The following is a 144,179-nucleotide window of genomic DNA, read 5'->3' on the forward strand; positions in this document are numbered from 1 at the left end:
GGCAACGCCCACATCCACAGCTCCAGACCCTTTACAACCCTCCCTGCCGCCCATGCACCCCATCCCCTCTATCCTTCACCCTGTTTTCCAGTCTTCCACCCCTGAGTTCCTGACTACCCCCATTCAATTTGCAGAATTTCTCCCTGCCAAATTCCAGATCAACTCCACTCTCTGGGATCTGTACCTTCATCTGACCTTCTACCCTCGCCCCAAAACTCCCACTGCCCCAACTCCCAAACTGACTGAGTCAGGCCTTCTCTCTCCAATTCTAGACTTTTTCCTGAGCTGAAGTGGTCCAGGCCACAAATTCAGATTAGGCACATGATGATGAAGTGGGGGAATGGAACCACCTTTTGTCTGGGTCCCCATATGGCTCCACATGTGCAAAAGCATGACCGAAATGTCTTTCAATTAACCACTCTTTAAACACAAGGAGAATGTTCACTGACACGATGCTGTAGTTGCCATTTAACTGGACTAGTAAACAAGAGACCCAGGCTCTGGGGACTCGGATTCAAATCCCACCATGACAGTTGGTAGAAACTAAAATACAATTCATAACAAATTCTGGAATTGAAAGCTTGCGTTAGTAATAGTGACCATGAAACTATCATCAATTGGTGTAAATCAAAAACATTTGGTTCACTAATGCCCTTTAGGGAAAAAAATCTGCCGCCCTTACCTGGGAGCAGTTTTCCCGCCCTGTTGCGCTGTTACCAATCCCGTTGCGCTGAGTGAATAGCAGGAAAGGCCAAAAACGTGATTTGCACCAGGGGCGAACCAGTTTGCAATTCACCCAGTCCACCCCCGATGGTGAAATCCAAATCTCACCCACAAATGCCGAGAAGTTCATTCAGCTTAATTTGCATTAATTTTAATGTCAAGCAAGAAGTCACGCAGGCGTCGTTTAGTACACTTCTACAAAAATGGCGACCTGGTGCAATGGCAACCAAGGGGAAGTGAGGAGGTGAGTAGCCCTCTCCATTTACTGAGTTGCAGCTCAATGTTACCGGAGCTTATGCCCCAGTGCTCTGGGAGGGGGTGGGGAGGGGGGCGGGGAATGAAGGTTGTTGCATCTGTGAGGCCCTCAAGCCATCTTTAAATATTACAGTGACGAATAACGGGAGCAACCACAGCTGCAGCCTGTCTGTCCTACCAAACATTTCCAGAAGAGAGTCACGCTGCAGCTTCTCTCATGAAAGTCAGTTTCCCGCCCTTGAGCTGAAAGCTGTCTCAAAGGAGGGATTAGCCTCGTTAGTTGTGAAAGCTCTTCACACTTCTGAACTCTCAAGTGCCTCCTCGAAGGAACGGGCGCCATGTCTGAGAGGATGATTTGTGGACTGGAAGTCCTACAACCTTTGACATTTGAACAATGTGCCTGTACTATAGGTTCATCAGCACCATAGAGGCAACTGCCAAAAATCAAACACTAAGGAGTTCATCACTGAGGACCCGCTCATGGCCAAAAGCTGAGTATCTGGGTGAGCGGAGGACAGCTGAGCGTGACCTCCCCAATGTTACTGGAAAAGGTCTGGGGTCTAGGGGTTCCTGATCTGGTCAGGAGTGAGTGTCCAGAGCGAAGGTTGCCAGCATAACTGGCTTGCTGGATGGCACTCTGAAAGAAGGCGGGACAGTAATGGTAAGGGTGGGAGATATGAGGGTCCCGGGATGGAAGACTTAACGGATCTTGGTCTCTCTCCTTCTCCAAATCCTTCCAGAAACAAAAATATTTGCTGGTTTAAATCCTGCGGAGCCTGCCTTCACTGTGCTTGTAACAGCCAAGGCAGGCAGGCGTGGAAGAAGACAATAAGTTCAATGCAGGCTGGAGGTGGCACCATATGTGGCACCATCACACACAATGAAGATCCGGCCACCCATCAGGCTGAGGAGGGGACCAGAAGACATGGCCAATGACGTACCAAGGTGTACAGGAGTTATTGGCCTTTCAATGAGCCGCCGGTTAGCTTACGCCGCAGAAGACTGCGTCTCACCATAGAGGCAGTGCGGCACCTGTGCCACGTCCTCGGGAACATGGCATCCCGTGGAGCAGGAGGACACCCGTTCCCGGTGGCCTTGAAGGTCACTGCAGCCCTAAATTTCTATGCCACTGGGTCATTCCAGGACTCGAGATGGGACCTGTTTGACATTTTGCAGTCATCAGTCCACAGGTGCATCCATGAGGTGACAGATGCTCTGTATGCACGGGCATCCAACTACATCACCTTCGACCTAGATCAGGCCCATCAAGATGCCCAGCGGCAGGATTTGCCACCATCAGCGGATGCCCTAGGTCCAGGGAGCCATTGATTGCAAATGAATACCCGGGAATCAGGGAGTGCCCAATATTACCAGGAAGGGGTTCCACACCCTGAATGTTCAGATTGTGTGTGATCACCACCTGACGATCAAGCAAGTGTGTCTGCTATCCTGGGGCACTTGTAGATCCCCAGTGTCTTCGAGGACCACCCCAAGATGATGGATTGGCTCTTGGGGGACAAGGAATACTCATTGAGATCATGGCTGATAACACCAATATGGAGGCCTGAGATTGAGTCGGACACCGGATACAATGAGACCATGTTGCCACCCATGCTGTCATTAAGCAGTGCATCGGGCTGCTCAAAATGCAGTTCTGCAGCCTGGACCACTCTGGCAGGGCTCTATAATACATCCCCCAGAGGGTCTCCTGCTTTGTGGTGGTCTGCTGTGCCCTCCACAATTTGGCATAGCAGCGGGGCTACATGCAGGACGAGGAGAAGGAAGAGGAGCAACATGCAGCCTCAACTGAGGGAGAGGACCAGTAGGAGCTGGAGGATGGAGGAAAGGTGGCAACAAGGGTCTGACATGCCAGGAAAGCCACGGAGGTCCTCATCGTCTCTAGATTCTCATGAAACGAGGCTATGTCCACCAGCACTACACACAACACCCGCTCTTTGCACCCCCCCCCCACACATCACCGCCCCTTCCCTGACCACCCCATTCCCCCCTCAATAGAGTGATGTCTACGCAACATCTCTCCAGGGTGACAGGCCTATGTTGGCACTGTCAGCAGATCACTGTACAAGGCAGGAGAGTGATGACCACTTGCCATGAGGAAATCTGTGGTGCTCTGCAGGTTCTGTTTAAGTGTGACTCCTATCATTCTGCTGGTGGTACGCTCACACCCATCCACATGAGCGGGTCTGCATCGGGGATTTTGATCTTGGACTACAGTGCGCGAGGGTGTGGGGGGGGGGGGGCACAGTGCCCAGGGTTGGTGGGGGACACTGTGGGCCTTCTGTGAAGATTAAAGTGGCAGAGGCTTCACATGTATCAGGTGTGAAATGTTTAATGGTGATCATTTTAATGGGAGAGATTTCCATTCCCCACAGCTGCCGATAGTGGCCTAACCACTGCCCACTCAGTGCTCCTCACACTTCTTAATCATCCATGGCCTACTGCTATGTCGACATGTGCCCCCAGGATGCACATCAGAGGTGGAGGTAGCCAGCTACCTTCCACACCCTGTGGCCTTTGATGCTATTGCCGGTTGACCTCTGGAGGGCATGGAGCGTGGGCGCACTGGTCGACTTATTGGTGTCACAGGCCACCCTGTGCCACCCTGTTCTGCCCACTGCACTTGAGATGCACCGGTGTCAGGAAGGGGGGGGGGGTTTCAGAAGAATGGAAGCTGCCTTAATCTCCTTGGTGGAAGGCCGCAGGATGGGCTCCAGCGCTTCCATCTCCCTGAGGGTGTCCATAGGGCCCTGGGTGATTTCATGGGATGGAAAGATAGCTGGACTGAGTTCCAGAAGTATCTGAGTCACCTGGTGCTGCCATACCTTGGAGGCTTCCAATTGTCTACGCCATGATGTTGACGCCCTCAGCGATGGTCTTCAGTGACTGGGTCACGCTCGGATTGCCTCAGCAACATCCACCTGTATCTGGGATATGTCCCACAGTGAATGGGACATGATGTCGAGGTCCTCAGTCATGGTCATCACAGACCGAGCAAAGCCTTGGACAGTCAAGGTGAGCACGTCGTGCTCCAGCTTTTCCAGTTCAGATATTAATATATTGTGTCCCAACTCATTCCCTCTTGCCTACCTACCTATCTCACTGTGGACACAGTGAGAAACTGAGACGACAAGAGCAAAGAAGGATTCTTTGGATGATGGCAGCCTATCTCCAACTTGTCCTCCCACAATTCATTCCACAGCCTCCAAGTGAAAATGCTTGGTGTCACCTCTGCTATTTTACAGCTGATCCCTCAACAATGGCTTCCAGTCATGGTGGTTGTGAGCTGCTGCAAGAACAGATGCTAAGGGGGCCTAACAGCATTGTGACCGGTTCACATCATTTTCTGTGATTGCATTCCAAAGTGGCATCTTAGTGCTTTCAGTTATTTCAACATGTATGTATTGCCATTAAAGGCACTTCAGTGTCCCAGAAAAAATGATCTTCTCTGCAACAGGTTCGAAGAAAATTGGAAATATTTGTACAATGTTTTCCTCCTGTACATGCCCGATATCACAAATTAGGTTTGATCCGATGTGAACTGTACTTCAAAGCAGGCAAACCTACTGTGGCATTCCACCTGACTTCTTCCTCATTGGTTCCCTTAAAGAGCATGCACCACCTCAACTACCACCCTTGACCTGTCTTCAAAGGGAAGCCTTCTTCCACTTAACAACTTTGTTTTCCGACAGTAACACATGCAAAGTTTTCATTTTAAAAATGGGAGTTTGCTTCATACTTTTGCTTACAGATTTTTGCGTTGCTCGCGCACATCTCTCGCCACTTTTCTGAGAGCTTGGAACTATTCCACTCCAACAAGCATGACAAAAGCTCCATTCAGCTTTCATAGTAAGCAGTGGTCATTTGAAGAGCTGATGCTTGACTTGATTTCCTTCTGGCTGACCTACTGCCCAGTGCCCCGGCACTCATTTTCCATGAACAGAAAGCATATTAAATGGCAGAGAAGCTACCCGCTGTGTAAAAATTGGCAAGGCCATTCATCCTATTTACTGCCACCAGTTAATGTTCATTTTCAGTGGACACAGTCCTGTTTTTGTTACCATTGTACAATCAAGGAAATGCTTTGTCCTTTAAAACATTAAACAATAGAGTTGTAGAAAAGTCAACTGCATTTATGTCCTTCTAAAATCTTTCTCTTTTGTCACATTTCACTTTTGCAGTGCTGGTTTGTGCTATAACAGTTCCACAACCATTTTTCAGCATTTGGTAGCCATTCATCCGTGTAGACAGTGCAGCAGACTAGTCAACCACAGATGGGGGTATTAAGACTCATGCTGCCTTTGCCTGATATCTGTGTGCACTTTCCAATAGGAGTCCTTGCACAGAGACCCAGAACAGATTTTCCCCTTGGCCAATTGGTCTGTCCCTCTTAAAAAACAGAAAATGCTGGTTAAACTCAGCAGTTCTGACAGCATCTGTAGAGAGAGGAACAGAGTTAATGTTTCAAGTCTGTATGACACTTCTTCAGAGCGAAAGAGGGGTAGAAATGTGATGGATCATATATTTGGCTTGGGGAACACAGGAGGTGGAGCATAATAGAAGGTCAGGGATAGGTCTGAGCAAAGGAGAGATTGACAAAGATGCTTTGGATACAAGACAAAAGGAATGTTAATGGTAGCTTGAACGCCTAATGAAGGTGCTGATAGTGGCATAAAGGTAAGATAGCAGAATGTGCCAATAGGAGAACAAAGATCAGTGCTCAGTGAAATCAAAACTAAAGAACAAGCGACAGGTGGCCCTGGGGGTGAGAGGGGGACAAACAAAGAAAACAAAAAACAAAAATGGGATCAAGCTGGAGGGGAAAGTTCACAGTCTAAAGTTATTGATCTCAGTGTTGAGTCCTGTAATGCACCGAACGGGAAATGAGGTGTTGTGTTGGGCTTCACTGGAACATTGCAGCAGGCCAAGGACAGACATGTGAGCATGAGAGCACGATGCTGAGTTAAAATGTTAAGCGACAAGAAGGTTGTGGTCTTGATTGCAGACTGAGGGAAGGTGTTCTGCAAAGCGGTCACCTAATCTGCGTTTAGCCTCCCTAAGGTGCAGACCACATTGGAAGCAGCAAATACAGGACACCAAATCGAAGGAGATGCAAGTGAAATGTTCCTTCACCTGAAAGGAATATTTGTGCCCTTGGGTAATGAGTTGGGTGGAGCTAGAGAAGCAGGTGTTGCACCTTGTGCGATTGCATGGGAAGTGCCATGGGAACAAGATGGAGAATTGAGGGTGAAGGAGGAGTGGACCAGTGTGTCCTGGAGTAGTGGCACCTGGGAATGGGATAGGCGGGGTGAGAGGAAGAATTATTTGATGGTGGTATCGTGCTGGAGTTCGCGGAAATGGCGGAGGATGATTTTTTTGAATATGGAGGCTGGTGGGGGTGAAAAGTGAGGTCAAGAGGGACCTCACTAGCATGGCTCTGGGAGGGAGGAGGGGAAGGAGTGAGGGCAGAGGGCTGTCCCTACCATTATTCTGCTGGAATTCGCTAACTGGGCACTGGCCAAGCTGTCCAGCTTGGACCTGGTGGTCTGTGTGCTCCACACTAGGTGGTGCAATTATCAAGTGAGCTTTGAGGGAGCACGTCTTCTTCCATGTTTGCACCTCGACCTGTGGCGTGTGTAAATAACATGGGAAAGAGAAACAATTTGTGAGAAGGAAATTGAAACTCGCAGAAGAATGAAACGTCATGGTGAAGGCTGAGTTACTGAAAGCGGTTTTCTATTAAAACGGACGACGTTTCAGAAGTGTATGTTTATTTTTCCGCGCTCGATTAACCTGTTATTGAAACGACCCCCTCCGGAGAAAGATTACTGGAGACTCCGTCGAATTGGTCTGTTTCAAAAACATTTTCACTTGCCCCCAGGTGGAAATAACTGCACATTCCTGCAGAGAAATAAATGCCAGTTGCTTACTGATATTTTACCAGAGTAGATCATAGTGCATCAGAACGATGTGTCGGCTGTGGCCTGGTTGCTGATATTGAAGATGCTGCAGGAAATTGTGTTGATAAAGATAATGCTGCAGATTAGATTGCGTTTCTGGAGTGAAACGGCGATAACCCCCAATCTTTACCGCAGGAGCCCAGCCAACGAAAGATTAAAAAAAAAAGGCGCACTCCTTTCAGTTTCTCTGTCAACAGACAAACAAGTTTTTGTTTTATTGACCTAGGTAAGACAGTAACTAATGACTGAACTCACGTAGTTTTCTTTTTAAAGCTGTTTCAGAGCGAGGTTTAACCACCCACCACCCCAGACGGCGCATCTTGGAGTCCATCACCAGACTAACATACTGGAAGTTGCAAAGTAGCTGACTCTTGGCACTGCATATACATTGGCCACGTTTCCAGCTGGTAAAAAGGACACCGATCTCGGTCACAATGTTTGGTGCGCGGGGCTGGCAGGGAGGAGTTTAAATTCCTCTTGTGATTATTTCACCAGTCCCCAGCCCCCAGCGGGTTACTGTGAAAACTCAGCTGCAACGTGCACCGGCCGAATGTGCAACAGGGCGCTTGCCCATATAAATCTATAGAAAAGTGCAACTCTTGGGAGATGAGGAGATTCGTGAGCAAGTCGCAGGAAGCTGGCACAGAAAAGTCAGTCTGGAGTTTTTTTTCCGCGGATTATATAAATGGTGGGGGGGTTAGGGCAAAGGGGGTGGAAGCCAGTCCTTGTCAGCAATGTCAGTCATTTCATATGTGTGGAGGGGTGGGGGAATAGTACAGTGTGAACTCCCCGCTGGGTGTGAATTGGACGGGCGATTGCTGCCAGGCTGTGTGGGGTGAGATTTGAGGCGGGTTTTTCTTTTGGAGACCGGAGTCAGACATGATTCTCCTCGGTTGTGTCGAGAAACGTCGCCTTCGCGTCATCGCAGGGGATGGTAAGGGGCTGAGCTATTTTAAATGCTGTGATTGCAGAGTCCCTGCCCATCTGTCTGTGTGTGTGTGTGTGTGAGAGAGAGAGGAGGTGTGGAGTCTGACTGCCAGAACTAACAGTCTGGGGGTGGGGGCTGAACAGGGAAATGCCAGACGCTGCCCTGGTGGACGGTGGCAGAGCGGAAGGAGAGCCAGCTTGACTCACCCTCACCCCCCCCCCCTCCCCTTACCCCCCTCCAGCCCGTTCCTGAGGAGGAAGGAGAGCGTCCCGGCCGAAGATGACACTGGTGGCCGAGGAAAACATTGACGAGTCGGTGGTGTTGACCGCGCTCTCGCAGGGCAACTGCGAGTCCGAGGAGCCGGGGCAGGAATGCTGCGAGAGGGCGTTCATCAACATCTCCGGGCTGAGGTTCGAGACGCAGCTCAGGACCCTGGCTCAGTTCCCCGACACCTTGCTCGGCGATCCGAGGAAGAGGATGCGCTACTTCGACCCCCTCCGGAACGAGTATTTCTTCGACAGGAATCGCCCCAGCTTCGACGCCATCCTCTACTTCTACCAGTCGGGAGGGAGGCTGAGGAGACCTGTCAACGTGCCCGTCGACATTTTCCTGGAAGAGATCAAATTCTACGAGATGGGAGACGAGGCTATCGACAATCTCCGAGAGGAGGAGGGCTTCATTAAGGAAGAGGAGCGGATTCTGCCCCCTAACGAGTACCAGCGTCAAGTTTGGTTGTTGTTCGAGTACCCGGAGAGCTCGGGTGCTGCCAAGGGGATTGCCATAGTCTCCGTCCTTGTCATTCTCATCTCCATCATCATATTCTGCCTAGAGACCTTGCCCGAATTCAGAGAAGATACTCGCCCGGACTTGCCGAAATTTCCCGCCAATGGCACCGAGACCTTGGGGGCGAACACTTTCACGGACCCCTTCTTCATCATTGAGACCCTGTGCATTGTCTGGTTCTCTTTCGAACTGTTGGTGAGATTTTTCTCCTGCCCCAGCAAACCTGGTTTCTTCAAGAACATCATGAACATCATTGACATTGTGGCCATCATCCCCTATTTCATCACCCTGTTCACCGAGTTGGTGTATCACCAAAGCAACGGGCAACAGACAATGTCCTTGGCCATCCTCAGGGTCATCCGGCTCGTCCGAGTGTTCCGCATCTTCAAGCTTTCCCGCCACTCCAAAGGGCTCCAGATCCTGGGGAAAACCCTGCAGGCCAGCCTGAGGGAGCTGGGCTTGCTCATGTTCTTCCTCTTCATCGGGGTCATCCTCTTCTCCAGCGCCGTCTACTTCGCCGAGACGGATGACCCCGACTCCAGCTTTTCCAGCATCCCCGACGCCTTCTGGTGGGCGGTGGTCACCATGACCACGGTGGGCTACGGCGACATGCACCCCGTCACCATCGGGGGCAAGATCGTGGGCTCGCTGTGCGCCATCGCCGGCGTGCTGACCATCGCCCTGCCCGTGCCCGTCATCGTCTCCAACTTCAACTACTTCTACCACCGGGAGAACGAGCACGAAGACCAGGCCGAGTACCTGCACATCAGCAGCGGGCAGCAGGCGGCTTCCCTCGGCAGGCTGGAGGCCAGCAACCTGTCCCTCAACAAGGGCGAGTACCTGGAGGCAGAGGACAACGTGGACGCGCTGATCCTGGAGCATGACCGGTACCCCGGCTACACCCCCACCAAACAGAGACCCTCAGACCCCCCAGCGAAGAAAATATTCACTGATGTATGATCACAGGTGGGGGAGGAAAGATTGGGGAGGAGGCAATAGGCTGTGGGGATAGGAGGAGGGGGAACTCAATACCAACAGCGAAACTCTCCATCCAGTGTTTTCAGTCACATTAAAAAATATATAAACATCGTCCGATAGTCAGTCTCAACCCATGGGAGCTAAATATTTTTGTACAAGTTTATTTGTGTCAGAATCAGATGTGGACAAGGGAGGGGGAGGCGGTAGAGTCAGATTGCAAAAGGTCATCCTTCTTCGCTTCGCTGTCAACATGTTTTAGTTTTTGACATTTTCCTGCCGTTTAATGCGACTTGCCCGCCATTTGTTTTGCTCGGGGGGTCTTGGCACATTTTAACCTTCGAACGTGTGCCCAGTTGAATTGAGCCAAAACGAAGAACATTGTTTTTTCTTAAATAGGCAGCTTCCACCTCCCCCTGTCACCCCCCCCCCCCCTCCCCTCCCCACCTCCAACCCCCTCCACCCACTCCCAAGCTTCGTTCCAGTAATTCTGTGCCAAATCATGGGTGATGGTGGGTGTAGGTATTCTGATCACCGGGGAAGCGTGTATCTCCATGGAGGGGGAAGAGGAGTGGGTGGGGAGGGGTATCCATAAACCCCCCCCCCCAAGCCCCCTTGTCCACCCGGGAATCATGTCTGTTCTGAGGAGAGAAAGAGAGAGAGAATAAAACCCGAGGATTTAAGAATTTTCAAAACAAAGAGAAACGATTGCAAAGAAAGCTGACGGGGGCGGAGGGGAAGAATCAAATAGCAATTAAATAGAGAGAGCGAGAGAAGAGGACCAAAAACCGTTCCAAGATTACAACCCGGTTCTGCAACACACTCGACGTGAACAGCCAAACTGGAAGCCATTTCCAGCGCTCACATCTATCTGACCCTTGGCTTTAATGTTGTGTCTCACACTTTTCATTACGATAGCTGAATCAATTCCACGTAGTTCTCGCCCTGTGCCACTCTCTGAACTGTAAGAGGGAAGACTAAAGTCAAAGAGCACGTTTGCTTTTCATCATCATCGTCACTCAGCGGTGCATCTTTTGTTTGGGGGGGGGGGGGGGTGAGGAAGGAACTCACGGTGTTGAAGACATGGGGACCGTCACCTTTAGATGCACAGGTGGATTATGTTTACATTCCTGCCGTGGTTGTGTCACGCTTGGACAATTACTGTTCACTGCCCCCCCCCCTCCCCGAAAAAAAAAAGAAAAAACATGGACATTATTTTTTTTTGAAGTGCCTGTCCCGAATAAAACAGAAACAAACAAAAAAGGAGACAAAATATCGGACACGTGCGAGCCCAGGGCCGGGTGCAGCGGCCTTGTGTCGGCGGGCACTGCGCCGAGCAGTTAGCGCCCCCCCGCGGGGACAACTTGGGCAGCGTCGGCGGTTGCTATGCCAACCTTCTCGCCTCTTCTCCAGCTCTGACAGTCGGGGGAGTGGGTGGTGTGGAGGATTGGGGGAGGGGGGAGCAAACATTGCAGCGTCGTCTTCATACAAAAACGAATTTCACAAATGAATCTTACCGCTGCATGCATTTTATTTTTTGTTAAGCAAAGGGAACCAAGGAGGTCCTGGCCTTAGGGGTTGTGTCACAGCGGCCGCATACTGGGGGGGGGGGGGGGGGGGGGATCTCTCTTCGCATGGCCCGTTCATTAATCGTGTTGGAATTTACCGCCTCGCCCACCCCCTTCCCCAATTCCAAAATGGATTGAAGTACCCAAAACAAACGTCAATGCGGTTTGAAGATGTGAGCGAGCGACCACCAACTTGACAGCTGCAACATCACCCACGCAAATCACCGGAGACGGGGTGTTTTTTGTTTTCCTGGAGGAAAGATTCAAATCAAAGATCCTGGGAATTCCGTATGTTTATTTTTTAGATGTCCCACGGTCCGCTTCATACGACAATCCAAATAGCCACATGGCCTTGGTTATGGCCAGCAGGTTTTCAGGCAAAACTCCGGGTAGTCATCGGGTTAATAAAGGGGATGGCCGGTGTGTGTGTGTGTGGGGGGGGGGGGGGGGGGGTCACAGTACTCGTTCAAATCGCATCAATGCCCCCGAGTTTCACCGCTCCTTGACAGAAAAAAAGAGGCAAAGCTACCCATTGGGCAGGAAACCCCCCCCAAAAAAAGAGAAATAGTCTCCCCTTTTAAAAAAAATGATTCTGGAATTAGTGACTGGAGTCCGGATCGGACAAAATTTAAGCGACTTCCTCTTCTCCCCCTGTCAGGGCTCCGTTATATTTGTGACCGGGTATATTTGAGAGGGGGTTGCTGATTGCTCTTGGTGAGACTGACCACCCCCCCCCCCCCCCCTCCTCACTGATCAACGCGAGACGGCTGCATACAGGCCGCCTGGAGATTCCTAAGTCGGCTTCGGAAGCCCGCGCTGTGTGAAGAGAGGACTCAGAACAGCTCAAACATCCTCGGCGGCCACAACCCAGCTTTGTGACTGATCGGCAAACCAGGATTCCGAAAGGAAGGGGAACAACGTTCACGATCTGGCCCAAAATAAAGTAGCGGAATTGGCATTCTGTGAGAGGCACAGTGTGAAAGGTGAGCGGATTCACATTTAGTATTATGATTCTATCCTTGTGTCCGAGTACATTGAGATTTCTCTGTAATAGAGTCAACTTCAGTTTATTAGCAATGAATTAGGGAGAATTTTCAACACAAGGGAACATGTTTAGAATGTTTTTGTGTATTGCACTAGACAGTAAGTTAATATGGAGATTGCGGAGGTATCATTATTTTTGCATTTATGTTTCTTCGCATGCTACTTTTAAAAATCAATTGCAAATCGCCCCCCCCCCCCAGAAACTTTCTAAATCAGTGCATTAAGCAGGATGAGGGCGAATTAAGTTATTGCCTGTCACCGATTTATGGTCTAATCCAAACCACGAGGCAGCGATTGTAAATTTAAGCGCGGCTCTCTGGAGGGTGAAGGATAACCTTTTTGTCCTAGGAGAGGTGCAAATGTCGAACATTCCCCTCGACCGCAAAATGTTCCGCTGACGACACCGCTAACAATACCCCCTGTGTGTGCGAGCGAGCGAGCCCGCCACCTCCACAAGTGTGTGCGGAGCCGGCTTCCGGGGGTCACCAGCAGACCGAGCAACCCCAGCCACCAGACGACTGGGCTCAGCTCACGCGAGAAGCTTCTGCCTTTCCCGTCCTCTGGTATCTGATAACTTGCGTGTGAAGAGCTCAGACACGTGGGCTCGGGAATTAGGAGGAACCTGTGGCGCGGAAGAGGCTGAATGTGATGGGAAAGTGAAATCGCACCATTCCTTTCTCTGGCGCCGTCTTCATTCTATCTGATTCTTTTATTTTATTCACTGAGGGTTTGGTCCAATGGAACCGAGCCCGAATTAAGCTGGAACAACTCTAACGTCTGAGATCCCCCTGCTTGATAAGGACACTTGTGCACTGATTTAACTGGGGTTGGAAACATCTTATTGAGAACAATCCATTGAGAGGGCAAACACAAATGCTGACCAACTTCAATGATCTGTAATTTATTAAAGAACACAGGAAGACTTACTGTATCAGCCAGATCCATAGGTCTGATGCAAAAATTCTGCTCCATCTTGAACAGGTACTCGCCCTAACTGCACATTTATGCTACTCTTGTATACTTTTTTGCATTTTTACGGAATGTGGGTGTCGCAATTTCCCATCGTCGATTGCCCTTGAGAAGGTGGTTGTGAGCTGCCTTTTTGAATCTGCAGCCCATTTGATGTAGGTATACCCACATCGATGTTAGGAATGGAGAGTCAGGATTTTGACCCAGTAACAGTGAAGGGAAGGTGATATAGTTCCAAGTCAGCATGGTGCTCAGCAGGAGGTGGTGTTGCCATTCATCTGTTGCGCTTGGCCTTCGAGGTGGTAGAGGTTAGGGCTCAAAGGAGCCTTGGTAAGTTTCTGCAATGCATCTTGTAGATGGTACACACTGCTGCTACTGTGCATCAGTGGTGGAGGGAATGAATGTTTAAGATGCTGGATGGGTGCCAATCAAGTGGAGCTGCTTTATCTTGGGTGGTATCAATCTTCTTGAGTGTTGTTAGAGCTACACTCATCCAGACAAGGGACGACGGTGGACAGATGGGGGGTCAGAAGATGAGTTCTCCCAGACAAATTCTCAGACTCTGACCTGCTCTTGTAGCTATGGTATTTATATGGCTGGTCCAGTTCAGTTTCTGGCCAATCATAACCCCCCAGGATGTTGATAGGGAGGGATACAGCAATGGTAACGCAAATGTCGAAGAGAGATATTTGGATTCGCTATTGTGTGATTCATTTTTGAGGTCACTGATCTAAGTGGAACAATGTTCCCATGTGGGTGAAAGGTAATTTTCTTGATGATCGCAACAAGTAACATGTCCTCTTGTTAAAAAGGTTTGGTGAAAGGCTTTGTTTGTTTTCAATATCTACAAAGAGCCAACAGACCAGTGGACCATTTAACAATAAGAGTTTCACAAACCCTCCAAGGCTGGTGAGCACAATGTGACTGAGAAATTGTCCTTCAGTGTCAACAAAGGAGGTAATATTGAACTTGTAGAAGATATAATTGGGCCACCTTGGATAATTTAGTGCAGTTTTGGGCAGCTCATTATTAGAATGATATAGAAGCAATGCATTGAAAAAGTAACTTGTATATTAAGTAAGACATTATCAGAGTTAAGAAATTAAGTTATGAAGAGGTTTTTTAGAAATTATTGGAACGCAGCAGGTCAGTAGGTGACATTTTTATCATTAGCAAGATTGTGATAGATTAACAAATGATCATTTTCACTGGTTAGTGAGATGGTAACAGGGTGACACAAACTTAAGATAATAAGAAAAATAGTAACTGGGGAGATTAAAAATATTTCTTTGCATAGAAGATAATTAAGTTATGGAAATTTATGTCATAAAGCACCATGGGACCAGAGTGTGTAAATCTTTCAAAAGAAATGACTAAAATGGAAAACAAAGAGTAAAAACACATATGGGAAAGCAAACAGGAGAGTGGGATTAAATTTGGTCAGTCAAGTGGGAAAAAAACACGAGCAACAGAGCTGATAAACCAAATAGTCTTTTTCTGCTCTTCTGATTGGCGAAGTATGGTCTCACCAAATTGCCCTAATGTCATCAACTATGTAATAACCTGTTTGAGTGTTGGGACATTCTGTGATTCTAACAGTTGGAAGGATCGGATTGGCAAAGTAAAACATTTTAAAGAAGTTTTGTGACTTTCCATACAGCATCTGTATGGAAATGAACAACTGGAACACTATTCAGCACTCCAGCCACATTATGGGAGCTAACCTAATGAGCCTTGTGCACAGTTTGTGAAGTTTCTGACAACCAAACAGCACTCCTCTTCCACTTTGTTACATGCATCGGGATGGAGTGTTCCTCAGCTCTCTGTGTTTAATTTTAGGAGGAGCTGGTGCCTGATGTGGATCAATGGGGTTCCCACCAACAAAGGTGGCCATGATCCTGCTGTGCTAACAAGTGGCAGAACACTGTACAAACAGGAGAGTTCCTCAGGGCCGTACAATTTCCAAAAATATTTGCACATATCTGTACAGCATTATATTTAACTTCTTCAAAGGTGAAAAAGTTGCAAAAACAGGAAACTTCTTTAAGCCCTTAAGAGTGTCAGCTGAGCTTAGTTAATAGCAGCACCATCCTGAAGAGGACGGGTTGAAGATCTTATCTCGGTTAACAATTCATTACAATATACAGGGAAAGCTGTATTGCAATATGTGCCGCTATTCTGGTGACGTTTTAATTAAGATGCCATCTATCTGCTCAGTTGAATGTAAAATTGCACTATTTGAAGAAAAGGAGGGCGTTCTCCCAATATCCCCGCTCAACCAACTCTGCCAAACAAAACTGTTTGTGAGATCTTGCTTAGCACTCAACATTTACCAATACAACAGATGACTACACTTCAAAAGTGAATCATTATTTGTGATGCATTATGCAATGTCCTGAGGAAGTATTTAGGTGATATATAAATACAATTTAATTTGCTCTCTCTTTGCAAATTACCTCTGACTGCTGCAGTATAAAGGCTGCTGCAGTTACAGTTGTTCAGATATCTCAGTCCTGATATGTTGTTTATGTTTCTGGTAGTCACATATGAATGTTTCATAAAAAATGTATGTAGCTCAGTGTGTCAAAACACAATTAACAGTTAGCCATTGTAGGTAATTAGAATTCATGGGAGCTGTGTGGGACTTATTAGTGCTTAATATATATTGGTTGTTATTCAAAAATTATAAACTGAACAACTGAGCCTAGGTTGGCTAGTTTAAAAAAAAAAGGTTTATGTTTTGATAGTACAAGATTAATTCACCTTGTGATAGATTAAGTATAAACAAATCTCAAATTCTGGGCTCTGGACAGAACCTGCGCCAAAGAGCACCCATTCACCCTGCTATGAGCTCAGGGCCTCCAATACAAATGTTGAGAGAAAGTAGTAATTCAAAAAGAATTGCCTTAGTGGCACATAGTGTGGCATTTCATTGATCCACCTGGAGGAGTCAGTATAAGCAAGGCATTTAATGTTGCTCTTATCTTTGAAGGGATTAAAATGGGATCTCTGTGACTAAGTATGTTACAGCAATACCTTTTTGCCTTTGTATTTGTTTTTGAATCTACCTCATACTGAAGGAACATAACTTCTCTCTATAAGGATTCCAGATAATGTGAGTTTCGAGTGGACCCATTGCACAAAACTGTGTAATTTGTTGCGAATCAGTAATAGTCTTCGAGCATCACTCACAGACTTTGCAAGGACTCTGGACAGAAAATGGATACTGATTCAGTTGGGTTTGTTTTTCTGAGCTGTAGGACTTGGTTTTTCTGAGCTTGAACGTGTATTTGGAGCAGCATTACGGAATTGGACTTGCCATAATAGGCTGAGGGGTTTTAATAACGACTGATGGGGTTACGTATTTCCTAGAATTTAGAAGGTTATAATATAATAATCTTTATTGTCACAAATAGGCTTTCATTAACAGTGCAATGAAATTACTGTGAAAAGCCCCTAGTCACCATATTCCGGCACCTGTTCGGGTACACTGAGGGAGAATTCAGAATGCCCAAATTACCTAACAGCACATCTTTCGGGACTTGTGGGAGAAAACCGGAGCACCCAGAGGAAACCCACACAGACACAGGGAGAACCTGCAGACTGCGCACAGACAGTGACCCAAGCCGGGATTCGGCCCTGGGACTCTGGCACTGTGAAGTAACAGTGCTAACCACTGTGCTACTGTGCCGCCCGATTAAAGGGAGATTTGATGGACATTTTTAAGATTATTAGAGGAACAGGTAGGATAGACAGAGGAAAACAGATTGGGAACTGTCTAAAAATCAAAAGGCACAATTAAATACAGTTAGCTATTGAGAGAATGATTTGTCACATTATTTGACCTTGTGCATTGTGCAAAGTATCATCATAAATATCTCTTTGAAGTTTCTTCATTCTAAAACAGGGCTTCCCAAACTATAGATCGTGACCCCCTGTGGGGTTGAGAGACAGGATTTTGGGGTACTAAGCACTGAGGCAGCAATGCCCGCCATAGAGCACAAACTGACGGCTAACAGTTGCCAGGATCCAATAAATCCTAAAAAAAAGATTCGATATTGATGGGCTGTGTATAACAGACAGATCTTTGGGATCTGATTCACATGCAAAAAGAAAGCTATTTGAAAACCCTGGAATTGAAATACTTTCCATCACGTTCAACCTCATTCCCCTCACCATACTTGGTAGCTGAAGGCGATTCCACTCTGCTGCTCAACAACCCTTGTACCCCAAAATTTTCACACTGGGGTTATGCAAATCCTGGAGCATTAAAATGGGGTCATAGCGCGAAAAAGTTTGGGACACACTGTTCTAAGATGTAACCAGATACAGATATTACTTCTATGCAATAATATTGATATATTTGTCTACTAATTTAGGGATGCTTTAAGTTCTGTTACTGCATGGAGGTAATTCACTTGTTTATCATAGAATAGTTTACCATAAATTTTCTCAGATTTCCACAACTGTCTGCGATATTCCAATGGAAAATAGGAGGAAAACATGCATGGACCATGTGAACTGGCTTCCCATGATTCATTGCTGAAGTTAGGTCAACTGATCAGGATTGCGAACCTCCGAGAAAATTCCAAGTAGCAACTTCTTACAGATTATAGCACAGAAGGAGACCACTCAATCCATTGTGCCCATTATGCATAAAGCATTAAGCACAAGAGGAAATCACCTTGACACAAACAAATGGACAAATGATTCAAGAATTCAGGAACAAAGATCTTGACCACGAGGTCCTACTTTTAAAGGAATTCTTATCTCTAGTTTAATCCCTCATTTACTTTCATTGGCTTCTAATTCTCAGCTGAGACCTCATGGTTCGTTCAAATGAATGTCTCTGTTATTTAGGAAAAGTACTGCATATGTTTTCACAGCTTGGTGGAGACCTTAAAAATTGATTGGTTGATTAGGCAGAGAACAATATGTTCTTAGTGTTGAATACACTGGAATACAATGGTGAATTCATTATACGAGACACTGACTGCGCTCCTACAGTAAAGACACTTTTAATATTTATTACTCGTTAGCTATATGCATTCAACTAGCCCCAATATGAATAAAACTATGAATAATACTAGACTTTATCAGCCCACCTTTGGTTCTTCTAAACGTAATAGAATGAATCACAATTAAATTAATGCAAAAAGGAAAATAAACAAAAGCTAAAAGGAACACATTCACAGTTGCCCTTGATGATCCCGTTGTTTAGGAACAGCCTTCAACACTGGAATGTGCTAGTCTTGAAAGAGTTACAGCACTTTGGGCTCATAGTAAGAACCGCTTATATCGTGTGGAGGTATTTGTTTAAGCAAATACAGAGGCACCATTTTAGGACTTCTTGCCATTCTCTTACAGATGCATTTGATCAACAGAAACAAAACATGCATAGCAAAAATGACTACAAAGAACATGAGCAAGCCTTGCACCGCTGAGGCTCTCAAGGACCCCAGCAACCCAGTAGCCCAACCCCAAAGGGTGCTGGACTTGAGTTGCTTGAGTTTTTCAGCCTCCCTCTGGATGTTTTGCCAAATCAGTGATCTCTTCGGGACATTGAAATCTTTGGCATACACCTTGGACATATAAGGAAAGTGTTATCATTTAACTCCTTACTAGACTTTGTCGGTTGGCCATGGTGTGTTAAACTGAAAAGACAACCAAAAATCAAAATGGCTGCAAACATTTACAAAAATTAGCTTCAATTATAATGAACTCTTTTAACATTTGAGGCATGGATCCCGGACTTCTTTACTTGGACCTTCACAGCCTCATGGGTTGTGAGAAGCACCTGATAGAGGCCCTCCCACATGGACTCCAACGGCTCCTTCTGCAGTTTCTTCATGTAGACTTTAACTACTGGCACAAGGTCATGCCCGCCTTTGGGAGGGTCACCCCATGCTGCCAATACCTCTAAGGAAGTAGAACTGACGCCATTTCTTAGATTCTGACAATATTTGAATGATGCATCACTCATCAAATGACAATCAGCTTTTTGTAAGTCAATAGTCCCTGGCAAGGACATGAGACTGCCAGTAATTACTTTGAATGGACTCAAACCCGTGGTTCTGTTTGGTATTGCTCTGATGCTGTACAGGACTAGTGGTAAGCCTTGAGGCCATGGCATTCCTTCCTGTTGATACTTCCATAATATCTCTTTCAGAGTCCGGTTCATATGTTCCACTTGTCCAGCTGATTGTGGGTGAGAAGAGCCCCCACTTAATGTTCAATAGTTTACAAACATCTTTGCAAACAACATCTGTAAAGTGGGTTCCGTTGTCTGAGTCTATGCTGGTTGATACTCCCCATCCGGGAATATAGTCTTTGCATAGAACCTTAGCTGCCTGGCTAGCTGTAGCTCTTCTGGCCGGGATGGCCTCTACCCATCTGGAGAACTTGTCCGCTATTACCAGGACATCAGTGTACATTTGACATGGTGGAAGGGTAATGTAATTGGCCTGTATATGCTGAAATGGTCCTACAGATGCAGGAGCTCTTAACTTAGGCATTGATGTTATAGGTCCTGATTTGTTCTTCTGACAGGTGACGCAGCGTACTGCCACCACCTGGGCATGTATCTTGAATCCTCGACCCCACCAGCTTTTCTGGAATCGAGCCAACATCTGTTGGGGGCCAGGTGCCCCCATGAGTGGATCTGTTGGGCCAAAAAGGGCATCAGTGACTGTGGTGTGGCTGGTCTGTCAGTCTCTGCTTGTCTCCGAATGCCATTGTCACAGAACTTGATACCTGCACCATCCATGTCCATTTTTCTTCTCGTGAACACGCACTTTGCATATTACGTAGGTCTTGCAACAGGCTGCGCTCTTCCAGTCTGTAGATTTGTTTTGGTCTCTCTGGAGAATTGCATTGTGAGGCGGCTTCTTTCACTGTCTGGTCTGCAAAGGTATTTCCTTGCGCCTCTGTGCTGTCCTCTTTAGTGGGGGCCTTACATTTCAGAATTACCATTTCTTTTGGCAGTTTTCAGGCTTCGAGAAGGTCCAGTACCTCTTTCCCATTTCAAATAGGTGTTCCTGTGGTGGTGAGAAATTCTCTTTTCTTCCATAATTGGCCGAAGTCATGAACTACTCCAAAACCATATCTTGAGTCTGAATAGATGTTAGCTGTCTGGTCTTTTGCCACATGACATGCTTCTAATAGGGTGATGAAATTGAGTTCTTTCTGGCCAGTCTGGTCTCAATCAAAAGGCTGAGTTCGGATTTGTAGATATAGTTTTATTTTATTTCAAATATCTTGCAAGCCAGACTCACTCTTATAACAGCAGGACCAACACTGTTCCTGAGATCCCCAGAGCAAGTGAACAAAGGAAGCACAGCATCTAGTTTCATACATATGGATTCAGCCTCAAATTTCACATACCCACGACCAAATAAGGTAACGGTGACAAATACAAGATTCTTATAGGACCTTTTCCCACATTCCTTGCCTTGGGCCTCTTTCTCCCAAAATCCTTTGCAGTATCATTTGTGCAAAGAACTGGTCCTAATAGCTACCCTTCCCCTCTCGCCATGCTTTGTCCAATCTCTTTATTCACTCCCTGCAAACTGAATTAATGTCCATAATGCACTATTCTAACTGGTCATCCCAGTCTAATGCTCTTTTCTTTAGTTCAATTCCTCAAGGGCCCTTAACTCAGCTTGTTGAGATGATGTCCGTGGAGGCAAAGTTCCCTTTGCCAGAATGGTGTACAGGCTTGCGATTGGCCATCCTGCTTTCTGAATGCCATTTTCAACAAAGGAGAACCCATTGAAATAAAACTAAGTCTGGGTTTTGTAATGGATCTGCTTCTATCAGGCGCACCACCTCCATTTCCTGCATGGTTTCAACACATTCATAGAACATAGAACAATACAGCGCAGTACAGGCCCTTCGGCCCACGATGTTGCACCGAAACAAAAGCCATCTAACCTACACTATACCATTATCATCCATATGTTTATCCAATAAACTCTGAAATGCCCTCAATGTTGGCGAGTTCACTACTGTAGCAGGTAGGGCATTCCACGGCCTCACTACTCTTTGCGTAACGAACCTACCTCTGACCTCTGTCCTATATCTATTACCCCTCAGTTTAAGGCTATGTCCCCTCGTGCTAGCCATTTCCATCCGCGGGAGAAGGCTCTCACTGTCCACCCTATCTAACCCTCTGATCATTTTGTATGCCTCTATTAAGTCTCCTCTTAACCTTCTTCTCTCTAACGAAAACAACCTCAAGTCCATCAGCCTTTCCTCATAAGATTTTCCCTCCATACCAGGCAACATCCTGGTAAATCTCCTCTGCACCCGTTCCAAAGCCTCCACGTCCTTCCTATAATGCGGTGACCAGAACTGTACTCCAATACTCCAAATGCGGCCGTACCAGAGTTCTGTACAGCTGCATGCAACATGACCTCCTGACTCCGGAACTCAATCCCTCTACCAATAAAGGCCAACACTCCATAGGCCTTCTTCACCACCCTATCAACCTGGGTGGCAACTTTCAGGGATCTATGTACATGGACACCTAGATCCCTCTGCTCATCCACACTTTCAAGAACTTTTCCATTAGCCAAATATTCCACATTCCTGTTATTCCTTCCAAAGTGAATCACCTCACACTTCTCTACATTAAACTCCATTTGCCACCTCTCAGCAAAGCACTGCAGCTTATCTATATCCCTCTGTAACCTGCTACTTCCTTCCACACTATCGACAACACCACCGACTTTAGTATCGTCTGCAAATTTACTCACCCACCCTTCTGCGCCTTCCTCTAGGTCATTGATAAAAATCACAAACAGCAACGGCCCCAGAACAGATCCTTGTGGTACTCCACTTGTGACTGAACTCCATTCTGAACATTTCCCATCAACCACCACCCTCTGTCTTCTTTCAGCTAGCCAATTTCTGATCCACATCTCTAAATCACCCTCAATCCCCAGCCTCCGTATTTTCTGCAATAGCCTACCGTGGGGAACCTTATCAAACGCTTTGCTGAAATCCATATACACCACATCAACTGCTCTACCCTCGTCTACTTGTTAAGTCACCTTCTCAAAGAACTCGATAAGGTTTGTGAGGCATGACCTACCCTTCACAAAGCCATGCTGACTATCCCTAATCATATTATTCCTATCTAGATGATTATAAATCTTGTCTCTCATAATCCCCTCCAAGACTTTACCCACTACAGACGTGAGGCTCACCGGTCTATAGTTGCCGGGGTTGTCTCTGCTCCCCTTTTTGAACAAAGGGACCACATTTGCTATCCTCCAGTCCTCTGGCACTATTCCTGTAGCCAATGATGACATAAAAATCAAAGCCAATGGTCCAGCAATCTCTTCCCTGGCCTCCCAGAGAATCCTAGGATAAATCCCATCAGGTCCCGGGGACTTATCTATTTTCAGCCTGTCCAGAATTGCCAACACCTCTTCCCTACGTACCTCAATGCCATCTAATCTATTTACCTGGAGCTCAGCATTCTCCTCCACAACATTATCTTTTTCCTGAGTGAATACTGACGAAAAATATTCATTTAGTATCTCGCCTATCTCTTCAGACTCTACACACAACTTCCCATCCCTGTCCTTGACTGGTCCTACTCTTTCCCTAGTCATTCGCTTATTCCTGACATACCTATAGAAAGCTTTTGGGTTTTCCTTGATCCTTCCTGCCAAATACTCCTCATGTCCCCTCCTTGCTCGTCTTAGCTCTCTCTTTAGATCCTTCCTCGCTACCTTGTAACTATCCATCGCCCCAACTGAAACTTCACACCTCATCTTCACATAGGCCTCCTTCTTCCTCTTAACAAGAGATTCCACTTCTTTGGTAAACCACAGTTCCCTCGCTCGGCACCTTCCTCCCTGCCTGACCAGTACATACTTATCAAGAACACGCAGTAGCTGATCCTTGAACAAGCTCCACTTATCCAGTGTGTCCAACACTTGCAGCCTACTTCTCCACCTTATCCCCCCCAAGTCACGTCTAATGGCATCATAATTTCCCTTCCCCCAGCTATAACTCTTGCCCTGCGGTGTATACTTATCCCTTTCCATCCTTAACGTAAACGTCACCGAATTGTGGTCACTGTCCCCAAAGTGCTCACCTACCTCCAAATCCAACACCTGGCCTGGTTCATTACCCAAAACCAAATCCAATGTGGCCTCGCCTCTTGTTGGCCTGTCAACAAACTGTGTCAGGAAACCCTCCTGCACACACTGTACAAAAAACGACCCATCTAATGTACTCGAACTATATCTTTTCCAGTCAATATTTGGAAAGTTAAAGTCTCCCATAATAACTACCCTGTTACTTTCGCTCTTATCCAGGATCATCCTCGCCATCCTTTCCTCTACATCCCTAGAACTATTTGGAGGCCTATAGAAGACTCCCAACAGTGTGACCTCTCCTTTCATGTTTCTAACCTCAGCCCATACTACCTCGGAAGATGAGTCCCCATCTAGCATCCTCTCCGCCACCGTAATACTGCTCTTGACTAGCAGCGCCACACCTCCCCCTCTTTTGCCTCCTTCTCTGAGCTTACTAAAACACCTAAACCCCGGAACCTGCAACATCCATTCCTGTCCCTGCTCTATCCATGTCTCCGAAATGGCCACAACATCGAAGTCCCAGGTACCAACCCATGCTGCCAGTTCCCCTACCTTATTTCGTATACTCCTGGCATTGAAGTAGACACACTTCAAACCACCTACCTGAACACTGGCCCCCTCCTGCGACGTCAAATCTGAGCTCCTGACCTCTATATTCTCATTCTCCCTTACCCTAAAACTACAATCCAGGTTCCCATGCCCCTGCTGCATTAGTTCAAACCCCCCCAAAGAGCACTAACAAATCTCCCCCCCAGGATATTTGTGCCCTGCAGGTTCAGATGTAGACCATCCTGTCTGTAGAGGTCCCACCTTCCCCAGAAAGAGCCCCAGTTATCCAGAAATCTGAATCCCTCCCGCCTGCACCATCCCTGTAGCCACGTGTTTAATTGCTCTCTCTCCCTATTCCTCATCTCACTATCACGTGGCACGGGCAACAACCCAGAGATAACAACTCTGTTTGTTCTAGTTCTGAGCTTCCATCCTAGCTCCCTGAAAGCCTGCCTGACATCCTTATCCCCTTTCCTACCTATGTCGTTAGTGCCAATGTGGACCACGACTTGGGACTGCTCCCCCTCCCCCTTAAGTCCCAGAAAACACGATCCGAGACATCACGTACCCTTGCACCTGGGAGGCAACATACCAAACGTGAGTCTCTCACGCTCCCACAAAATCTCCTATCTGTGCCCCTGACTATCGAGTCCCCAATTACTAATGCTCTGCTCCTCTCCCCCCTTCCCTTCTGAGCAACAGGGACAGACTCCGTGCCAGAGGCCCGTACCCCATGGCTTACCCCTGGTAAGTCCCCCCCCCCACAAGTATCCAAAGCCGTATACTTGTTTCTCAGGGGAACGATCGCAGGGGATCCCTGCACTGACTGTTTTTTCCCAGTCCCTCTTACAGTTACCCATCTATCTCCAATGTTTGGTGTAACTAATTCCCTGAAGCTTCTATCTATGACCCCCTCTGCCTCCCGAATGATCCGAAGTTCTTCCAACTCCAGCTCCAGTTCCCTAACTCGGTCTTGGAGGAGCTGGAGATGGCAGCACTTCCTGCAGGTAAAATCAGCAGGGACACTAACGGCATCCCTCACCTCAAACATCCTGCAGGAGGAACATTGCACTCCCTTCCCTGCCATCCCTCTAACTTTCTACCAAGATCTGGCTAACAACTAAATTAAAAAAAATTTGTATAAAAAAAATATTAATAACAATAATAAAATATGGTACTTACCTCACACCAAAGGATTTTATTATTAGGTTAGAGGAGGAGGGCGGGTGGGAGACACTACAAGTGTAGTGTCTCGGGTTTCCTCTCCACCAGAATTTATTGGTGAGGGTCTTCCCAGAAGTCCGCGGGTCGACTTCCTGTTCCCACCTTAAACACTAGAATTTTTAAAAAAAAATTTAAAGGAGAAACTTACCTCCCAGAAATCACTTCCGCACTGCCCCCGCTGAAATGGACTAGCCTGCTCTGCTCCTGCTGAAATCGACTTGGCCTGCAAAGTAAGTAAGCTGTTAATCAGTACTTGCCTCACCACAGGCAGCGACCTTTTAAACGGTCCCCTCTGCCTCGCAGGTCCTGCGCTTTTTCAAATTCCCGCGCTGATTCTAAGGTCCCAGCTCTCACTCCCGAACTCAACAGCTGACCTGCAAGGTAAGTAAGTTAATCTGTACTTACCTCACCACAGGCAGCGACCTTTTAAACGGTCCCCTCTGCCTCGCAGCTCCCGCGCTTTTTCAAATTCCCGCGCTGATTCTAAGGTCCCAGCTCTCACTCCCGAACTCAACAGCTGACCTGCAAGGTAAGTAAGTTAATCTGTACTTATTCATGCTCTTCCTGTCTCTGATTTAACCCTTCATTTACTTTTATTGGCTTTGAATTCTCAACTGAGACCTCCTAGTTTGTTCAAAAGAATGTCTGTTACTTTGAGGATGATTTGTTAATCAAACATTGGACAATACTTAAAATTGACTTGTGCCTATCAAAACTAGCTTAGTGTCTGCGTGCGCAGTCTTAGGAAAGGTATTTCATATGTTTTCCCACATTCTGCTATTTTTCACAGCTTGGCAGAGACCTTAATAGTTGATTAGACAGAGAACAATTCATTCTGAGTAATGAATACACTGGAATACAATGGTTAATTCATTATGAGACACTGGCCGGGATTCTCCAATCCTGCGGCCAAGTTCTGACGCCGGAGTGAAAAGTGGCGCGAGCCACCTGGTCAACAACGGGCCGCAACTGGCAGCTATCCATCCCTTCCTATGGGGCTAGTATGGTGGCAGAATGGTGCCACAGCTGCGGCACCCAAAAACCGGCGCGCCATGGCTGGCACGAGTTCGCGCATGCGCGGCACAGCCTGCGCGTGTTCGCGCATGTGCATGGGTTCCCGTCTCCATGCCGGGCCCCGGAAAATATGGCAGAGCCCTACAGGGACCCAGCGCAGAGGAACATAGGCCTCCACGGAACTAGCTCACCCGCCAATCGGTAGGCTTCAATCGCTGGCCAGGCCACCATGGAGGACCTCCCCGGGGTCAGATCCCCACGCCTCCCTACCAGGAAGGCCTCCACAGACAGAACTCCGAGGTTCCGCCGGGTGGGATCATACGTAACCCACGCCGGCGGGACTCGGCCGAACTCGGCGGGCAATCGTCTCGTCGAAGCCCGGACAATCGCCGGGGGGGGGGGCTGCTTTTTACGGCCCCCGACCAGCGCAACGGTGATCCCGCTGGTGCCCGAAAATCGGCGAGCCAGTGTCGGGGCGGCGTGGCGCGATTCGCGCGCCCCCGCCCCGGCAATTCTCCGACCCGGCGCGGGGTCAGAGAATCCCGGCCAATGTCTTCCCACAGTCAAGACACTTTTAACATTTAGCACTCTTTAGATATATGTAATCAATTAGCCCCTATATAAATAAAATTAGACTCTATTACTTAGTTGCTGGTTTAGTTCTTTGAGCGGTTACTGCAATGTTTTGCACAATTTCAGTAATTGGTTCAAGTTTCAGTAGTGACTGGTGCAGAGGTACCTTTCTGCTGACTTAAAGTTTTGAGCACAAAGAAATTGTTTCCTTGCATGGGTGGACCAATAGGTCTTGCTCTCGGCATTGAGAATGACTGAGAAAATGAGCAGGAGTCTCGCAGAGCAGGCCAAAAGAGGCAGAGGAGAGGAGAGAGAAAGACTCTCAGCAAGAAGTCATGTCCAATGAGGAATTGTATGGAGCAGATTTATTAGAGAACGGATTGTTCGAGGGCTGTGACCGCGTTCAAGTCATTATGCACACTGGTATCCAGAGGCACAATGATCCCATTGAAGCAAGCTGGGATTGCATGACTGTAAACAAAGCTTCCACTGCAGCATTCTGATATTGGTTGATGTTGATTGTGCTGTAATGACAGCTGAGACATTGGCAATCGGATACTGCAACGTGGAATGTTGTGCTACTGGCGGTATCAACCTGTTGCATGATCCTTGACATTGAGGCAGGCTTTCGGCCAGGGTTCCCAGTGCAACAAGCATTTAAGGGCGGAATGGTAGCACAGTGGTTAGCACTGTTGCTTCACAGCGCCAGGGTCCTAGGTTTGATTCCCGGCTTGGGTCACTGTCTGCGTGGAGTCTGCACGTTTTCCCCGTGTCTGCGTGTGTTTCCTCAGTGTGCTCCCGTTCCCCTCCCAAAAGATGTGTTGTTAGGTAATTTCGACATTCTGAATTCTCTCTCAGTGTACCCGTCCAGGCGCTGGAGTCTGGCGACTAGGGGGTTTTCACAGTAACTTCTTTGCAGTTTAATGTAAGCCTACTTGTGACAATAATAAAGGTTATTATTGTTATTATAAGTGTGTACACTCATGAGTGTACTTTTGTAGCCTGGCCCATACAATCATCATCAGAGTCGTATGGAGCAGAATTAGCGTGCAACTTTGCCTTCTGACAAGCTGGCAACTCCATTCTCTTTCCTTGGGCCCAAGTTTGCAGTGCAGTTGTGTTCTGTGTCTCCATGTGCAGATTCCATGTATGCTTTATGCAGTGTCAGTATCTAGTGGTTACAGTGCTGTGAAATCAAATGATGCTGTGTCATTATCTTCACTCTCTTCTTGCTCTCCCTCCATTGTCTGAGATGATTTCGCTTTTTGGTGATGTGAAAGAACAAAGGGGCAGGGCGGGCTATGGTGGGAGGAGAAAGGACAGTATGCTTATACCCTCAGCACTTCTCTGTTGCAAAAGTTTGTATGTTGGGGGAGAAGTGGGACAGGAAAGACTGATTAGATATGAGGATACTACTATCTTCAGTTGCTTCAGCCTGCTGCTTGTCATGGCTCCAGCAATAGTGCCACCACGTCTCCTCCATGGGAGTGAGGACATAGAAGTGTTCCACTTGCAGGTATCTCCTGCTGCCTCAGATTATGTACTACCCTCCTTTACAAGAGGGAAGTGATTGTCATGGTTAAATAGCTGGCAGTATGTTTGGTATGAGAAGCGGGTCTGAGGTTCGCAGTCATGTTAAATACATAAGGTACAGTAAAGCATACGAAAATTAGATCTGAGTTCTGATCGACAATGTTGGTAGGTGAGTGGTGGAAGTATGATGAATTTAGCAGTTGCAGCAGGTAGGATATGACAATTGAAGATGCACTCATGACCTTGACTACCCATATGATGCCATTAAACAGCCTCCTTTTTCCATCTATGTCATGGGAGTGAAACCCTGGGCAGCGACCTCCTCGACGATCTCACCTTTTGAGGATGAGTCCAAAGGGCCTTCTCCATTCTCTCATCTGTTCCATCTGTTCCACCAGGCTGTCCAGTGCGACATCCAAAAACATACCAACTTCTGTCTCCTGTGGTCAGCTATTGTTGATTGTTGCATAACACAATATTCCCAAAGACCTCAGCATCCTCAGCGACCGTGATGACTCTCCTTTCGGTAGTATTAGCAAGTAATTGCATTAGGCCTGCTGCTGAAATGTAAAAACAATGATCAACATGGAAGTCCTGGCAAAAAGGAAAACTCATTATAATGAGTAGCATGTTTTCTGCATTGTATTGAACGAATGCAGGTTCCTCATACTTTGCAATTTCTGCAGATCCTCTGGGCCCAAACCAATTTAACCTCCGTTATGTTCTAATTACATCTATTCTAATGTTCCTTTATATTTTCTAATAATAATTTGAAAGTTGTCCCATCTAGTTACTGATTCACTAGTAGACAGATATATATTTCGTTCTTAATCAACTCAATAATTTTCAGGAGCGTTTTCGTGTTTGAACAAGCAAATAAATCGCAGAATGAGTGAGTCTAGAGCAAAATTGAATAGAATTGTAAAATTACAGTCCGATGGAAAACAACCAATTAAATTTAAAATAATATTGCATTATTTGTTTAATGATTAGACAAAAAACCTGATACATTCATATGGAGGCATCTTGTTCATGGATATGCAATAGATAAATAGCTCCATCAAAGCTACAAACAGTAATCAATCACCACCAATCACAGGTCTCACTCTAATACCAAATGTCACCCATCACAAGCCTAATTCTAAAATAAAATGTCGCTCATCACAGGCCTCACTCTAATACCAACTGTCATCCATCACAGGCCTCATTCCATTACCAAATGTCACCCATCACAGGCCTCATTCTAATACCAACTGTCACCCATCACATGCCTCACTCTAATACCAACTGTCACCCAAAAAAGGCCACACACTAATAAAAAATATCACTCATCACAAGCCGAACTCCAATAACATATGTCCCCCATTTCAGTCCTCACTCTAATACACTAATACACTAATAAAAAATATCATCCATCACAAGCCTCACTCTAACACCAACTGTCACCCACCACAGGTCTCATTGTAATTCAAAATGTCACCCATCACAGGCCGCACTTTAATAACAACTGTCACCCACTACAGGCCTCAATCTAATATAAACTGTCACCCATCTCAGACCTCACTTTAATAACAACTGTCACCCACTACAGGCCTCAATCTAATATAAAATGTCACCCATCTCAGACCTCACTCTAATACCAAATGTCACGCATTACAGGCTTCACTCAAATATAAAATGTCACACATCACAGGCCACACTCTAACACCAATGGTCACCCATTACAGGCCTCACTCTAATTCAAAATGTCACCCATCACAGGCCTCACTCTAATACCAACTGTCACCCATCACAGGTCTCACTCTAATATAAACTGTCACCCATCACAGGCCTCACTCTAACACCAATGGTCACCCATTACAGGCCTCATTCTTATTCAAAATGTCACCCATCACAGGCCTCACTCTAATAACAACTGTCACCCATTACAGATCTCACTCTAATTCAAAATGTCACCCATCACAGGCCTAACTCTAGTAACAACTGTCACCCATTACAGGCCACACTCTAATGAAAAATGTCACCTATCTCAGGCCTCACTCTCATATAAAATGTCACCCATCACAAGCCTCACACCAACACCAATTGCCACCCATCACAGGCCTCACTCTAATATTAGCACCCATCACAGGTCTCATTCTAATATAAAATGTCACCCTGCAGCCCTCACACTAATACCAATTGTCACCCATCACAGGCCTCACTCTAATAATGAATATCACCCATCACAGGCCTCACTCTGATATCAAAAGTCACCCATCTCAGCCTCACTCTAATAACAAATATCACCCATCACAGGCCTTACTCTGATACCAACTATCACCCATCACAGGCATCACTCTAATACATACTGTTGCCCATCATAGGCCTCCTTCTAGTACCAAATGTCATCCATCACAGGCCTCACACAAATACCAATTGTCAGCCATCACAAGCCTCACTCAAATATAAACTATTGCCCACCGCATGCCGCTTTCTAGTACCAAATGTCATCCATCACAGGCCTCACTCTATTACCAACTGTCATCCATCACAGATCTCACTCTAATGTAAAATGTAACCAATCACAGGATCACTCCAATACCAATTGTCAAGCGTCACAGTCCTCATTCTAATACCAATTGTCACCCATAAAAGGCCTCACTCTAATACCAACTGTCACTGATCACAGGACGCATGCTAATGTAAAATATCACCCATCACAGACCTCATTCTAATACCAATTGTCACCCATCACAAGCCTCATTCCAATATCAAATGTCTCCCATCTCAGGCCTCAGGCAAATGCCAAATGTCACCCACCACAGGCCTCACTCTAATACAAAATGTTATCTGTGGTGAATGTAAATGCAGTTAATTCACCAGTTATGTTCTATGTTTGTAAATACAGTTAATTCAGCAGTTATGTTCTATGTTATTAACCCTGTGGGTTTTATCTGTGGGCCATTGTATGGCTTCACCCACAGGGGGAGATGTTGGAGGATGTTGGAGCATGTACGGGCTCCGCCCATGGCTCCGTCCCTTTGAAGGAGAAGAAGAGTAGCAGGCCTGTGGGACTGTCCTCAGTATGTACCAGTCGAGGCAGGCAAAGTTTTTAGTTAATTAAAACCACTGTTTTACTCCGATACGAGTCCTTGAGTGAATTGATTGTCGCATCAAGTTAATTAACTATCTGAACAAAAATTATTATGGAATCAGCCCTCAAACCTGACAGGCTGGAGCTCGATCCACAGGCCACGGAGGCGAAGGAAATTTTTTCACACTGGCTGCGGTGTTTCAAGGCCTACTTTGCAGCGTCATCGACGCCATCCGTCACGGACGAACAAAAATTGAGTCTCCTCCACGCACGGGTGGGTCACCTCATTTCTGTGCAACTCGAAGAGGCCACTGATGTGTTGGGTGTTCTGGATCACATACAGGTCACCAACACTTGAAATAGTGCAACACTATTTTATTGAATCATTAACTATTTAAACATACTCAGACTGTGAGTTAATACGATACTAGCTTTAACTAAAGACCTCTGCCTTGTCCTAACCAGTCGATGCACTCAGCACATGGTGAATGTCTGTGTTGTAGGCTGTGAACTCTGCCCTCCTAGCTATCTGCAACTCCGAATGAGCGGGAACTCTGATGCCCCCTGTCTTTATAGTGCGTGTGCTCTCACTGGTGATTGGCTGCGGTGTTGTGTGCATTGATTGGTCCCACTGTGTGTCCATCAGTGTGTGTCGGCACCATGATATACTGGTGTATATTATGACAGCCACCTCATATACCGCCACTCTCGCAATCCTCGAGCGCATCTACGTGCGGCCTGTGAACAAGGTCTATGCGCGACATATTCTCACTACTCGACGCCAGCGCCCCGGGGAGTCACTCGACGAATATCTGCGCAACCTCAAAGCCCTCGCACGCAACTGCAACTGTCAGGCCGTTACGGCCACTCAGCACATGGAGCTCGCCATCCGATATGTCTACGTTGCGGGGGTCAGATCAAATTATGTGCGGCAGCCACTGCTCGAGAAAGGGGCCCAGGACCAGGATGAGACGGTGAAACTGGCGACTTCACTGGAGGTCGCTTTCCAGAGCCTCACTGCATTTCTGGCCGAACACTCGACCCCCTCGTGGGCTCCCGACCAGAGACTACCCCAGGCCTGTGCTGCGCGCCCACCCGCTCATCATAGGGGGTTGCCTTGTTATTTTTGCGGCCAGTCTCAACACCCTCGACAGCACTGCCTGGCCCGCAACGCGCACTTCAAAGTTGCGGCCGAAAAGGGCACTTCGCCAAGGTCTGCCTCGCCAAGCCTAAGCACGCAAACTCTCAGACCCGGACTACCATCTCTCAGGCCCGCAGACCTTGTAATGGGGCAGCGTGCCTGTCGACTCCAACTCCGCACAGCACGTCCGACTCACGGGGGCCGCCATTTTGGCCATCCTCCCCCACGCGGCCGGCCAGGCTTGACCAACGTGGACGCCATCTGCTACGCCGCTCGACGCGTCTGACCTGCTCGGACAGTCACCGGGGGGCCGCCCCAGCACAGCCGACCACGCCTCCGGTTACCCTCAACTGAGCGCAGTCACCTTGAATCAGTTGCGACTCAAGCACCTCAAGAGCTCAATGATGGCCGTCCGGGTAAACGGGTACGAGACACCTTGCCTGTTCAACTCCGGGAGCACCGAGAGTTTCATCCACCCGGATCTGGTAAGCCGCTGCCCGCTCCTGATATTCCTGGCGCAACAAACAATTTCCCTCGTCTCCGGGTCGCACGCGGGACAAATCGGAGGGTGCACTACGGTAACCTTAGCGGTACAGGGCGCTGAGTACACTAATTTCCAGCTGTACGTGCTCCCAGACCTCTGCGCCCCCCTCCTTTTAAGGCTCGATTTTCAATGTAATCTCAAGAGCCTGCGCTGAGCTTTGGCGGACCCCTGCCCCCACCCACTGTGTGCAGCCTAGCCACTCTGAAAGTCGTCTCTCCTTCCCTCTTCGCTAATCTCACCGCTGATTGCAAGCCAGGTGCCACTAGCAGCAGGCAATACAGCATGCAAGACAGAATATTTATTAGGTCCGAGGTCCTGCGTCTCTTGCGGGAAGGAGTCATAGAGGCCAGCAATAGCCCCTGGAGAGCTCAGCTGGTGGTCGTTAAGACCGGGGTGAAGCTCCGGATTGTGGTTGATTACAGCCAGACCATTAACCAGTTTACGCAACTTGATGCGAACCCCCTTCCCCGGATTGCAGACATGGTCAATCAGATCGTTCACTACCGTATGTTCACCACAGTGGATCTAAAGTCTGCATACCACCAGCTCCCAATCCGTCCGGAGGATCACCACTACCCGGCGTTTGAGGCAGACGGCTGCCTTTTTCATTTCCTCCGGGTCCCTTTTGTCGTCACGAACGGGGTTTCGGTGTTCCAATGAATGGTGGACCAGTACGGGCTGCGGGCCACATTTCCGTACTTGGACAACGTCACCATCTGCGGCCATGATCAGCAGGACCACGACGCCAACCTCCACCGATTTCTCCAAACCGCCCAAAAACCTAACCTCACCTATAATAAGGAAAAATGCGTTTTCCGCACCACCAGGCTTGCCATCCTCGGCTACGTCGTGGAAAACGAAGTCCTCGGGCCCGACCCTGGCCGTCTGCGCCCCCTCCTGCAACTCCCTCTCCCTCACTGTCCCAAGGCCCTCAAGAGGTGCCTTGGATTTTTTTCCTACTACGCCCAGTGGGTCCCCCAGTATGCGGACAAAGCCCGCCCACTATTTAAGGCCACCATTTTCCCTCTGGCAGCCGAGGCCCGCCAGGCCTTCAACTGCATCAAGGCGGACATCGCCAAAGCCGCGATGCGCGCGGTGGACGAGTCCGTCCCCTTTCAGGTGGAGAGCGACAAATCAGAGGTCGCTCTCGCCGCCACTCTTAATCAAGCAGGCAGACCAGTTGCGTTTTTTTTGCACACCTCTGACCTTCGACACACCTTGGTCGAAAAAGAGGCTCAAGCCATCGTGGAAGCCGTGCGGCACTGGAGGCACTACCTCGCTGGTAGGGGGTTTACCCTCGTCACCGACCAACGATCGGTAGCCTTCATGTTCGACAATACGCAGCGGGGCAAAATCAAGAACGATAAGATCTTAAGTTGGAGAATTGAACAATCCACCTATAATTACGATATAGTATATCGTCCTGGGAAGCTCAATGAGTCCCCAGATGCCCTGTCCTGCGGCACATGCGCCAGTGCGCAAGAGGACCGACTACGGGGGTCACCGGGCTCGCCCATTGTATCAAGGCCCACAACCTGCCCTACCCCACCGCGGAGGCCAAAGCTGTAACCAGGGACTTCCAAATCTGTGCGGAGTGTAAACCACACTTCTATCGACCAGATAAGGCCCACCTGGTGAAGGCGTCCCGGCCCTTTGAACGCCTCAGTTTCGATTTCATAGGGCCCCTCCCCTCGAATAATCGCAATACCTACTTTCTGAATATTATTGATGAGTTCTCCCGTTTCCTGTTTTCCATCCTGTGCCCCGATATGACCACCCCCACTGTTATCAGAGCCCTGCACAGTGTCTTCACCCTGTTTGGTTTCCCCAACTACGTCCATAGCGACAGGGGCTCGTCGTTCATGTGCGTCAAGTACGAACTGCGTCAGTACCTGCTCAGTAAAGGCATCGCCTCGAGCAGGACTACCAGTTACAACCCCCGGGGAAACGGACAGGTGGAGAGGGAGAACACGACGGTCTGGAAGACCGTCCTACTGACTCAACGGTCCAGGAATCTCCCGGTTTCCCACTGGCAGGAAGTCCTCCCCAATGCGCTCCATGTTATTAGGTCCCTCCTTTGCACGGCCACAAACCAGACTCCTCATGACCGCTTGTTTATTTTCCCTAGGGGGACTACCTCAGGGGCCTCGCTCCCACCCTGGCTGATGACACTGGGTCCGGTTCTCCTCCGGAAACACGTTCAGACCCATAAGACTGATTCCCTGGTAGAGAGGGTCCAGCTCCTGCACTCAAACCTGCACTACGCATATGTTGAGCACCCCGATGGTCGACAGGATACCGTCTCCCTCCGTGACCTTGCGCCCGCAGGCTCCACCACCACTACGTCCACAGTACCCTCCACGTTGTACCCCGCTCTTTCTCCCATGCCCAGCGCCCCCGCGCTCCCTTCCACCCGGCACACCAGTCCGCAGGACTGAAGCTCAGGAAGAGCCGCTCCCGGAGTCCACCCCTGGGGCTGCACCGGACCCACTTCCCCAGCCACCTGAAGCGGCTGCAACACCAGTGCTTCGGCGGTCGCAGCGTACGGTCCGGGCTTTTTTTTACAGGGGGTGAATGTGGGGAACGTTAATACAGTTAACTCACCACTTATGTTTTATGTTTGTAAATACAGTTAATTCACCAGTTATGTTCTATGTTATTAACCCTGTGGGTTTTATCTGTGGGCCATTGAATGGCTTCACCCACAGGGGGAGATGTTGGAGGATGTTGGAGCATGTACGGGCTCCGCCCATGGCTCCGTCCCTTTGAAGGAGAAGAAGAGTAGCTGGCCTGTGGGACTGTCCTCAGTATGTACCAGTCGCAGGCAGGCAAAGTTGATAGTTAATTAAAACCACTGTTTCACTCCGACACGAGTGCTTGAGTGAATTGCTGGTTGCATCATTGCCCATCACAGGCCACACTCTAATACCAACTGTCACCCATCACAGGCCGCATGCGAATGTAAAATATCACCCATCACTCTCCGCCCTCTAATATAAATTGTAACCCATCATAGTCCTCACTCTAATACCACTTGTTACCCATCACAGGCCTGACTCAAATTCAAAATGTAACGCATCACAACCCTCACTCTAATATAAAATGTCACCCATCACAGTCCTCACTCCAACACACAATGTCACCCATCAGAGGCTTCACTCTAATACCACATCTCAGGCCTCTTTTTAATACCAATTGTCAATCGCACAGCCCTCACTCTAACACAAAATGTCACCCATCATAGGCCTCACTCTAACACAAAATGTCACCCAGCATAGGCCTCACTCTAACACAAAATTTCACCCATCATAGGCCTCACTCTAACACAAAATGTCACCCATCACAGGCCTCACTCTAACACAAAATGTCACCCATCATAGGCCTCACTCTAACACAAAATGTCACCCATCACAGGCCTCACTCTAAAACCTAATGTAACCCATCTCAGGTCTCTTTTTAATACCAATTGTCACCCATCACAGGCCTCACTCTAATACAAAATGTAACCCATCACAGGCCTTAGCAAATACCAAATGACACCCATCACAGGCCTCATTCTAATACCAAATGTCACCCATCAAAGGCCTCACTTTAATACAAACTGTCACCCATCATAGTCCTCACTTGAATGTAAAACGTTACCCATCACAGGCCTCAATCTAATACCAATTGTCACCAATCATAGGTTGCACCTTAATGTAAAAAATCACCCATGACGAGGCCGCACTCTAATACCAACTGTCAACCATCACAGGCTGCATCCTAATGTAAAATATCACCCATCACAGGCCTCACTCGAATACCAACTGTCACCCATCACAGTCCTCACTTTAATATATAATGTCACCCATCACAGCCCTCACTTTAATATATAATGTCACCCATCACAGCCCTCACTCTAATACCAATGTCGCCAATCACAGGTATCACTCCAATACAAATGTAAACCATCACAGGCCTCACTCTAATATAAAATATCTCCCATCACAGGCCTCACTCTGAACATACTATCGCCCATTACAGGCCTCATTCTTGTACCAACTGTCACCCACCATAGACCTCACTCTAATACAAAATGTAACCCATCACAATCCTCATTCTCATACCAACTGTCACTCATAAAAGGACTCATCCAGTACAAACTGTCACCAATCATAGGCCTCACTCTAATATAAAATATCTTCCATCACATTCCACACTCTAATGCCAATATCACCCATCACAGGTATCACTCCAATACAAAATGTAAACCATCACAGGCCTCACGCAAATACCAAATGTCACCCATCACAGTCCTCACTCTAATACCAATTGCCACCCATCATAGGCCTCATTCTAATTCAATATGTAACACTTCACAGGCCTCACTGACTCACAATGTCACCGATCACAACCCTCACACTAATACCAACTGTCGCCACTCACAGGCCTCACTCTAATACCAACTGTCGCCAATAACAGGCCTCATTCTAGTACCAAATGTCACCCATCACAACCCTCGCTCTAATACCAACTATCGCCAGTCACAGGCCTCACTCTAAAACCAACTGTCGCCAATCACAGGCCTCACTCTAATACCAACTGTCGCCAATCACAGGCCTCACTCTAATACCAATTGTCACCAATCACAGGCCACACTCTAATACCAACTGTCGCCAATCACAGGCCTCACTCTAATACCAACTGTCGCCAATCACAGGCCTCACTCTATACCAACTGTCGCCAATAACAGGCCTCATTCTAGTACCAAATGTCATCCATCACAGGCCGCACTCTGACATAAAATGTCATCCATCACTGGCCTCACTCTTATACTAAATGTCACCTTTCACAGGCCTCACTCTAAAACCATTTTGCACCCATCAGAGGCCACACTCTAATACATACTGTCGCCCTTCACAGGCCTCATTCTAATGTAAAATGTCACCCATCACACGTTTAACGCAAATACCAAATGTCACCATCACAGGCTTCATTCTAATATTAACTGTCACTCATAAAAGGCCTCATCTAACACCAACTATCACCCGTCACTGGCCTCACTGTAATATAAAATGTCACCCATCACAGTCCTCACGCTAATAAAAAATGTAACACATCACTGGCCTCATTCTAGTACCAACTGTCACCCATCATAGACATCACTCTAATACAAAATGTCACCATTGCAGTCCTCATTCTAATAACAACTGTCACCCATAAAAGGCCTCATCTAATACCGACTATAACCCATCACCGGCCTCACTGTAATATAAAATGTCAGCCACCACAGTTCTCACTGAATTATATAAAATGTCACCCATCACAGTCCTCACTCTAATACCAATTGTCACCCATCACAGTCCTCACTCTAATACCAATTGTCACCCATCACAGTCCTCACTCTAATACCAATTGTCACCCATCACAGTCCTCACTCTAATACCAATTGTCACACATTGTAGGCCTCACTCTAATTCAAAATGTCACCCATCACAGGCCTCACACTAATCCCAAATGTCACCCATCACAGGCTTCACTCTAACATCAAATATCACCCATCATAGGCCTCACTCTAATACAAAATATAACATATATACACAGGACAAACAGTGTAGAAGGAGGCCATTCGGCCCATCAAGTCTGCACCTTAAGCCCTCACTTCCACCAATAAGCACTCCTAACCTTTTTTGCGGTACTAAGGGCAATTTAACACAGCCAATCCACCTAACCTGCACTTCTTTGGACTGTGGGAGGAAACTGGAGCACCCTTGGAAACCCATGCAGACACGGGGAGAATGTGCAGACTCCACACAGACAGTGACCCAGCGGGGAATCGAACCTGGGACACTGGCGCTGTGAAGCCACAGTGCTAGCCACTGTGCGACCGTGCAGCCTAGTGTGCTACCGTGCTGCTCAGGCCTCACGCAAATACAAATGTCACCCATCACAGGCCTTATTCTAGTACCAACTGTCACCCTTTGTAGACTTCATTCTAGTTCAAAATGTCACCCATCACTGTCCTCACTCCAATATAAAATGTAACACATCACAGGCGTCATTCTAGCACCAGCCTGTCAACCATCGTAGACCCCACTCTAATACAAAATGTCACCCATCACAGTCTTCATTCTAATACCAACTGTCACTCATAAAAGGCCTCATCTAATACCAACTGTCACCCATTACCGGCCTCACTGTAATATAAAATATCACCCATCACAGCCCTCATTCTAATACCAATTGTCACCTATCATAGGCCTCACTCTAATTCAAAATGTCACCCATCACAGACCTCACACTAATACCAAATGTCACCCATCACAGGCCTCACTCTAATAAAAAATGTTTCCCATCACAGGCCTCATTCTAGTACCAACTGTCACCCATCGTAGACCTCACTCTAATTCAAAATGTCACCCATCACAGGCCTCACTTTAATACCAAATGTCATCCATCACACAAGAACTAGGAGCAGCAGTAGGCCATCTGGCCCCTCGAGCCTGCTCCGTCATTCAATGAGATCATGGCTGATGTTTTGTGGACTCAGCTCCACTTTCCGGCCTGAACTCCATAACCCTTAATCCCTTTATTCTTCAAAAAACTATCTATCTTTATCTTAAAGACATTTAATGAAGGAGCCTCTACGGCTTCACTGGGCAAGGAATTCCATAGATTCACAACCCTTTGGGTGAAGAAGTTCCTCCTAAACTCAGTCCTAAATCTCCTTCCCCTTATTTCGAAGCTATGCCCCCTAGTTCTGCTTTCACCCACCAGTGGAAACAACCTGTCTGCATCTATCCTATCTATTCCCTTCATAATTTTATATGTTTCGATAAGATCCCCCCTCATCCTTCTAAATTCCAACGAGTACAGTCCCAGTCTACTCAACCTCTCCTCGTAATCCAACCCCTTCCGCTCTGGGATTAACTAAGTGAATCTCCTCTGCACACCCTCCAGTGCCAGTACGTCCTTTCTCAAGTAAGGAGACCAAAACTGAACACAATACTCCAGGTGTGGCCTCACTAACACTTTATACAATTGCAGCATAACCTCCCTAGTCTTAAATTCCATTCCTCTATCAATGAAGGACAAAATTCCATTCGCCTTCTTAATCACCTGTTGCACCTGTAAACCAACTTTTTGCGACTCGTGCACTAGCACACCCAGGTCTCTCTGCACAGTAGCATGTTTTAATATTTTATCATTTAAATAATAATCCCTTTTGCTGTTATTCCTACCAAAATGGATAACCTCACATTTTTCAACATTGTATTCCATCTGCCAGACCCTAGCCCATTCACTTAGCCTATCCAAATCCCTCTGCAGACTTCCAGTACCCTCTGCACTTTTTGCTTTACCACTGTGTCATCTGCAAACTTGGACACATTGCCCTTGGTCCCCAACTCCAAATCATTTATGTAAATTGTGAACAATTGTGGGCCCAACACTGATCCCTGAGGGACACCACGAGCTACTGATTGCCAACCAGAGAAACACCCATCAATCCCCACTATTTGCTTTCTATTAATTAACCAATCCTCTATCCATGCTACTACTTTACCCTTAATGCCATGCATCTTTATCTTATGCAGCAACCTTTTGTGTGGCACCTTGTCAAAGGCTTTCTGGAAATCCAGATATACCACATCCATTGGCTCCCCGTTATCTACCGGACTGGTAATGTCCTCAAAAAATTCCACTAAATTAGTTAGGCACGACCTGCCCTTTATGAACCCACGCTGCGTCTGCCCAATGGGACAATTTCCATCCAGATGCCTCGCTATTTCTTCCTTGATGATAGATTCCAGCATCTTCCCTACTACCGAAGTTAAGCTCACTGGCCTATAATTACCCGTTTTCTGCCTACCTCATTTTTTAAACAGTGGTGTCACATTTGCTAATTTCCAATCCGCCGGGAATCTAGTGAATTTTGGTGAATTGTCACTAGTGCATTTGCAATTTCCCTAGCCATCTCTTGTAGCACTCTGGGATGCATTTCATCAGGGCCAGGAGACTTGTCTACCTTTAGCCCCATTAGCTTGCCCATCACTACCTCCTAAGTGATAACAATCCTCTCAAGGTCTTCACCTCTCATAGCCTCATTTCTATCAGTCACTGGCATGTTATTTGTGACTTCCACTGTGAAGACCGACCCACAAAACCTGTTCAGTTCCTCAGCCATTTCCTCATCTCCCATTATTAAATCTCCTTTCTCATCCTCTAAAGGACCAATATTTACCTTAGCCACTCTTTTTTGTTTTATATATTTGTAGAAACTTTTACTATCTGTTTTTATATTTATATCACAGGCCTCACTCTAACATAAAATGTCACCCATCATAGGCCTCACTCTAATTCAAAATATAACACATCACAGGCCTCTTTTTAAGACCAATTGTCAACCAACACAGGCCTCACTCTAATACAAAATGTAACATATATCGATAGAACATACAATGCAGAAGGAGGCCATTTGGCCCATCGAGTCTGCACCGATCCACTTAAGCCCTCACATCCACCAATGAGCCCTCCTAACCTTTTTTGAGGGGCACTAAGGGCAATTCAATTTAACATTGCCAATCCACCTAACCTGCACATCTTTGGACTGTGGGAGGAAACTGGAGCACCCGGAGGAAACCCACGCAGACACGGGGAGAACGTGCAGACTCTGACGTCACAGACAGTGACTCAGCGGGGAATCGAACCTGGGACCCTGGTGCTGTGAAGCCACAATGCTAGCCACTGTGCTGCCATGTTGCCCAGTGTGCTGCCTAGGCCCATCAGAGGCCTCACGCAAATAAAAATGTCACCCATCACAGGCCTCATTCGAATATCAAATGTCACCCATCACAGGCCTCACTCCAATACCAATTGGCACCCATCACAGGCCTCACTGTAATGTAAAATGTCACCCATCACAGGCCTCACTGTGATGTAAAATATCAGCCATCACGGGCCTCACTGTAATACCAACTGTCCCCTATCACAGGCCTCACTGTAATGTAAAATGTCAGCCTTCACGGGCCTCACTGTAATGTAAAATGTCAACCTTCACGGGCCTTACTGTAAATACCAACTGTCCCCTATCACAAGCCTCACTGTAATGTAAAATGTCACCAATCACAGGCCTCACTCCAATACCAACTGTCACCCATTACAGGCCTCACTGTAATGTAAAATGTCACCCATCACAGGCCTCACTGGAATGTAAAATGTCACCTATCACATGCCTCACTTTAATACCAACTGTCACCCATCAACAGCCTCACTCTAAGTCCAACTGCCACCCATCACAGTCCTAACACTGATATCAAATGCCACCCATCAACAGTCACAATCTGTTACCAACTGTCACCCATCAGAGACCTCACTGGACTACAAACTGCCATTCATCACAATCCTCACTCTAATACCAAATGTCACCCATCACAGCCCTCACACGAATTCCCACTGTCACCCATCACAATCCTCACTCTAAAAGTCACCAACACACATTAAAATTCTCACTCTAATACCCACTAACACCCATCACAGTCCTCACTCTATCACAACATGTCGCCCATCACACTCTTCACTCTAATAACAACTGTCACGTCACTCATCACAGTCCTCACTAATACAAAATGTCACCCATCACTGGCCTCACTCTGATACAAAATGTCACCCATCACTGGCCTCACTCTAATACAAAATGTCACCCATCACAGACCTCACTCTAATACAAAATGTCACCCATCACAGGCCTCACTCTTACATCACTTGGCCCCTCTTCTCCACTAACCTTGCAGGAAATTATTACCTTGTTAAAATTTTCAGTGAAAGTCAGTTTCATATTTTCTACTGTTTACCAATTAATGATTAGCCAATAATAATAATTTCCACATATAGAATGTCACTGCTAACACCATTTTGTGCTTTTAATTTTAATGGCAACCTTGATGGTCTTTAATTTTTTGATTTGATATCATAACAGAGAACAACATCAGTTAATTGGCGAAGAATATCTGTAGTACAGTGCAGAATTGGACATTGTACAGTAGGAAAAACACTGCATTATGTTAAATACTCTGAACTCAATCTGATTCAATAGTTTATTTAATCTATAATTATATTTACAAATATGTTTTATTTTTAGAAATTTTAATTCTGACATGCCTTTATTAAGTGTTGATGAGCAAATGAACGTTCTCAATGAATGCACAGGACAGCCATTCTGTGTTAAGAGACCAGCATTGAGCCAAGAACATGAATCTGGATGGCTCTCAATGAAGGCACCAGTTTTCTACTCTCCAATGGTGTCTTGTCACTGTGTTAATTGTAATCTAATAGTGGTGTGTACCAATCCCGCACTGCACTGACTGTAAACACTCTCAAAACATCTCTAGGTGCTGTTTGAATTGAAAATGCTCAAGCTGTGAGTCAGCGAGGCCTGTTTACGGTGCAGACATTTCTTTGCAGATGTGAGATGGGGAAGTGCCTGTATTTGCTTTCGTCATTCTGAGGGGCTAGCTCAGTTACAGCCACAATGGTGAGGTGCAGCTGTGATGGCGTTGGCTGGGGTTGGGGTTCGGGGAGGGGAGAACTGTTTGTTTAGGAAGCAACATTCCGAAGATCAGGTTGTAGCATAAGGATACCTGGCACAGCAAGGGTTGGTGTGGGAGTGAGAAACAGTACCGCCCACAGTGTGATGGAAAGACACACATGACCCAAGACTAGGGTCAGTTGTAGACTAGACAGAGACCTGTGTTAGAAGCAAGCATGGATTTAGCTCCTAGCTTTGGCTATACCCTGTATATATGTACAGAGTTTTATGTTATTGTGGTGATCCACTGTAATAGGAGATGTAAGGTAGGACCTGCACTACAGGTTCACCGGTAGCTCCTGCCGGCTGGCTCCGCCCAGGGAGAACTGTATAAATATGCATGACCTCCAGTGCCCTGCCATTTCGCCAGCTGCAGCAGGAGGCCACGCGTCTGATTGTAATAAAGCCACAGTTGTACACAACTTTAGTCTTTGTGCAATTGATCGTGCATCAGTTACCAGTGAAAAGGCCTGTAACATCCTCAGTGACGACAAGGCTGATAGGTGATCCGTAGGTCAAGATTTTCCACCCCTACACCCACCCCCCCTCCCTGTGGCGACATTTCCCCGAGTGGAGTGGGCTCGCCACTGGCTGCCAGTGGATTCTTCTAGTACTGCCAAAGTCAATGGCCATTTGCATTGCTCACCAGCCGCTCCACTAGGGGACCTGCTGTGGCGGAAGGGTGTCACCTTAGGTGGAGCCAGAAGATCCCACTGGTGGGCAATGCTGGAAAATCCTGCCCATAGCGTGGGATAAGTTTTGGGCAGTACAATTTTTGATGAAAACTTTGGTGGACCAATGGAGGAAGGTGATGGGAAGTCAAGGCTGGTGGTAATAAAATTGAGGACTTGAATTTTACTGGTGAGAGGGATGAGATATGGTGGGAATATTTTCCACTAGACTAGTGAATTAGTTGACAATAATTAATGATTGGTTGACAGATTCCCCAGTAGCAGGACTTGGCATGTAGCATCACCTGTCCTAAGCAGTGCCGATAGGATAATTAGTCGAATTCACATTAACTTCATTGCTAGTGTTAATGTAAGCCTACTTGTGATGATAAAGATTATTATTATTATTAAATCCCCATGTCTGATTTTCTTCTATTCTCCAGTTGATCATTTATGCTCAGTGCAATAACAGGAACAATCGCCCTAAAAAAAACCTAAACCACTGCTATATTGCTGTGAACTTGGGCGGGATTCTCCCAGCCCTGGGCCGGGCCGGAGAATCCCCGTGACCGGGCCACGTTGCCCTGACGGCGGCACACCGTGGAGAATCGGCGCCATTGGCGCGGCATGGTTGGCGCTTTGCTGGTCGCGGGCCGCTCTACGTGGCCGGCCCTCCGATTCCCGGGTCGGGATGGGCCGAGCGGCTGTCGTGGAAACGCTGAGTCCCGCCAGCACCGTCCACACCTGCTCTCAGCTGGCAGGAACTCAGCGTGGAAGGGTCGGACGGCGGCCTGTGCAGGGTGGGGGTGGGGGGGGGGGGGGGGGGGGGGCTCCGACCCTGGGGGGGTGCTTTGATGTGGCCTGGCCCAGGATCGGGGCCCACCGATCGGTGGGCCGGCCTCTCTGTCTGGGGGACACATTTCCTACGCGCCGGCCCCTGTAGTCCTGCGCCATGTTGCATCGGGGCCGGCGCAGATCCCGCGGCATCCAGTTCGCGCCGGGATCGGCAGTTGGAGCGGCATGAACCGCCCCAGCGCCGTGTTGGCCCCCTGTAGGGGCCAGAATTAATCCTGGGAGCGGCCCTTCACACCGTCGTAAAACGCGATGGCGTTTACGACGGCGTGGACACTCTGTCGCGGGATGAGAGAATCCCACCCCTTACTTTTTTTGAGGTATTGTTTTTTTTCAAAATGGCAGGTGGTATATAGGAACAACTTTTGTGAGCCTGCTGGGTGGAATCCCCTGTATTGCTGGAGCTATTTAATGGGACAAGATCACTCCAGGGGTTTGGAGAACTTCATTTTCAGAGAGGTGAGACTTTGCATGCTCCAGTAAGATATTTGAAATTGCCATCTTGTCTCAATCATGCTGAGAGTTAATTACTTTAGGTAGAGGGTGGTGAACATATGGGAAAGACCTATGGAGCTGCAGCAATGTGATCACCTTGTCCAAGTAGCAAATTGAGAATTTTCACAGACAACCAAACATTGTAATAAAATCAGGTTTTTTTTGTATGCAATAAAATAAAGATTGGGATATGGGGTGAAAAAGTTCAACTGAAAACTGGATAGACCTCCTGAACACCACCACCCTCCCCCCCCCTGCACAAAAGCCTGTCCACCCCCTACAAGGCAGAAGTCAGGGGTGTAATGGATACTCTTCGCTTGCCTGGGTCTGTGTAACTCCAACAACAATCAAAAAGCTTGATACCACCCCAGTCAAAGCAGCCTGCTAGATTGTTCCCCATTCCACAAACATTCAATCCCTCCACTACTGATGAACAAGGGCAGTCATGTGTACCATCTCCAAGATGCACTGCATTAATTGGCCAAGGTCCTAAGGCAACACCTTCCAAACCCACAACCCCTACCATCTAGAAGGACAAGAGCAGCAGATACCTGGGAACCCCACCACCTGGAGGTTCCCCTCCAAGTCACTCACCACCTCAACTTGGAAATGTATCGCACTGTGGGTGTACCTACACTTCAGGGACTATAGCGGCTTAAGAAGGCAACACACCACCACCTTCTGAAGGGCAACTAGGGTTGGACAATAAATGCTGGCCTAACCAATGACGTCCACATCTCATAAATGAATTTTTTTTAAAGTCCTATTTCAAATTACCTAAGAATTTACACCTCAGGGCTGCATGGTGGCGTAGTGGTTAGCAATGCTGCCTCACTGCGCTGAGGACCCAGGTTCGATCCTGGCCCCGGGTCACTCTCCCTGTGGAATTTGCAATTCTCCCCGTGTCTGCGTAGGTCTCACTCCCACATATCATAAAGATGTGCAGGGTAGGTGAATTTTGCCACTCTAAATTGCCCCTTAATTGGAAAAAAAATTGGTTACTCTAAAATTTATTTTAAATAAAGAATTTACACCTTGTTCAATCAGGTGTAACCGTATAAATGTAATTAACAAACTTGTCAAACAACAGAAATTATTACTTTATAATTATGAAAAATGATTTTTAAAGTTTTTATCAGAATATTTTGTTTTACCTCTGCCCAATATGTATGTCCCAATCTTCAATTTATTGTGTCTAAAAAACATTGATTTTATTTCTGTTTTTTTAGCTTGGTGTCTGTGAAAATCTTTTAATATAATTGGCTACTTGGAAAGCCTGACCACATCACCGCAGCCTCATATTGTGAATGTCCATTGTAGGTCAGCTCAAGCAATTGCAGTATTAACGCAAAGTTCTGCAAGTGAAAAAAAAAAGCACTTGGGGAGAATACGATCAAAGGCTATGGGGAGAAAGCAAGATTAGGCTACTAAGTTGGATGATCAGCCTTGATCATGATGAATGGCGGAGCAGGCTTTTCTGCTCCTATCTTCTATGTATCTATTAGCATTGGGCAGGTTCGGTGACGGGAGTGGAAAATATCACAAGAAGGCTAAAGGCGTGTTTTACCTTGCCGTGAGAGCTTGCCATGATAGTCCCCTCCTCCTGCCAGTGGTGGGACCATTCAACATCGGAAACTTCATAATAATATATTTGCATCTCATTATAAGGCCCATACTCCAGAATCATAACCCCCCCCCGTCCCCCTGTCCCGTCAAATATTCTATCCACGGTGGCATGATGTCAGAATGGCGAGAATCACAAGTGACTTCAAAAGGCATGCACCAGGACAGCAGCATGGCGCAGTGGTTAGAACTGCTGCCTCACGGCACCGAGGTCCCTGGTTCGATCCCGGCTCTGGGTTACTGTCCGTATGAAGTTTGCACATTCTCCCCATGGTTGCGTGGTTTTCGGCCCCACAACCCAACGATATGCAGGATAGGTGGATTGGCCACGCTAAATTGCTTCCTAATTGGAAAAAAGAGTTAATTGGATACTCTAAATTTATTTAAAAAAAGGCATGTACCTGGCAAGCACCACTCAGAGGGAAGCTCAGAGCTGAGCGCAGTGATCACAGAGCAGTTCCATGTATTAAGAATCCTTTGGCTGGGAGGGTGACTAGGCTCTGAGAGGCAGTAACCCGTCTTTGAATTGCGGGGGACCAGAATCTGACTGGGGATAACCAACCTTTGACTGGAAATCCCTTCCAGAGTTTCCTAAATTTGCCTTTGGAACTCCAGGAACGAAGGCATGACAGTCCAAAGACTCATCATCTGAGAGGGTTGCAGTCAATTCCTGGCCTCCACCAATCCTCTGAATGCTGGCATTCGAGGATGTCCCTGCCCCCACCTGCTGTGGATCAAAAAATGTGATGTTCTCACCAGATTGTGATCCTGAGGCTGTTCTAAAACTAAGCTCCACCGAAGTGTTCATCTCTGTGCTGGTGGAGATTGTGTGTGAGCCCTGTGATGTGTCTTTCATGGCTGGATCTGTGAAATCCTCTTCTGCACTGTTCTCGGGGCTGGAGTCAAGGAGCAGGCTGGTGGATTCCCTGGGCTGCTTCCCAGATGTGCCTGCGACAGAAAGTCGAGGCCATTATTGCATGCCAGGGGCCTTTAGATACAGGAGACATGACTCACAGCAATGTTATCTGAGGGATGATGCAGTACTGGATTCTCATTTGGTTTATGGCTGACAGCTTCACCATCAGCACAAGAGTAGCCAATGCCCTCCCCGGCCAGTTGGATGGTTCTGTTCTCAAAGTCTATGAGGACTTCCAGCTCTGGCTTCCCCCCTTTCATCTGGGGTATCTCCCTCTTGTGTGAGCCAATTTTTCCTGCATGAAAACAGATTGAGAGAGTGTCAGCAGGATGTGTGCCGGGACAGATGATAAGGATGCCTGGCGTGTATGGATGGTGAGGAGGAGCAGCGAGGTGACAAAGATCCTCAGCGGAGGTGAAGATGTATGTGGGAGAGCAAGTGGTGATGTCTGTTGAGCCGGCAGTGAGTGAGATCTCTGTGAGTGTGTGATGGTTCTGTGAGCTGAGAGTGATAAGAAGAGAGACGTATCCTGGCATAATGGAGATCATTCATCCTCTTTTTGCACTGGGTGGCTGTCCTCTTCTGCAGGGCATTGGCACTGATTACCACTGCCAACACCTCCCATGCTGGGTTGGTGACCTTGCTGGCTAGTGCTCTTTTTGTGCGAAGGTAGAGGACATCACATCGGGCCTTTACTGCATTCAGGACTCTCTCCAGAGAAGCATCCGAAAACTTGCGGGCAGATTTCTTGGCAGCCATCTCTTCCCGGTGACCTGTGAAGTGTGGCTGTTGTGCATTGGGGTGGCCTTTAAATGTGGCTCCCCAATGATTGCAGCACTGAGGTGATGGCGGGTCAAGCAAATAAGAGGCTGCCCCGCCAATAATGTGGAACCTGTGGATGAAAATATTTGGCACTAAGTCCCTCCCCACAAGTCGGGAAAAGCCGCCATTGCCGTTCGGCAGGCTCAGTTCTGCTTTTCCCACCCGCCATTGACCTTTGAAAATGTCTGAGTAAATTTCGCCCAAAGAGTTTGCAGGGACTGAAGAAATCTGGTGGGTACATGGGCATGGACCTCTGAAATTGGCAGGACATATTGAGAAAGCAGTTAACAAAGCCTATCAGATCTTGAGCTTCATAGATAGTGACATTGAATACAAAAGCAGGGAAGTTATATTGAAGCTTTATAAAGCTCTGGTTAGGCCATGATTAAAGCATTGCATCCAGCTCAGGTAGCCACACTTCAGGAGGATGTGAAAATCATTGAGAGGTAATTTACCACAATGGTTCCAGGGATGAGAGACTTAATCTGCGAGGTTATGTTGGAGAAATTGGAGCAAAGGAGTTTGAGCGGAGATCTGATAGATTTGTACAAAATAATGACACGTTTATTTAAAGAAGGCAAAGAAAAGCAGCTCCAATTAGTTGATGTAACAAATTTAAGGATTTGGACAAGAGATATGGGGGGTGGGTGGGGGAGGGGGCATCGTCACAAGATGAGTCCCTCAACTTCCAAATGAATTTGAATTAGCACTTGAGGGAAATAACATTTTTGGCATTACAGGGATAGAGTGAGGGAATGAGACTGACGGATAGCTCTACAGAGAGCTGTCATGAATTTGATAGACCATGCGGCCTCTTTAGTTCTAAGTATGTCACCAGCATAAGAACATAAGAAATAGGAGCAGAAGTAGACCACACAACCCATCAAGCCTGCTCTGCCATTCAATACGATCATGGCTGATCTTGAGTTTCAAATCATTTTCCCTCCTGCTCCCGATATCTCTTAATTCCCCCGAGAGACCATAAATCTGCCTATCCCAGGCTTAAAAGTATTCAGTGAGGGAGTATCCACAACCGTCTGGGAGAGAGAATTCCAAAGATTCACAACATTTTGAGTGAAGAAATTGCCCCTCAGCTCAGTCCTAATTGATTGGCTCCTTATTCTGAGATTGTTTTCCATTCCCCAACCAGCAAAAATAATCTCTCAGTGTCCAACCTATCAAAGCCCCATCAGAATTTTCTATCTTTCAATCGCCGAAACTCCAGAGAATATAGGCCCAATCTACTCAACCTCTAATTATAGGACAAACCCTTTATCCTAGGGACCAATTTAGTGAACCTTTGCGGCATGTCTCCAATGCAAGGTAGCATTGTGGAAAGCTTCACAGCTCCAGGGTCCCAGGTTCGATTCTGGCTTGGGTCACTGTCTGTGCGGAGTCTGCACATCCTCCCTGTGTGTACGTGGGTTTTCTCCGGGTGCTCCGGTTTCCTCCCACAGTCCAAAGATGTGCAGGTTAGGTGGATTGGCCATGATAAATTGCCCTTAGTGTCCAAAATTGCCCTTTAATGTTGGGTGGGGTTACTGGGTTATGGGGATAGGGTGGAGGTGTTGACCTTGGGTAGGGTGCTCTTTCCAAGAGCCGATGCAGACTTGATGGGCCGAATGGCCTCCTTCTGCACTGTAAATTCTATGATAATCTATGATAATCCTTCCTTAAATGTGAGACTAAAATTGCACACAGTACTCTAGATGCAGTCTCACCAAAACCCTGTAACAATACTTCTTTATTTTTGTACTCCAGTTTACTTGCAATGCAGGCCAACATGCATTTGCCTTGCGAATTGCTTGCTGGCCCGCATGCTAAATTTCCATATTACTTGTACCAGCACACCCAAGTCGCTGAATATCAATACTTACAAGTTTCTCACCTTTTAAAAAAATATTCTTTTTTCATTCTTACAACCCGAGTGAATAACGTCACATTCCCTATTGTATTCCATCTGCCATCTTGTTGCTCGCTCATCTAAACTACTCACATCACTTTTCAGCCTCTCTATGGCTTTCCCACAGCTTATCTTTCCACCTAGTTTGTTATCATCAGCTATTTTAGATAGATTACTCGCTGTCTCTTCATCTAAGTCATTAAATTAGAATATAGATGACAATTAGTTAGACCCCAGCACCGATCCTTTCAGCACTCCATGATTCACCACCTGCCACCTTCAAATAACTCCATTTATGCCCAGCCTCTGTTTTCTTTCCATTGATCAATCCTCTATTTATGCGAATATATTACCTCTAGCTCCACAAACGCTTATTTTGCCTATTAATCTTTTTTGCGGCATATTATCGAATGCCTTTCGGAAATCGAGGTGTATTACAACTGTGGGTTCCTTTTTATCTATTGTATTGGTTACAACCTCAAAAAACTAATAAATTTGACTTCCGTAATAATAGATTCCAGCATTTTTCCAACAATTGATGTTCGACTGAATGGCCTGTAGCTCACAGCTTTCTCTCTCCCTCCTTTCTTGAAAAAGGTGTAACATCTGCACACAGTGAATATACCTTTTCATTTCATAAAACAACACACATAAACAGGTATAATAATATAGTCCAGTTTCTTTCCGTTCTTCTTCCAACTGAAATCCATCTCGATTGACAGTCTCTTTGAACAAGAAGGTCTCTGCACGATCTGCCCATTTCTTGCCTCGTCATGTCTCTTTAAAGTCAGATACTTTAGTTCAATCTGATCACAGAGTCCCTTGTAATTCTCCAACACAGGAGCATTGGTTATCACAGCTTTCAGGATGTCAAATGCCTGTTGAAAGTACACTGTCCACTGAAATTTTCGACGTTTCTTCATCGGTGGAGCAATCACGCTACAAAACGTTTGCACAAATGTTCGATCAAATCCACACATGCCAAGAACTCGCATTATTTCCCTTTGTCTTGAGGGTAGCGGAAACTCCTCAAGGAAAGTGACTTGGGCTTTTCCAAATTCACTTTTAGCGAGGTGTATCACCAAACCCGCCTCCTGAAGTCGATCGAATAACTCCAGCAGATGTTTTAAATGTTTTTTCCATGTCTGGCTGAAAATTACCAGATCGTCGATGTATACCGCACAATTGGGTAACCCTGAAAAACCTTGTTAGTTAACCGTTGAAATGTGGCTGGGGTGTTTTTCAAGCCAAATGGCATAACTTTGAATTGGTATATACCATCTGGAGTCACAAAAGCTGAAATCTCCTTCGCCCTTTCGGATAAAGGTACCTGCCAGAAACCTTTAAGTAAATCCAGTTTGGAAATAAAAGCTGATTGTCCCACTTTCTCTATGCAATCCTCCAAACGTGGGATAGGATAAGAGTCCGTTCTTGTAACTGCATTAACATTTCAATAGTACACACACAACCGTTGGGTACCATCTGGTTTTGGTACCATCACTATGAGTGAGCACCATTGGCTGCAACCCACTTCAATTATGCCATTTTTAAGCATACTCTCAATCTCTTTGTTAACCTGTGCCAATTTTAAAGGGTTAAGTCTATATGGATGTTGTTTGATTGGAAAAGCATTTCCCACATCTACATCATGTATAGCCATTTTAGTACTTCCCAATTTATCTCCACAAACTTGCCCATGTGATATCAATAACTCTTTCAGGTCAGTCAGTTTTTCCTCTGGAAGATAACTCAACAATTTATCCCAATTTTAAAGAACATCCTCGTTTTCCAATTTAATTTGAGGTATGTCAAATTCAGTCATCTGGATTTGGTTTGTCACTTTGAGTTAGAATCGTTAAAACCTCCTCCTTTTTCTCTCCTTCCTTTTCAAAGTACCTTTTAAGCATATTCACATGACACACTCGGTGAGTCTTCCTCCTATCTGGTGTTTTTACAACATAATTCACCTCACTTAATTTCGTTTCAATCTGATAAAGTCCACAAAACTTTGCTTTTAAAGGTTCTCCTACCACTGGTAACAACACTAAAACTTTATCTCCACTGGCAAAACTACGAACTTTGGATTTCTTGTCTGCTACCCGTTTCATCACATTTTGTGCAACTTTTAAATGTTGTCCAGCCAAATCACCTGCTCTATTTAATCGTTCCCTAAAATTTGACACGTAATCCAATAATGTAATTTCCGATTTCTCACTCACAAATTTTTCCTTCATCAACTTAAGTGGTCCGCTTACCTCATGACCAAAAATTAGTTCAAATGGGCTGAATTTGGTTGACTCATTTGGTACATCCTTAATTGAAAACAGTACGAATGGAATTCCTTTATCCCAATCATCTGGATAATCGTGACAATAAGCCCTTAACATTGTTTTTAATGTCTGACGCCAACTTTCTAATGCTCCCTGTGATTCTGGATGGTACGCAGTTGATTTAAATTGTTTTATTCCTAAGCTATCCATAACTTCTTTGAATAACCTTGGAGTAAAACCTGATCCTTGATCCGATTGTATTTCTGTGGGTAGTCCATATCTAGTAAAGAATTTAAGTAACTTCTCCACAATCTTTTTAGCTGTAATATTACGTACTGGAATGGCCTCTCACTACAGAAACTTATATACACACCCATTTATAAACACCCATTTCTCAAAGGTACTTTCACGTGACACTACCAGCCAAATCAATCAAACCAAGTCCCAGTCAATCGCTGTCATTGGTGCCGGTCAGCCTACAACTCCAGTTTGAACCAGCACAGTGATCTCCCCTGCTGCTGAAATCCTTAACTTGAATTAAAGGCTCAGGCCACTTATCTTAAAGACACATGCCCATTAATCATCCATGAAACAAAAATGCAACATCATAATAAAAGAAAGGGGAAATAAGGGAATAAACAGGAAGGACCATTACTGAGTAAGCTGATGTACTTCCTGCTGAGTTATTGTTCTTTGGTAGAATGTATTCTTGTTGAACAGTTTGATTTTTTAATTTAGATGCTTCCCGTCTGCCTATTTACCCAATTAACCTTAGCCAGTTCTCACGTCATTTCTATGTAATTGGCTTTGTTTAAGTTTAAGATTTTTGTTTGCAAGTCAAATATGTCACTTTCAAACTCAACATGGAAGTCAATGGTATTATGATCACTATTCCCCTGTGGATCTTTTACTACGATATTATGAATTAACCCTGCTTCATTAAACAACACTATATTTAAGATAGCTTTACCTATAGTTGGTTCCATTATATACTGCTCCAAGAAACTGTCAAGAAAACATTCCACAAGCTCATCTTCTGAAAAACTCTTGCCAATTTGAATGTCCCAGTCTGTGTAAAGATTAAAGTCCCCCATAATTTCCTTTGTCACAGGCGCCAATTATTTCTTGTTTAATGCTAGGGGAGTCTATAAACAATCCAACCATGTTTTCTGGCTCTTGCTGTTTTAATTTCTATCCATACTTCAGAGGTCAGATCCTTTCTCACTAATGTCCTTATGTCATCCTTTACTATAAGGGCTACTCCACCTCCTTCGCCATTTTGTCTGTTTTTCCAAAATATTGTATGTCCGCTGGAATATTTATTACCCAACCTTGATCACCAAGCTAACTGTCATGCAGTATATAATTATTATTTTTTCGTAGCTAAACAGATCACATCACTCTTACTGCTAATTAACTACACTTTGTCAAATGTGTACCACATTCACTGCATTTCCTCAGCATTTATTTATTCAAAGAATTTAATAAATTTAATTCCTTTTGAAATCTGTTCTGGCCAAGCTTAACAAATTTCTTTTTTATCTACGTGTCTGCTAATTAGCAAGATGACAGGCGAAAAGCTAACTAATCTATAATCCTCTGTGTTGGTTTTGAATTCATTTTCCAAATTGAGTAGGACTTACACTCATGAATTCTAAAAATCAAGATATCAATGCCCCATTTAAATGTCATATAAATGCAGAACAAGGCACGTGCACATGTGTGAGAGGGCTATGCTGGCTGTAAAAGTCTGTGAGTGCACTTTCAGTGTGGACAACCAGCATATTATAGAGCGAAGATTTTCAAAACCCTTTTCATTAGATTTAAGCCAATGAAAGTATTATTTTGCAGCAGGATTGGTAGATTGTGGATAGCTTAAGTTCTGGGTACTTGTGAAACACTCGGGTGTGATTCCGCAACTGATTTTGCACAGAATTCCTTAGTCTTAGACAAAGGTGAGATTCAAATGCCGATTCTTGTTATCATTCTCATTCACTGCATATTTATCATTGATTAATATGGCCAGGCCAGCCATTGACTGGTCTGACAATTGTTGAGGGAAAAATAGGATTATTGAATTTAACAAAAAAACAGAGAATGCCGGGGGGAAAAAAACAATAGGTCCAGCAGCATCTGTAGGGAGAGAGAACAGAGCCAATGGTTTGAGTCCATTTGATTCCTCTTCAGAATTAAAGAAAGGGAACATGTTTTGGATAATTTACTATATAAAAGGGGTGGTACAGCTGGAGCAGTGATTAGTGGGTGCTGGGAGAGATTGCAAAATAGATGCAGCAAAAGTTAAAAACAAATAACAGATGGCCCAGTGGGGGAGGGACTGATTTTTCATAGGAGCAGAAAATGTGTAGGATATAAAATAAAGGGGGTTAAGATGGAGGAGAAAGGTTACAGTTTAAAGTTATTGAACGCAATGTTGAGCACTGAGAGCTGTAACATGCCCAATCAGAAGATGAGATGTTGTTCCTCCAACTTGCGTTGGGCTTCACTGGAGCATTGCAGCAGGCCAAGGACGGACATGTGGACATGAGAGCAATGAGCTGAGGTGTGTTATTGAATTATTTTTGTTAGTTAGATCTGAGCGACTACCAATTTATGTATTTATGAATTTTACCTAAAACTATGGCTCGTTCTTAAATTATAAACTTCTTCTTATACTGTTAATCATGTGACAACAGTCAGGGTTGAGGGGAATGAAAAGGGATCAATTATCATGGAGATTTCCTGACATGCACTCCTCATGGGTGACACTTCACAAAGTAAATTGCTCTGTACAATATATACAGTGATGTGGAGATGCTGGCGTTGGACTAGGGTGGGCACAGAAAGAAGTCTTACACCAGGTTAAAGTCCAACAGATTTGTTTGGAATCACTAGCTTTCGGAGTGCAGCTCCTTCATCAGGTGACTCACCTGATGAAGGAGCTTCACTCCGAAAGCTAGTGATTCCAAACAAACCTGTTGGACTTTAACCAGGTGTTGGAAAACTTTTATTATATACAGTATTTGGTGACATAGATAATCTTTCACACACACACACAGACCTGGAGTTCCTGCTTAGGCTCAAACTGGAGGATAGACCTGAAAACTAATGTTGTACCCATTCTGTCATCTTCAAGTTATCCCTTCATGTGTTCTTAATCTCAATGGAATACATCTGAACCTGAAATTGCCTTAAAAGGGTATAGAACAGCATCAACAATTGAGGCCCAAGGAAATGCTGAACTCAAATATTTTTTGTGTCTTAAAATTCAAGTTCCACCCACTTAACTATCATTCATGCAAATAGGAACATAGAAAATAGGAGCAAGAATAGGTTGAGCCTGCTCCACCATTCAGTATGATCATGACTGATCTGTTAGCCAATGTGTTTCCCAAATGTTTTGAACCATGAAACCCCTACTGATCACCCAAGAGCATTGGAGAACCCCCAAAATTCTCACAATGTTCACACCCTTTTTTGTGCCGCAAAATAGGTGTGAACACAGAAATCAAATTTAACAATTTTCGTCTAGCTAAACCGATGCATAAATGAATGTGGTAATAATTAATAAGTTCTCTGATTAAAAATATATTTAAGTTTTACCCTTTGTCATTTTTAATGGGAGGAATTATGCTGGAAAGCTATCTCAATGCCATTTTCTGAATCAGGCACTGCATATTTAAGAATGTGCATGCAGAAAAGCTTTTCAATTTTAAATGTTACTTATACGTTGCCATAAAACATATTAAAAAAAATAGAAAATACAGCTGGCGGGGCGGAAATCCCTCTGGCGCCGGCCTAGCCCCTCAATGTTGGGGCTCGGCCCCCAAAGATGCGGAGCATTCGCACCTTTAGGGCGGCGCGATGCCCGTCTGATTGGTGCCGTTTTGGGCGCCAGTCGGCGGATATCGCGCCGTTGGGGGAGAATTTCGCCCCAGGTCTCAGTGTCAATTTAAATAAGATTTCTAAAAATTGGTCATTAAAAGACCAGAAAAATGACTGAAATTCATATTGCACCTAAAAATCTAGTTACAAAATTGAACGAGTGCAGTTGGAAGATACTCATATTTGGCGGGCAGCACGCTGGCGCAGTGGGTTAGCCCTGCTGCCTCACAGCACCGAGATCCCAGGTTCGATCCCGGCTCTGGGTCACTGTCCGTGTGGAGTTTGCACACTGTCCGTGTGGGTTTCGCCCCCCACAACCCAAAATATGTGCAGGCTAGGTGGATTGGCCACGCTAAATTGCCCCTTAATTGGAAAAAATGAATTGGGTACCCTAAATTTATAAAAAAATAAGAAATTTAAAAAATATATTTGAGCGTCAAAGAACAAACAAAGAACAAAGAAATGTACAGCACAGGAACAGGCCCTTCGGCCCTCCAAGCCCGTGCCGACCATACTGCCCGACTAAACTACAATCTTCTACACTTCCTGGGTCCGTATCCTTCTATTCCCATCCTATTCATATATTTGTCAAGATGCCCCTTAAATGTCCCTATCGTCCCTGCCTCCACTACCTCCTCCGGTAGTGAGTTCCAGGCACCCACTACCCTCTGCGTAAAAAACTTGCCTCGTACATCTACTCTAAACTTTGCCCCTCTCACCTTAAACCTATGCCCCCTAGTAATTGACCCCTCTACCCTGGGTATCTGGCCTCTGACTATCCACTCTGTCTATGCCCCTCATAATTTTGTATACCTCTATCAGGTCGCCCTCAACCTCCTTCGTTCCAGTGAGAACAAACCGAGTTTATTCAATCGCTCCTCATAGCTTATGCCCTCCATACCAGGCAACATTCTGGTAAATCCCTTCTGCACCCTCTCTAAAGCCTCCACATCCTTCTGGTAGTGTGGCGACCAGAATTGAACACTATACTCCAAGTGTGGCCTAACTAAGGTTCTATACAGCTGCAACATGACTTGCCAATTCTTATACTCAATGCCCCGGCCAATGAAGGCAAGCATGCCGTATGCCTTCTTGACTACCTTCTCCACCTGTGTAGCCCCTTTCAGTGATCTGTGGACCTGTACTCCTAGATCTCTTTGACTTTCAATACTCTTGAGGGTTCTACCATTCACTGTATATTCCCTACCTGCATTAGCCCTTCCAAAATGCATTACCTCACATTTGTCCAGGTTAAACTCCATCTGCCATCTCTCCGCCCAAGTCTCCAGACAATCTAAATCCTGCTGTATCCTCAGACAGTCCTCATCGCTATCCGCAATTCCACCAACCTTTGTGTCGTCTGCAAACTTACTAATCAGACCAGTTACATTTTCCTCCAAATCATTTATATATACTACAAAGAGCAAAGGTCCCAGCACTGATCCCTGTGGAACACCACTGGTCACAGCCCTCCAATTAGAAAAGCATCCCTCCATTGCTACCCTCTGCCTTCTATGGCCTAGCCAGTTCTGTATCCACCTTGCCAGTTCACCCCTGATCCCGTGTGACTTCACCTTTTGTACTAGTCTACCATGAGGGACCTTGTCAAAGGCCTTACTGAAGTCCATATAGACAACATCTACTGCCCTACCTGCATCAATCATCTTAGTGACCTCCTCGAAAAACTCTATCAAGTTAGTGAGACACGACCTCCCCTTCACAAAACCGTGCTGCCTCTCACTAATACGTCCATTTGCTTCCAAATGGGAGTAGATCCTGTCTCGAAGAATTCTCTCCAGTAATTTCCCTACCACTGAAGTAAGGCTCACCGGCCTGTAGTTCCCGGGATTATCCCTGCCACCCTTCTTAAACAGAGGAACAACATTGGCTATTCTCCAGTCCTCCGGGACATCCCCTGAAGACAGCGTCGGAGTGAGGCCAATTTTTTGGGTCGAGATTCATCCTATTGAAGATTAATGGACAGCAATTAAAGATCAAGGGACATGGGTGTATTATAGTTGTACACATAATTCACTCATGCCCAAAACAAGCCAAGTAATTTGGTTGAGCCCAGGTACCTGTGAACAAATGTGGAAGAAACTCATGCCTTAAGTGTACAAAATAATAGACTTCCATCTCTTGTGATTAAACAGCGACCAAGAATTATTCAGTCACGATACAGTGATAAAATAAGAGGACGTATCATAAGGTTATGCCCTCATTCCTGCTCCCTGGATAATTTAGGAGCCAAAATTATTTCACTCCACTTGTTATTTCAACTGCAGATCAATTCACCATCTTGTACATGCTCACTTTCTGGCCTCAGCCTGTTACAATGTTCTGGTGAAGCCCTATGCAAACTGGAGGAGCAAAATCCTATCTTCTGAGTAGCACTTTATCGCCTTCCGGACTCAACGTTGAGTTCAACAACTCTAGACCATGAACTGTGTCCCCCATTTTGATTTTTCTTCCCTTCCCCCCGCCCCCCCAAGTGTCAGTCTATAATTTGTTCTCATGTTTTAACTTTCAGAAAATGCTGACCTTTATGCTGCTATAAACTGCTGCTAGGTCAAAGAAGGCAGAGAGTAGCAATGGAAGAGTGCTTTTCTGATTGGAGGGCTGTGACTAGTGGTGTTCTGCAGGGATCAGTGCTGGGACCTTTGCTGTTCGTAGTATATATAAATGATTTGGAGGAAAACGTAACTGGTCTAATTAGTAAGTTTGCAGACGACACAAAGGTTGGTGGAATTGCGGATAGCAATGAGGACTGTCAGAGGATACAGTAGGATATTGATTGGTTGGAGATTTGGGCGGAGAGATGGCAGATGGAGTTTAATCCGGACAAATGTGAGGTAATGCATTTTGGAAGGTCTAATGCAGATAGGGAGTATACAGTGAATGGTAAAACTCTCAAGAGTATTGAAAGTCAGAGAGATCTAGGTGTCCAGGTCCACAGGTCACTGAAAGGGGCAACACAGGTGGAGAAGGTAGTCAAGAAGGCATACTGCATGCTTGCCTTTATTGGCCGGGGCACTGAGTATAAAAATTGGCAAGTCATGTTGCAGCTGTATAGAACCTTAGTTAGGCCACACTTGGAGTATAGTGTTCAGTTCTGGTCGCCACACTACCAGAAGGATGTGGAGGCTTTGGAGAGAACACAGAAAAGGTTTACCAGGGTGTTGCCTGGTATGGAGGGCATTAACTATGAGGAGAGGTTGAATAAACTTGGTTTGTTCTCACTGGAACGATGGAGGTTGAGGGGCAACCTGATAGAGGTCTACACAATTATGAGGGGCATAGACAGAGTGGATAGTCAGAGACTTTTTCCCAGGGTAGCGGGGTCAATTACTAGGGGGCATAAGTTTAAGGTGCGAGGGGCAAGGTTTAGAGGAGATGTACGAGGTAAGTTTTTTACACAGAGGGTAGTGGGTGTCTGGAATTCGTGCCGGAGGAGGTGGTGGGCATCTTGACAAGAACATGAATAGGATGGGAATAGAGGGATACGGACTCCAGAAATGCAGAAGATTTTAGTTCAGACGGGCAGCATGGTCGGCACGGGCTTGGAGGGCCAAAGGGCCTGTTCCTGTGCTGTACTTTTCTTTGTTCTTTGTTCTTTGTAACATATTCTGCTATTTTGCTTTCAGGCAGAGCTGACTTTTATTCTGTTTTTCACACTGACTCTGGACCAATGCTTTGTCTTCTTTAATACTATTATTACCACTCCTTTTGCCTTTTGTTCCTTGACATCTTTTCCATTTAATCTCCCCCTAATCTCTAACCTATCCCTGACCACTTTTTTGCTCCACCTGCCCCTACCCTGACCTCCCCTGCTCCTAATTTGTATGCTTGCCTGTACATATGTACTCCCTTTTTCAGCAGCATAAACCCAACACATTCATACCTCACTTTAGTTCCAAAGAAGAGTAACATTAGGCTTGAAAAGTTAACTCTGTTTCTCTCTCTGACAATAATTATCTTCTGACAATACTTCTCAAATCTTCTCTGGCCACAGGAGAGGTGCCAGAGGACTGGAGGACAGTTCATGTTGTATCTTTATTCAAGAAGGGAAGTAGGGAAAAAACAGGAAATTTCAGGCCAGTGACTCTAATTTTAGTGGTAGGGAAACAATTGGAAAAATATTTGAGCGACAGAATGAATCTCCACTTGGGGAAGCACGGATTAATCAAGGATAATGTTATGGGCCAGGGTTTAGAGAACCCCAAAGTGTATCATGGAGTTCACCTGACCCATAACTTTTAATAGATTGTGGTATGGGGAGCACACGGCCCACTCTACAGGTGTGGTACAGCAGAAATGGAAACATTTTTTTTAAAGCAAAACAATGTTTATTCTATGAACTCAAGTTAACCTTTTTTAAAACATACAGTGAACATCTTAGTAACCATTAATTCAAATACAATCCCAAAGAATACAACACTAAGTAATACCTGATAACTTCCCAAACAGCACCCAGAAGACAGAAGAAACACCTTTTAACAGAAGCACATTAGGTTTACATTCACTACTGAGAACACTTATAATTCTGAATTCACCAAATGATCAAGAGATAGTCTTTTCATGGCAGAGATCAACAGTACACCTGCTCTGTCTGTCTTCAGCTCCAACATTGAAAACAAAACTAAAACACATCCTGCAGCCTGCTCAAAAACAAAAGTAAAAAGCTGACAGACAGCCCAGCCCCACCCACTCTCTGACATCACTGCAGTAGTAAACACCCATTTCTTAAAGGTACTCTCACTACAGATATTTATATACACACCCATTTATAAACACCCATTTCTTAAAGGTAATCTCACATGACAATAATCAGCATGATTTTTGTCCAAAGGAGATCATGTCTTACAAATTTGATTGAATTTCTCAAGGAGGTGACTAGGTGTGTAGATGAGGGTAGTGCAGTTGATGTAGTTTACTTGGCCTTCAGTAAAGCTTTTGACAAGTTCCGTCTTGGGAGATGGATCAAAAAGCTAACAGCCCATGGGATTCAGGGTAATGTAGCAAATTGGAACCAAATTGGCTTAGTGGAAGGAGGCAGAGGGTGATGGTTGAATGTTGTTTTTGTGACTGGAAGTTTGTGTCCAGTAGTATTCCACAGGAATCGGTGCTGGGTCCCTTGTTGTTTGTAGTGTACATTAATGGCCTGGACGTGTATGTAGGAGGTATGATCAATAAGTTCGCAGATGACACAAAAATTGGTGCTGTGGTAAATAGTGAGGAGGAAACCCTAAGATTACAGGATGATATAAATGGGCCGGTTAGGTGGGAAGAACAATGATAAATGGAATTTAACCCTGAAATAGGAAGGAAGTGATTGCACTAAAAAGGGTGCAGAGGAGAATTTCCAGGATGTTGCCTGGGCTGGAGCGTTTCAGCAATCAAGAGAGACTGGATAGGCTGGGGTTGTTTTCCTTGGAGCAGAGAAGGCTGAGGGGGGGTTGAGGTGTATAAAATTATGAGGGACATAGGTAGGGTTGATAGGAAGGAACTTTTCACCTTAGTGCAAAGGTCAATAACCATAGGCCATAGATTTAAGGTAAGGAGCAGGAAGCTTCAACGGGATTTTTCACCCAAAGAGTGGTTGAAATCTGGAACTCACTGCCTGAAAGAGTGGTAGAGTCATGAACATCATTTGTCAATCATGGTGCCCAATCCTCCAGGGCATCTAAATCTGATGATAGTAGTTCAGCATTCTCTACACTGTTAACCTGTGCACTTTTCTTGGCATTATCTGCAGACTTGCTGATCATTCCCTTTGTGCCTATTACCACTTCCAGTGGGTGTTCTGATTCATTGCTTTTGAGAGGTTTCCAGATTCCAGTCAATTTTGTATTCTGACAGTCTTAGAAACATAGAAAATAGGAACAGGAGTAAGCCATTGAGCCGATAGAGCCTGCTTCAGTGATCATGGCTGATCCTCTGTCTCAAAACCATGCTCGTGCTCTCTCCCCACACCACTGGATGACTTTAATGTCTAGAAATTTATCTATTTCTTTCTTAAATACATTCAGTTATTTTGCTTCCCCATACTTATGTGGTAGATAATTCCACAGGTTTACCACACTCTCCTCATCTCAGTCCATAGAATCCCTGCAGTCCCATTAGTCCCACAGACGAGTCAAACAACAGCCTGACATAGTCATACTCATGAAATCATACCTACAAACAATGTCCCAGACACCACCATCACCAACCATGGGTACGTCCTGTTCCACCAGCAGGACAGACTCAGCAGAGGTGGCGGAACAGTGGTATTCAGTTAGGAGGGAATTGTTTTCAGAGTCCTCGACTCTGGACCCCATGACGTCTCATGGCATCAGGTCGAACATGAGCAATGAAACCTCCTGCTAATTACAACCTACTGTGCACCCCCCTCAATCTACAAATGAGTGCTCCTCTATGTTAAACACCAGTTGGAACAAATTATTTATTAAGATGGCAAACTTCTAAGTACTTAATTTGTGGGAAATATTGAGTTGCATGCAAAAATGGAGTAACATTAATGGTCAAGTGCTTTATTTCTGATTGCACCCGTCAGATCAGGCAAAACTTTCAAATTTCCCGTACCGGCAGCCCATCTTATAGCATTTCAGATTTTTCAAGGTGAAACTGGAATTGCTTCATTGTGTTTTTACACCATTGTGCAGTCCACCCAATCATTAACAATCCTTCATTTCATCCCATGGCTCATACGGTATCATGTGTTCCAGCTGCTAATTTAAATTCTTCATGTGTTGACAATGCCACTAACTCAAAACAAGCAGAAGAAATCTTCCTCACAAGTGTTCAATGTATAGAATAAAATACCAGGCAAAGTTTTGTGATTTTTAATTCACTCTCACTTGAAATCCACTGAAATAAACCACTAAACACGAGAACATAGAACAGTACAGCACAGAACAGGCCCTTCGGCCCTCGATGTTGTGCCAAGCTTTGTCCGAAACCAAGATCAAGCTATCCCACTCCCTGTCATTCTGGTGTGCTCCATGTGTCTACGATTGGCTGCAGCAGACACTAGCGTGATTCCAGAACCCTGCACTTCCAGTGTGGACTGAAGTTTTCGGACCTGTGTTTCCAGTGAGAACGGTTTCTGCTGGGAGCCTGGGATAATCGAATCAGCGTCTATTTTGTCATTTATCAATGGAAGAGCAATTAGCCGGGCCATTTATTTCTAAAGGTGGTGCTGCACAATCTTTGTCAAAAGTTGAGAATTCTCCCAGGTCAGTAAAATTCAAAGATAAACCTAACTATGTAAAATGAATGAAATTATACATAATTGTTTTTATCTTTAAATGTCACACTTATCTCCCTAACTTTAACGAAGGAGATATTATTTGGGGATATAATAATACTTTAGTATTCCAGACACTCAGAAGAAATCACGAAGAACAAGTGGTTGATGCAACTGAAACTTGTTGCTGAGAGGAAACTTGTGTTAACTGAAAACAATAACAATAAAGCAGTTCATGTTGATTTTCAATCTGGAGTTAAATATAATGAAGACTCTCTCCAGGAATGAAGTGAAGTATGAGAAAGGTTAAAGTCAGGCAAAATGATATCAAGTCAAACAAATAATTTACGCAGAAAGGCAATGAAGTGTTTAGTGCCATGTTAAGCTTGCCGTTTTGCTTTGGAATGGAAACGCAATTATAATTCCCATATTCGTTTCATGTGCAAATCTTAAAAAGATTTTTCTCCTATGTGTAAGCTATGAATAAAAATGGAACACAAGCATTAACAATTATATTTTATGGTGAAGGGTCGAGCTGAAATGTTAACTCTTGTGTTCCCTTCACAGATGTTGCCTGACCTGCTGAGTATTTCCAGCATTTTCTGTTTTTATTTCAGATTTCTAGCATCCACAATACTTTGCTCGCATTATATTTAAAATGTTGTTTCCTTAATCACCTCAGGTCAAAATGGACACACTAAGGGTGATTTTCAACTTCTGTTAGCCATCAGCAAGAATGTCAGCGAGAATAGGGAAATGCACTTCTCGCTGGTGAGATTGCGTTACCGATGTTCCAAGCCCCTCGCTGGTGGCGTAATGAGAATTCCGTCACAGAAAATTGAGAACCTCATTTAAATAAATTGGCATCTTGTTAGCGAGCTCTCCTGCCAGGATATCCCTCCTCATCGTGTCTCGCCGGCACTATTTACCGCATTTCCCAGTCAGCTGCGCACAAATGCATACCTGAGGTCACAGATGCGCTATTTGCAAGGGGCCAATCAATTTGGACCGGGACAAGATGAGCCCGGATGCCAGGGCCCTGTGCTTTGCCTGCACAGCAGACATGTACCAGATGCAGGGTATTATAGATTGCATCCAAGTGGCTCTGCAGTTCCCATGGTGCCATAGGGTGCCATTTATGAACTGTAAGGGATACCATTCCCTCAATGTTCAGCTCGTCTGTGATCACATGATGTGCATCATGTGTTCCCGTTTCCCAGGGAGCATCCATGATAGTTACTTCTTGGGCAAATCCCAGTCTTTTTGGATGAGAGCTCCTGGGGGGAAAAAGGGAACCCATGCAAGAGGTGGCTGATGATGCCAGAGCGGAGGCCACAAACACCTGCGGATACTCACTACAATGCATGCAATGGTAGAGCAGGCAATTGGACTTCTTAAGATGCGGTTCCGGTGCCTGGACAAGTCAGGGGAAGCCCTTCAATAGAACCCCCAGGGGGCGTTTCACATCCTAGTGATCTGGTGCGCTCTCCACAACCTGGCACTGCAACTGAGCGAGCAGCCAGACCAGGAGGAGATGGAGAAGCACCACATCCTCAGATGAGGAGGATGTCAAGGAGGATGGTGAGTGATAGCCTGTGGAGGAGGAGGATGAAGGACGTTGGGCGATGTCCAGGGCCCGCAAGGGGCACAGGGCTAGTGATGCCCTCATTGACTCTTGGTTTGGTGACGACAAGGAATAGGATGTGGAAACCTCTTTCACTGTGGGGCCTGACATTTGCTCATTAACGTGGTGCCTGCAGGTCATTACGATGATGGCTAAATTCATGGGTAAGGCCTGTCGTGTTAGGTACACTGGTCTAACACTGGCTGCAACTGGATGCAGCTGAGATCAGAAAGATACTCCAGACCTTGAAGTTCGTTCAATCAGGTTTATTGAACTAATAGCACAGTTGGCACAGTTCTCTGTGAGTTCGACTCTCTGCTAACTTAAGTGCGGTTACTCTGTCTGACTGAACCAGACTAGCTCTTAGCCACGTGGTGAAGGTGTGAGATTGTAACATACCCTTCACTGACTCTCTAGATGTTCATCAGTGGAAAGAGGCGGAGTGTGAGTGCCTCGTGTCTTTTATAGTCAGATCCCACCCTGAGTGTCCTGCCTGCTTATTGGTCATGTTCTGTTCTCTGTGTCCATTAGCTGCTTGTCTGTATATCATTATGTGTGTGGCTGCATATCATGATCGGGCCCTAAAGCGATTGGCTGGAAATTGCAGGAGAATGATGATGACTGGCAGTGAGGACAAAGCTATGCTTCTCTTCTTCTTTGCGATATATCTGATTCCTGCCTGACAGTGAGCTGAATGCGACCTGCCAATGAACGGACTTATCTTCGGGCCCAGAGAGGCTGAATAACAGATCTCAGCTGCTATTGCTTCGTCCGAGGTCAGGGCTTCCAGTGTTTTTCTCCACCTACTGACGAGGTGGACACACGCTCTACATGTTTTTAGCCCATAGCATCCTCATAATTAGAGAATATTGACAGACACGAGAGGCCTGAGTGTTGATGTTGGGGGCGTGAACCTTCCATGGATGGGGGGTTGAGGGGATGACTGAGGGGGATTGTACCAGCAGTGGCGTGGCTTCACTGCATCATCAGTGTGGGAGGTGGGAGAGACATGGCGCTGCCATTCCCGCACTGCACTGGGATGAAGTGGCAAGTTTGCGCTGGGGTTTGCAGAGCGTGACGACATGACATCACTAAGGATCTTTATAGGTGAATAAAGAGATTTTTAATACAAGTGCACTATTACAATGGTAACTTATATCTACTAGTGTCTATGTTCACCCATGCCCACTAGGTGTCTATCATTTATTACTCTTCCTCAACCTCCTGCTATGTCTAGGTGTATCCTCAGGATCCACAGCTGCGGTTGATGTGGCCTGCTGCCTTCCAAGTCCTGTTTCCTGAGATTACCTTGGAGGGTGTACCATGGGGGCCCTGGACCTTGAGGGTCTGGACCTACTCCCCGGTTTGCGGTCCTGGAGGTGGGTCGCTCTTAGGGAGTTGGGTGTCAGTTGGGCTGGATACCCCCAGGGTCTCCTGGATGGAAGACCCCGGCTGCACTCCTGCCTATCCTCATCCTTCAGGTGCCCGGGGGCCTTTGGGCTCTTGCGTGGGTGGAGTGAGATCCAGAAGCCCTGCCGTCCTCTGGCGCTGACACTCATGGATTTCCACTGGTGACTGCACCATCCACTTGAATCCATGCACCATGGCGCTCATGCTCTCAGACTAGGAGATCATGAGCTGAATATTGGAGCGGACGTCCCCTGCCATGGAGTGCACATCCTGCACCAAGATCTCCACTGTGGATGCCACCTTCACAGTATTGGCCTTGTTGTATAGGAGTGACAACACCCTCTCTTCAGACTAAAGGCAATGGGACTCCTCCAGTTGGCCTTTGTGTCCAAGAAGAGATGCTGTCATCACTTCCTGATGCTTGTGACTCTGCCTTTGCTGTTACAGCAGCTCTGGCAATGATACACATCATCATCGACCAGGGGCTTAGCAGAGTCCTGGGCTCCAGCATCCCTCCAGTTGCCGGTTCTCTGAAGCGTTCCTTCTTCTGTCTCTTGCGGATTTTCCGGTTGTGAGATGCTCACCAGTCAGTGACCCGGAAGCCTGCCTACTAGGTAACCCCACCGAGGTGTGAGTACCTGCGCTGGTGGAGGGTGCGATTGACAGCTGTATGCCTCCTAGATGCTGGAATCTGAGATGTCTCCCTTGGAGGTGCTCGGGTCTGTGGTCTCCAGAGGACATGAGATGATTCAACTGGTCAACTGATTGACCTGCAAGGGAAGTGAGATGGAATTAATGCATCACAGGGGCAGATTGATGGGAGAAAGTTAACTCACATGGGGCTTGCACCATGGCTGCATGTATTATCACTTTTTGGTGGTGCCCCCACCTCGCCCTCTGCACAGGTGTGGTCCTGTAGGCTCGCCAGCCAACTCACGGGCTCTCTCCTCAAAGGGTGTTGATGATAGCCATGATGTGGAGATGTCGGTGTTGGATTGGGGTGGGCACAGTAAGAAGTCTTACAACACCAGGTTAAAGTCTAACAGGTTTATTTCTAATCACTAGCTTTTGGAGCGCAGCTCCTTCAACAGGTGAGTGAAGAGGTGTCCAGTCGGGGAACACTTCAGCAGTCAAGGGCATTCAGCCTCTGATCTTCGGGTAAGCGTTCTCCAAGGCAGCTTTCAGGACGCGCGAAAACGCAGAGTCGCCGAGTAGAACTGATAGCCAGGTTCCGCACACATGAGTACAGCCTCAACCGGGACCTTGGATTCATGTCACATTACATTTACCCCCCACCATCTGGCCTGGGCTTGCAAAATCCTACCAGCTGTCCTGGCTTGAGACATTTCACACCTCTTTAACCTGTGATTATCCCTCTCTCCAGCCACTCCATCTGGACCGATAAAGACTTAATTACCTGCAAAGACTCACATTCCAAGTATCATCTTGCATCATTGACTTTGTCTTTCTATGTGGCTGTTGAATCCACCTCTTCACTCACCTGATGAAGGAGCTGCGCTCCGAAAGCTAGTGATTCGAAACAAACCTGTTGGACTTTAACCTGGTGTTGTAAGACTTCGGACTGTCCTCAAAGGGTGTTAGACTTCTCAGCTCTGGCATGACTCTGGCAGGCTGTGTCCACTCACATCAGTTGTGCTCGGGTTTGTTCTGCAATGAGAAAGATGGGGAAAATTTAGGTGGGAGTCCTGCCAGATCAGGTGGTGATGAAGTCTGACACGTGTGGGAGGTGAGTGGGAACAGGGATGTGAGGTGCAGATTATCTAGTGGGGGTACATGGGGAGTTGGATAGGGCGGGGGTGTGGAGGGCACCATGACAATTGTTGGTAACCTGCGAGGTTGCTGGGAGGAGATCAACGTGGAGGTGTGTAGGGTGTGTGAACTGGTCCAGCAGGAGACATGAGGAGGCAGATTTACCCTGGCTGCACGAAGAAGGTCATTTATCTTCTCTTGGCACTGCAGCTCGTTCTCTTATGGAACGAGCTGACATTCACTACCACAGCCTCCCAGGCGGGGCTGGTGACGTTGCTTACTGTTGGTACAGGCCAATGGTGGGTACAGGATGTCACGCCTTGCTCGCCATCATCGAGAGGTTTGGTGAGGGCTCCCTTCGTGAAACATGGTGCTGTCTTCCTGACAGCCATCCTCCCCGACTGGACTTGGAACAAGTCCTGGGGAGGTGTTTAAAAGGAGCGCCCCACTGATTGCAGAGATTACGGTTTCCCAGTGTGAGCGAAGCAGATGAGCAGCTATGAGTGCGGTTTGAAAACAAAATTGTTAAAGAGGCTCAGTGTATCGTGAGTTTTCCCATTGCTGACACTTGCGGGATTCTCCCCGGTTTTCTCGCCGGGACTGACACTTAAAAAAAAAAAAAGATAAAATTCCGCTCATCCTTTACCTCAAGTTGGCTGGGCATTTTTTGCTTGGATGGTCCCTTGTTTAATATTCAGATTAAAGTTCCTATTTATTCCTGGGGCAGATTCCAGGTGATACATGTAACCCTGTGTCCTCAGGGAGTGGTGTGGTACCTTAGTGGCAGCACTGTACCATGGAATCATCTTCCAGTTTGCAGCTGGCCAAAATTAAAAACTTGACCACTTAATATTTTAGTGAATTTATCAGGGGTGGGCTTGTAGGAAATAAGTTGAAATACGTTTTCCATGCCCAAAAACCAGTGGGTGCCTGGAACTCGCTGCCGGAGGAGGTGGTGGAAGCAGGGACGATAGTGACATTTAAGGGGCATCTTGACAAATACATGAATAGGATGGGAATAGAGGGATACGGACCCAGGAAGTGTAGAAGATTGTAGTTTAGTCAGGCAGCATGGTCGGCACGGGCTTGGAGGGCCGTAGGGCCTGTTCCTGTGCTGTACTTTTCTTTGTTCTTTGTTTTGTTCTTTGTAATCTGCAGTTCAGTGACACTAAGATCGCAGTCCTTCCTGCACATGGGATGTGCTCATATTAATATTTTTAATGGGACGTATATCTTTAAAAAAAACGTTTGCTTGCTGCTGAAGACAGCGAATGTGTGAGAAGAAACTTGTTTAATTGCACTACACCCTTCCTTGATGAGGGCTGTATTTATCCATACTCTCACTTGGGAATGATTTGTTTGTACAGGGGTGGAGAGGGAATGCGTAGATGAGCAGTCTTGAAAAATTAAGTGGAAGAGGATTATACGGATAAAAAGGCTTCGGTATCTGGATAGGTCTGGTCAATCACAACAGCGGCAGAACATTAAAGCTGAGGAACAACACTGAGGAGGGAGGTGAGCAGAGAACCTGAGGACAGTACTATGAGGGGGATTTTATGGATCCCACAAGAGCGGAAAATATGGAATAAAACCAGAGCCCGGCTGCATCTGTGGAGAGCGAAAAGAGTAAACATTTTGAATCCGCATTACTCTTCTTCAGGGCTGGGTCATACAGAATCGAAACGTTACCTGGGTTTCTTTCTCCTGATGTTACTCGTACAAATGAGATTTTCTTGCATTTTCTGTATTTATTTCAGATTTCCTGCATCTGCAGTATTTATTACAGAGGAAAATGTCATTCATAGAATCCCTACAGTGCAAAAGAAGGTCATTCGGCCCGTCGAGTCTGCACCTTTCCTCCTAAAGAGCACCCTACCTAGGTCCACTCCCATGCCCTTTCTCCATAATCCCACCTAACCTGCACACCTTTGGATTGCGGGAGGAAATCCACCTAGATTCGGGGAGAAAGTGCAAACTCCACATAGTCACCAAATGCCAGGATCGACCCCGAGTCCCTGGCGCTGTGAGGCAGCAGTTCTAACCACAGTGCCACCCTGCCACCCCGGTTTGTGGGGTGACTTAGGTAGGAGGGATGTGAAATTTAAATTTCTTAACGGCGGGTTCAGATACAGACATCATGGGCGAGATTCTCCGACCCGGCGGGGGGTCGGAGAATCGCCGGGGGCTGGCGTGAATCCCGCCCCCGCCGGTTGCCAAATTCTCCGGCACCGGATATTCGGCGGGGGCGGGAATCGTGCCGCGCCGGTTGGCGGGCCCACCCCGGCGATTCTCCGGCCCGGATGGGCCGAAGTCCCGCTGCTAGAATGCCTGTCCCGCCGGCGTGGATTAAACCACCTCTCTTACCGGCGGGACAAGGCGGCGCGGTCGGACTCCGGGGTCCTGGGGGGGGCGCGGGGCGATCTGGCCCCGGGGGGGGGTGCCCCCACGGTGGCCTGGCCCACGATCGGGGCCCACCGATCCGCGGGCGGGCCTGTGCCGTGGGGCACTCTTTTCCTTCCGCCTTCGCCACGGTCTCCACCATGGTGGAGGCGGAAGAGACTCCCTCCACTGTGCATGCGCGGGGATGCCGTGAGCGGCCGCTGACGCTCCCGCGCATGCGCCGCCCGGCAATGTCATTTCCGCGCCAGCTGCCGGTGCACGAAAGGCCTTTCCCGCCAGCTGGCGGGGCGGAAATCAGTCCGGCGCGGGCCTAGCCCCTCAAGGTTAGGGCTCGGCCACTCAAGTGGTGGAGGATTCTGCACCTTTGGGGCGGTGCGATGCCGGACTGATTCGCGCCGTTTTTGGCGCCGGTCGGCGGACATCGCGCCGATTACGGAGAATTTCGCCCCATGATAGTGCTGTTTTTGAGGTGTGTCAAGCATTACTCCTGCCTGTGGTGGGTTCATACTTGTAATACATTTGCATGCCATGAATACTAATTGTCATGAAACAATTATTAATAATATCCTACCCTTTGGATGAAGTCATGAGAATTTCATAACATCCAGTTCATGATTGTTTGAAGATGGTGTGCACCAGTTGGTTTTGTACCGTTGTGATTAAGGTCAGTGGTTTTCCCTGTTTAACTGTATGGTACAAGGGAGGGAGCAGGAAAATGGCAGCTTGTATGAAGGTTCGGATGGCAAAGCTGAGTCAGCAGTGAGGAAGAATGTGAAGTAGGTTCGAGGGTATGGAGGAATGGAAGAGCGATCCAGGGGAGGACAGGGGTTGGTGTTGGGCACATAGAGGAGTGAAGTGGAAAGGGTCTTGCATCCTAGATATGGTGAGGAGGTGCTACAGTTAGTGAAAGTAAGAAAATGAGGAACCTAAAGGGGTTAATGCTGTCTACATGTAGGTTCATCCCAGGGTGTTGGCTGGCAGAGTCCTGAAGGGCTTTGAATTAGTCTACAACTTATCTATCATCCCCTCTGAGTGACCTCGAACAATATCCTTTACAATGGAGAGGAGGACCAGTTGAACCTGCAAGTTCAGCCATGTCCCAGAGTGGCAAGTACCACACAGGACACCAAAATGAAAATGCAATAAGCAGAGAACAAAAAAAAACAATTGTTTCTTCCACAATAAAGGAAATGTCCCTAACTAACCAGTAACCAGCAATGTGTGCCAGCCATGAGGTGTGTCAGTACATTGAGCTCTCTGACTAAGTTAGTCTCAGTAAAAATGATGCACACATGAACAAGGTGAAACCAGGGCAGCACGGTAGCATAGTGGTTAGCACAGTTGCTTCACAGCTCCAGGGTCACAGGTTCGATTCCCGGCTTGGGCCACTGCCTATGCGGAGTCTGCACGTTCTCCCCGTGTCTGTGTGGGTTTCCTCCGGTTTCGTTCCACAATCCAAAGATGTGTCGGTTAGGTGGATTGGCCATGCTAAATTGCCCTTAGTGTTCAAAAAAGTTGGGTGGGGTTACTGGGTTATGGGGAGGGTGGGGGTGTGGGCTTGGGTAGGGTGCTCTTTCCAAGGGCCAGTGCAGACTCGATGGGCCGAATGGCCTCCTTCTGCACTGTAAATTCTATGAAATATAATGCGAACTATTCTCAAGTGAAATTTAAATTTGAAATTCACTCATGCCAGCTTTGTGCTCTCAAGTCTTACATTAACAACAATGGAGCTGAGTGAGTTGTGTCCGGAATGCAGTCTCCATATCTGACCAGGAGTCTTTAGCCCACCCATACCTGCTGCATTGTCAGCTGATGGCAGGTTTCACCAACGAGAAGCTTCCCCTGCCACTGAATCGCATGTTTACCGTGCATTCTGCCAGTGCTTGAAATTTTTATTGTAATGGTGGGAAGTGGGATAAAGAGAGAGAGCGTAAGTGGGCACACAGTTCTGGTTACTACATCAGGAATGTTAGTCAAATCCTCGCCTATGTGTGTGTGTTTATGATTGTGTGAGGAAGAGTGACAATTATTTTTTTAATATAAATTTAAAGTAGCCAATTATTTTTCTTTTCCAATTAAGGGAAATTTTTCTTTTCCAATTAAGACTAATCCACCTAACCAGCACATCTTCGGGTTGTGGGGCTGAAACCCACGCAGACACGAGGATAATGTGCAAATTCCACACGGACAATGACCCATGGCCAGGGTTTGAACCCGAATCCTCAGCGCCACAGTCCCAGTGGTAACCACTGTGCCACATGCCACCCTCAGTGACAATTATTAACGAGGGGAAGGAAGGGTTCAAGGATTGTCCAGGGTAAAGGGTGAGGGGGATGAAATTACCATAATTAATTGGTTGGAAGGCAAGCTCAGTGTGAATTGTGAGGGAAATCAAGATGTCAACATAAACAAGAAGAGGGAAGCGCCAGGTTTAATTGGGGTGGATTTGAGCGAGGAAGGTACCAGTATTAACTGAGAAGTTTGAAAACAGAGGGAGCAGCCATGTAAAGTGAACTGAGTCTGAGATCAGAGTTGCAGGAGGAGGAATTTAATTGGGAAAGTGACCATTAGGTATCTTTTGGGGAAGTTGAGCCTTTCATTATTAAAAGTTTAACATTTGTGAAGTATAAAAATGGTAGAATTCACCGAAATATGCCATTTTAGTGTACATCGTTTATTTTTTGTGGGAAAATGTACATAATTACCTCCAAGAAATATATAATAATTTGGCATTTGTGGCTTGTCAGCATTTGGAAGAAGTGAAATACATTTTTAACTTTGAATGGAGTGCATATAGTTTTAAATTTGGACCTTTTTTGTGAGCCATTTTAACTTTGGAAGCAGCCTGTGCAGATTTAACCTTGGAAGGAATGAGTTAGGAATGAGTTCTGGAAGAAATATGTACTGTATAGTTTAAACTTTGGAGATAATTCCTTCGACCCTGCATTCACAGTCGGGAGCCATGTTCAAGGTGGTCGCAGTTCAGAGATTGTGCCACAATGATGTAGCAGTGATTTCTTACCTGTAATCCTTTAGTGCTGCTTTCCACTGGGATGGTGGGATTAGTGAATTTATCCTATAAGGAAAAGTAAATAATTTCCATATGATAAAATCAACGGTGAGCGGCTGTAGGTGCAATTAACCAAAGTTGTTTCGTTATCAGCTGGATGAAAAGTAATGGATAACCCATGTTCAGTTCCAGTGCAGATTCAAGTATTTTGCAAACACACAATGTACAAACATACAAAAAAAATCTAAATTTTGGAATGCAATTTTACATCCCACTTCCCCACCCTCGAAGAACAGGCTTGCAGATTGGCGGGGGCATAAAATTGGGTGGCATGACAGGGAAGACTGTGCCCGTCACCCACCCCACTCCGTTGGTATTTTATCAGCGACGGGGAGTAAGGGTGACATGCTCACCTTTGAGCGAATTGAGGCCCTTGTGACCAATTCAAAGCCATTTAATGGACTACTCCTGTTATAGCTGGTACTTTACTTACAGCGGGAGATTTGCCCATTACAGGAAGCGAGGTTGTCAGGTGATCTGCCTTTGTTGCAGGCTTTTGAGGGAGGGAGTCCCTCCTATTTGTGCATGTTGTTCCCAACAGAAGCCCCGCTCATCTTACTCCCCATCCTGGCAAAATGCTTCCACTCATCTAGTTATCTGGCTCCAGAGATGCTCTTCATTGGGTATTGGCTAAGCTCCAACAATGCCCACAGCTCCTGGTGACACTGCTTGGATTGGAAAACTGCCAGCCATTTCATTGGGGCAGAAGTCACCACCCGGGCGAATTGATGGGCCAACGGACGATATATCAGCTCAGGGTTTCCTATCTATGCGGTGGTGGACTCACCTCCGTGTAAAATTCCAGCATGTGTATGTGTGTTTGTATGTGTATTTGTCTGTGTGTGTGTTTGCTTGTCTGTGCATGTTTGTGTGTGTGTGTGTTGTGTTTGTGTTTATTTGTCTGTGTTTGTGTGTGCTGTATTGTGTATGTGTGTGTCTGCAGCAGGGCAAAGCAGGGTAAGGTGCGCCATTGATCGTATTTGGTAAGAATTCAGTCAGATATAGGATGGGAATCTGGATCAGCTGTCAATGGAGTGTACTGACCTTCACAACTTAATGCATTAAATTCTACACTGGAACCCAAATCTGACTGAATTCTTGCCAACTATGGCCAACCACGAGTGTGACTCTGCAGTTAGGCACTGAGTAAGACAGCCGTACTCGTAGGTTGTACATTTTAGAGCTGGGGTTTAATGATTGTAGCAGTGGCTTCCTTATGAACATCGCAGAGTCACTTACCCCATGACCTGTATCATATGAATCATGATCACACCTCCTGTCAATATCACACATTAAGCGAGCAATGAATATAATTAATTGATTATTTACATCCATTTAATTTCTTATATTAAAGGCAAAGCACTTTGATATGCAGACAACAAGGTAACCCAGTGATCTAGCTTTGAGCTGTCCGTCTTGCTGAAAAAGTCACAATGGCACTATCGCCTTGAAACACTATAAAAAGATGCCAGTTAAGATGTCACGTGATGTGGCACAAATCAAAATAAAACATTCTATAAATGACTGGCAGTGTGGTTTCAATGTTGTTCCACATTTATAGTCCCTTCCTGTGCACATTGGTTTTGCTAAGGAAAATCTGTTTGCCAAGAGAAAAAAAATCTTGTTTATATTCGGGACAGTTGCTAATGTGTCCCAGGACTATGGTACACAATGTTACTGAGCTTCACTTTAAGTGGGGAAACTAAAAGCGCAGTGTATCTGGCAGTATGTGAATACTTAATGGTTCTGTCCCACATTTCTGAGCTGGCTATTTTTACACGGGTGTGTTAACTTATTTATATAATTAGGCCTAAGGCTGAAAACAGCCCACAGCTTTATTATCATATATTGGCACAGGGAGATGATTTTATGATTAAGAATTACATAACTTTCCAATGCTTTTCACTGGGAATGCGTTGGGTGTTAATTTTTCCAATGTAAGAGGGGCCTTGGAGGCAGCTGCCTATTCTGGGTGACAGGAAGTCAGCATTTAAAGGGAAAACAAAAGCAAAATACTGTGAGTGCTGGAAACAAAGATAGAAATTGCTGGAAAATGTTCAGCCAGCCTGGCGCCATGTGGAGAGAGAGAGAGAAAAACAGAGGTAACTTGGCAGAAATTGTAGGGGTGGGGGATGTGGTGGTGGTGGGTGGGGGGGTGGATCTGCAACCTTTGAATCATCCAAATCAAGGGGCCTTCATATCACTTTGGCATTTTCGCCATGTTACCCGGAGAATAAAGTCAACCAGATCTGCGATTTTGCTGGAAATTTGCTCTGAAATGTTACTCCCAAAACTTTATTTTAGTTGCCTGATTCATTTTTGAGGTTTTTTATCAATAGGCTTGTTTGAGATATTTTTTGTTGCATTATCTGTAATTTGCTACTGTGCATCCAATGGGAATCCCATTATTTGTATGAATGTTGAGATCACTGAAATTACCCTGACACTTGTAGTGATATGCATCACTGTATATACACAAGGGGTTAATGTAAATACACTACAACTAAGTAAACACTAGAGGGAGCACCAGAGATGTCATGACATGCAGACATAAGCTAATGAACACATAGAATAGGACACGATCCACGATCAATGGGCAGTCAAGACACCCAGAGGTGACACTACCACAAGGGGGCATTACACAACCCATATAAAAGGACAGGGCGCACATGCTCTGTCTCTTTCCACAGACAGACACTTAGAGAGTAGGACAGGGGCAGATCAGAAGCATCACACCCACCACGTGGCTTAGAGCAGATTGGTTAGTTAGACTAAATTACTATAGCAAGATTAGCAGGAGAGTCAAACTCACAGAGAACTGTGCTAATGATTCAATAAATCACATTTGAACTCACTTCAAAGTCTGGAGTATCTTTTGGTCAAAGCTGCATCGAGCTGCAGCCCGTGTTATCCCAGAGTACATAACACATCATGGTACCAGTAGTGCCTGTTGAATCTACATAGTTCCAACTCAGCAAGATCCATGACTACCAGCAACAGCACCCAGGCAAGATAATCGAGATTCCGGTTCCTCAGCAGCTCAGTTACCACGGCAATCTCAGTGCCAACTGGCGTGCATTCAAACAGAGATTCGAGATTTACATGGTAGCATCCGACCTAGATGGCGTGGCCGATGCTGAGAAGATAGATCTTCTACTCACCATTGCGGGTGAAAGTGCAACAGAAATCTTCAACTCCTTCAAGTACTCCAACGGGCAGGACAAGAGAGACTTCCAGACAGTCCTGGACTAGTTTGAAATTTACTGCGAGGTGAACACAAGAGAAATCGGTTAAACTGGCGCCTATACTCACCACAAGGCAAAGATAGGCTTGCAACAGAAGAAAACGGCAATTTTGATTGGCAGCCATCTTGCGCAAGGAGCCGCACATGCGCAGTTTCCGAGAAGACGCGAACCGGCGAAACATTGTTTTGCGCGTGCCCGAGAAGCCGTGCCTGCGCAGTTATGAAAAGAGCGCACAATGAAGGAAAAGCGATCTGCACATACGCAATTCATTCCTACGCTCTACGTCACAAGCGTCATGACGTCAGAGGCCCCGGACCACACCCACTTAAAGGGGAAATGTCCGAAAATAGTGGAAAAAAAATTTAAACCCAGAAAACACAATTCTTTCACCTGGAACGACAGCACAATGCCTGAACTTCGACCAGTAGCTGAAAGTAACCTCCGCAGAACCCTGGAACAAGCAGGTAGCACTGCCCTAAGAGATGATTTAGTCCTTGAAGACGACGACTCAGACGATGATTTCATCATTGGACGTGACGACCTCAGTACCAAATCCGAGCCGCAACACGATGTGTTGTACATTGAAGCATTCGACACAGTCATGGACGACTTTTTCGGATTTGAGGATCCTCATCCCAGCATAGATGACATCCCGACCCATGAGTACAGGATTCTCCTGCGGCCTGATGCCAAGAGACAGAGAGCGGTACAAGCCCACAGAGAGCGACCTGATGCCAAACCAGTGGTCCACGCACCATGAAGAGTGGTCCACGCACCATGAAGAGTGGTCCACACCCCACAAAGAGTCCCCGACTCCACACAGAGGGTGGTCCACGCACCATGAAGAGTCCCCGCTCCACACAGAGAGTGGTCCATGCACCACGAAGAGTCCCTGACTCCGCACAGAAAGCAATGACAGACTCCACAGCGAGACCACTGCACGTCTCCACACAGAGAACACAGAAAGGCTCCACAGCGAGACCACTGCACGACTCTGTTGAGAGTGCACAGATCGACTCCACAGTGAGACCACTGCATGACTCCACACAGGGAACGATGACAGACTCCACGATGGAAGCAACGCAAGACTCCAGAGTGCACCCCTTGCATGAACAAGACCATGAAGGTCTAGCAACCTTATCTGAGCAATCAGCAGCAGACGATGCAAGTCTGCCAGGCTCAAGTGCACAGCAAGACGACTATGACAGTCTAGCATGCTCACGTGAACAACAAAAAGACATTGACAGTCTACCCAGATTATTTGAGCCACCAGAAGAAGACTCTGACAGTCTGCCCAGCTCATCTAACCGACAAGAAGACACTGAAGGTCTACCCACTGTATGTGCGACAAGTGACAAAGGCATCACAATTCCCATACAAGATGTGCGACATCTCAGCGAGACTGACAGATCTCAGCTTGTATGTGCAGAGGCACTCGACAATCAGAGTGAGGCTACTAGTGACTCCAGTGACACCACGTTAATTCAAACCTCATCTACTTGAGCATCTCCACAAGAACCTGAAATGACTCCAGACGGGGAGTATCAACAAGCCAAAAATGATTCAAGTGAACTGGACATGGCTCCAGACAGGGAGCGCCGAGGAATCAGAGACGGCACGCTCAATGAAACAGCAGCTGCCACAAAGGACACTGACACAAGTAACTTTGTGAAGGACTCGACTTCTCCACTCGGTGTAGTCATTGAGCACAACAAACACGACAACAAAACCTACAAAAACAACAAAGACAACACCAAGAAGCGTACCAGAGGCAACAAACACAACAACAAGCACGTCAATAACAACAATGACAACAACAATAGAACAACAACTGGCACAACATGGTAGAACTCTGCCCATGAAGGACGACGTTACTGCTCAGCTCAGAACAATGGCGAGAGTGCAAACATGCCATGGCATCAGCGCCCTCAATGGAGGCTAGAGGTCGGTTTGTTGGCGGACGAGGCGGTGTGTGAGAGGGTGAGGAAATGTATGCAAAACTACCTGCAGGCCAATGACACAGGGGAAATCTCAGCTGCGGTGCTTTGGGAGGCGCTGAAGGCAGTGGTGAGAGGGGAGCTGATTTTGATTAGAGCACATAGGGACAGGACGGACAGGGCAGAAACGGACCGACTGGTAAAGGAGATCTTACAGATAGACAGGAGATATGTGGCGACCCCGAGGGCAGAGCTATTAAGGGAACGACGAAGGCTACAGACTGAGTTTGGGGTGTTGTCCACAGGTAAGGCTGTGGAGCAGCTTAGGAAGGCGAGGGGTGCGATTTATGAGCACGGGGAGAAAGCCAGTAGAATGCTGGAACAACAACTGAGGAAGAGGGAGGCAGCCAGGGAAATAGGGAAGGTAGTCGACGGGTTGGGAAACTTGGTAGGGGTTCCGGCAGGGCTGAACAAGGTGTTCAAGGACTTCTATAGTAAGCTTTACACCTCGGAACCCCCTCCGGGGCTGGAGGGGTTGAGGCACTTTCTGGATGGACTGACCTTCCCAAAAGTGGGCAGGGGATTGGTAGACGGGTTTGGGGCCCCGATCAGGACCGAAGAAATATTGGGGGGCTTGAGGGCCATGCAATCGGGTAAAGCCCCGGGGCCGGATGGGTATCCGGTGGAATTTTACAAAACGTTCTCCGAGATAGTGGGGCCGGTGCTGGTTAGGGTTTTCAATGAGGCAAGAGACAGAGGTGTGCTACCCCCGACGATGTCACAGGCCACCATCTACTTGATATTGAAACGGGACAAAGACCCGGAGGCATGTGGGTCCTATAGGCCGATTTTTCTGCTCAACGTAGATGCTAAAATACTGGCCAAGCTCTTGGCTGCTGGGATTGAGGACTGTGTGCCGGACGTTATTATGGAAGATCAAACCGGGTTCGTCAAGTGCAGGCAGCTGGTGGCCAACCTAAGAAGGCTGCTGAATGTGATCATGATGCCCCCGGAGAGTAAGGAGGTAGAGGTAGTTGTGGCAATGGATGCCAAGAAGGCTTTCCACTGGGTTGAGTGGTGTGGTAGTCACCACTGGCTGTATTATATGTATTACGGTAAGACACATATACTAGAGGTATATGGGTAAATCCCTGCCTGCTGGCTCCGCCCAGTAGGCGGCGTATAAATGTGTGTGCTCGCCGGTGCTGCAGCCATTCTGATTCCAGCTTCAGGAGGCACAACATCTTTGCTCAATAAAGCCTCGATTATTCCACTACTCTCGTCTTTGTGGTAATTGATAGTGCATCAAGTGGGAATATTTATGGGAGGTGTTGGGACGATTTGGGTTCGTGGAGGGCTTTATCGACTGGGTAGGACTGTTGTACCAGGCTCCTGAGGCGAGTGTGAGGACGAATAGGATGACATCTGACTATTTTAGACTGCACCGAGGGACAAGGCAGGGTGTCCCCTCTCCCTATTGCTGTTTGCATTAGCAATCGAGCCGCTGGCAATTGCCCTGAGAGCTTCTAGGGGTTGGAAAGGACTGGTACGGGGCGGGGTGGAACACAGAGTTTCATTGTACACCGACGACCTGCTCTTATACATCAGGAATCCAGTGGCTGGGATGGATGAAATCATGGGAATCCTGAAGGAATTCGGCCGGTTCTCAGGGTACAAACTGAACATGGCAAAGAGTGAGTTGTTTGTAGTCCAGGCAAGGGGCCAGAAGGGTCGGTTGAGGGGGCTGCCGTTCATGCTAGTAGGGGACAGTTTTAGATACTTTGGGATACAGGTTGCGCGGGACTGGGGCCGGCTGCACAAGTTGAACTTATCTCGGTTGGTGGAGCAAATGAGGGCTGGGTTCCGGAGGTGGGATGCGTTCCCACTGACACTATCGGGGAGAGTGCAGACGGTAAAAATGACAATCCTCCTGAGATTCCAGTTCGTCTTCCAGTGTCTCCCCATTTTCATTCCACGGTCTTTTTTCAAGAAGGTCAATAAAATGATTATGGGATTTGTGTGGGCGGGAAAGTTCCCGTGGGTGAGGAGATTGATGCTCGAGAGGAATCAAGGGGAGGGGGGGCTGGCGCTGCCAAATTTTAGTAACTACTACTGGGCGGCCAACATAGCTATGAAAAGGAAGTGGATGGTGGATGGGGGTCGGTTTGGAGGCGAATGGAGGCCACTTCGTGGAGGGGCACCAGCTTGGCAGCCCTGGTTACGCTCCCGCCGGCACAGTACTCCACCGCCCTATAGTGGTGGCGACTTTGCGGATCTGGGGCCAATGGAGAATGCACATGGGGGAAGTGAGAGCATCAGTTTGGTCTCCAATTTGTGACAATCACCGGTTTGACCCGGGGAATATGGATGGTGGGTTCCAAGCATGGCGGAGGGCTGGGATTGAGAGGATGGGGGATTTGTTCTTGGAAGGGAGCTTCCCGAGCATGAGGGCACTAGAGAAGAAATTTGGGCTGGCGAGAGGGAATGAGTTCAGGTACTTGCAGGTGTGGGGCTTTCTATGCAGACAGATTCCATCCTTCCCACGCCTGCCACTTAGGGGGATCCAGGACAGGGTAGTGTCCAGTGGAAGGGTGGGGGAGTGGAGGGTCTCGGATATATATAAAGAACTTATGGGAGCAGAGGAGACGCAGATCGAGGAGCTGAAGCTTAAGTGGGAAGAGGAGCTTGGGGGTAAAATGGAAGAGGGCTTATGGGCGGAGGCGTTGAGTAGGGTAAATGCGACCGCTACATGCGCTAGGCTCAGCCTGATCTAATTCAAAGTCGTCCACTGGGCCCACATGACAGTGGCCCGGATAAGTACACTTTTTGGATTGAAGGACAGGTGCGCCAAATGTTCTGGAGGACCGGCGAACCTGTCCACATGTTCTGGGCATGTCCAAAACTCAGGGGGTACTGGCAGGGATTCGCGGACGTTACGTCCCGGGTACTGAAAACAAGGGTGGTGATGAGTCAAGAGGTGGCTATTTTGGGTGTTCCGGAGAATCCGGGAATCCAGGAGGAGAGAGAAACTGACGTTTTGGACTATGCTTCCCTGGTAGCCCGGCGACGAATTCTGTTGGCATGGAGGGACTCAAAGCCCCCGAAGTCGGAGGCCTGGCTATCGGATATGGCGAGCTTCATCGGTCTGGAGAAAATTAAGTTCGCTTTGAGAGGGTCACTGTCAGGGTTCGCCCGGAGGTGGCAACCATACGTCTTCGCGGAAAATTAATCCTCAGCAGGGGGGGGTTGTGGGAGGGGGGGATTAGGGTAACATAGATTAGGGGGTGGTTAGGTTGGTCCTTGTAGGAGGGGAGCTGGTTTTCTTGCACTATATTGATTGTTCTTTGCACACTGTTTTATATTGTTGTTGTTTACAATGGCAAAATGTCTTAATAAAATTGTTTATCAAAAAAAAAGTACTTCCCACTGGAAAGTATAGAGAGCGATACTTGGGAACACAGATTAAACACTGAAGCAAGTTCAGTTTCTGAGGATTTTCCAGTATCTATAGACACTGGAGTAAATTCCCAGGAAGTACCAACTACTGAAGACAAATAAAATACTTCCAAGGTCTCAAGCAGCCAGGTTCCAGAACATTGAATACAACCAAAAAGGAACACACATCCACCTGAGAGACTGTCTTATTAAGATCTATCTATATGTATAGAGATAATGCATAATGTGACTGTTGTAAAAAATGTCAAGTCCTTGTTGTACTAAAGAAGTAAAGGTGGAGGAGTTTTATGTAAAAAAAAACCATACCATGGCATGATAACGCATCTTGCAAATTCACGTTTGCTACACTACAAACAAGCAGACCAGCTTTCAAGGCAGATGACATACGGCATCAATACCGCAAACACAGACACCAGTCCAGATCAGACAGGAAAGATGACATCAAGAATCGCTACCACAAGCATCGAAAAAAGAAAAGAGTCCAAATCAGACAACAAAGTGATTTGACCATTTGAACACCTCCTGATGACTTCTTGGTTCCTTCAGCACAGGGACACTGATGACATTCACAAGGAAATGACAACATCAACCTCGACACTTCAATAACAAAACAAGAAAGCCACTCAACCGTATAAATTCATGAACTTTGGACTCATAAATATTATTTGGTATTGTATAATCATCACTGTCATCATGACGTGTACATGTCATCGCTTATTTACCTGTTTTTGTTCAATTTTTCTTCAACACTGTACGGAAAATATGTAACACAAAAAAAGGGGGGATGTGGTGATATGCATCACTGTATATACACAAGGGGTTAATGTAAATACACTACAACTAAGTAAACACTAGAGGGAGCACCGGAGATGTCATGACATGCAGACATACAGCTAATGAACACATAGAATAGGACACGACCAATGGGCAGTCAAGACACTCAGAGGTGACACTACCACAAGGGGGCATTACACAACCCATATAAAAGGACAGGGCACACATGCTCTGTCTCTTTCCACAAACAGACACTCACAGAGAACCATGCTAATGGTTCAGTAAATCACATTGAACTTACTTCAAAGTCTGGAGTATCTTTTGGTCAAAGCTGCATCAAGTTGCAGCCTGTGTTATCCCAGAGTACATAACACATCAACACTTACTGTAGATCCATGTCTTTCCGGAATCACACCTCCTTGGCATATCAGAGGAAGTATGTCTTCAGATAGTGTGCTCGACACAATTATAAAAAGGAAACATGCAACCACCAGGATTATAATCACACTATAACCAATGTAAGGCAATGTCTAGACAAATAGTGCACCATACAAGACAGCTTGATTGGAATAGTCAGGTTTATCGTAGCCTGCTGGCAGCTGCACAACTTAGTCATACAAAAGATGATAGCATGGGAAGGTAGAAGGGAAGGGCAGTAGCTCACAGCCAACTGCAGAGCAAAATGGAGTTAAGAAATTGGAGATGATTTCTACGGAAGCACCTTTGCAGGAAGCAAAAGCTATCTGTCAGTTTCCCAGAGACAAGAGTTTGAGGTGACCAATGAGGCACAACGTGCCATGATCATAGTCATAGAGATTGCAATTGATTATTTTTACCAGAGCGACCTTAGGACAGGTTTTTATGGCCATGTTGCGGTGGAGGCAGGACAGAAAATACAGCGAGAGTTGTGAAACGTGGTGTACCAAATTCATTCATCTATTACCCCTGTGCTTCCTGATCAACATTGGTTCCCAATCAATCAATGTCTTGATTACAATTCTCATCCTTGTTTTTAAATTAGTTCATCGCTTTGCCAGTCCGTTTCTCCACAAGTTCCTCCAGTCCCTCAAGTTCTGAGATATCTTCGCTGAATTAAGCATCTCCAATTTTAATTGTTCCACCACTGGGGGCTGTGCTTTCAGTTGCCTAGGCCCTAAACTCTGGAATTCTCTCCCTGCACCTCTCCACCTTTCTGCCTTACTTTCCTCCTTGAGGACACTCCTTAAAACCTATTTCTTGGATCAAGCTTTTAGTCATTTGGCCAAAGATCTCAATATGTGTCTTGGTAATGTATTTTGTTTTATATTTCTCCTGTCCAGTGCCTTAAGGCATTTTATTATGTCAAAGTCGCTATGTAAATATACGTTGTTGTTGCTGTGAAACAGATTTGAGGTAGGGGTTTGTAGAAAACGCAGGCGCGAAGCTTGATGGGGCAACATTCGTGAGGGCCTGTCAGAGGAAAGGGTGATTAGAATCACAGGGGCAGATTTCCTGTTCCAGCTCCTGAGGCCAGAAAATACAAGGAAATCAGGTGGAAAGGTGCTTATGCTTTTCAGGGAGCTTGTCCAATCCTGTATCCGTTAAATTGCTCCTGCATTAATTGGTCTTCTGGCTCATCATGCTTGTTTCTTCTCTCTGCTTCATTTGGTCTCATTTCACTGCCCTTTCCATTTTCCTTTTCAAATATTTATCCACTTCCCTTTTAAAAGCTATTATTGATTCTGCTTCCATCATTGTGTTTTACAGGGCATATCATGCCAATAATCTTCTGAAAGTAAAAAAAACCCAACTAATCCTTCCCTTTATGCTTTTACTGATGTTTTTAAACTCACGTCTTATAGTTCCTAACTAGCCAACCAGTGGAAATAATTGTTCCTGATTTGCTTCGCCGAAGCCTCTCATCGTTTTAACACATCTATATTGGGTGTTTTCTTAACTTGCTTTGTTCTAAAAGTAAAGAGCCCCACTTATTCCAGTTTATTCTCACAACCAAATGCTGTCATCGTTGGTATCATTTAGTGAACTTCGCTGACTCCTGTTTGTGGATTTTGCATTCTTCCTAAAGTAAGCACTGAAAGCCAGACACAATTAGAACTGCAGCCTAACTGATGGTTGGTGTCAGTTTAGAATTACTTCTTCGCTTTTTTGTTCTCCTCATCCTTATAAAGTCTGGAAATGTGTTTTTTGCATAGTTCATCATTTTGTTCTTCTGAAGATTTATGTCTCCAAATCTCTACATCGCTCTGCTCCTCCAGCCTTTTCAATGTTTTACCATTTGGTGATTACTTCCTCCCTTTGTTTTTCCTCTCACAACGTCCACCTCACATTTCTTTGCATTAAATTTCGTCCGACATTCATCTGTCCAAATTAGTCACTTGTCTCTGTCCGACCGAGAGTGCGAACGGTTTTCTCCACAGTTCATGGTGCCACTTATTTTTGTGCCATTGGGAAAATGATACATTGTACCACATGACCACAATTTAGAATGTTGGTGAGCACTGGGACAAGGCAAGGTCTGTTCCAGCTCGTTTAGTGTGGCAGCATAGGTTGCCACCGGACTCATCAGCCATGTTGTCAAAGTATAGCTGTCGTTGCTCCATAGCCACCTTCTGGTTGGGAGGGGGGAATTATATCGAAGGAATAGGAGGTGATCATTTGGAGTTCAGAAGGTTCAGACAGCATTGCCAGTGGCTGTGAAGGTGACCCCCATGAACATTATTAATGCACTAACTAACCCCTTCCAGGCTGAAGCAGGCAGTATTTGCACAGTCAGGACACTATTGTATTCCATTACTGACAAATAATTTTTCAAGTAGAGTGGTTAAGGATGTGTTAATGGCAGTTGAAAATGGGACTTTAGCTGATAAAAAGCTTGTGGTATTAAAACTGCATAGGCAATTTGCACATCCGTCTCCTCGGAGGCTGGAAAATTTATTAAAGGAAGCAGGGGTAAGGGATGACGACTATACTAAACTGATAGAACAGGTTAGTGACCGCTGTGAAGTTTGTAGGAAGTACAGAAGGACACCAGCACGACCGATAGTAACCCTACCTTTGGCCAGGGATTTTAACAACATTGTAGCCATGGACCTTAAGATCTGTGATAAAGCAAATAATATATTTATTTTGCATTTTGTAGATTTAGCAACCAGATTTAGTCAATCAACGATTGTACGAAGTAAAGAAAAGAGAGTAATTCTGGATCAAATCATGGGAAAATGGATAGCGACAGGAATGGGTCCACTGGCAAAATTCCTTACGGACAATGGGGGAGAATTTGCTAATGATGAGTTTAGGGATATGTGTGAAAACATGAATATCAGAGTTATGAATACGACTGCATTTAGTAATGGTGTCTGTGAAAGAAATCATGCTGTCATCGATGACATGCTTCGGAAAATTTTGGCAGATCGACCAAATTGCAGGCTAAATTCAGCTTTAGCATGGGCAGTACATGCAAAGAATTCATTGCAGATGGTTGGGGGCTATAGTCCTTATCAATTAGTGTTTGGTAGAAATCCTAAAATTCCGTCTATTTTGGATGACCAGCCTCCAGCTTGGGAGGGGACTACAATTAGCTCTGGTTTTGCTGAACATGTAAATGCATTACATCACAGTAGAAAAGCTTTTTTGGAAGCAGAAGTCTCTGAAAGAATTCGCAGAGCTTTAAGACATAACATACGGCCATCAGATGCCGTTTTTCAGCAAGGAGGCATGGTATACTATAAGAGAGACAATTCTAATGAATGGAAAGGTCCAGGGAAGATCATAGGCACAGATGGCAAAACAATTATTTTGCAACATGGTAATCAAACTGTTAGGGTCCATTCATCAAGGATAATGGGTACTGATTACAAATTTTCAAATTTAGATAGAGCAGACAGACATGACGAGGAACCAGAGTCATCTGGTGTGCATGTGTTACAGAACTATGAGGACCGATTAACTGAAAGACAGGGTTTCTGTGGAGGAACACAACACTTCTGGTGAATTAGAACAGGCCATTTTTCTGAAAGGGCAACTGCCAAAAGTTGGTACAAAAGTGACATATTTGCCTGAAGGGTCTAGTCAATGGAAGGATGCAACTGTTATTAGTAGAGCAGGGAAGGCCACTGGAAAGTATAAACATTGGTTGAATGTACAGCATTCAAGGGAAGGAGTCAAGACAATGGATTGGAAAAGCGAAGTTCAAAAATGGACGGCACAGAAACGTAGTGCCAGTTCAGATAGTACTTTGGATAGTGAACAGGTCCGCAGGAAAAGGTCGAGAATTATTGAAAGGACATCCCACAGCAGAAGGGAAAGATCAAGCAGTAGCAGTACAGAACGAGATACCAGGTGGGAGAGGGGACGTAGTTTGTCAAGATCTCGGAACATGAGTAACACTACGAATACTAATAGGAGTAGAAGCCCACATGCACGTGAGATTTTGGTGGCTTCAAATAAATTAGATGAAAAAGTTATTAAAGAAGCTAAACAGCAAGAATTGCATAGTTGGAGTGAATTTGGGGTATACACGGAAGTACCGGATAGGGGACAAAGAGCTCTATCCCACAGATGGATTTGCATGGAAAAGGTTCTTCCGGATAGAACTTCTAAGGCAAAGGCCAGGCTTGTGGCAAGGGGATTTGAAGAAAACTTAGAAGATCAGGATTTAAGGGTAGATTCACCTACAGCAGGAAAGGTTATTTTAAAGATCTTCTTGGCTCTATTAGCCACAAAGGCATGGGAATGCAAATCTATAGATATAAAAGCTGCCTTTTTGCAGGGGCATCAGCTCCAGAGAGACATTTTTCTCCGTCCTCCTAAAGAAGCCGCTAACACAGAAGGGGTACTCTGGAAGTTGAACGAATGTGTATATGGATTAAATGATGCATCTAGAGTCTGGTATTTTTTGGTAAGGTCAGTTTTGTTAAAGTTAGGCTGTTGCCAGTTGAAAGCAGATCCTGCAATATTTTACTGGCACTATAAAGAAATCTTTCTGGCATTTTTATGATGCATGTCGATGATTTTTTGTGGGGTGGGACTAGTGATTTTGAAGCTATTGTAATCTCTGGTTTGAGGAAAGAATTCAGGGTTGGAAGTCAGGCTTCCGGTGCATTTAAATATATTGGACTGGAAATTGGACAGACTAAGTTAGGGGCAACTTTACGTCAGCAATCTTATTTGGAAAGCATCACCCCAAAGTCAATTAGTCGTGGCCGAGTTTCACAAAAAGACACAACTGCCAAAAGATAGTTTCAAAGATAGAAAAAGAGCAACTGCGAAGTTTAATTGGGCAACTGAACTGGTTGGGTAGACAGACTAGACCGGACGTGAGTTTTGATGTCTTAGAGTTGAGTACAAAAATGAATGATCCCAAAGTGGAAGACATAATAAGAGCAAATAAAGCGTTGGTAAAAAAACTAAAAATGCATGAGTGTGTTTTGAAGTTCCCGGTTTTAGGTGACCGTCAGCACTTGAAACTCATAGTTTATAGTGATGCGTCCTACGCAAATTTATGTGATGGGGTTTCAAGCGCAGGAGGTTTTATAATTTTCCTTTTAGGGAACAATGGTAAATGTTGCCCGCTTGTGTGGGAAACAAAGAAAATAAGGAGAGTGGTAAAAAGCACTTTGGCTGCTGAGACGTTAAGCCTTGTAGAGGCGGTGGATATGGCCTTTTATATAAGTATGATATTGACAGAAATTTTGGGATTAGGGGATTTGGGTAATATACCTATTGACTGTCACATTAACAATAAATCCCTGTGGGAAAATATGCAGTCTACAAAAAGTGTCAATGAAAAGAGGTTACGGATAGACATCGCAAGTTTGAAGCAGATGTTGGACAGAGGGGAAATAACAAAAATTAAATGGGTCGACAGGAGCTATCAACTGTCAGACTGTTTTACGAAAAGAGGGGCGAGTTCACAGAAACGTTTAGATATTGTTAATGAAGGGGGCTTGTTTCTGTGACTGTTTTTTTTTTTCTTTCTCGTCCAAACAAAAAAAATGGGGGGGGGGGGGGGGGAAATCGTCTGTTTATGAGTTTCTTGAAATTTTGTTTTCACCTAATTTTTTTTTTCCAAGGAAGGGGAGACTGTTAAGTAATGGGTTAAGAGACATTGCAATTAGTTGTCTCATTTATGTTAAGTATCCATTAATTGACACTGATATGTAAAGGGGCTTCAGGTGGTTACTGTCAGGTGGTGTGTTGTTGAGAATTTTGTGCAGAGGCTGTGGAAGTGAAATAAATGGTGTTTGGTGAAAAGGAACAAGAACTTTAGACTCTTCATATCACAGCAACTAAAATGGCTAACACAGTAAACTCAACCTCAATGCCATATTTACCAACACTCCCTCACTTTATCTTCCCTCTGATACCGATCATTACAGTGTCTGATTACCCACAATGGTAAAATAAAAACTAACATAAAATAAATATTCCAAATCTAATCATATCTCAACTAATCACCCTTGTGCTTTTCTTTCATGCCTCGCCTCCTATGTGCCCCTGCCTGTCCCACTGCTTATGTGCACTGCTCTACCCCAGAGTCTGCACCGTGGGTGTTGCGTTTAAAGGGGAAAATTGTAGTTAGCAGTGCAGGGTGACATCTTGGACAGCTTTGGGTCTAAAAGGCCTGGCTTCAAGTTGTGTCACCTTGGCTTGGGTGGTAGCAGACTGGGATGACTGGCTAATATGTGGCAGCAAGGGCACTGCAGAGAGGCATTTGTGAGAGGACAAACGCTGCCATCCTGAGAGAAGACAGCAAATTCATACTCCAAGAGCTACTGTTACTCCTTCAGGCCAGGGCTTCAGCAATTCTTATAATCTGTTGAACAGATTAACAATCTCTGAGTGCTTTTGAATGCTGGTATTCCCAGCCATGATGCCAGCTGTTTGAGCTGGAATGGCACCAAGCTGAGGTTGCATTACAGAATTTGGAACTTCCTTTGTAACACCGAGACGTCGGATGTCTTTTGTTTAATGTTGCATTGGAAGCTGAGGCATTGTTCATCAGTCACAGTATCATGGCTGGATTCTGAGGCATGCTAATGGTGTGGGGCAACACTTAGACACTGGAATGGCTGGGCTCCAAAGCCGTGCAAACCCTGTATCGAGTTGGTGTTGGACTCCTGCAAGTCCCTTGACATTGCATGCTATTTTTTTGTCGGCCTGCCTATGCAACAAGCATTTCATTGTGCATACCCATCAGTCTTCTTCTAATAATCTATATTGTCACAAGTAGGCTTACATTAATACTGCAATAAAGTTATTGTGAAAAGTTCTGTGAAGTTCTGAGGCCAACCTAATTGAAGCACTCATCAAATTCCTTTGCATTAGAGTTTGTATGTGCCTTCTGACTCTGGTGAGCTGAAAACTACATTACTCTTGTGATGAGTGCAGGCGACTCTTGCTCAGTGAGTGCAGATTCTGCCTTTAAGGCGCCCCCTAAATTGAATGTAATGTCAGCATTTGACCTAGTGGTTGTGGGTGCGAGAGCGAGTAGCAGTATTTCTACATCATCATTTCCTCCTGCTTCTCCACCTTTTGCACTTCCATCGCTGCCTGACCAGCTTGCATTTTTTAGGGCAAAGACACAAGGGTACGTTTGTGTTGTCGAGGGGTGAGCAATGTTTGCACGACCTGCAGCTAGTAAATTAGTACAGTATGTGGAATGATATGATCATACCCATCATCATCTATGCTTTCAGACTGCTGCTGGCAATGGCTGCTCAGTGAAGGCGAGCAAGTTCTCTTTCATGGGAGGATGCACCTGGAATGTGCCTGTCGCCTGCCAATTAGCACTTTCAACCTCTGGCTCTGCATCACCTTGTTCTGCAAGCAACAGTGGGATTTTCTGGTCCCATCCATCGGTGAGATCGTCCGGTCCCTCCAAAAGCCAATGGCTGGACCACCGAGTCTCCCACGCCAGGACCCGCCACGACAGAGCCAGATAATCCTGGCCAGAGAGAGACGTGTGTGAACATGATGCAATCTGTTTGTGTTGTGTGACTATCACGGTTGAATAGTGTGTGGGTGTGAGGTTTGCAGCAATGTGAAACATGTGAGTGAAGATATAAATTTATATAAATTTGGCTTTTCTTCCCATTGTAATACTGTTATCTCTGGAGGTCCCCAAGGATCAATTCTTGGCCCCCTTCTATTCACTACTCTCCATCACCAGGAAGATCATGGCCCGAATCCTCGATAGCCACCTTCTCCCCTCCACAGCTACCCCTCAGCGACTTGTTCCAATAACATAACATTGAATTCCACATGTATGCCAATGCCACTCAGCCCTATTCACCACCATCTTTCTGGACCTATTCACTTCTCTGATTCATTATGCTCTTGTCCGACATCTGATATTAGATGATTAGAAATTTCCTACAACTCAATAGTGGTAAGACTTAAGCCATTGGCTGAATTTTATGTGCCCCTGCCTGGTGTGATTCTGGTGAAGGGGCACATGCCCACCTCACTACCTTCCCTGTCTAGACTTCAAACCGATGCGGACTAAAAATGAAACCCTCAAGAGACAGAGAAAAAGTCAGCCTTCGATGGAGAGAATACTCCAAACATTCCTAAACTGTGATACAATCATAGATGAGGATGTGTTTGAGGAAATCACCCAACTCCCCATTAAAGATGATCTTCAATTCCCACCAAGTGTGGATGAAGTTGAAGCTACCATTCAACACATGAAGAATGGAAAAGCTGCAGGATTGGAAGGGATTCCAGCGGAGATTTTCAAACTTGGAAAGAAGGGATCACCCATCATCTCCATCAGCTGTTGCTGAAAATCTGGGACAGAGAAGAAATTCCTGCCAATCTTAGGAATGCCGTCAATGGAAAGGAGACAAAGTGGTCTGTGGGAACTACCAAGGAAACTCATTACTCTCCATCACCAGGAAGATCATGGCCCGAATCCTCGATAGCCACCTTCTCTCAGTCTCTGAAGCAATCCTTCCGGAAAGCCACTGTGGCTTCCGACCAAACCATGGAACAGCGAACATGATTTTCATGGCTCGGCAACTTCAAGAGAAATGCCAGGAGCAACACCAACTACCCTACATGGCCTTCATCGATCTGACCAAGGCTTTGGAGTCAGTCAATTGGGAAGTGCTATGGAAGAGCTTATCAAAGGCCAGCTAACCAGAGAAAGTCATCAACATCCCGCGGCTTCTCCACGACAAGATGTCAGCGACAGCTCTTTCCGACTGGCAGAAATAAGACAGAAATCTTTGATGTCAAGACTGACATCAAGCAAGGATGTGTTGTTGCCCCAATCCTTTTCCCCATTTTCATCCTGCCATCCTTCACCTTTTCAAGAACAAGCTTCGCAGTGTAGTGGACATCGTTTACAGCATGGATGGAAAATGTTCCGACCTCAACCTGTTGAAATCCAAGAGGAAAAAGACACTGACATCACTCATGGAACTTCAGCACGTGGATGACACTGCCATCGCACTCTCTCAGAAGAGAATTTCCAAGCCATGCTTGACATCATCGCGGAAGCGTACCGAAGAATTGGTTTCAGCCTCAACCTTTATCAACTCGCCGTGGGCAAGATCCCATCACTCCTTCCATCAAGATCAATGGAGAAATCCTCCAAAACGTGGAACATTTCCCTTACCTGGGAAGCCACCTGTCATCTAATGCTGACATTGATGCAGAAATCCAACATTGTATCCAATCTATGAGCTCCTCCTTCGGACGCCTAATGACAAGAGTCTTTGATGACTGTGACATTCGTACTGACACCAAGATCCTCGTGTACAAGGCAGTCATCCTTCCAACTCTTCTATATGGCTCAGAACTTTGATTATGTACAGATGCCACCTCAAGGCTCTGGAGTGGATGCTGTCTGAGATGGATTCTTCACAACAGCTGGGAGGACCTGCGCACTAACATTAGCATCCTTAAACGAGGCAAGAGCACCAGCATCAAGGCCATGATTACCCAAGAACAACTCCGCTGAGCCGGCTATGTGCTCAGGATGTCAGAGTCCGACTGCCAAAGCAAATCTTCTTCACCCACCCCAAGGAAGACTCCTGAACAAGAGGAGGACAAGGTAAGAACTTCAAAGACACTCTGAATGCTTACCTCAAGAAATGCAACATAGACGTCAACCCTTGGGGGAACCTTGCTCAGAAGAGACCAGGTACACGGTGGCAGAGTGGGTAGCATTACTGCCTCACAGTGCCAAGGAGTCAGGTTTGATTCTGACCTTGGGTTACAGTCTGTGTGGAGTTTGCACATTCTCCCAGTGTCTGCATGGGTTTCCTCCAGGAGCTCCGGATTCCTCCCACAGTCCAAAGATGTGCAGGTTAGGTGGATTGGCCATGCTGAATTGGCCCTTAGTGTCCAAAAGGTTAGGTGGGGTTATGAGGATTGGGCAGGGGAGTGGACCCGGACCAGGTGCCGTTTTGGAGGATCAGTGCAGACTCGATGGGCTGAATGGCCTCCTTCTGCATTGTAGGTATTCTATGATACTTGGAGGAACCTCCTGATTGAAGGTACACAATTCTTCGAGGAAACCCGATGGCAAGAGGAGGCCCAGAAAAGCATCCCGAGAAAGGAATACCAGCAATCTAGAGTCTAAGGACCAATCTCATCTCCCGGAAACACCTGCCAAATGTACGGTCGAAGATGCAGCTCCTGGATTGGACTCACCAGCCATGCAAGGACCACAGAACCCATGACCTGTAATATGGAGTTTCTTAAGTGGTCAATCATATTGATTAGCAAGTGATCACCGACGATGACCATCCCACCCACCCCCGAACTCATCTCCATAATGCAAGGAGTGGGCGGGTGCTGAAATCATTGGCCCAGTCACCATTTTCAAATAGATGTTACCAAGCTCAATGACCCGTTTGATACACTGCCCATACCATAAAATGTTTGCCGTGGGCAGCTGGGCAGGAACGTGCAGCCTGTTGTTTTAAAGGAAATCTTAAAAGGGCTAAAGGAAAGGGAGGTGTTCGATCGTCAGAGACAGGTCAGGAAGTGGCTACTCTAAAATGATATCCCCCACTTCTTCCTAACACCCCCCATCCCCTTCGAAAACAGCTGAAACCCTCCCTGGCCAAGATCCCAGACATACCGGCTTTGGGGCTTTCTGAGTCTCCTTCTGTAGCCCTGGCAGGAGCCACTAACATGCTCTTGACACTGTTGGAACTGATGGAGCTACTGGCCATTTGGATTGGCTAGCAGCTCGAGAGGAAATGACCTCCTCCCCTGTGAAGGGCAGAAGTCCCACTTTGCCCATGTAAAGCCTTCTCACAGCACTTTATGGTTATGGGATGGGCCAGCATGTGCAATAGTAATAATCTTTATTGTCACAAGTAGGCTTACATTAACACTGCAATGAAGCTGCTGTGAAAAGCAGTAGATTATTTTCATGCCAACTTTACTTCTGGGGGGTTGCACTGGGGGGTGGGGAGGGCAGCTAATGTGAGCCGTCTGCAACCTACTGCCACAGTTTTATTCAACCCATTGTCTTTGGTCCCCAACACAAACCTTGTTTCCCATCCACCATTTCCATCCCTGGCAACAGTCGTAAGCTGAGTAAGACTGCTCTCAACCTTGATGTTGTGGTAGACCTAAAGATGAGTTTCAACCACACATCCACACCATGACCAAGGCTGTTTACTTCCACCTCCCTAACATTGCTCAGTTTCACACTTGTCTCAGCACATCTGATGCTGAAATACTTAGCCATGCTATTGTTAACTCTAGATTCATAGGGCAGCACGGTGGAGCAGTGGTTAGCACTGCTGCCTCACGGCGCCGAGGTCCCAAGTTCGATCCCGGCTCTGGACCACTTTCCGTGTGGAGTTTGCACATTCTCCCCGTGTTTGCGTGGGTTTCACCCCCACAACCCAAAGATATGTGGTGTAGGTGGTGAGGTGTTGGGTGCTCTGAGGTACAGACGAACCAACACGGTTGCGATTGGTACAACGCAGTTTTATTCCAACTAACTATTTACACATCTGACTTGGTACTCAGCACGTTGTGACTGTGTGAGTGTCTTGCTAATGAGGTCCTGGCCCTGTGCTGTCTCCAGATGGACTGGCCAGGAAGTGTCGTGTTTCTTGTCTTATACTGTGTCTGCTCTTGTCTGTGATTGGCTGTCGTGTTATGTGTGCTAATTGGTCTGTTGGTCTGTCTATCATTATGTATGCGTTATGATGTATGTTTGAATATCATGACAGGTGGATTGGCCACGCTAAGAAATTGTCCCTTAATTGGAAAAATGAATTGGGTACTCTAAATTTTTTTTAAACCCTCTAAATTTGTAGATTTAAATGTCCTCCTGACTGGGCTTTCTGCCTACCACCCTAAATGAATTTGGGGTATTCCAAAATACTGCTACTCATATCTTAAATCATTCCAAATCTTATTCACATGTTGCCCCTGTGGTTGCTGACCTTTACTGACCAGCCAGAGAGGTTGAGAATCCCATTTAAATAAATCATAATAACATTAAAAGGCACCCCTGCTGTTCCCCCCACATTCGATGTGATGTCACGCTGGTGAGATTTACAACAGGTTTGCAAAAATGGGAACCAGGCAAAGGGAACCCACTGGGACCTTCAGTCCAACCCCCGGGGGACATGCCCGTGCAGTGCTCTGGCAATCCATTGGGAAGGAGGTTCCCTGTGTCTCAGGTGCAGTTGTGTGCGTGTGGGGAGGGGGTCTCCGTCTGAGTGGGGGGGGGGGGGGGGGGGGGTCCTGTTTTTTAAAAATCAGAGTTCGGCACCCTGATCTCAGGATTCCCGACATTGCCTGCTTTTCCCAGCCCCGCCCTGCCAACCAACGGCGTGCGCCACGCCTGCAGATTTCGTTTTGCACGGCGTGCTGCACAATGTGGTGAGAAAGGTCAGCTGCGTAGCTGGCTGGCTGCATGTCAGTTTTCTCACCTCAGCCAACATTCTGCAGAGAAAGGAAAATCCTGCCCATAGTATGTAATTTTTTATTATTGTCATTAAAAAAGATGGGTGATAGGTAAGAGTGTGGTGCAATGGGCGGTGTGGGGGGTTCATGTTGAGATGGTAGAATATGGCTTCTGAGGATACCTTCGCTGACCTTGACCACACATAATGAGGAGTTTTCCACTCCCGTTTGCAGCAGGCGTGTTTGGCACTGTGAGCAAACCATATGACGAGAAGGCCAAAATTCAGCTTTATCTCATTGTGAATCCATTTTGCGATGGTCCACTCCACCTGTTAATGGAGGGCTGCCTTTCCTGTTGCCGCACATCGCGAAGTTCATTTCAGTCCATCAGAATCTCATTATAACTCACTGGAATCATCCCCACACGCTGAATCATGATCACAGGTCGGTGTTTCACGTCAGTACGTAAGTGACATGCACCTCGCGACTTGCACTTCACTCGGCACTTCAAGGTTAATTTGCCTACCTTGCTTCAGGCAGTTCTTGTAGTCACCAGTGCCAGGCTTCACAGGCAGCACCACATCGCTTTTAGCGGGGCTCACAAGCAGGCCTCTACCTACCGGACCAGCGGTAAGGTGGAGGTGGCTCTTCCCTGGCTACGGGGGTAGGGCTTGCTTGGGAAAGGGAATTTTCCCAGGGTTTGTGTGGGGGCTCCCATTTATCTGTGCAAGTGGCCTCCAACTGGTGTGGGCTGGGGAGGCAGCCTCCAGAGGAGATGGGGCCGGAAGGAGATGTGAGGGTACGTTTGAGAGAGTGAATGGTGATGTGCCTTGAACTGGCAGTGGGTGAGCTGCCAGTGAATGTGTGATGGGCGGGTTTAGAGTAAAGAGATGGTTGACTTTCCCTGGCGGCATGGATGAGATCATTCATCCTCCTTTTGCATTGAACGGCTGACCTTTTCTGGACAGTGTTGGCACTGACCATCACTGCCTTCGCCTCCCAAGTTGGAGTGCGAGATTGCTGGACCTCCTGCCGCCTGAGCAGTGGTAGAGGACATCACAGCAGGCCTCCAAAAGGAATTCCAGTGTCTGGTCACTGAACTCGTCTTGGCTTTTGGCCCATGCCTTGAATGGAGCAGCCCTCGGCTGTAAGCATTGAGAACTGTGTGCACGGCAGCAGTTGGCACTCGGGGTGAGGAAACGGTGATGTAACTGCATGGTGGGTGATTAGAGGCCACCCGCCAGCGATACAGCTTGTTTCCTGTGGTTGCATCTGCATGAGGTGGGAAGCAGATGATGCAGCACAGAAACCAACACACGCAGCCAGCGGGGAAAACGTCTTTTTCATTCAAGCTACAGCATTTAATGCAATTCTGGGATGATTCCACCCATAGAATCACAGATAATTGAATCAGAATCACAGAATTGTTACAGCGCAGAAGGAAGTTATTTGACCGATCATGTCTGCAGCGGCTCTCCGAATGAGCATTGTTACTTCGCCATTTTAAATTCAGTTATGGGATGTGGGCATCGCTGGCTTGGCCAGCGTTTATTGCCCATCCCTAATTTCACTTAAGTATGTGATGGTGAGCTGCCTTTTTGAACCACTGCAGTCCCTGTGGTCTAGGTATAACCACACTGCTGTTAGGGAGGGAGTTCCAGGCTTTTGACCCAGTGAAGGAACGGTGATATATTTCCACATCAGAATGGTGTGTGTCTTGGAGGGTAACTTCCAGGTGGTGGTGTTCCCATGTGTCAGCTGCCCTTGTCCTTCCAGATGGTATCAGTTGTGGGTTTGGAAGGTGCTGCCTCAGGAGCTTTGGTGAGTTCCTGCAGTGCGTCTTGTAGATGGCACACACTGTCGCTAATGTTCATTGGTGATGGAGGGAGTGAATGTTTGTAGAAGGGGTACCATTCCCCTACCTTTTCCTATACGCTTGCACATGTTCCATTAAAATAATCGTCTAATGCCCTCTTGAATGCCTCAATGGAACCTGCCTCCACCACACTTCCAGGCAGTGCATTGCAAACCCAAGCCGCTTGCTGTGCGAAAATGTTTCCTCACATCGCATTTGCTTCTTTTGCAAATCACGTTAAATCTGTGCCTTCTTTTTCTCGATTTTTACTGAGCGAAAACAGTTTCTCCCTATCTGCTCTGTCCAGCCCCCTCATGATTTTGAACACCTTTATCAAATCTCCTCTTAGCCTCCTTCTCTCCAAGGAGAACAGTCACAGCCCCTCCAATCTATCCTCATCACTCAAATTTCTCATCCCTGTAAACCTCTTCTGCACTCCCTCTCACATCATTCCTATAATGTGGCACCCAGAACTGTACACAATATTACAGCTGAGCTCTAACTGATGCTTTGCATAAGCTATTAAACTTTTTTGGCACTGCTTCCAAACCCTAGGACTTAGACTGCTGGCATTGACTAAAATGGCTATCTACTCCTACTGCCTTCACAAAGTTTTTTTCTGGAAGGCCTCCGGGTCCCCTGTGTATGGAACATATCTCGCCTGCTCTCCAGCTTTAGGCCTTTTCAGACGCTAATTACCAATGATTTGATATCGATCCACATTGGTGACAGTAGGGTGGATGTTCTGCCGCCGTTTTCGGCGGGCAGGCGTGATGGTCAGAGAGGGCTGAGAATTCAATAGGAGTCCCAAATGGCATTTACGCCAGTGAGAGTTCCTGTTGAGATAGTTCCCACCCCCTGCCAATGATGTAATGGTGTTCCCATCATGAAAGGTCGGGAACACCATTATCATACATTTGAATGTTATTCACTGGCCTCCCCGCTGTATTATCCCCCAGGGGACAGTGCCAGGGACACTGCTGTGAAGGGCTTCCATTGGGGAAATCCGTGGAGGGTGGCTCATTCAGTGTCTGCCCCGCCAGCATGATCCAGTAGTGGGTCCTGCCCCTTAATTATTTTTCTAAGTGTTTGAAAATACGGTGGGAAAACCCAGCAAGGTTGCTGGAGACAACATAGCACCCAGTGATTCAATTCTATTGAGTGAAAGTCGCCATAGTCCCTGCGTTCCAAAGACTGCTCCCCCCTTTGAGAGCTGACTGGCAGTGATTTAACCTGAAGGTCACCACACCTCAGGCAAGGGGCAAGGTTGAGAAGGTAAAACTGCCATGAATAATCTTGGCCAGTATAAGAATTAAACCCGCGCTGGTGGAGTTGCTCCGCATTACAAACCAGATTTCCAGCCAGTTGAGCTCACCAGTTCTGGAATTATAAAGAGGCATATTTTCACACTGGATACATATGAAGTCCTTGATAAATAATGGCCCTTGCGAAGCACCCAGTACCCCAGTCTTTATCAGAGCTAAACATCCTCTCTTTCTTTCCAGACATTCCAATGAGGTTATGTATGATCTTGGCTCCCATACATAGCTTGTGCTCCTCCATCCCATGCCGTTGCCACTGACTAACATCCAATTTTTGCTGGACAACTCAGTTTGAGATTTAAATATACCAACTGTCTTCCTGTCTCCTAATTGGCTAAAATGTGTTACTCCGGTATCTTACAACCTCCTTCTCAAAGCATGCAGTGCAATGTCAGAAAGGGCTGGACCACACTGTTGTGCAATAATTCATTCGTCCTCCTGCGCACACTTTTTTTCACAACCAGTTCAGGCACCTGCTCCAGCCCAAATATACCTCCCTTTTAAGTGGTGGCAGCTGGCTTTAAGTGGCACTAACTATGCACAAACATGGGCCTTCCGGTGAAGTGTGCAACCGCTCAGCAGTGCATGCCGCTCGCTTTACACAGTAATCATGCAGATTAGCAATTAGCACAACGTTGGCAGACTCCCTGTACCCAAAGCCATGGACCCACTTAATAACACATCATGATACCCATGCCAATTTTTGGGGCCTATCAAATTTTCTCCCCACTGTTTCTGTTGCTGTTGTGCTTTTAGCAACTGGATTGTCCTTTGCAGCTGTCTGTTCTTTGTAGTCTTGTCAACATTTTGTCTCATTGCCTTGATGCAAGTTGGCTTACGTTACAGCAACTTTCCTCTCCACGTGTACTGCTTGCCTTGATTCTTTCTTTGGGTTATTTTGACAAGTCACATGATGGATTGGTGCACTTGGGTGCACAGTACTCAGGTTTGAGCTGTTGCAATGTATTGTTACCATTCAGTCCATGTATTCTCCTTTGGTTTACAGGAAACTGGAACACAAGACTTCGCTACATGCTTCCTTACCCCTTCTCTGCACCAGCTGATCGAATTGACGCCTGCTGCTTGACCCAAGATGAAATAAATAATACTGAATCATTGTGTGCCAACTTGACGAGAAAAGCCAGAAGTCCAACAGTAGAATTAGAAGGGGAAAAAACAGGTACATAAACACACTGGAAAAAGAGGATTCCACGCACACTATATCTGCTGCTGTCTGGTGACCCGAATCCCAAACATATTCAGTAAATAGCATTCATTCACTTATCTAAAATGTATGCAATCAGGTTTTTATTACATTTTATCTTTCTTTCTCACCTTTTACAGATTGTTTCTTACATTTTCATTTAATTTCCCACAAAATGTAGAGGACTTATACATTACAAAGAAATACATTCAGATTTTTATGGAGGCCCTTACTGTGCCAACTACATGTTGCGCTTATTACCTATCATCTGACTCATTGGAAATACTAATTTTTTTTGGTGGGACATGCTATTGTAACAATTAAAGTTTAACATATGGAGGTCTATTTATCAATTTTAGACAGTAAATACTGTTCTGATACTTTGGGTTTAATCTTGTGGGTGAATTGTTCAAATATCTATTTTTGTATATATTATATATGTTTTATATCAAATAATTGAGTTACTAGTGATATATTAATTTTTAAAATTGAAGCATTTTATTTTGCCTGTTCTCATATTTTAATTTCTTTTGGAAACCTGTTCAGGGTGCTGATGGTAAATGTTCCAGCAAGAAATTTAGTTTTTTTTTAACATATTATGATTTGTTGGTAAAGGACTTACTGTTGCATTTATCAATGCACTTTTGTCAAATCATTGTATCACTGTAATTAAAAACATCTACCTCAGTTCGATGTATTCACTCATCTTTCTTTTATTTAAGTGTCAATACATTTTTGACATAATTATTATATGTTATCGTATGGGTAAAGGATTTTTGGGACCGGTAAAAATGACCTTAACATCTATATCTCAGGAGTCGGAGATTACATATATATATATATATATATATATATATATATATGCGTACTACAAAATGGTCAACAGGATTGTTGATATAAACACAAATCAAAGACTTTTAAAAAAAATTTAGAGTACCCAATTCATTTTTTCCAATTAAGGGGCAATTTAGTGTGGCCAATCCACCTACCCTGCATATCTTTTTGGGTTATTGGGGTGAAACCCACACAAACACGGGGAGAATGTGCAAACTCCACACAGACAGTGACCCAGAGCTGGGATCGAACCTAGCACCTCGGTGCCGTGAGGCAGCAATGCTATCCACTGCGCCACCGTGCTGCCCAACACAAATCAAAGACAAGAGGTCATGATCTCAAGATAAGAACTGGATACCTAAAATAGGGAGATTAAAATACTTTTTTACGCAACATTATCAGAATGTTGAGTGTATTGCTGCAAGTGAAGATCGATGCTAATTTGATTGCAGCATTCAAAGAGTTGAAGGATAATTGCTTGAAGGAGAATTAAGAGATAACAAAGGAAAGGCAGAAAAATGCGATTGTGTAAAATTAGCCTCCAAGAAGGACCTAAATTCAGCGCAGGAATGCGAAGCCTCTTCTTGATCGTTCTGTCACTATATTACTGTATGATAACATGTAATAACACATTTCTTTTTTCCCACCACATTTTCACTTTTTTTTTGCCTCAGATGGTCTTGAAATGGATACATTTGCAATACAGCCATTTTGAATGATCTTTCATGTGACATTTATTCTATTTAGTGTGCAACTGTACATTCATGCACCTGCAATAGTGAAATCAACTATTCACTTTTACCTTTGAGGTTCAAAGTTGCCACCCATTTTGTACTCAGATAAATGGTTTTTGAGCAAACTGTTTAAAAATTGCTCCAGGGCAAATCACACAATGGGGAGTAGATACTTTACGACTGTCTAACAGGAGGCCCAGTCCATTCTGAGGGTGAGGACTCATTAGCATCAAGCTGCCTGGTTGCAGAAGGAGATGATGTTCCCGAGAATTGCCCTCCAGTTCTGTGCTGCCTCATTATTGGCCGCTCCACCTGGAGGAAGGTAGGTTGGAGTTGGAGGTTTAGCGGTGTGGGATTGAGGGGTGGGGAGGGGGAACCTGAGTGGCAGTAGCTCAGATCGGCTTTGCTAAACTTGGGCTTGTGTGAGGAAGAGGGCGGGGTGGGGGGGGGGGCTGTTGTGCAGTGAGAGGAAGAAATCTGGCTCCTCTCGACACAGCAAAAACTACTTCCCTTTTGCTTCCTCTTTGACTGAATCACCAGCTTATTTTGACTTGATTTGATTTATTATTGTCACATGTACAGTGAAAAGTATTGTTTCTTTCATGCTTTGCAGACATCGCATACCGTACATAGGGAAGGAAGGAGAGACTACATGCTCACTCAACCCCATATGTTAGGGTATATGGGGTGGAGTGAGCATGCCGCACACTCTGTTCACGATTCAGTGGCCTCATTGTGCCCAAATTAGTATCGGGAAAAAGCCGTTTGACCTCGTGAGATTTGCGATGCTCGAAATGTGTCACAGGAGTCTCAACAGAATCTTGTGCAATGTAGCGATCGGGATCTCGCCCTCACTCACGTGCCCCAGATCTGCATATTTTTACAGCTCATTTAAATATATGTTTGCCAGGTTCACCTGGCATTCAGGACTCAACAGCCATGCCTGGGAGACCTTGCCAGGGTGCAGTTTAGTATGTCCTGTATTAAACATGGACTAGGCGTTACGGCATCTGGGGAGGTCTCCCAGGCCATTGGAGACCCCCGGTGGTCAGGGACAGGGCAGGGTGGCACACTGGCTCTCCCACTGGCACCCGGACACCCTGGCACTGTCAGCCTGGCAAACCTGTCAGTTCTACCTGGGCACCCTGGTAGCACTGCCAGGGTACCTGATGGCACTGCATGGGTGCCAGGCTGGCAGTACCAAGGTGCATGGGTGCCAGAGGGAAAGCCAGGGTGCCACCCTGCCATGTCCCCGACCACCCAGGAGTCTCTAATGGCTTGGGAGACATCCCCAGGTGCCATTTATGCCTGGTCCACATTTGTGTGAACCAGTACTAAATGTCACTTTGGCGAGTTCTCCTAGGCACGGCCATTGAGTCCTGGGTACCTGGTGAATCTGGCGAATGTATATTTAAATGAGCCGTATCACTCATTTAAATACGTGGGTTTCAGATCCCAATGAGTTCCTCAGTTGCTAAAGCTCGCGAGACGTTTCGAGCTTCGCAAAGTCTCTCCCGAGATTCAATGGTCTCGTCCCTGCACCAAGTCAGCCACGATTCAGCAGCCTCATCGCGCCCACTATCTTGGCATTTAGGCAACATCAATGAAATCCCAATTTTCAGCATCTAAGTTAGCTGCGTGCCTTCTACAGGCAGCTCTGAGCTGCCTATTTGGCGGACCCCTGTCACAATAGAGACGGCCAGGACACCAGCATGAGAGTGGTGGTAAGTTCATCCAATCCATGTTCATGGTGCTATTACTACCCTGTTTTCCTTAAGCAACAGGCATCAAAGTTCAACTCCCAGATGTTTTTTTAAGAAAAGAATAAAATTTAATTTGTTCTACCTACTCCGCATCAGTGATACAGAGATAATAATTGGTGACATTATTGAGTATTTGATAAATTTTGATCAGCAACCCTTAAAATTCCAACCTTGATCCCATGCCTGTATCACTTTGGATTTGACAGAGAGGGTGAAAATCTGTTCAAGGTGAGATCATTCACTCTTCTTAGTTATCCAACATCAAAAACCTGTACAAATGTGATCAGAGTATCAATGAGGTGATTTCTTTTTGGATCTAATCATATTAATGTTGTTTAAAAATGCTACCTGGTTCATCAATGTTTTGAATTTTTTCCCGTCTCAATGTTCTCCTCTTTCTTATACCCTTTCCTGAAGGCTCTAATTCCTACTGGCATGCACGACCACGGGTGTGGACTCACAATAGGGAGAGTTGCAGTGTTTACCCTCATTTCAGCGACAGTTCCACAACTATTAATTCTTCCTGGAATAATAGTTCCAAGTGAACTGAATCTACTGGTTACATTTGCCATGCATGCCATTGACGTATGCTGGCTACAGTTAGTCAAATACTAACTCTCACCAAGTTACAGTTCCACATGGTGCTGACATGACCCATATTTGAGTATGCTTCCATAGGCTTTGATTTTCACTGGGGCACAGATTCGTAGGCTTACCAGGACGAAGTTTCCCAGGCAACTATGCTGGGGGAAAAGTGGAACAGACACTAATTTATGACATTGTCTAGTTCCACAGTTGCTGACTCATGCTGGGGTACAGTTTCACATATACTAGCTCATGCCTTTGTGGAGTTATTGTGGGTTTCAGATCCCAATGGGTTCCTCAGTTGCTCTCACCTATCCAAGTCCTTCTACAAATAAGAGCCAAACAACGAGTGATGGCATCATCAAGCTCAATCCAGATCCCTATAGATGTCCACACATACCTTACAATAGGGCAATACTGGACAAAGATGAGGAGAGGACCCTGCCTGTTGTCTCCTATACCAAGCCCAGTGAGTATGAAGAGAATTGAAGCATCCCTGATCACCAAGTCAAGATGGGCTCTCCAAAATCAGCAACAACCAGGGATTAACTTTAAACATTGAAAGTATCAGAAGCAGCATCCAAAGAGAAAAGAAAAGCTGAAGTGTTTAGTTAGAATTAAATTTTTCAGAGATTAATATTTATGGTCTTTATGACTCAGTCCTACCTTCAATTCGCTAAGCGGTGGAAAGAATTCAAGGTTATTCATATAGTTCTAGTTCTTTATCTACCCCTTAGCCCTGTGAGCATTAAACATGTCACTCGACCTTTCATGAAACAGGTACTGACAATTTAAACTGAAACAGAGCTGGGAAAAGGAGAAAATATATAATGACATTTTAAAACATTGAAACAAAATTACTAAACATTATTAATTGCACAACTAAATTTATTCCATCAGAAGTCTTCTTGGCACTCTACCTTTTGAAACTTAGAATTGTAATCCACTCCAGCTTCCCTATAATTGTGAAACTTAAATGGGAGTGCACTATTAATAAACAAAATATGAACGAGTAACATATTATTGGAAAACAAAATGAAAAGCTGAATCTCCAGTTGTATGAGTATATCTATAGCAAGGTAAATTGTGTAAATTCATTATTAGCTTGATTGGAAATTATTGCAAGAATAATTCAAATAATCAATATTCATTTTATTAATCCAAAAATTCTATAGAACATATGCAAGTTATATAACAAAACCTCCAGTCAGACCCTTGTTTATTTGTTATGGGGCCAGTATCATGCACTCAGCTTTGGCTGCCTCGAAGCATTGAACATCTTTATGGTCTCATCAGTGCAGCAGAGGGAGCAGATGAGCAAGATGAATCGAGTCTCCCATCTGAATTTCCCCTGCCCTCGGGGAAGTACCTCACCTCCCTTCTCAGATTCCACTGACTTCGACAGTTCGTTGTGCACAAACCAGAGTTCCTTTCACACTTTTCGCTGCTTTTCCTTTTTGCTGTTTTTGACATTACTGATTTGAGGACTTTAGAAAAGAACAAATGGAATGAATTAAGCATGTTAAACATTATTGGGACGTGACACAGAAATTGAGAATAAATGGTTTTGACTTCAAAACTCGTAGCCAATTAAGGAAGAGACATTTTTACTTTTCAAATGTAGAGGTGGCCTGGTAAAGGGCCATTGCAATGCTCATGAGGGTAACAGTGCTCAGTAACAGTTGAAATATTGATGCAGCTCAGTATTTCATTTGGCACCTATGGTATCAATGTCATACCATGTTGTCTATTTTGAAGTATTCTGTCCTTATTTTGGTCCTCCTCACATTATGCCGCAGTCTTCAACACACAGTTCAAATGATTGAGGTGATCCTAACTTTTCTGTGAGAGTACAAACTGGATGTTAACAAGATGGCAGCCTGTTTTACATCTCTCCCAGTTTTCATTTCCATTGGCTTCAAATCAAAAGAGATATAATATAAGCTGCAACTTGCTCTCATCCACTTTACATTATCGCACAAAGTCAACACGAACATCATTATGTGCGCGACACCAGCCTGATTTCATTCTCATTTTGCCTGCTGACCACTCCACCAAGATTGGAACTCTCACCTTATGGTGAAGTACAAACAACTCAAGTTTTTTTAAATCATTGGATGTGGATGTCGTTGGTTGGGCCAACATTTATTGGCCGACTGAATTGCTTGCTGCGCATTTAGGAATCAACCATATTGCTTTGGGTCTGGAGTCCCATGTGGGCCAGACCTGGTAAGAAGGGCAGAATTCCTCACATAAAGGGCAAATGGGTTTTGTTTTCACGACAATCAACAATGTTTTCATGGTCATCATTAGATGCAGATTTTAATAAAATTCAAATTTCACTATCTACTGTGACGGGATTCAAACCCAGGTTCTCAGAGCATTGCTCTGGGTCTCTGGAGGATTAGCACAGCTGCAATATCACTCCCCCCCCCCCCCCAGCCTCCCTATGAAGTCTGACCATTTTGTTGCACAATGTGTTAAAGTAATCCTGCATTGCAAATTGTTCTTAAAACTTTTTCATTGTCATCACAGACCATGGACCAACGAGATTATAACATGTTTCTCTCCCTTCTTGAACATGTGTGTTCTGTTGATCATTCTCCAGTCTCCAGGTGCAATTTGCTTATTTCTTTTTTTATAATAAATTTAGAGTACTCAATTCATTTTTTACAATTAAGGGGCAATTTAGCGTGGCCTATCCACCTACCTGACGCATCTTTTGGGTTGTGTGGGTGAAACCCACGCAAACACAGGGAGAATGTGCAAACTCCACACGGACAGTGACCCAAAGCCAAGATCGAACCTGGGACCTCAGCGCCATGAGGCAGCAGTGCTAACCACTACGCCACCGTGCTGCCCCACAATTTGCTTATTTCAAGACTATTGAAAATCTGTAATCAGTGGCATCAATAGCTTGTCGCTGACTTTTTGAAACAGCATTGGCCAGTTCATAAGATATAGAACAGAATTAGGCCATTTGGCCCATCGAATATGCTACGCATTCGATCATGGCTGATCTCCTCCTGGCGTGAACTCAACTGTCCTGCCTGTTCTCCATAACCCTTCCACCAATTACCAATTAAAAATTTGTCTAACTCTTTAAATTTACTCATTATCCCAGCATCCGCCATACTCTGGGGTAGCGAATTCCACAGATTCACAACCCTTTGGGAGAAGTAGTTTCCCCTCAACTTGCTACCCCTTATCCTGAGACTATGACCACTCATTCTAGAATGCCCCACAAGAGGAAGCATCCACTCCACATCTGCTTTCTCCCGACCTTTTATTATCAAGTATACTTTTATCATCGTGTTAATCGTTCTTCATTTGTTGATAAACTACTAAGTCAATAATGCAGGATAAAATTGCTAAATACTTGAAAAATCATGAATGAATCAGCACATCTGAAAGTTGGGTCTTGCTTAGCCAGCCATGTGGAATTCGTTGAAGGACTGATAGTTGTGATAAATAAAATAAATGCAGTGTAGGGGCTAGAAATTGTCTCAAATCTACCTGTCCAATATTGGGATGAGATAAGACTGGTGAAAACAAAGCGAATTGCAATTCTGGGCTCCGGCATTGCCTCAGTAGTCCTCAGGTAGGTTGTTAAAGGTGTTACCATTCCAATTGGTGTTATAATTTCCAGAAACCTTTGACAAGGTGCCAATTACCAGAAAGCCTTTGACAAGGTGCCACACAAAAGGTTGCTGCATAAGATAAAGATGCATGGCATTAAATAAAGTAGTAGCATGGATGGAGGATTGGTTAATTAATAGAAAGCAAAGAGTGGGGATTAATGGATGTTTCTTTGGTTGGCAATCAGCAGCTAGTGGTGTCCCTCAGGGATCAGTGTTGGGCCCACAATTGTTCACAATTTACATGGATGATTGGAGTTGGGGACCAAGGGCAATGTGTCAAAGTTTGCAGACGACACTAAGATGAGTGGTAAAGCAAAACATGCAGAGGATACTGGAAGTCTGCAGAGGGATTTGGATCGGTTAAGTGAATGGGCTAGGGTCTGGCAGATGGAATACAATGTTGACAAATGTGAGGTTATCCATTTTGGTAGGAATAACAGCAAAAGGGATTATTATTTAAATGATAAAATATTAAAACATGCTGCTGTGCAGAGAGACCTGGATGTGCTAGTGCATGAGTCGCAAAAAGTTGGTTTACATGTGCAACAGGTGATTAAGAAGGCAAATGGAATTTTGTCCTTCATTGCTAGAGGGATGGAGTTTAAGACTAGGGAGGTTATGCTGCAATTGTATAAGGTGTTAGTGAGGCCACGCCTGGAGTATTGTGTTTAGTTTTGGTCTCCTTACTTGAGAAAGGACGTACTGGCACTGGAGGGTGTGCAGAGGAGATTCACTAGGTTAATCCCAGCGCTGAAGGGGTTGGATTACGAGGAGAGGTTGAGTAGACTGGGACTGTACTCGTTGGAATTTATAAGGATGAGGGGGATCTTCTAGAAACATATAAAATTATGAAGGGAATAGATAGGGTAGGTGCGGGCAGGTTGTTTCCACTGGTGGGTAAAAGCAGAACTAGGGGGCATAGCCTCAAAATAAGGGGAAGTAGATATAGGACTGAGTTTAGGAGGAACTTCTTCACCTATAGGGTTGTAAATCTATGGAATTCTTTGCCCAGTGAAGCAGTAGAGGCTCCTTCATTAAATGTTTTTAAGATAAAGATAGATAGTTTTTTGAAGAATAAAGGGATTAAGGGTTATGGTGTTCGGGCCGGAAAGTGGAGCTGAGCCCACAAAAGATCAGCCGTGATCTCATTGAATGGCAGAACAGGCACGAGGGGCCAGATGGCCTACTCCTGCTCCTAGTTTTTATAACTGGATGGGAAGATCCCAGAATGGAACCCTGGCTCAAAAGACCGTAACCTCAACGTTTTGTTATAAAATGTGGAGGAACACAGTCACAGGACCACTCATTAGTTTTAACAGCAAGAGAAAAAAATTATTAAACATGAAAAAAATGAATGAGGATACAATACTTCTTTACTCCCCCCATATTTACACAGATTCCAAAGTACATCTTAAACTTCAATGACCTCATTAACACAAAAAGTTCCTTTGAACACAATAAGATAAATTTGGTGATACACACTCTCTCTGAACTCAAGTGAATGTCTGTGGATTACTCCTCAAAGTTCCCTCGGATAATTCTTATACCATGGGCCACCTTGTTTCACTGAGCTTTGGCTTCCCCACGAGTGATTTCAAATTCCACTTTCAAAAGTCACACTTTCAAACCTTCTTTTAAATTATGCTTTCACTCCACTGCTTTCCTCAAGGTTTCACTTTAAAGTTTTACATATTTCCTTCAGGTTTCCTTTCTCTATTACGGTTTTTACACAAAATCTGAGGTCCAGCCCCCGATTTGCACAATGATTTCAAATGTCTCCCAAACTGTAGTAACTTCTCACAATACTTAACACTACTGCAGATACCTTTCTTGCCTCTCACAATCCAATCTGTTTTCAATTCTCTGTGACTTAACTGAACAGTAACCTGTTCTAGTTCCCAATTTCCTCTGTTCAATTAACTCGTGACTTCTTGGAAACTTCTCTTAATTTCTCTAGTTTCCTTAACTAGATGGACTTTAGGTTTCCAGCATCTATTTTCTTAACCATTAGTCCATAGTAAGGCTTTTCTTCTAGCAAGGCTGAGAGAGATGTTCCCTCTTTACCCATCTAAAACTAACTGCTTCGAGAAGAGCTGTGAGAGCTGCCTTCTCTCTCACTATCTGTGTCCAACTATAACCAAATTAGTAAAACTAAAATTTAAAAGCTTTTCTACCTTAAAAGGCCTCAGTTGCTAAACAACCACTGGTGGTTTATTTACATTTCATGCCGTAGCCCTCTCTGACCACAATAGAATCACACCTTTGTCCAGCATGAATATAATTATAGGTTTTACCCTTCCAGGCACATAAACATTAATTAAACCCAAGGAAAACTATACCTTATTTCATTTTATAAAAACATTTCTATTCAAACCAGAACATACATAAACACATAATCATTCAACAAACCCCACAACTTTTCCACATTTTCTCCCCTAACACCCCCCCCCCCCCCCCCCCACAGACACACATACACATACATGTTATTTCTAATACAAATATAAATGCCTTTAAACTAGTTTTTTTTTCTAACAAAGGCAAATGGAGGGGGAAACTTGGAAAAGAGATGTTGGGCGGGATTCTCCGACCCCCCGCCGGGTCAGAGAATCGCCGGGGGGCGGAGTGAATCCCGCCCCTGCCGTCTGCCGAATTCTCCGGCGCCGGGGATTTGGCGGGGTGAGAATCACAGCGCACCGGTCGGCGGCCGCTGGAAGCGGCCCCCCTGGCGATTCTCCGGCCCGCGATGTGCCGAGTGGCCACCCATTTTAGGCCGGTCCCTCCGGCAAATTAGAGTAGGTACTTTTCGGCGACACCTGGCAGCGCGGGCGGCCTCCGGGGTCCTCAGAGAGGTGCGGGAGGATCAGAGCCCACCGATCCGCGGACGGGCCTGTGCCGTGGGGGCACTCTATTCCTCCACGTCGGCTGCTGTGGACCTCTGCGATGGCTGATGCGGAGATGAACCCCCCCTGCGCATGCGCTGAGATGATGCCAGCACATGCTGGTGCTCCCGCGCATGCACCAACTCGCGCCGGCTGGCGGAGGCCCTTCGGTGCCGGTTGGCGTGGCGCCAAGCCCCTTCCGCGCCGGCCGGCATGGCACAAACCACTCCGTTGCCGGCCTAGCCCCTGAAGGTGCAGAGGGGCAGCCCGACGCCGGAGTGGTTCACGCCACTCCTTCGTGCCGGAGTTGCCCGCTCCGCCGATTCCCGCAGAACCCCGCCCGTTATTGAACTTATAGAAAATCTTACTTCTGCCATTGTTGGAGCATTGCATAGATTTTGGTGACTTTGCTACAGAAGGGATTTTAAAAATTCAATAGAAAATAGATTCACTCGAATATTACCAAACAGGAGGTGTTACAGTTGTGAAGAGATGGCATAGTTGGACATTTTTACACAACAGCTGAGAACGTTTAAGGTTTATTTGGTAGGCGTTCAAAATTATTAATTGTTGTGATAGAGGTAATGGACGATAGATTATATCCATAGCTCAGGCAACAGTAACAGGAGGGTATACATTCAACTTAATTACAATAGAAATTTAAGGGGACGTAATTAAAAAATCTTCAACAAGGACATGATTTGAATTGGGAATTCTCTGCCAGTTGAATCCAGGCTCCAAATGTATTTCAGAAAGAATGTGATTATTGCTTGAAAAGGAGGAATATTAATGGCTTGAGGACTTACCAAAAGTATTGGGATTAGTTGGCTCATGTGAATAAAAACATAACTTAATGCCCTGGGTTCTCCTTCGGTTGTCCAGTTGAGCTGACCTTTAGCTCCACCCACCCAATGACCCTTATCCCGCCTAGCGTTGGGAATTTTCTGGCCCTGCTATGGTTGGCCGTATGATCACAAAGGCAGATGGGGCCAGGAAACCCCACCCAGCATTTTTTTCTGTTGGACATCGAGGGCGCTGACTCCTTGACTGGCCTTTGAATGAGGATGGATCTCACTCCAGCTGCCCCTCTATCCCATGGAGGAGCCCAGGAGCCCTGGGTACCTGAAGGAAAGAGGATCAGCAGGCGCGCAACCCGGGGTCTTCCACCCAGGATACCCTGATGGGTGTCAAGTCCATCTAGCACCCCTCTCCATGTGAACAAAACACCTCCAGCCCCACACACCAAGGAGGGTAACACTACAACATCTGTGCTGCCCAAAAGCAGGCTGGGATCCTCAAGTTCCAGGCCTCCCAGGGTACACCTGCCAAGGTCATCTCAGATAACAGGATGTGGAAGTCAACAGGCTACCTCAACCTCAGATGTGGATCTGGGGATATACCTAGACGTAGCGGGAGGGTAAGGAGGAATAAGAAACAATAGGCACCTAGTGGGCATTAGTGAACCAAGGCACTATGATAGAAAAGTCACCATTGCAATAACGAGTTAACATTAAAAATCACTGAACACACATAAAGAGCATCCACATTGTCATATCATGGCGCCATGCTCCGCAAACCCTCATGCAGATTCAGCGAATCCTCCCTTTGCAGTGTGAGAATGACAGCACACTGTCTCTCCCACCCTGATGACACAGTAATGCTGCACAGGACCCCAGCCCCACCCTCCCAACCCCACATCTATGGAGAGTCAAAGAGGGGGTCACTAGCCCTGCGTCCCACCTAGGCCCCAGACAATGCCTGAGGTCTGCTCTCCTCCTCCTTTGCGGGTTGCCTCCTTGACACCCCCCCGCATCCTAGGAAATGTGGCATTTCTCCATCTCCTCCTGGCCAGCTGCCCTCCCGGTGCAGTGCTAGATTGTGCAGAGCGCAGAACCATTATGATCCAGGACACCTTCTGAGGCTAAATTGGAGGGCTCCTCCCGACTGGTCCAGGCACCAGAATCGCATCTTGCACCATCCAATCACCTGTTCGACCATCACATGTGTTGACACATGAGCCTCGTTATAGTGAGTCTCAGCGGGTGTTTGGGGCCTTCGCACTGGCATTATCAGCCACCTCCTGAGTGGGTACCCTTTGTCCCCAAGGAGAGATCCCTCCAGCCACTGCTCTCATCAAAAACGACTCTGTGAGCGCCCCAAGATGTAACTATCATAGACGCTCCCTGGGAATTGGGCACACACCTGAATGATGCACATCACGTGGTCACAGATGAGCTGGATATTGAGAGAGTAGAGTCCCTTGAGGTTCACAAATGGTGCCCCGTGCCACCATGGAGACCACAGAGCCACATGGGTGCAGTTTCTGACACCTTGCACCTGGGTATGCCTGCTCAGTGGGTAATGCCCATGGCCCTGGCATCCTGGCTCACCTGATCCAGGTCCAAGTTGATGTACATATGTGCCCACACAAACAGTACCCATCTGTCACCTCCCTTATGCACTTGTGCGTTGTTGACTGGGAGATGCTGCACAGGTGATCCATGCAACCCTGAAATGAGCCGCTGGCATAGAAGTTCAGAGTGACAGTAACCCAATTCATGTGATGCCAACTCTTGCATCACCTAGCACAGGTAGTCAACTGTCCCGCTGGGACAGACGCAGCCTTCACCAGCACTGGAGCTCTGACATCTGGAGGTAGGAAGTTCTACGTCGGAACACCCATGGCTTGTAGTGTCTCCTCTAAGACTCTGCCATCTATGGCCCTGCTCCGGGAAGATCAAGGGGCCCTGCCACCCCCTCCTCTACAGGGTGCTGGTCATGGCTGTGTGCAACAGCATGTTGATGTCGCTGCTGCTGGTCAACCACAACCAAGAGAATTGCCAGATTAGCTGGCTCCACAATGCACCATAATCAAAAACTGAAAGGAAGTGAACATCAAAGTGAGTGATGAGGACTCCTGACAATGCCCTGACCCCCAGCCTTGTCAGGATCTGGGACGCCAACCCATATGCATCCCCCTATGTGATCACCTTTCCACTGACCCTCACTCTCTCCCCTGTCACACAATAGCCACTTCCCCCTAGTTGCCCCTCTCAACTCCACCTAAATGAAGTGCTTCAACTCTTGAGAGCCTCAGTTTTCTGAGTGCCCCCACCCCATGAGTGATGAGTTGGAGTAGTTGAGTGCATTCAAGGGACATGCATTCTAAATCACTGAGTGCCTTGAAGACAGAGATAGATAGGTTCTTGATTAATAGGGGGATCAGGGATTATGGGGAGAAGGCAGGAGAATGAGGGTGAGAAACATATCAGCCACAATTGAATGGCGGAGCAGACTCGATGGGCTGAATGGGCTAATTCTGTTCTTATGTCTTATGGTCTAACCTCACAAGGGAACAAGTTGCAGCACCCTGTCATCCCTTGAATGAGTAACTGCTGAGAGAATTCACCACAATGCCTTGTACTGGGGATCACACCTGTGTCACCTCTCTGTTATGGAACAAAGAACAATCCAGCACAGGAACAGGCCCTTCGGCCCTCCAAGCCTGCACAGATCATGTGTCCTATCTATAATAATAATAATCTTTATTGTCACAAGTATGAAGTTACTGTGAAAAGCCCCTCATCACCACATTCCGGCGCCTGTTCGGTAAGCTGGTACGGGAATTGAATCCGTGCTGCTGGCCTTGTTCTGCATCGCAAACTAGTTGTCTAGCACACTGAGCTAAACCATCCCAAGACCAATCGCCTGAATTCTTCTATACTCCGTATGTTCATGTGCCTATCAAGATAAGTCTTAAAGGTCGCTAACGTATCTGCCTCAACCACCTCACTTGGCAGTGCTCCAGGCCACCACCACACTTTGTGTAAAAAACTTCCCCCGCACATCTCCACTGAACCTTTCCCCCCTCACCTTGAACTTGTGCTCCCTTGTAATTGCCATTTCCACCTTGGGAAAAAGCCTCCAACTGTTCACCCTATCTATAACCTAATAATTTTATAAACTTCTATCAGATCGCCCCTCAGCCTCCGTCTCTGTAGGGAGAACAATCCCAGTTTATTCAATCTCTCCTCATAGCTAATACCCTCCATACCAGGCAACGTGCTGGTAAATCTTGTCTGTACACTCTCCAAAGCCTCCACATCCTTCTGGTAGTGTGGTGATCAGAATTGGACACAGTATTCCAAATGTGGCCTAACCAACGTTCTATATAATTGTAACATAATTTTCAAGCTTTTATTCTCGATACCCCACCCTATGAAGGCAAGCATGCCATATGCTTTCTTTACCATTTCTACCTGTGCTGCCACTTTTAAGGATCTGTGGACCTGCATGCTCAGATCTCTCTGTGTATGCTCCTGATGGTTCTGCCATTTATTTTATAGCTCCCACCTGAATTGGATCTACCAAAATGCATCACCTCGCATTTGTCCGGGTTAAATTCCATCTGCCATTTCTCTACCCAATTTTGCAGCCTATTTATATCCTGTTGTATTCTCTGACAATCTTCATCACTATCTGCAACTCCTGCAATCTTAGTATCATGAATCACCTGAGGAAGGAGCTGCGCTCTGAAAGCTAGTGATTCAAGACAAAATTGTTGGACTTTAACCTGGTGTTGTAAGACTTCTTAAAAAAAAGCATGTGCAAATCTTACATGAGTTGACGAGATGCCAAAAGTATAATTGGTCAGTCAAGTCCATATTAAGACTGACCACTCCTTCCATTAACAGACTGATCAAGGTCACATTGTTTGATACCACATTTCCTAATAGGCTCCCAAAACAGCTGTCATATTAAGCATATCATGCGGGTTTTTTTCTGGTAATGGTTCAATATTGTATCATGAATTACAATACTTACAGCAAAGAAGGAAGCCATTCCATTCATGTTTCGTGTGACAATGTTAACTCTTCAACTAGAACTATTGGTGGGCGTTTTCACTTCTTAACTTGCTATTATCCTCTCGTTAAGTATATGGGAAGAAACTCATAGATGGGGAGCAGGGTAGCAAATCCATGTACTCTAATCCTAATTATAAACCCATTTCTTACATCCTTTTATATTCAGAATTTTTTGAAATGTTAGTGAATTTTTATATGATACAGTCTCTGCCTCAATTGTTATTTGTGATAAAGTATTCCACATTCTAATAATCATTTGCAGAAATGTAACCCTTTCTGTGAAATATTTTTTTCAACTTCCCCCTTCATTCTTCCCGTCAATTACCTCTTTTTACCAACCGGTGAATGCAGACCCTCAGATTTACCGTTTCAAAGTTTTTGAAAACTGTTTTAGATTCTTCTTTACTCTTTTATGTTCCAATAAAAAGGACCCAATTCCTTGAATCATCCTTCCTTGTTACATTCTCTCATTCCTGCCTTATTCCATAGCATTTCCACTATCCCTTCATTATTCTAGACTCCTCCTTGCAGCAGGTTCCCAGAGTTGCATGCAGTGCCTCCAATGCAAAATAGGACAGTGTAGCTTTGCAGACATTGTGTTAACAATGGTACGGTTCCTGACTGGATTTGTGGAAACGACATGACTTGATAGAATAACAATCTCTTCCTCTAGCTAAGAGGGAGAGACAATGCCTTGTGGAAATTTAGGGGGCTGGATTCTCCTTTCTGAGGCTAAATGCGGAGGATCTGTGGCGTTTTACATGAAAAAAATCAGTGACCGGTGAGGGGCCAGCAACCGCACCGTGCAAAACTCCCAGCTCCCACGATAAAAACACCTGGATAAAAACGACCAGGTCCGTGGCCGTGCATGTGCAAGGTGACGACCTGCAGCGGTCGCTCCATAGAACATGGCACTGGCCTTGCACGGACCTGACCTGCCAGATAGTGCCCCCCTGGGTCACCCTCTGACCACCCCCTTGCCACCACCCACCAGCCCTCTAGGAAGCCGCCCCGGCCAGCAGCACGGCTCCCGCCCGACTGAGACGGCACTGGGCACAGACCGCAGCCGTCAAGCCGAGTTCTCGACCGTTGAGACCACACATCAACCACGGTCGGAAATTCGGCCCATCGGGGGTGGAGCATCAGGATAGGGCCTTCGGGTGACGTGCTGAGGCTGTCCCAACGCCGTGCGGCACGCAACTCGATGATGCCATTTCAGAGGGGGCAAAGCATACAAAACCTGCGTCCAAACAAGCGCCGCCACCGATTCCGCCGTCTAAAGGGATTCTACGCCCAAACGCCGATTCCAAAATCAGCGTCGGAGAATCCCGCCCAGGATGTATTCTGAGAATGATCAGACCATAGTAATAATTAAGGGATGGAATTCTCCCGCTGTTGCTGTTATATTACCCTTGGTGGTAATATGTTGTGTTCTTTGTCTTTTCTTCCAGAATGGTCCATTGAGTTGATGACAAAGAATCCACCAATCATTAGATTGAAACAAAATTAATTCATTGTATAACAATTAATTAAATGAAGTTTGCACACGCTACTGAGCTATAGTTAATAATAAAGTAATATTGAATCTGTTTAGAGGTAATCAATAATCTAAATAGTCACAAATAATATTATGATCTAACCTCATGTTAACGCTATCTAATCTAATCTTCTAGTGCTGTTCTCATGCTTTCTCCTTCACTAACTCTTACACTAACTACCCAGCATTCCCTGAGGTCTGATTTATATAGAGAGAAGTGGTGGTGCCCTCTAGTGTTTGAATTACACAGAGATGTAATAATCAACCCTTCACTAACCTGACTATATACATACCATTAAAGTTGCAATTCACTTTTCCAGCCGGCATGCATCCCCGCCTGTGAGTTTCCCGGTGGCATGGGGTGACTTCAATGGGAAATCTCATTGACAAGCGGCGAGAGTATAGAATCCCGCCACCAGTGAGCAGGGCATCACCGAGTAACTTGCGGCTGGGGGACTGGAGAATCCCTCCCAAGACCTAGACTAAAAGCAAACAATTTGCTAATTGTGCTATGTTGTATTAACCTTGATATGGTGGCACAGTGGTTAGCACTGCTGCCTCACAGTGCCAGGGACCCAGGTTCAATTCCGGCTTTGGGTCACTGACCATGTGGAGTTTTCATGTTCTCCCCATGGCTGCGTGGGTTTCGTCCGGGTGCTCTGGTATCCTCGCACGGTCCAAAGATGTGCAGGTTAGGTGGATTGGCCATGCTAAATTGTCCCTTAGTGTCCCAAGGATACATGGGGTTACAGAAATACAGGGATAAGGTGTGGGAGTGGGCATTGGTCGAATGATCTTATGGAGGGTTGGTGCAGACTCGATGGGCCGAATGTTGAGGTTGTAACTTCTGTACTGTAGGGATTCAATGATATTGGAATCAACTAATAGTTCAATGAAAGAACAAATTCATCTTTGTAAAACCAAAAGGTCTATTTTGAGTCCAACTAAACAGTAAGACAAGAGGAATTTCCAGATATTTTCCATTAATAGAGACATAAATAGTTGATCCCTGAGTGAATTATAAATGACAGCAAATGAAAAGACAAAATGACGACACCATGAATCCTAATATAAATGAGTTTCAATGTAAATTCAAAGAAAAACTAAAGGGAATTAAATCTAACTGAGTGCATTTTTCTGAGACATAATTCTACCATTTTCATTGCAAACTTTGACCATACATACCCTTTGGAAATTGATTAAGGGTAGCCACTGGGGGAGATGAGAGCCTTAATTGATTCAAGCGGTGTCTCTTAATAATTAAGCAGTGAAGTGGAATGTGCCCGGTTTTGGATTAAAGCTAAAACAGACGGAGATTGTTCTATATACATATTGAAGTGTGGTGAATAAATTGGTAAACAGAAGGAAAAAGGACTACGTGGTGTATGTCATAATTTTATTAACAGATGTGGCCTAGGTTAAGGAAAGACTGGTAGCTGAACATTCCTGGTTCCAAGCAAAAATGTTTGTACATTTTTGTAGTCGGAGCTGTTGAAATGTCTCAGAATGGATCTAATAAATGTAAAGGGCTAAAGACAGGAAATATATGGGATAGCCAACTAACTGTTTCTAAGACACAGGCATGTCAAGTCATCTGTTCTCATTGCCTGGAATTATCAGCCATGGGAGAACCCATGAATAGTGGAGGAAATTCGATTTTAGAAGCTCCTTGATAGAAACCTCTGAAAGGGGAAGAAAGACTGGTAAAAATGGGGAGAATTGAAGGATGGTGCTCTTGACCTTTGTTTGTTCCATAAAAGGAACAATGTCGAGGTTGCAAAAGGAACTTTGGATCTGGAAATTATTTCAGGATAGAAGGATGAGAGAACTAAAGAAAGAAAGAAATAGAAAGACTCACATTCGTATGATGTGTTTCATGATATTGGGGTATACAAGATATTGGTTAGACTTCAGGTGGAGTAGCGTGTGAAGTTCTGGGCACCACACACTAGTAACGCATAGAAGAGAGTACAGAAGAGGTTTACAAGAATTGTTCCAGGGATGCGAATCTTCATTTCTGAGGATCGATTAGAGAGGTTGGGACTGTTCTCCTTGGAGAGAAGAAGGCCGAGAGGAGATTTAATAGAGATGTTCAAAATCATGAGGGGGCTAGTCAGAGTAGGTAGGGAGAAACTGTTTCCACCTCGTAAAAGGATAAAGAACGAGAGGGCACAGATTTAAAGTGAGTTGCAAAAGAAGCAAATGTGATGTGAGAAAAAACGTTTCTACACAACAAATGGTTTGTGTCTGGAATGCACTGCCTGGAAGTGTGGTGGAGGCAGGTTCAATTGAGGCATTCATTAGATGATGACCTGAATAGAAACAATGTGCAGGGATACAGGGAAAAGACACGGAATAGCATTAAGTCATGATGCTTGTTTGGAGAGCTGGTATAGACATGATGGGCCAAATGGCCTCCTTCTGTGCCAGAACAATTCTGTGATTCTGTGAATTAGGTTAACACCAATTTGAAGTAGAGTCTCTGCTGTGATAGAGGAAACAGAGATAATGACCAGATCATTTTTTTCAAGTGTTATTTGAGGGATAATTGTCAACCAGGATTTCTCTGCCCCCCCTCTTTGAAATCGTGTCATGGGGCCTTCTACATCCACCAGAGAGGGAAGATGGGATTTCAGTTTAACAACTCCCCAAAAAGGAATTTTTGAATAATAGTGAGATCTTAAATTGGTCCCAAAAATAGCTTTGTCACCAAAAGAGAGCATAAAGTCTGTTATGTAACTATGGTATAGAGACATCAAATAGAGCCAAACTAACCCAAAGAGGCTAATCCCAAATCCGCAAGACTGCCTTTGAAAATCGTAATAGCAAAGACTCTTGTCCCCGGAGGGCAGCAGCTCCACAGTAGGGAGAAGATAGCCCCAAGAAGACATAGAGTAGTGTAACTGTAGCTTGGGTCAGTATTGCTCTTTGATGCATGGATGTTGCAATGTACAGTAACAGATTGTGAAATAAAAGAACTGACTGTTGTATATTAAATAGATGGCAAAAATATTCCAAAAATGCCACACAATAACAAAATGTGATATTCAGTAGCTGACTGCAATCTAAGCAATACATCAAGTTGTACAACAACAGGTTGCAATATACAGTAACATATTAAAGTTTTCCTTAATGGACAATAGTATACGACAGGCCTTGATGTACAGTAATCGATAATGATATACAGTGAGATGCTGGTATACAATATAGTGGTAATATAGTAAAGACAGATATGCAGTTACAGACCCTGAAATAGAATAAAAAAACATTTATCTTGTGGGAATAAACTGCAGTCCATAGTGAAAGATGTTTTGTAACAGACGCATATACAGTAACAGGTTATGATTTAGAGCAAGAGACTGTGCTACACAGAAACACGTGTTGATATGCAATAACATCCGATGAGATACACAATAAGAGCCTGTCATACACCATAATTGACTTTGATATTCAGTAACGGCTGCTATGTTGTGAAAGGTATGTTTCTTTAAATACAGGAATGGAGGTGAGGAGTAATAATTATAATTTCCCAGTTAAAACCCACTGCTACATGATAGCGTTTCTACAGAAAACTATTTTTTATTTTATTGTGAATGTAAATGTGTCATTACACATATTTCAGTGCAATCTGTATCAGATCAGTGTTTGGCTGGACACATACAATGGACCCAAGTGAATCTTCACCTTTCATTTATACATAAATCCTGATAAGTGTCCTGTTGGGAAATTCTTGTTTGTAAATTGTGTGTTAATTTGTAAGCTGTTCTGTACTATACGTAAATATGCAACTATTCTATATTACAACAGATGTAATAAATGGATTAATATCAGTACCATGACAAAACTATATTAGTGTACAACCTTTTCAAACTCTGACATATTATGCAAAGTCAATAATAATTAATTACAACAAATGACAAAGGTTTTGAGTTCTTTCAAAAACATTCAAAAAAAAATTCTGAATTCTGATACAATGACGATGTATAAAGCTGGTGTCTTGCAAACTAGCAGTAGAATGTGTAAGCTCATCTCTGTGTGTGCCGTACTGTAAGTTGGTTTCCTGATACTGCCAATAAACTCTTGTATACTAATAGAAAATATATTATTTCAGAGTCATATTCCACACGGTTAGCTAATTAAAAAAATCAACTGAAAGCATCCAATGTACTTTGGCTTTTCTTTGTTTGGATATAAATATGCTCTGGAATTTGGCATCATGATCAAACCAGGCAGCAAGACAAATGCCCATTCTGCTAGTTGGATCACTGGACAATCACAAGAAGGGTTGGTAGCCATGTTCTCCAAAGAGCTTGATACAACTATTTGTCATGAAGAGGTCCTCCCTGGATCCACATCATGTAAATTAAGGTTTGTAACGAAAGGCACCAACAATGGAACCAAAAGATTTTAACAAAGGATTGATTGACAACTTCCAAACCAAAAAAAAGTACAACTCTTAAGAGACCCTAGTGAGCCAAAGCTTTACGGATAAAACTAACACTGTGGATAGAATCAAACCTGAGGTTGTGGAATTCAGTCTGAGACTTAGAAAATCTACTGGGCAGTGACCCTGTCAATCATACTGGGATCATACCTGAAAGGAACCATTGCTATTGCTGAAACAGGTGAATTATGCAAGGTTGGGGAAGTTCCATAGCTGAGCTTCTATATCACTGGGGTGTGGAGTGCAACTAGCTTGCTCACCATATAAAAGAAGCAACAAAGTCCAGCAAAAATGCACAGGATGAGGGGATGTCAAAGATCCTTTCTGCAAACAATTTACAACTACTCCATGTGCTCGCCCACCTTACGATAAACATTTAAAAAAGCATTTAGCATCACCAATTTTAAAGGTCTGGGCTTTGGTGCCAGCTTGGACTCCATTTGGGCTACACTCTGTCAGAAATCAAGGTGGTTAATTTAGTCTTACCACACATATCGCTACTTATGATATACTAGGTCCTTGTGAAGGCCCGGATGTGGGTACTCCTGTTCTCTTCACTGTCTCTTCAGCTGACAATTATGTTTGGGGTGAGAAGTTCCACATCAAAATTCCACAGTGGATCAATGACTTAGGCGGGGATTTCATCAAAATTGGGTGCCAGTTTAATTTCCAGCCATTCTGTCAGACTCCCACTGAGGTGACGGTGAAGCTACTCTGAAATGATTGGATATTTGGGACCAGCACTTTCAATGGGAAGACAAACATGATTATGTTTATTTCAAATTGAATGATCCCCAGCTGATCATAAACTGATAGCTAATGCTGTTACTACTAGGTCAACAGCTACCAAAGTTAATTTGATGACTGTAGTGTTAGGATACCGGACCCGACCCCAACTTTTGTCAGGATGCCAGACGAGAATCCCAAAGAATTTTTTGTTAATTTGTAAAACTGTTATTTTTAAACAATTTTTAATTTAAACACAGAATTAACCACATTAACATCAAAGAAATGGCTTCACAATTAGCAGTTAAACAGTATGTAAATAAAATGAAAAACATGGGGCTGGGTTCTTTGAGCATCCACGCCGAAATCGCGAAACGCGATCGGCTGGAGAATAGGCTTTGACACCGAAATCGTCTCCGACGCCGGCTCGGCACCGATTTTAGAATCTCCGCAACCTCAAAAATGGTGTGATCGCCAACACAACGGACGGCATTATGGCGGCCATGTTGATGGGCACCCACCCCAGGCACTGGCTCAGCACAGGCCTCTCGGCCGTTTGGGTGGATGCCGGACCCCTCATTGGCACCCCACCCAGCCGGCGGCACCCACCGGCGGAAGACCGAGGGCCACACCCACAGCAGCCCCCAGTGAGGGCTGTGCCAGTAAACGGTAGCCCTGGCAGGAGCCAAGGCACCAAGGGGGCGGGGGTGGGGGGCATGCGTGGCTGGGTCATGTGCTGCCATGTTGAGGCGACCATGTTGCCCATGGCACCAGGTTGCGGAGGGGTGAATGCGCCATGTTAAAATTTTGTGCACCCTCACCCCCTACAGATCATAATGTTTGGGCACCAGCCAGTGATGTTGGCCGCCGTGGCGGGGGCCACTGCCCTGCATGAAGCCCGGTGGGAGCTGGAGCTGGAGCGGGAGCTTCTCAGAGAGGAGGCGGAGGCTGCAGCAGAGGAGCGGGCTGCAGAGGGGCAGGTGTCAACTGCTCAGGCTGGAGGGCCGCCCGCCCAACAGGCAGATGAGGAGGAGGAGAGGGAGGAGAAGGTGGTGCCACGGAGGCGCCTGATGAGGCCTCGTGTGTACAGGCGCCATGTGTCCTTTCAGGAACTCCTGGGCATGCAGGAGGAGAATGTGGATGAGCCGGGAAACCATCGCCCATATCTGCCACACCTGGCACCGCATGGGACAGGGGGAGGACACCCTCTCCCGGTAGCCGTCAAGGTGACAGTCATCCTAAATGACTATGCTACGGGATCGTTCCAGTCGTCGCATCTCGCAGGCATTGGTGCACAGATGCATCCGTGCCGTGACGGACGCCCTATATGACCTTGCGGACTGCTACATTCTGTTCCCTGTGGACCCCGCCCACCAGGATGCCTGGGCAGCGGTCTTCGCTGCCGTCGCCAGGATACCCATGGTTCTGGGGATAATTGATGGGGTGAATGTCACCCTGCGGCCTCCAGCGGATAACAGGCCGATGTTCATGAACAGGAAGGGGGCCTACTCCATGAACATTCAAGTGGTCTGTGACCACCAGATCAAGATCCTGCACGTCTGCGCCCCTTACCCGGGCAGTATGCAGACTCATTCATTCCGGCGCAATCATTCATCCCCGGCATGTTCGAGGGACACCCCCCCCCCCGGACACCCCACCCCCACCCCCCCGGCTGTGGGGCTGGTTGCTGGGTGACAGGGGTTACCCGTTGCAGTCGTAGCTGATGACGCCTCTATGGAGGCCACAGACCGAAGCAGAGACCCGCTACAATGAGGCCCATTGTGCGACCAGGGGTGTGGTCGAGAGGGTCCTGAAAATGGGCTTCAGGTACCTGGACCGCTATGGAGGGGCCCTCCAGTACGAGTAAAGGAGGGTCGGCCGCATCGTTGTGGTCTGCTGCATCATCCACAATATAGCCTAGCAGAGGGGCAATATGCTGGAGAAGGAGGAGGAGGATGACGAGGAAGGGCATGCCTCTCCAGATGAGGAGGAGGAGGGGAAAGGGACAATGTATGGGACGTGGGGGCTGGATATGGATGGGAGGCTGCACTACCCCATTGGCAAGGCTAGCAAGCAGGGAACGATTTAATCGCTGCACGTTTCACCAACTAGGGGGGAGTTGGGAAGTTGCTGAGCAGGGGCACGGGCACCACAGTACCTCACCACCGACCACTCTCACCTTCCACACCACCGCATCACTCGCATGCACACCACCCCTCCATTACACACCCATTACACAATGAGCTGGGGTCACAGGGTTGCTAGTGACAGCGGGTCTGGTCCATGCCATGGAGGATGATGACAGCCCGCTCTGCGATGAGATCTGAGCTCCACATCGTTAGACATTGTCCGACTCATGACCGCAGTAACACTGTAGGCGGGCTGGACACTCCATTACATGCCCTGTCGTTCCGCTGGGGGCGGGGTGGTGTGAATGTGTGTGTGTGTGGGGGGGGGGGGGGGGGGGCTACGCACGTCACACCCACCGGGACTCAATGTTCCATCGTCCTTCACCCACAATGACATTCACTTCCCTTCCCACCCCCGCTCACATCAGACAGAGCACAGAGGCAGCTTTCATCGGTGGTAAATGTGTTTAATTACAAAAGTTATATACATGTGCCCTAGCCCCTATAACTGAACTGTGCCCTGCACCTGTGCCAACTAAGGAAGTGCCTTTCGTTCTGGCCTTACGGGCCCTAACAGTGCACCTAGGTGGTTCCCCAGACGGTTCAGCAGGAGTGGAGGTGGACGACTGTGATCCCTGCCTGCCACTAGGGCCCCTGTTGCCGCACGTTTCCTGGGGCGGCCCAGCCTGAATGGGCCAGGCTGCTCCTCGGGTGTCCCGGCTGGTGTGGTGCCGACCTGTTCTGCCCGCTTCCCACCAGATGCACCAGGGAAGGTCGGGGGGGAATCCGAGGTGCTGTGGTGTTCCAGGGCCTCCCCGGCAGGAATCACCGGCACGGGCTCCAGCACCCCCTCCTCCCTCGGGGTGCCCAATGGCCCCCGGGCTCCTCCATGCGTTGGGGGTGCGAGTGGAGACATCCCCCAAGTCACCCCTGACACATGGCGCTGCTAGTCCTGGAGGCCTGCCCTGGTATTGATCAGGGTCTGAATGTTAGCGGTCATGGAGCACAGGGAGTGGGCCATCGCTGTCTGGGCCTGTGCGACGCCGGCCAGCACCTGGGCAATGGCGTGGATGGTCTCAGCGATGGCCTGCTGAGACTGGGCCGCACCGAGGAGCACTGCTGCAATCTGCAGGTGGCTCTGGCTCATGACTGCCTGTGAGTGGGCAGCTGATATACCATCAATTCACTGCGAGACTATGAAAACGAGTGGACATAAGGCTTTATTATCTAGGAACTTGCCTGCCAGTGACTGCTGTACAAATGAGTGCTGCCCACAGGTGGCAGGTCTATGTATAACCCCGGGGGGCAGAGCCAGAGGCAGAGCCCACCGGGGTTCTAGTACAATACCTGGAAGTGGATCGTATTATCATTTCCTGGCCATAGAATCATAGAATCATAGAATTTACAGTGCAGAAGGAGGCCATTCGGCCCATCGAGTCTGCACCGGCTCTTGGAAAGAGCACCCCACTCAAGGTCCACACCTCCACCCTATCCCCATAACCCAGTAACCCCACCCAACACTAAGGGCAATTTTGGACACTATGGGCAATTTAGCATGGCCAATCCACCTAACCCGCACATCTTTGGACTGTGGGAGGAAACCGGAGCACCCGGAGGAAACCCACGCACACACGGGGAGGATGTGCAGACTCCGCACAGACAGTGACCCAAGCCGTAATCGAACCTGGGACCCTGGAGCTGTGAAGCATTTGTGCTATCCACAATGCTACCGTGCTGCCCCTAAGGTCACAGTACTATACAGACAGCTCATATTCAGGTGAATACATTCACCACAGCAGCTCTGTCCTGAGCCCGGCCCCCATCTGCACAGATAGCCCAGGCCTTGCATAACCTGACCCATGTCCGACACCTTCGCCCCTGATACCAATCAATCCAGTCGAAACGGTAGTTAACAAGAACTGTGGTTTTAATCAGCTCGAATGTGCCCACCAGTAGCTTGTCCCGCACTGAGAGGCTGCCCCAAATCGATGGGTTATATACCTTCTCAGAGGGGCGGAGCCACAGGTGGAGCCAACAACAACATCAACACAACAACATTAACAGTGAGTAAATACAATAATATATACAACAGCCATACGTGGCTCACCACATTCACATTGTCCGCTGTGAACGTCGCAGTGTAGGCGCTGGCGCCGAGGCCTTCGACTCCGGGAGCACGTTGCCCTCACAACAGAGTCCTGGACAGGGTGACGGCGCAGGGGCGGTGCTAATGGACCCCAGGTGAGTTGATGGGGTAGATGGGGAGGTAGAAGGAAGCGGTGGGGTGATGGTGGGCGCAGGGGTACCCGCGGGGGCCAGATCCCTGAGGGAGACTGTGTCCTGCCACCCGTCGCGGTGTGTCACGTATGCGTACTGAGGGTTCGCATGGAGGAGGTGAACCCTCTCGACCAAGGGGTCGGCCTTATGGCTCCTCACATGCTTCCGGAGGAGGACCGGCCCAGGAGCCGTGAGCCAGGTAGGAAGCGAGACCCCCGGAGATCGACGTGCTAGGAAAGACAAATAGACGCTCGAGAGGGGTCCCGTTAGTGGCAGTACACAACAGTGACTGGATGGAGTGGAACGCGTCAGGGAGGACCTCCTGCCAGCGGGCGACTGGGAGGCCTTCCAGACCGTAGCATTCTCCCTTTCCATCTGCCAGTTTACCCTGGGGTTGTAACTGGTAGTCCTGCTCGAGGCGATGCCCTTACTGAGAAGGTACTGTCGCAGCTCATCGCTCATGAATGAGGATCCCCGATCGCTGTGAATATAAGTGGGGAAACCGAACAGGGTGAAGATGCTGCGCAGGGCCTTGATGACTGTGGCAGAGGTCATGTCAGGGCATGGGAAGGCAAAAAGAAAACGTGAGTACTCATCAACAACGTTGAGAAAGGACACGTTACGATCAGTGGAGGGGAGTCGCACTTTGAAATCCATACTGAGGCTTTCAAAAGGGCGGGAGGCCTTCACCAGGTGGGCCTTGTCTGGCCGATAGAAGTGCGGCTTGCACTCCGCACAGACTTGGCAGTCCTTTGTCATGGCCTTGACCTCCTCTGTGGCGTAGGGCAGGTTGCGGGCCTTGAAAAAGTGGAGAAGCCGGGTGACCCGTGGGTGACAGAGGTCGTTGTGGATAGCCCATAACCGGTCAGCCTGCGCGTTGGCGTAGATACCACGGGACAGGGCATCTGGGGGCTCATTGAGCTTCCCAGGATGATACAAGATGTCGTAGTGATAGGTGGAGAGCTTGATCCTCCACCGTAAAATCTTGTCGTTCTTAATTTTGCCCCGCTGCGTGTTGTTGAACATGAAGGCAACCGACCGTTGGTCTGTGAGGAGAGTAAATCTCCTGCCGGCCAGGTAATGCCTCCAGTGCCGCACAGTTTCCACAATGGCTTGGGCTTCCTTTTCAACAGAGGAGTGTCGACTTTCGGAGGCATGGAGGGTACGGGGAAAAAAAGGCGACAGGCCGCCCTGCCTGGTTAAGAGTGGCTGCCAGGGCAAAGTCAGACGCATCGCTTTCCAACTGGAACGGGATGGATTCATCCACAGCGTGCATCGTGGCCTTGGCAATCTTGGTTCTGATGCAGTTGAAGGCCAGGCGGGCCTCAGCCGTCAGGGGAAAAATGGTGGACTTAATGAGTGGGCGGGCTTTGCCCGCGTAGTTGGGGACCCACTGTGCATAGTAGGAGAAGAACCCCAGGCATCTTTTCAGGGCCTTGGGGCAGTGGGGGAGGGAGAGTTGCAGGAGGGGGCGCATGCGTTCGGGGTCGGGCTCTAGGACTCCGTTTTCCACGACATAGCCGAGGATGGCTAGCCGGGTTGTGCGGAAAACGCATTTCTCCTTATTATATGTCAAATTAAGGAATCGGGCAGTGCGGAGGAATTTTTGAAGGTTGGCGTCATGGTCCTGCAGGTCATGGCCGCAGTTGGTAACCAAGTACGGGAATGTGGCCCACAGCCCGTACTGGTCGACCATTCGGTCCATTGCTCGTTGGAAGACCGAAACCCCGTTGGTGACGCCGAAGGGGACCCTGAGGAAATGGAAGAGACGGCCATGTGCCTCAAAGGTAGTGTATTGGCGGTCCTCCCGCCAGATAGGAAGCTGGTGGTACGCGGACTTCAGGTCCACTGTAGAGAAGACTCGATACTGCGCAATCTGATTGACCATGTCAGATATGCGCGAGAGGGGGTACGCATCGAATTGCGTGTACCGGTTGATCGTCTGACTGTAATCGATGACCATCCGGTGTTTCTCCCTGGTCCTGACGACCACCACTTGTGCTCTCCAGGGGCTATTACTGGCCTCAATGATCCCTTCCCTCAGGAGTCCCTGAACCTCTGACCTGACGAAGGCCTTGTCATGAGCACTGCTCTGGGTGGTGACGGGCTTACAGTCTGGGGTGAGGTTCGCGAAGAGCGAGGGAGGGGCGACCTTCAGGGTTGCGAGGCTACAGACGGTGAGAGGGGGCAGGGGTCCACCGAACTTCAGGGTTAGACTATGGAGGTTGCACTGAAAGTCTAAACCCAGGAGAGGGGCACAGAGATGGGGGAAGATTTAGAGTTTGAAATTGGTATATTCAACGCCCTGTATTGCCAGGTTGGCGGTGCAGTACCCCTGGATCTGCACGGAGTGTGATCTGGAAGCTAGGGATATGACTTGTGAGACGGGGAGGACCCGAAGGGAACAGCGCCTTACCATGTCCAGGTGGACGAAGCTATCCGTGCTCCCAGAGTCGAAGAGGCAAGACGCCTCCTGCCCGTTGAGGCTGATGGCCATCATCGAGCTTTGAAGATGGCAAGGCCGGGACTGGTCAAGTTGAATGGAGCTGAGTTGATGAGTGTCGTTCTGGTCGCAAAATGGCGGCGTCGACTAAGTCGGACAAAATGGCTGCCCCCATGGATTGCACACGGCGTTCGACGTCGATGACGTCAGACAAGATGGCTGCCCCCATGGATCACGGCAAGTGACGCGTCAGCAGAGGGCGCTCCAGGCAGGCACGATGTCACGCTGCGGGGTCTGTGAGTCTCAGACTGGGCTTGACAGGCTTGTAGTTTTTGATTTTGATTTTTAGGTTCAGCTAGGCGTAGTGCACCTTCTTGCCTCACTCGTTACACGTGGAGTTGCGAGCCGGGCAATGCTTCCTGGGGTGCTGGCCCTGACCGCAGAAGTAACAGCATGGTCCTCCGGAGCTGAACAGCTGCCACGCGGCGCACGCAGGAATGAGGCACGCATGTATCGGGTGATGGCTGCGCTTCCGATGTCCCCGAGGATGCCGCATGGTCGGATGGGAAGGCATCCAGGCTCTGGAAGGCCAATTCCAGCGAGGTAGCCAGCTTCACAGTCTCCTCAAGGTCGAGGGCCCCCTTTTCTAGAAGCTGCTGCCGGATGTAGCTGGACTGGCCACCTGCCACATAGGTGTCCCGGACCATCAGTGACAGTCCTGCAGTTACAACTGCGGACGAGTACTCTCAGTTCACGTAGGTATTCAGCCAGTGACTCACCCTGGCGCTGACGCCGCGTGGTCAGGAGGTGTCGAGCGAGTACCTCGTTGACCGGCCGCACAAACTATCATTTGAGCAGCTCCACTGCCTCTGTGTATGAGGCCGCGTCTCTGATGAGCTGGAAAATTCTGTGCCTCACCTGGGCGTTGAGGAGACGCTGTTTAATTTCCGGGGAGACCTCGGCGGCGAAGGAGCTGAGGTAGGCCTCAAAGCAATTGAGCCAATGCTCAGATACTGCCGGAGCCTCCGAGGCCTGCGGGTCAAGATCGAGGCGTTCTGGTTTTAAAATTGCTTCCATGTTAAAAAAAATTCGAGCTAATTAAATTGATACCAATCAATCCAGATAGTTAACAAGAACTGTGGTTTTAATCAGCAAGAATGTGCCCACTAGTAGCTTGTCCCGCACTGAGAGGCTGTCCCGGATCGATGGGTTATATACCTTCTCAGAGGGGTGGAGCCACAGGCGGAGCCAACAACAACATCAACACAGCAACAGTACCAGTGAGTAAATACAATAATATATACAACAGCCATACGTGGCTCACCACAGCCCCCATAGCCTGCACCGGGGACGCCACCCATGCGGTTTTGGTCTGGGTGGCAAACATGACCGGCACCATTCCCTGCTTCTGCATGCAGATGCACTCCTCCACCTGCATCTGCAGGTGCTGGAAGCCGGCTGTCATCCCCTTCTCTCGTCCCTGGGTCTGTGACTGCATCGGATCTATGGGTGGGAGTGGAAATTCCAGGATCCCGGGACCCATCTGGGCGGCAGCTGGATGCTGGGACCGGGCTGCCCTCCGACCGTCCGGCCCCTCGGCTGCTGTACCGGAGTGGCTGCGTGGTGCGCCCCAGTAAGTGTCCCAGGAGCCTCATCACTGAAGAGTCCAACCGAGGTGATAGTCTCTGCGATGGTGGAGGGTTTAGGAGACAGCAGTGACGAAAAGTCTATGTCCTCATCGGATCCGAAGTCCGAGGTCTCCTGTGCAGTGTTGTGCTGTGTGTTTGATTCCTGTGTCACCGTCCCCTGTGTTTCTGTCCTTTGTGTTTCTGTCCCCTGTGTTTTTGTCTCTGTGTTTCTGTCTCCTGTGTTTCTGTCTTCGGTGTTTCTGTCCCCTGTGTGTCGATCCCCTGTGTTTCTGTCCCATGTGTGTCAGTCCCCCGTGATTCTGTCCCCTGTGTGTTGGTCCCCTGTGTTTCTGTCCCCTGTGTGTTGGTCGCCTGTGTTTCTGTCCCCTGTGTGTTGGTCCCCTGTGTTTCTGTCCCCTGTGTTTCTGTCCCCTGTGTGTTGGTCGCCTGTGTTTCTGTCCCCTGTGTGTTGGTCCCCTGTGTTTCTGTCCCCTGTGTGTCGGTCCCCCGTGATTCTGTCCCCTGTGTTTCTGTCCCCTGTGTGTTGGTCCCCTGTGATTCTGTCCCCTGTGTTTCTGTCCCCTGTGTGTTGGTCCCCTGTGTTTCTGTCCCCTGTGTTTCTGTCCCCTGTGTGTTGGTCCCCTGTGTTTCTGTCCCCTGTGTTTCTGTCCCCTGTGTGTTGGTCGCCTGTGTTTCTGTCCCCTGTGTGTCAGTCCCCTGTGATTTTGTCCCCTATGATTTTGTCCCCTATGTTTCTGTGTCCTGGCTCATGTCGGGCGCAGCGTTGTTGAGGCGGCTGGCCTCCCGTCGGAGCTTGCGTCCCTGGGGGGGCACCGGCCCTGGCTGGGGCACTGGATGGGCCGGGACCATCGCCGTCTGGTCCTGTAAGACACAAGACAGCATGTATGGTTAGACAAACGGATGGGGGTGAGGTGAGGGGGTGGGGTGAGGGGGTGGGATGAGGGGGTGGGGGTTGGCATGAATATGTTGTGAGGAGTTGTGCAGGGGGTTCTCACTTGATGGCGCGGCTTTGATCTCGGCATCGGCAACCTCCTGCTCCTCGGGTCTGCCAATGATGTCCAGTGCCCTCTGCTCGCGCACGGTGAGGCGACGTAATTCAGGTGCTCCCCCTCCGGTTTTCTCCCGCTCCCTGAGGTTATAGGCAGGCTTCCCCTGGGGCGGGGGGGGGGGGGGGGGGCACAAAAACATCAACAGTGTTAGACGGTCCAACGCAGCAGTTGGGTTTATGATGGCATAGGTGCACAGGGCACCCGGCCACTGCGGCTGGCACGGATGGGTGCAGCCATGTGGGTCAGAGTGGGAGTTGGACCGTCCCTCTGCAGGTGGGGAACGTGGGAATGGTGTCACATGTGTGGGGGTAGGGGGGTTGATGCCAGGGGCACAGTGCTGGGTACTCACCCTGGCTGCCCTGAATAGGTCGTGCAGCTTCTTCCTACCCTGTTCACCTCTCCTGGCAGCTGGCCCAACGGCGCTGACGGCCTCGCCCTCCTCCGCCCACGAACGGTTGCGCCTGGTACCCTGCGTCCGGGTCCAGGGAACAGGACCAACCTCCTGTGCTCCACAGCATCCAGGAGAGTGTCTAATTCACTGATTCGGAACCTGGACGGCAGGCGGCCATCTTCCCTGCGATGGCTGTGTGTGGGGGATGAATTTTCTTAAGCCGCAGCGGCGTCGCGTCAATGATGCGACCTGTGCATCGGCAGCCGATCGGGGGTGCTCCCTCGGGCACTTCCCGTGCTGGCCCCATGTGAGACACTGAATCTATGGACCTGAGCCCCCGTTGACGCCATCGTAAAACACAACGGTATTTACGACAGCATCAATACTTAGCCCCATTGACGGAGAATCCCGCCCATGAACTTACTATCTACACCTGCCACTAATTCCAATTAAGCAACACACTGCAGTTCAAATTATTATTATTATAAATAAGTTAACAAAACAGGTTACATGCTTAGCTGCGTAGAGACTTTTGGAGAGAGTTCATTTCAAGAGGAGATCCAGAACACTTCTGCTCAACCTAACAGCATTTGGCAAAACTGCTATTCAACTTAAAATCCCATAACACGCTGCAAAACTATAGTTAGGCCTGGCTCCTCCCATTAATCACATCATCTGTATCCCATTATGTTCTGTGACCTGCTTAGCTAGGACTAAATACAATCCCTCATAAATTATCTACTCTACAGGGAATCTCCAGCAATCAAAACACAATTCCATTAGCCCTTTATCTGTAACCAAGTAGGTAGTTGGAATGAAGGTTTACCTCCCGTTTTACAACTCTTTAATTACAGCTTTAGTAGAAGCACTGCCTGTATGTATTTTAAACCAGGGTTTTAATGACATTCTGGCCACAAATATGAAATATAATATATAAAAATTTCCATATTCATCACAGTAGACAAAGGGGTCCAATGGAAAATTAGGAGAAACCTGCCTGTGATTTATCACGATGCCCACCTGGAAGGTGTGTCTCCTCTTTGGGGACAGGCATTCATAATATTTACCTTTGGGCATCATAATTAGATGATTACTATACATCTTGAACTAATTGTCACAATAGCTGTTTGAGATACTTGGCAAATAGCAGTGTCGCCACATTAACTCATGGTTTTCCCGATCATTATCTGGGTGATTGAAGTCTTCCACAACCAATGTTCTGATTGTTTGCAAGTCTCTCTGACATTCAGAATATATTTTTTTCTGACTATCACCTCCTGCTTCCCATGAGGTCTCCAACAACAGGAATATTTACCTTCTTTCCTTCACTATTCTTGGCTTCAGCCCTCACTGTCTCTACTATATAACCAAGGCCAGCTGCAATGTCACATCTTACTACATTGCCACTCCTTTGCCAGTTTTGTTCTGTCTGTCCTGCTGTAGGCTTTAATGGTGGCATTTAATAAAAATAAATTGTGTATTCCTATACCAGAAATGTCTCAGAGAGTTTTATCACACACTGGGTTTGAATTTCCTCGGAAATTCTCCTAATTCCATAGCTTTGCAGGAAGATTAATGGAAATCCTGCTAAAGTTAGGGCAGCAGGTCAGAAAAAGCCCTGAGAATCATAGAATCATAGAATCATAGAAGTTTACAGCATGGAAACAGGCCCTTCGGCCCAACCAGTCCATGCCGCCCAGTTTTTACCATTAAGCTAGTCCCAGTTGCCCACACTTGGCCCATAACCCTCTATACCCATCTTACCCATGTAACTAAACTATCTAAATGTTTTTTAAAAGACACAATTGTACCCGCCTCTACTACTACCTCTGGCAGCCCATTCCAGACACTCACTACCCTCTGAGTGAAATAATTGCTCCTCTGGGCCCTTCTGAATCTCTCCCCTCTCACCTTAAACCTATGCCCTCTAGTTTTAGACTCCCCTACCTTTGGGAAAAGATGTTGACTATCTACCTTATCTATGCCCCTCATTATTTTATAGACCTCTATAAGATCACCCCTAAGCCTCCTACGCTCCAGGGAAAAAAGTCCCAGTCTATCCAGCCTCTCCTTATAACTCAAACCATCAAGTCCCGGCAACATCCTAGTAAATCTTTTCTGCACTCTTTCCAGTTTAATAATATCCTTTCTATAATAGGGTGACCAGAACTGCACACAGTATTCCAAGTGTGGCCGTACCAATGTCTTGTACAACTTCAACAAGACGTCCCAACTCCTGTATTCAATGTTCTGACCAATGAAACCAAGCATGCCGAATGCCTTCTTCACCACCCTGTGCACCTGCGACGCCACCTTCAAGGAGCTATGAACCTGTACTCCTAGATCTCTTTGTTCTATAACTCTCCCCAACGCCATACCATTAACTGAGTAGGTCCTGGCCTGATTCGATCTGCCAAAATGCATCATCTCACATTTATCTAAATTAAACTCCATCTGCCATTCGTCGGCCCACTGGCCTAATTGATCAAGATCCCGTTGCAATCCTAGATAACCTTCTTCACTATCCACTGTGCCACCAATCTTGGTGTCATCTGCAAACTTACTAACCATGCCTCCTAAATTCTCATCCAAATCATTAATATAAATCACAAATAACAGTGGACCCAGCACCGATCCCTGTGGCACACCACTGGTCACAGGCCTCCAGTTTGAAAAACAACCCTCTCCAACCACCTCTGAGTGAAGAAATTGCTCCTCTGGGCCCTTCTGAATCTCTCCCCTCTCACCTTAAACCTATGCCCTCTAGTTTTAGACTCCCCTACCTTTGGGAAAAGATGTTGACTATCTACCTTATCTATGCCCCTCATTATTTTATAGACCTCTATAAGATCACCCCTAAGCCTCTGTCGTCCAGCCAATTTTGAATCCAATTGGCAACCTCACCCTGGATCCCGTGAGCTTTAACCTTCAGCAACAACCTACCATGCGGTACCTTGTCAAAGGCTTTGCTAAAGTCCATGGAGACAACGTCTACTGCACTGCCCTCATCTACCTTCTTGGTCACCCCCTCAAAAAACTCAATCAAATTTGTGAGACATGATTTTCCACGCACAAAGCCATGCTGACTGCCCCGAATCAGTCCTTGCCTCTCTAAATGCTTGTAGATCCTGTCTCTCAGAATACCTTCTAGCAACTTACCTACTACAGACGTTAGGCTCACCGGTCTGTAGTTCCCAGGCTTTTCCCTGCTGCCCTTCTTAAACAAGGGCACAACATTCGCCACTCTCCAATCTTCAGGCACCTCACCTGTGGCTGCCGATGATTCAAATATCTCTGTTAGGGGACCCGCAATTTCCTCCCTAGCCTCCCACAACATCCTGGGATACATTTCATCAGGTCCCGGGGATTTATCTACCTTGATGCGCTTTAAGACTTCCAGCACCTCCTCCTCTGTAATATGCACACTTCTCAAGACATCACTATTTATTTCCCTTAGTTTCCTAACATCCATGCCTTTCTCCACCGTGAATACCGATGAGAAATATTCATTCAGGATCTCACCCAACTTTTGTGGCTCTGCACATAGATGTCCTTGTTGATCCTTAAGAGGCCCTACTCTGTCCCTAGTTACTCTTTTCCCCTTTATGTATCTGTAGAATCTCTTTGGATTCTCCCTTGCATTATTTGCCAAAGCAATTACATGTCCCCTTTTTGCCCTCCTGATTTCCCTCTTAACTCTATTTCGACAATCTCTATACTCTTCAAGGGATCCACTTGATCCCAGTCGCTTATGTACGTCATATGCCTCCTTCTTCTTTTTGACCCGAGTCTCAATATCTCGAGTCATCCAGGGTTCCCTGCTTCTACCAGCCTTGCCCTTCACTCTAAAGGGAATGTGCTTACCCTGCACCCTGGTTAACACATTTTTAAAAGCCGTCCCTTTGCCTGCCAACAGTCTCCCCCAATCTACCTCTGCAAGTTCCTGTCTGATACCATCAAAATTGGCCTTGCCCCAATTAAGAATTTTAACTCTTGGGCCAGACCTATCATTCTCCATAGCTATCTTAAAACTAATGGAGTTATGGTCACTTGTCCCAAAGTGATCCCTCACTAGCACTTCTGTCACTTGCCCTTACTTATTTCCCAAGACGAGGTCAAGTTTTGCCCCCTCTCTAGTCGGTCCATCCACATACTGAATGAGAAATTCCTCCTGAATACACTCAACAAATTTCCCTCCATCCAAGCCCCTAATGCTATGGCTGTCCCAGTCAATGTTGGGAAAGTTAAAGTCCCCTACTACTACCACCCTATTATTCTTGCAGCTATCTGTAATCTCCTTACATATTTGCTCCTCAATTTCCCGCTGACTATTTGGGGGCCTGTAGTACAGTCCTACCAAGGTGATCTCTCCCTTCTTATTTTTCAGTTCCACCCATATAGACTCAGTGGGCGAACCCTCGGATATATCCCCTCTAAGTACTGCCGTGATGTTCTCCCTAATCAAAAACGCCACTCCCCCTCCTCTCTTACCTCCTGTTCTATCCTTTCTATAGCATCTGTACCCCGGAACATTGAGCTGCCAGTCCTGCCCCTCCCTTAGCCATGTTTCAGTCATAGCTATAATATCCCAGTCCCATGTGCCCATCCATGCCCTGAGTTCATCCGCTTTGCCCGTCAGGCCCCTTGCATTGAAATAAATGCAGTTTAATGTAGACCTTCCTTGCTCTCTGCCCTGCTTTCTCTGGTCATGCTTTACACACTCTCCCTTCCTGCCTTTTGTTTCTATCCCCACTGACTTCCTACATCGGTTCCCATCCCCCTGCCACATTAGTTTAAACCCTCCCCAAGGTTTAAAGGTTGCTGGTAAGGACTCTGTCTGTAACGCTACCCTCTGGAATATACATAGGAACACAGGAGCAGGAATACGTCATTTGGCCCTTTCAGCCTGCTCCACCATTCAAAGGTCTCAGTTCCATATCCTTGTCTTCTCCCCATAACCCATGAGATGTTAATAATTAAGCCGGCGGCTGTGAGTGGGAAAGCAAAGGCGGTATTCTTCATCCATGTCTTGTTCTTAGAATCCCTATTGTGCAGAAGGAGGCCATTGGGCCCATCAAGTCTGCACCGACCCACTCCTCTGCCCCATCCCAGTAACCCCACCTAATCTTAGGACACGAAGGGGCAATTTAGCGTGGCCAATGCACCAAATCTGCACATTTTTGGACTGTGGGAGGAAGCTGGAGGAAACCCACGTGAACATGGGGAGAATGTGCAAACTCCACACAGACAGTCACCCAAGGTCAGAATTAAACCCGGGTCTCTGGCGCTGTGAGGCAGCAGTGCTAACCACTGTGCCACTGTACCACCCCACCTGTTACTTGCTCACCACTGACTAACTAATTTGCAGTTCTTGGATATTGGAAAGAAGAAAAGTGCAAGGATACGATTGTGGTGGGGTGAGGACAGGGGTGGTGGGGGTTTTTGGATGGGGGAGCAAACTGTGCATATTTACACCACCTGCAACCTTTAACCCAGAAGACATTGTGCGGTAAGGGGGCAGTGGAATGTGAGAGGATCAGGAATGTGGATACAGTCACTCTCATCACTGTTCACGGTCACAGGAGTGGCTACTTCAATGATTATGAGTACTGTTTTCTTCATTGGAGTAACAACGTGCAAGTGTGCTGATTCTCCCTCCCCCTCCCCCTGGTTAGGTGCTGCTGCCTCCATTTGTGCATCACCTTGTCCTGCAAGAGAGACTGAAGTGTGTCAATCAGTGTGGTAGAATTTGTTTGGGATGATGTAGGCTATCATGGTTGAATGGTGGACAGTGTGTGTAAGCCCTGTGATCTGGATGTGAAGCTTTCAACAGTCCTAAATGTGTGAGGATCTTGCGCAGCCAAGAATGTGAGCTGTAAGTCTCCTGATTGATGGGGATTGGTGGTGGCTGAGGGATGGGGGTGTGGGACATTGAACAGCAGCTGGTGGGAAATGGAGTTTGAAGATGAATTCATTAAGGTTCACCACCTGAGTCAGGTCATTGAACTTTTTGTGCCACTACATCCAGGCCTTTTGCATTGTCTCCTGGCATTAATTATCACAGCTACCTGCTGCCTGATGAACCGTCAATTACCACGAGACGAGAATGGTGGAACAATCGAGGCTTTATTGAACAAGATGTGGTGCCTCCTGTAGCTGGAACCAGAATGGCTGCAGCTCAGGAGAGCACACACTTTTATACGCTGCCTGCTGGGCGGAGCCAGCAGGCAGGGATTTACCATCATACCTCTAATATATGTGCAGTGCCGTAATACATATAATATACCACTAGTGGTGTTCCCCGGAGGTGGACTTCTTATGGAAGGCAACACACGTTCGTGAGGGGTCTCATTAGTCGCGGTGCAGAGGAGCGATCGGATGGAGTGGAGCGCGTCGGGGAGGACCTTCTGCCAGCGGGAGACCGGGAGATCTTTAGACGCAGGGCCAGCAGGGCGGCCTTCCAGACCGTCCCATTCTCCCTCTCCACCTGCCCGTTTCCCCGGGGGTTGTAGCTGGTCGTCTTGCTCGAGGCGATGCCCCTGCTGAGCAGGAACTGACGCAGCTCATCGCTCATGAAAGAGGATCTCCGATCGCTGTGGAGATAGGTGGGGAAACCGAACAGAGTGAAGATGCTGTGCAGGGCTTTTATTACAGTGGCAGAAGTCATATCGGGGCATGGGATAGCAAAAGGGAACCGGGAATACTCGTCAATCATGTTCAGGAAGTACATGCTGCGGTCGGTGGAGGGGAGGGGCCCATTGAAGTCCACGCTGAAGCGTTCAAAGGGGCGGGAGGCCTTCACCAGGTGCGCTCTATCTGGTCAGTAGAAGTGAGGCTTGCACTCTGCATAGACTTGGCAGTCTCTGGTGACGGTCCTGACCTCCTCAATGGAGTAGGGCAAGTTGCAGGCCTTGACAAAATGGGAGAACCGGGTGACGCCCGGGTGGCAGAGGTCATAGTGCAGAGCGCAGAGTCAGTCCACTTGTGCGCTGGCACATGTACCGCGGGATAGGGCATCAGGGGGTTCGTTGAGCTTCTTCGGACGATACAGGATCTCATAATTATAGGTGGAGAGCTCGATCCTCTACCTCAAGATCTTGTCATTTTTTAACTTGCCCCGCTGTGTATTATTAAACATGAAGGCAACCGACCATTGGTCAGTGAGGTGAGTGAATCTCCTGCCGGCCAGGTAATGCCTCCAATGTCGCACAGCTTCCACAATGGCTTGGGCCTCCTTTTCGACAGAGGAGTGCCGAATTTCGGATGCATGTAGGGTGCGGGAGAAGAAGGCCACAGGTCTGCCCACCTGGTTGAGTGTGGCGGCCAGAGGTACGTCCGATGCGTCGCTCTCCACCTGAAAGGGGAGGGACTCATCGACCGCGTGCATCGTGGCCTTGGCGATGTCCGCCTTGATGCGGTTGAAGGCCTGGCGGGCCTCAGCCGTCAGAGGAAAAACTGTGGACTGAATGAGTGGGTGGGTCTTGTCCGCGTAGTTAGGGACCCACGGGGCGGAATAGGAGAAAAACCCCAGGCATTGTTTCAGGGCTTTACGGCAGTGGGGGAGAGGGAGTTCCAGGAGGGGGCACATGTGGTCGGGGTCGGGCCCTAGGACTCCATTTTCCACTACGTAACCAAGGATGGCTAAGCGGTTGGTGCGGAACATGCATTTCTCCTTATTGTATGTGAGGTTAAGGAGTTTGGCGGTATGGAGGAATTTTTGGAGGTTTGCGTCATGGTCCTGCTGATCGTGGCCGCAGATGGTGATGTTATCTAGGTACGGGAAGGTGGCCCGCAGTCCATGCCGGTCAACCATTCGGTCCATCTCTCGCTGGAAGACCGAGACCCCATTAGTGACACCGAAGGGAACCCTAAGGAAGTGATAGAGGCGGCCATCTGCTTCGATCGCAGTGTATTGGCGGTCCTCCGGGCGGATGGGGAGCTGGTGGTAGGCGGACTTCAAGTCTACTGTGGAAAAGACTCGATACTGCGCAATCTGATTGACCATGTCAGATATGTGCGGGAGGAGGTACGCGTCGAGCTGCGTGTACCGATTGATGGTCTGACTGTAGTCAATGACCATCCTGTGCTTCTCCCCAGTCTTCGCTACCACTACTTGAGCTCTCCAGGGGCTGTTGCTGGCCTCAATGACCCCTTCCCGCAGAAGCCATTGGACCTCTGACCTTATGAAGTTCCTGTCCTGGGCACTGTACCGTCTGCTCCTAGTGGTGATGGGTTCGCAGTCTGGAGTGAGGTTCGCAAACAGGGAAGGTGGATCGACCTTAAGGGTCGTGGGCCGCAGACGGTGAGGGTGGGTAGCTGTCCGCCGAATTTTAAAGTCAAGCTTTGGAGATGGCAAAGAAAATCCAGGCCGAGTAACAGGGCAGCGCAGAGGTGGGGGAGGTTGTAAAGTCAGAAGTTGCTGAACTCTACACCCTGGACGGTGAGGGTCGCAATACAGTACCCCCGGATTTCAACAGAATGGGATCCGGAGGCCAGGGAGATTTTCTGGGTGACGGGGTGTACCGGGAGGGAGTAGCGCCTAACCGGAGTGGGGTGGATGAAGCTCTCTGTGCTCCCGGAGTCAAAGAGGCAGGTCGTCTCGTGCCCATTGATCTTCACCATCGTCGTAGCGTTCGCAAGGTTGCGGGGCCGAGATTGATCCAGGGTGATAGAGTCGAGCTGCGGAAGATGCTGGGAGGTCCCGGGCTGATCAGCGGTAGCGGAGGTAGCGGTAGGCGACGAACGGTCAGACGAGCAGAGGATCTGAGGCACGGTCCAAAATGGCGGCGAAAATGTCAGCGCCCACGGGGCGCGGCATCAAAGATGGCGGCACCCATGGGCCGCACGTGGCTTGCGGTGGGGAGGATTGCAGCGCTCATGGGCCGCACTTGGCTTGCGGAGGGGAAGATGGCGGCGCCCCTGGGTCACACGTGGAGGGGTGTAGAAATGCCGGGCCTGGAAACAGCGGCGACTGACCAGGCCTAACAAACCGAAACAAAGTGTCCTTTCTCCCCACACATGTTGCAGGTCGCGCTCCACGCTGGGCAGCGCTGCCTGGGGTGTTTGTTTTGTCCGCAAAAATTACACTTGGGGCCCCCCAGAGTTGGCTGGCTGCCGCACGGCGCAGGCTTGCAGTGAGCTGGAGTCGGCAGCTGGTGGGGCCCACGATGCCCACGAGGGTGCTGCGTGGTCGGGGGCGTAGGACTGAACGTTACGGGAGGCCACTTATAACGAATTAGCGAGCTGCCACGTCCCCGCAAGTTCAAGCCCTTCCAATAGCCGCTGGTGGACATACGCAGACTTCATACCCGTGACGTAAGTGTCTCTAATTAAACGTTCGGTGTGCTGGACTGCCGAAACTGCCTGGCAGTCACAGTTCCTACCTAGGATCTGCAGGACACACAAGAAATCGTCCAGGGTCTCCCCGGGGAGTTGCTGTCTCGTGGCCATCGCTTCAGAGTAGGTGGGCGCATCCCGGATGAGGGGAAAAATATCAGGGCTCACCCGTGAATAGAGGACTTGTAGCTTCTGCGAGTCCGAGGGTTCTTCAGCGGCTGCTCTGAGGTAGCCTTCGAAGCAGGCTAGCCAGTGGTCGAAGGTGGACGTGGCATTGGCTACTTGAGGGCTTAGCTGCAGGCAATCAGGCTTGATGAGGAGATCCATCGTTTAAAAATCTTGTTCAATAAATTGATGGACCGTCAATTACCTCGAGACGAGAATGGTGGAATAATCGAGGCTTTATTGAACAAGGTGTTGTGCCTCCTGTAGCTGGAACCAGAATGGCTGCAGCTCAGGAGAGCACACACTTTTATACGTCACCTGCTGGGCGGAGCCAGCAGGCAGGGATTTACCATCGTACCTCTAATATACGTGCAGTGCCGTAATACATATAATATACCACTAGTGGTGTTCACCACACTGCCAATTCCTTCTAAAGTTCGGTCTAGAGAGCCACCTGGTCCATTGTGGATGCAGCACCACTCTCCTCCTTTGCACTTGCTCCACAAGATATTCAATGCCGCATTCAGGAACCTTTCTCCCATGTTGTGCCATTATTTCGTATTTTTCCACATGAGGTTAACTTGTACAAGATGGTCACCACCTGCTTCAGCTACAGTGCACTTCCATTTAAGTGGTGCAGGCGGGCTTTAAATGCTTCTGATGAATGATCATTGACCTGAAATGTTAACTTTGTTTTGCTCTCCACAGATACTTATAGACCCATTGAGTATTTCCAACATTCACAGTTTTTATCTCAAATATCCAGCACCTGCAGCATTTTATTTTTGTTCAAGTAATGCAGACTAACTTTAACTCATCCTATCTTCTCACCACTTTTGTGTCCCCAGTTGAGTTGTGCAGCCACTCAACAGTAGGGTTAGGGCTGATTGCACGCTACATACCATGGTACTGAGCAGGTGGTATGCTGCCTGCATTACAGCAGACAGGCTTGGGCCAATGGTGCACTGCGAGCCTTTGTCGGCGGCTATCAAATTTAGCTCCGGAATATGGAAAATCTCAGTCAAACTCTGTAAAGGTAATTTCACCAGAACAAGGTGTAAAGTCGAAGAACCCTCCAGCTTTTAATTAAGTCATGTTATCTTCACCATTTCCTGAATTGTCAGAACCTCCATTTCGCTCCTCATCCAAAAGGTGAATTTTCACAAGGTTTCTCCCACTTGTCTGAAGTAACTTTGGAGAAGAGAACCATGGAAAGCTTGGCAAAACAGTATTTGTACAATTTTTATTCGATTTCTGAAGCTGTGTCAGCAGAACACATGAATAACCCTTCATAGGCATTCGCCCACAGCATCTCCAGTGTTAAAACTCTCGAGTAAAACTCAAATTTACATCTTCTGGGCCCAAGCCAGGAGAAAGGAAGTCACAAGAGGTCAACTGAGCACAAACGTTTCCAATTTTACATCTTGTTTTAGTTTGTAATTCGGTTTGTGCTCCCTCTGTTTTTAATCATACTTGCAGAGACCATCAATAGAAATTGTATGCCGAGCCATCCTGAGTGAAGTAATTTTACTGAACATTTA

At 46.7% G+C, this 144,179-nt stretch overlaps 1 protein-coding gene across 2 annotated transcripts; it reads left to right on the forward strand.

The window, feature by feature from the left end:
- Nucleotides 1–7,756: 7,756 nt before the first annotated feature.
- On the forward strand, nt 7,757–101,878 carry LOC140388065 (potassium voltage-gated channel subfamily A member 3-like). Of its 2 annotated transcripts, XM_072471665.1 has the most exons (3): nt 7,757–12,193; nt 91,620–91,972; nt 100,994–101,878. In XM_072471665.1, the coding sequence occupies exon 1, from the start codon at nt 8,164–8,166 to the stop codon at nt 9,625–9,627; it is 1,464 nt and encodes a 487-aa protein (XP_072327766.1). In that variant the 5' UTR covers nt 7,757–8,163; the 3' UTR covers nt 9,628–12,193; nt 91,620–91,972; nt 100,994–101,878. The 2 variants fall into 2 exon arrangements, with proteins under 2 accessions (XP_072327766.1, XP_072327765.1); XM_072471664.1 differs by lacking the exon at nt 91,620–91,972.
- Nucleotides 101,879–144,179: the final 42,301 nt, after the last annotated feature.

The sequence above is a fragment of the Scyliorhinus torazame genome, chromosome 13 (assembly GCF_047496885.1).
Source record: "Scyliorhinus torazame isolate Kashiwa2021f chromosome 13, sScyTor2.1, whole genome shotgun sequence".
Lineage (NCBI taxonomy): Eukaryota > Metazoa > Chordata > Chondrichthyes > Carcharhiniformes > Scyliorhinidae > Scyliorhinus > Scyliorhinus torazame.

What these genes read in the sequence shown, in the direction of transcription:
- LOC140388065 (XM_072471665.1), top strand. Translation starts at nt 8,164, where the DNA reads ATGACACTGGTGGCCGAGGAAAACATTGACGAGTCGGTGGTGTTGACC.